The 112,000-nt window shown below is 47.3% G+C and overlaps 9 protein-coding genes and 1 long non-coding RNA gene across 13 annotated transcripts; 4 read left to right on the forward strand and 6 right to left on the reverse strand.

Moving 5' to 3' along the window:
* Nucleotides 1-3,632: 3,632 nt before the first annotated feature.
* Nucleotides 3,633-8,310, reverse strand: LOC135808401 (transmembrane protein 199-like). Its single transcript, XM_065321587.1, has 6 exons — nt 7,959-8,310; nt 6,600-6,670; nt 6,168-6,257; nt 5,400-5,430; nt 4,909-5,021; nt 3,633-4,635 (listed from the first exon to the last, which is right to left on the reverse strand). The coding sequence occupies exons 1-6, from the start codon at nt 8,140-8,142 to the stop codon at nt 4,453-4,455; spliced, it is 672 nt and encodes a 223-aa protein (XP_065177659.1). The 5' UTR covers nt 8,143-8,310; the 3' UTR covers nt 3,633-4,452.
* Nucleotides 8,311-8,771: 461 nt separating this feature from the next.
* On the forward strand, nt 8,772-23,850 carry LOC135808406 (replication factor C subunit 4-like). Its single transcript, XM_065321595.1, has 13 exons — nt 8,772-8,934; nt 9,021-9,099; nt 9,236-9,315; nt 9,799-9,859; nt 14,494-14,552; nt 16,091-16,160; nt 16,607-16,680; nt 16,807-16,927; nt 17,986-18,030; nt 18,408-18,488; nt 18,901-18,981; nt 20,006-20,122; nt 23,548-23,850. Exons 1-13 carry the CDS (start codon nt 8,780-8,782, stop codon nt 23,653-23,655), a joined length of 1,131 nt encoding a protein of 376 aa, XP_065177667.1. The 5' UTR covers nt 8,772-8,779; the 3' UTR covers nt 23,656-23,850.
* LOC135808404 (thioredoxin reductase 1, cytoplasmic-like) lies at nt 23,725-35,664 on the reverse strand. 4 transcript variants are annotated; one of them, XM_065321592.1, is made up of 14 exons: nt 35,527-35,664; nt 35,253-35,343; nt 33,636-33,771; nt 32,415-32,556; nt 32,046-32,090; nt 31,732-31,874; nt 31,318-31,581; nt 29,333-29,586; nt 27,970-28,120; nt 27,592-27,699; nt 27,063-27,152; nt 24,909-25,046; nt 24,509-24,607; nt 23,725-24,270 (listed from the first exon to the last, which is right to left on the reverse strand). In XM_065321592.1, exons 3-13 carry the CDS (start codon nt 33,741-33,743, stop codon nt 24,545-24,547), a joined length of 1,506 nt encoding a protein of 501 aa, XP_065177664.1. In that variant the 5' UTR covers nt 33,744-33,771; nt 35,253-35,343; nt 35,527-35,664; the 3' UTR covers nt 23,725-24,270; nt 24,509-24,544. The 4 variants fall into 4 exon arrangements, with proteins under 4 accessions (XP_065177664.1, XP_065177662.1, XP_065177665.1 ...); XM_065321590.1 differs by having other exon boundaries at nt 24,503-24,607; XM_065321593.1 differs by having other exon boundaries at nt 24,503-24,607; nt 24,909-25,043; nt 35,527-35,663.
* A 91-nt stretch (nt 35,665-35,755) lies between these two features.
* Nucleotides 35,756-37,210, forward strand: LOC135808407 (uncharacterized). Its single transcript, XR_010552080.1, has 3 exons — nt 35,756-36,062; nt 36,268-36,323; nt 37,120-37,210. It is a non-coding gene; the product is annotated as an uncharacterized LOC135808407 (long non-coding RNA).
* Nucleotides 37,211-37,274: 64 nt separating this feature from the next.
* Nucleotides 37,275-47,463, reverse strand: LOC135808403 (sialate O-acetylesterase-like). The gene is made up of 13 exons (XM_065321589.1): nt 47,238-47,463; nt 46,192-46,339; nt 45,260-45,414; nt 44,901-44,990; nt 44,537-44,664; nt 43,310-43,434; nt 42,795-42,877; nt 41,985-42,041; nt 41,303-41,395; nt 39,769-39,858; nt 39,150-39,263; nt 38,476-38,523; nt 37,275-37,919 (listed from the first exon to the last, which is right to left on the reverse strand). Exons 1-13 carry the CDS (start codon nt 47,343-47,345, stop codon nt 37,563-37,565), a joined length of 1,596 nt encoding a protein of 531 aa, XP_065177661.1. The 5' UTR covers nt 47,346-47,463; the 3' UTR covers nt 37,275-37,562.
* Nucleotides 47,464-48,135: 672 nt separating this feature from the next.
* Nucleotides 48,136-68,722, reverse strand: LOC135808405 (sialate O-acetylesterase-like). Its single transcript, XM_065321594.1, has 13 exons — nt 68,416-68,722; nt 67,005-67,155; nt 65,734-65,888; nt 64,830-64,916; nt 64,142-64,272; nt 63,080-63,249; nt 62,193-62,275; nt 61,737-61,793; nt 58,883-58,975; nt 56,915-57,004; nt 49,698-49,811; nt 49,424-49,471; nt 48,136-48,684 (listed from the first exon to the last, which is right to left on the reverse strand). The coding sequence occupies exons 1-13, from the start codon at nt 68,533-68,535 to the stop codon at nt 48,343-48,345; spliced, it is 1,641 nt and encodes a 546-aa protein (XP_065177666.1). The 5' UTR covers nt 68,536-68,722; the 3' UTR covers nt 48,136-48,342.
* A 1,738-nt stretch (nt 68,723-70,460) lies between these two features.
* LOC135808408 (uncharacterized) lies at nt 70,461-73,439 on the reverse strand. Its single transcript, XM_065321596.1, has one exon. The coding sequence runs from the start codon at nt 72,976-72,978 to the stop codon at nt 70,921-70,923; it is 2,058 nt and encodes a 685-aa protein (XP_065177668.1). The 5' UTR covers nt 72,979-73,439; the 3' UTR covers nt 70,461-70,920.
* A 1,069-nt stretch (nt 73,440-74,508) lies between these two features.
* LOC135808410 (uncharacterized) lies at nt 74,509-83,007 on the forward strand. The gene is made up of 6 exons (XM_065321597.1): nt 74,509-75,193; nt 75,833-75,917; nt 76,766-76,898; nt 77,159-77,567; nt 78,570-78,860; nt 82,408-83,007. Exons 1-6 carry the CDS (start codon nt 75,038-75,040, stop codon nt 82,615-82,617), a joined length of 1,284 nt encoding a protein of 427 aa, XP_065177669.1. The 5' UTR covers nt 74,509-75,037; the 3' UTR covers nt 82,618-83,007.
* Nucleotides 83,008-83,558: 551 nt separating this feature from the next.
* LOC135808412 (ankyrin and armadillo repeat-containing protein-like) lies at nt 83,559-98,097 on the forward strand. Its single transcript, XM_065321599.1, has 14 exons — nt 83,559-85,679; nt 86,124-86,312; nt 87,730-87,854; nt 88,167-88,353; nt 88,783-89,388; nt 89,680-90,021; nt 90,961-91,158; nt 91,841-91,967; nt 92,783-93,039; nt 93,400-93,762; nt 94,403-94,630; nt 95,139-95,326; nt 96,579-96,634; nt 97,326-98,097. Exons 1-14 carry the CDS (start codon nt 84,141-84,143, stop codon nt 97,580-97,582), a joined length of 4,662 nt encoding a protein of 1,553 aa, XP_065177671.1. The 5' UTR covers nt 83,559-84,140; the 3' UTR covers nt 97,583-98,097.
* Nucleotides 98,098-98,380: 283 nt separating this feature from the next.
* LOC135808413 (uncharacterized) lies at nt 98,381-105,742 on the reverse strand. Its single transcript, XM_065321600.1, has 5 exons — nt 105,401-105,742; nt 104,185-104,257; nt 102,091-102,342; nt 101,291-101,717; nt 98,381-100,286 (listed from the first exon to the last, which is right to left on the reverse strand). The coding sequence occupies exons 2-5, from the start codon at nt 104,245-104,247 to the stop codon at nt 99,379-99,381; spliced, it is 1,650 nt and encodes a 549-aa protein (XP_065177672.1). The 5' UTR covers nt 104,248-104,257; nt 105,401-105,742; the 3' UTR covers nt 98,381-99,378.
* Nucleotides 105,743-112,000: the final 6,258 nt, after the last annotated feature.

Consider the following 112,000-nt stretch of genomic DNA (forward strand, 5'->3'; position numbering starts at 1 on the left):
ATGGATGGGCTCGTACGAGAAATTGTGAGTCTGAATGCATGCTTTCAGAGCGTGATGAAGGCAGCGCGCCACGCACTGACCCATAACCACAGTTGCATACTCTTGTTTATGCACTCTTGATGATATGCCAAATAATGTGCAACTAGACTTGAGAGGGCATCGAACACAAGTTGCATACACATTATACTACAATGTGTACACAGTAGGCCCTGAGCTCTGCAGGAATACAAGTCACAGGTAACCGTACAACTTTGAACTTTGTATGCAACTACTCTGCAATGCCCTATCAAGTCTAGTTGCACGTTATTTGGCATATCATCTATTCAAAAAAGGTAGTGTCTTGATTCAGAAATTGACCACACAGGCCCAGGAACAGATGCATTCCGTTTCACATCCTCAGCAGAGGGCCCATTCCAGTTCAGTCGAGTGCAAGAAAGAGTATTGGATTTGAGAATTCGTGTTTGCTCAACCTGAAAGTGCAGTATGTTCTTCCTTGCCAGAAAAGCTTAGCCGGAACGCTTCAGTTTGCAGCATATAGAATGGATACCTCCTTCGAGCTCAGGTCATCATATCGTATGAATGTCTTCTCAAGCCAAACTGAGATACTCCTCTACAGCACATGCCCTCTATCAGATATCACTGCATCAGACAGGTGCTGCAACTACATGTAGCACACACTAACTACAAGATGTAAAACGATATAAAAATAATCGGCTCAGGCGTGGAGCATGGGCGCCGGGCGATGATAGCAAGCACATTGCCAACAAAAGAAGAGAACAAAATACTAGTTAGTACTGTGATATCTTCTTTCCAGAAGACCAGCAAAAGGCTACAAGTACTTACAAGCACTGTACATGTATGTACATAGCTACTATGATACAGATCAGTGACTGATACAAGCAAGAGTACATAACCCCCCAGAGTGTGCAACGCCTGATCCAGCTCTGTGTAGGGTCTTGGTCGAGCGGAATCGGATCTTCTGATGTCATGCGTACACTCCACACCAGCTCAAGGACGGTCCTGATGTCATGCGTACACTCCACACCAGCTCAAGGACGGTCTCGAGGCAGGGCACCATTGTTTTTGATCCAAGAGTACCCGCGACTCCCCGGGTTCCCCTCAGATGTGTACGGTATTATGACGCAAAGATCCGATTCCGCTCGACCAAGACCCTACACAGAGCTGGATCAGGCGTTGCACACTCTGGGGGGTTATGTACTCTTGATACAAGTGTGCCGCATTTCGCAATTATGCCAATATCCGGCCACAACACTTGATGCACCCAACATGATAGTTGCAGCAGTAGTGCACTGGGATGTCAGCATAACACAATGCTGTTGATAACACGAAAGCGCCAGGCGCCCAGATGATCGTCGAGTTGCATCCTTGAATTGGGCAGTAGCTGCTTCAAGCCAGAGGTGAACTAAAGCACAGAGAAGATACAAAGTGCCAATAACGTTAGTCTCACCCTTAGAGAGTGGGCAAGTCATCAGTAAGACTGCCTGATACATACTTACAGAACAACAGAATCAATTACTGCTTTTCGCAATCGCAAAAGACAGCATTTTGTAAACCACAGCTGCATTACAATTCTCTCAACTCAATGAGAGAGAAGAACATACCAGGTAACAGGAAGTGCGAAGAAAGAGGAGGCAAGAAATACACACCGACACCAGCAGGAATTCAACCAGGTGCCCGGCGTCAGGCATAAAAGTAAAACACAAAAAGTAGCTCAAAGGTGCAAGCAAGGAAGCTATCAAATAGGAGGAACATACTTCATAGCTCGATGGATTGGCTTCATCATACGGCTCCAGCTGCAGCTGCAGGTGCTGGCACTACAATGGAGCTAATCACATCGGCAATATCCTCAGCCAAGACAACAACACCGACGAACAAGATGATGTTCTTCGTCAGGGACCTGCAGTACAAGATAAAACAATGGAAACAGGACCGCCGGAAGCAGTCTTCGATTGGTCCGGTAGTATTGTGGCCTTTCATACTTACAACAGAGTGTAGTCAGGGGAGGGGGCAAGTGCTACCAGAGGCGCATCGCTTCCTTTTGTCTGAACTATGGCCATGGAAATTGTGTTGTGTTACTCACCCGACTCACCCCAGCCCCTGGACACAAACGCCAGTGACTGATGCGTATCTTCACCGCCCAGTGCTTCGCAACGAGTTTGCTGCACAAGATATGTACTTCCCAGAACACAACTGCGTGTACATGTGGTTGCATGGATCATGTTTGTGACAACTATAATGCGTAGCTTGAACGCCGGACATATTCCATTCTACGAATTTTTAAGCTTATCCATTACCCCTAAGTTGAGGGAATGGAAAAGGGAAAAGTCGGTGAAGAAAAAAATTGACTGTCCCCACCAGGAATTGAACCAGGGATCTTCGCTTGCCATCCATTACAACAGAAATATATGTGCCCATGAAAGGCAAACAGCACCAGCCCATTTGCTCCATAAATTCTCACCACGATGTTGATGAGACTCACCATTTGAAGGGATCATTGTACAAGTCCTTGATGTGCTCCAATGGCGTCGATGGCGCGGGACGACGAGGAGCTCCTCCCATACCAGCACCCATTGCTTGGGCAAGCTCCGGTGGCAAACCTCCAAACGCAGCCATGATCACAGTTTACAAGAAAGGTACAGCGTGCCTTGATTATTCTGCAAATCTGAAGCTCAGTAAAATGTATGTTTTTTTCGCAAGTATTCATTGCGCAAGATTTTTATGGTAAAACACACGCTTTGTTTGGGTGAGTTCGATTGGACCAATTCAAATAAATTGTTATGCAGGTTACATGTTCGATTAGTTCAGAAGAGATGAGCACAACCCTGTAGGCGGTCCAGAACCATAACTGGCATGAGAACAATCGGCATGATGACCAGGTCCAGGGAGCCATAGTAGGCTATACTCGCTATCCTTACGCATACGACTGGAAGAGTGTCTTGCACATACATGTACCTACCAGTATTACAGTACGCAGCGCTCGCGACCTGGTCATGACCCGAGTTGCCCCAAGGACTGGAAGATGAGCATACTAAAGCCTTGCTCTGTGGAACTGACTGTTGATATTCTAAATCTAATATTTCTCAAATCGGTGTATTGCAGCCCAATTATGCTGTGCAGTACAGGTCTTTGTCATATTCCCCATACCCGAAAAAGAGATAAAGGTCCATGAATGGTCAGCCTAGCCTGAGGTGCCATCTACCATAACCTTGCATAATGGACCAAATAATTAGAGCATGGCCGGGTGCTGCATGATCATGACATTGGGACTGTTATCGCGATAGCTATTATGGCCAACTCCAACTTTATTTTTACATTGTGCTCATTTCTAACTATGTAATACACCCGGCTTATCAAGAGAAGTTCAGATCGCATGCAGACATAATACATGTGTGCTGTATGGATAGGCGTGTGACGATAAAGTGTGCGGTCCGACATGCTGAGGCATGCTGAGAACATGATACGCAGAAACAGTATAATAATAGTGTACTGCAGCTACATGCACTAGCTAGTGCAATCCCATGCAACACATGCACGGACGAGGCAACCTCTGGCAGGGCACACCTGTAGCAATTTCTATGACTCGCCTCAAATTCACATCCGCACAACAGTAATGATATTGTGTGATGATATTGCATGTACAAGCTACCCGACCCAAACTGGTCAACACCAAATACCGGTAACTACAGTTGACATAGTGAGAATGCTTTTATATGTAGAGCAGCTGTAATGGGAATGAGACTACATAATTATACCGGTATTCACGCCCGGAATATATTCAGAATGCTTTAAATCAAAGCAGGCGAATTTTGTGTGTAATGTTTGATCACTAAAATGGAATATTGAGTTGCTGAAAGTTCTTGATAGTACGAGCGTATCCAGTGCTGTTTAGTCACTAACAAAAATGTTATACTTCGAGTATCAGGATAGTTTGGGTCAGCTAGCACTACAAGTGGGTCTAAATTTGGAATGTTCCCATGATGATGTTGTCTAAGTAAGTCAACTGAAAAATGGGAGTAAAAACAGCAACGGTATGGCAAAAGACCACAAGAGTTACTTGTAGCTCAAAGCCTATGTAACAAGTTAAGGACTTCTTTCAGCACTGTTGTGGATGAACCAAATAAGCGAAATAACCATAAAAATTGTTACGCTAAGTCTCCATCAATCCTTAAACAGAACTACTGTAGGGTTCTAACTTCTAACGAAACTTGTTAAGAGCCTACTTAGTCATGTTCTTGCCAGCAATGAGGAGCATCTTCAATATCCTGCGTGAAGAAGGTATGAAGGCTGCCGATGCTGTGACGACGTCATCAACGCCAGGGCCACCAGAAACATGCTCAAGTTGCAGACATTCGGATGCCAACGACTTCATGCCAGGAGGAACACTAGAAAGTTATAAACTACTCAGTACAACGCCTGCAGCTGCTGCGAGTACTATCTCTTCCGCGCAGAGATAGTTTCTACTTCTTGTTTGGCTGATGGCATTGTCCGCGGCCCGGAGAGACTTCGCTTTGTACTCTCCGGAACACCTCTCTCCTTGCCGAATTCATCTCTCATGATGAAGTACAAGTCGGCGAAGAAGACTAGCGTTCCAACAAAGAGGCCGGCTGACACTTGCTGCACACAACAGACCAGATGACATGAAGAACAAGTCTAGGAAGTAGCACACCTCCATACACATGCTTCGACGTTTCGAAGAGTAAGAGAGAGAGTGAGAGAGAGAGAGAGAGAGAGAGAGAGAGAGAGAGAGGGATAGCGTTAGAGGGAGATAGAGAGAGAGAGAGTGTGTGCATGCGCACGTGAAGAACCTGGTATGTATTCCGGGATATGTTGACTCTTCGCGCTACTGCATCAGTCGGATTATACCGGTAAGCTCTTTGAAAGACTCACCGCAACGAGGTCCAGTCCGATGTAGCGACACGCAAAGAAAGCGAAGAAGAAAGAGCCGATTACTGTGATGAAGCTGTTGAGAATGACCGTGGTCTGAATAGTTACCTGTCGGTCTGAGAAAGCACAAGAGCAACAAGAGCACCACCAGCACCAGCAGCAGCAGCAACAGCAGCAGCAGCAGCAGCAGCAGCAGCAGCAGCAGCAGCAGCAGCAGCAGCAGCAGCAGCAGCAGCAGCAGCAGCAGCAGCAGCAGCAGCAGCAACAACAACAACAACAACAACAACAACAACAACAACAACAACAACAACAGTAAGAAAAGTCAGTATTGGTGCTTTGAAGGGTTTACCTCTTATTAATTCATTGTTGTGTTCCTGTTATCACATGACTATAGCAGAGATGAGCAATCAAACAAGGTCTGCCTGTCAACTGGCAATCATGATAGGCTCTCCAGGCATCATGCACATAACAAAGAAACCAGTCTACCAACTCACACTGCTGTCCGAGGCTTGGCTCGCGGTCCTCCTGCGACATAAAATAAACAAACAAACAAACGGATGAAACATTCAACACAGTGCATCACGTAGACATGGCTGTACACTTAAGCTGTGTTCACAACTGGCGCGTGTACGCGTGAAACCACGCGTTTGTGCGTATTTTTGCTGGCTTTTGGGGCGCCATGCGTACGGAAACGCGCCGAAATGGAACTTCCAACATGTTGGAATTTTCAGCGGTTATCAGGCGCGTATCAGCGTACATGCCAGTCACTTTGACTGGCGGGGTCAAAAAATTAGTACTTGAAGGTGTCGAACGCGCTAAATACGACTCGAATTGCTGTTTTTTGTGAAAGGCTGAGCGCGCGTTTGGGGGCGCTTGAACCGCAAGCGTACCGCGTCCACGCGCCAGTTGTGAACACAGCTTTAGGAATGACATTAAAAACATGAACTTGTGTATGACACCAGTGACTTATTACAATGAGCGTCCAGTGTGATTACGGGCAACACAAGATAGAATGCAATAAAACAGAAAGGTTCCAGGCTGTCCAGCAGAGTGCTAAATGCCGAAGGGCAGAGCTAGTTCCAACAAGAAAAAGCAGATGAAGATAGTGTCGTATACAACGCAATATTTATTATTTATCCTCTTCCTGTTGTTGCTGTAGAATGCAATATTCAGATACAGGGTATCATCCATGTGAAGCTCAAACAAGTTGACCGGATGACGACAAGTGACCGACAAGTTTGCAAACAATTTACGGTCCTCACCTTTCTGGAAACGTTGCCGACCAGTTGGTCATATTCCTTGTGCGCTAAGTTCGCCTTGATACGTTCCAAACGGGCCACGAGCTCCGGATTCTGCAGGCACAGCAATAAGCGATGAGAACGCAGCCATTGTACAAGCTCAGCAGCACATCGCACCCGCTACAAGTAGTGTCTGTATGCACCTGCTGCATAAATTTCATGAACTTCAAAGTAGAAGAGTGAGTGTTACATCTGAGTGACTACTTTACCAATACTTTGAAGTACATGCACATAATACGCTGTGCTCTATGCTAGACCCCATACATACCACTCGTGGGTCATGCTGGTCAACATTGCGTAGTTAGTTCACAGACATGTGGATCGAGATCACGGTGCAATCTGGGGAAATAGTTTAAAATATTGGTACAGATACGGCGATTCTTGGCGATTTCTTACCCGCTCTCGCTGGGGCAGCGGTGCCATCGATAGCTCCGAGCCTTTCATGAGGTTGTGCAGGGAAAGAGAGCCTGTGGAATGGGTACAGACGGATAGCAGAAGCACATATTTACATGGCGGGACACAGGCAGGCATGGTGAAGTGAAGATCACCACATTTAGAAATAAATGAGTTGTGGCGATAAAGTTGTTCTATGGGGCTGTGTGCACAGGTCGAATCACACCCAAGACAAGCCTGATGTTTCTGAAAATTGATGATTAGGCTGTGTTTACATGAGGCGTTTCAACCGGGGTCAAGTTTCAACCCGCCAGGAACACAGATTGACTGGCGCGTTTACATGACGCATTGCGCTTGACTCAGGTTGAAATTTTGCCCCGGGTTGATTTGGGGCGGGTTGAAATCAACCCGGGGCGAGAAATCGTACTAAGTCTAACGTACTTCTGTGCGTATCTCGCGCCAGGTTTGAATAAGCCTTTTGCGCGTTGTACAGATGTACGAAGTTCAGTACTAGGGCGTAGGTGTGTACAGAACCGATTGGGTGTTCATTGTGTGCTATGCATGCGCATTTGACCAATTTTAGCCTCATAATTAAAGGCAGACAATCCCTATTCCAGCTTCTTCACTTTGGTTAGTACTAATGACTACCTAGATCTTTGTCAGAAAAGGTTTTCGTTTGAAATGCCTTCAGGGCCCATTTCTTAGTGGAAATAGCAGAAAACACAATAGGGTCCTGCACATTCAACACCCATTAGGTTCTACGGTATTCTACGGGATTTCGTGCATCTGTACAACGCGCAAAAGGCTTATAGCACTGCACAAAAGTGCACATGCCAATTTCGCGCGAAATGATTCACGTGACTATACAGGACTCTAGAAGTGGACTTTTTGGCGGCATATCAGTATTTGACCCGGGTCAACTGTCTTCATGTGAACGCTCACCTATTTCGTCTATCGTACAGACTTTCAACCCGGGCTGAACTCGACCCGGGTTGAAAATTCTCATGTAAACACAGCCCAAGTCTACAGTACTGGCCAAAGAAATCCAACCTCATGAATAAAATAGCGCCGGGCGCTATGCAGCCCTAGCACTACACACATTGGTCTGTGCAATCATACGCGGCGCTGCATTATTCATGAGGTTGGATTTCTCTGGCCAGCACTGTACATCAGGTACATGCACCACTATTCCATGCACAAATATGTTTTTGTAAAAAACAAGCTGTCAGTCATGATACTCGTGCAAGGGGCTAGCTAGCAAGGGTGTGAAATGAGGAGCATCATGCCTTTGAAAATGTACCCAAGTGGAGGAATACACATGGTATTCGAACGAAATCTCAAACACATCATTAGGGCACAAACCTGGTTTTGCAGCATTGGCTGATTGGCAAAGTTGCCTGAGATGGGCAACTTCGATAACGTGTCCATCACCAAATTCGCTGCCTGCCTTGACGGAATCAGGTAGATCGCACGAATCTAATGCATCGGTCAAGACCTCGATCATATGCGGGGTCACAGATGCACGAAGACCTCCGAATTTGCCCATGATGTTGATCAAAATAGCTACTGTATACAATTCTGGAGCTAACTTGCTGTTTTCAGCTTCAGCTGCGAACTCTCGTCACGGTGTCTTCAACCTCTCCTTTGCGAGAATTTGGCGCAGGACGTGCGAGGTCGATCAGCACAATACAGTAACTTTGATTCTAGAATTTAACATTAGTAAATTAGTAACAAGCAATTCACATTCACCTTCGAGCTTCGAGCTTCTACAAAATAATTATTGTACATTTTGAATGACGGTGATGTCATGATTGCGTCATTCCGGTAATTCCACGTCCAGGAAATTTCGATATTTTTTACTGCGTCGCCAGCAATATCACCAATTTTGCTGTAAGTGTAACTCTTTGAAGTGGCGGGAAAGGCGAACGTGACGCCGTGGAGCTTGATCAGGCTTGGACCAAGGCTTGGTTCTGGTTGAAGCTCATGTACAGTCAACTTCGCTTATAACGACACTCAGCGGGGCATCAGAAAAGTGTCGTTATTCGCGAAGTGTCGTTATATCCGAAGTCTCATTGTATGTATATGTGTCACAGTTGGATGGGACTTTGCTCCGGGCATGAAAATTATGTCGTTATTCGCGAATTGTCGTTATATCCGCAGTCGTTATTAGCGAAGTTGACTGTATGACTTTCCCCGAAGTACTCTGGCGAAGTCCTTCCTTTGCATGCCCTCTTCTGGTCATGGACGCATTTCTTCGTGGTGGTGTAGCTGCTGCTAAACCCAAGCCGGTAGAACCAGCGGGAAAAGTAGAACGGCATGTCCCATGGGTGGAGAAATAGTACGTACAATGTTCCTTCTCAGCACAATTGTTTGACTTTTTATTCACAAGTAAGTTTTCGATTTCGTGCTGTTTCTCACTGCCAGTCGCCCACGAGCTGTAGATGACGTGGCGTATCAAGACGAAGCTGTTACTGTCCTGAGGAAATGCCTCACGGGAGGAGATGTGAGTATCCTGAAGCGTGCAGTTGTTTGAATTACATCATTACAGTCTTGCACATTCCTGACTGTACAATATGTACATGATATGTGAACTTTCCTTTCCTTAACCAGTCAGCATGTTTCTATGTTGGTGTGGACAGTTGCCAAACCTGCTTTTCTATGGACCACCTGGAACTGGAAAAACCTCTACCATTCTCGCTCTGGCTCGACAGCTATTTGGGTGAGTGTTTTGTGTTCAATAGAATATCCGCGGATGGCATGGACCCTCTTCTTCATCACCATGATCACTGTCTCAGTATTTGCCAGGTATTTAAATTTAAAATGACGTCAATGATGTCTCACATACTACACCAACAAGCGTACAATGCTGCGTACAATGCTGAAATTTGTGGTCCGATGAGTACTGTTTTGCTGTCACATGGGACATGAACAACCCACACATGCACACACACACACACACACACACACACACACACACACACACACACACACACACACACACACACACACACACACACACACACACACACACACACACACACACACACACACACACACACACACACACACACACACACACACACACACACACACACACACACACACACACAGCTCATTTATCACTGTGTGCCAGTGCAAAGTCTTTTTTTCTTTCCCCTGTGCTCGATGCCATTACATTGTTTTATTCTGTATTATTGTTTAGGAATGACATCTACAGAGACAGAGTGCTGGAGTTGAATGCCTCAGATGACAGAGGTATCCAGGTTAGGTCATGTCGTATGGCTGGTTGTGCTTTCTTCAAATCTGCTTAGTCGAGGTCCTCTTCTCTAAGGTTACGTTTGGTTGGTCACATTCCAGGGCCGGAGGTGGCTTCCGCCGAGCGTTGCGGCCGAAGGGCCATCTTTAAGGGGGGTGTGGGGGTCCTCTCCAGAATTTTTTTGGAATTTAGATGGCAAGTCCTGCACTCTGGGCGCATTTCGGTGCATCTTCTGGGTACAACTAATCGTTACTTGCAAGTCTGATATTCCAATGCAGAGGTCTAGCCAGGATTTTATGCCAGCCGGCCAACGTTCTAGTTAAAATGCATCGTTCTGGGGACTGCGCCCCCAGACCCCCGCCATCAGTCACGTATCCACACAGACACACACACACACACACACACACCACTACAAATCTTTCATTGCAGCTTGCATCTCCTTTCGCTTCGTCCAATTATGGGCATTCATCAGGCAGTTGTGACAATGTGATTATAGGTAAATTAACAAAATATGAAAAAGGAAGCAAACAGCTCCATGAGCATGGATCATGTGTTCACCAACGTCATGTCTGCATGCAGTGTACATTGGTCATCTGACAAGACCCAGCCTTGTAGCCACAGCCGTGTACACCACCAGAAGCAGCGAACCATGACCCAACCTGTTACATTTTACTGGCGTACTCAAGTGCATTTGAGCTTGAGTGAAGAGCTAGCACTGAGCCTGAGTAGCCAGTGCTATGTACAACATACCTACACCTAGGATATGGGTTGTACTCCACCATCTCACTCAAGTGCTAGTGCAGTGCACTACAGTCTACATGGGGGTGACTGCAGCCGGCCAAAATTACCCTTGGAGCTGTCTCAGCCCGGCAGGTCACCCTCCCAGCCGGCATTCTGCCGGCTGAGCCGGCTTTTGGCTAGATCACTGCAATGCAGAATACACTAGTTTCAACGTGAACACTATAGCCAGAATGTGCATTATCTATGATAGTTTTGTATGTAGTTTACTGGAAGAATGCTCCTTATTGTGGATAAAGAATGTTGGAAGAATCTTCACAAGGTATTTAAGATTTGACAGGAAAAAATAATATTTACCATCAAGTACAAGCACACAATTTTATGATTTATGAAGAAGAGTTTTACTAATTTGATGAATGTGAGATAATTTCATTCTAAAACCATGCATAAGTTTACTTTAGATGAATTGGCCAAAGGAGCGCAACCGCCCCTCTCGCCCACCAACGAACTCCTGGCCAACCAGCTTCAAATCCAAGCCGTCCACTCTCTCCTTGTGTACATGCAGCATCATGATGTTGTTGAGCCGCATTTGGGTCATCGAGCTCCGGAGGTAGGTCTTCACTCACCGCAGAGCAGAAAAGGAGCGCTCCGAGGTGGCGTTGGTGGCTGGCATCACCAGTAGCAGCCACACCTCTGAGAATGCAATGCGCTCTCCTGCTGTCATCTTCCTCAGCTTGGATGCAATATCAGCTACCCGAAGCTCACTTGCTGTGTCCTTAAACAAAGGGCGGAGCAGAGCGAGCTGGGTTTTCAAGGTGTCAGAGGAGAGGTCTGAGCCATAAAATGAGCAAACTGTGAAACATCGTTCATTTCCGCTGAGAAGTCTGCTCCTGAGGCTGCGTTAACAACGAGTTCCTGAAGACAGCGGAAGACTCTGTATCCTGGCTGATCAAAACCGTTGTCCAATGGCAGCGACCACGTGATCCAGTGCCTCGTAATAGAGCTGACGGTAACGTCCCTCGGCGGTGGTGTGGAAGTCACCAACAGTACTGCCGATCTGGTATCGCTGGGGAGCCTTTCGCTCCTCGGAACAGCTGGCTCTTCCACATCAAATTGTTCCTGTCTGGCCAGAACATCAGAATAGAACTCGGCAAACTTTTCTTGGCTTCTGAGTTCTTTCAAAATATTGACAGTTAGGCGTGCCAACCGCTGACCTTCAGCGGCAGACAGGGACTTCTGCTGAAGGCTCCGGCTAAGGTTGTCAGTGTGGCGGAGCAAGCAGCTGCCAATTGAAACTCCAAATAGGAATTCAAACTTGTGCATATGCGTGTCTACCCCAATTATCCGGGACTTCATTTCAGTGTCGAGCTTGCACTGGGTAGCCTCAGCCCAGACAGCAGTCAGGACCTGGTAATTGTCCAGTACACTTTTTAGCCATGCAGCACGCACAGTCCATCGAGTCGGACACAGGACTCTGAATCCGGGGCACTCTGGGGCGATGTCTGCCTTAAGCTTTTCAAAGAGCGCATCACGCTTGGGGGACTTCTTTAGCATCTTTGATATCTCTGCAACGACGTCCAGCGCATCCTGCATGATGGCAGACAGACGGATCATGTCCCCCACACCGAGGTTCAACGCATGCCCATAGCAGTGAGTGAAGAGTGCACGGGGCTCCACATCCGAAAGGACTTTGGCCAATCCACTCTTGCAGCCACTCATCACACTAGCACCGTCATAGCACTGACCACGGCAATGATGTAACTTCAGATTCATGCGGAGTAGGGTGTCCTTGATGATGAGGACCAACGCGTCGCCTGAGATACTGTCCGTCAGGTGGAGACCAATGAAGTCCTCGTGGCTCTCTAAATCATCATCCACCCAACGAAACACAAGCACGACCTACTCTTTGTTCGCGCAGTCTGTTGTCTCATCCACCATTACAGTGTAGAAGACAGCTTCCTGTATCCGAGCAGCGATTGAGCGGAGAATCTGCAACGCCATGATTGACAGCGCCTCATTCTGCACCTCATGGCTCGTGTACTTCAGCTGCTCCCTCTCGAGAAACGACGCCATTGGCGGGAAGTCCTCGCCTCGCAGCATCAGCAGCTGCAGTAGGTTGCTGTCTGCTTCGTCACCATCTCCCCAGAGCGTTAGTCCTTGTCGAGCAAGGAAGTGAATGGAGGTGAGCACTTTGAGGAAATAGGCTCGGTTCTTCTCCTTCTGCGTAACAGCAGCAACGTTCAGGAGAGCGCCAACATCATGGTGATCTGCTAGAGCGCTAACAGCCGCCTTGTGGAAGTCACAGCTTTCATGCTTCTTGAACGATCTCGTCGCATCTTTCCAATAGGCGAATCCCTTCACAACGTAGCTAGACTCCATGCGAGACGCTACCGAAACCTTCTTGTCTCGGATTGCTTTGCAGCAAACAAAGCAAAAAGGTGGCATCTCGCCCAAGATCGTAATGGATCCGAGCATGCGAATTGAACCATGTCGCTTGGAACGAGCGACTAATGGGCGAACTCACTCTGAACAATCGAGAGGGGAACGATATGTGAGTTGGCTGGAAAGGTTTATCTGGGACATCGAGAACGTCGCCTGGACTGACCCCAGACATCTCGACAAGAGCCACTAGAAAATGTAGTTACTAGTATTACAAATGTTTCTCGTGGCTATCATCAGGAAAGAATCACCACAAATGGCACAATGAATTTATTTTGGGTTTTTTCACCTGTAAACGTACACCTTGTTGCACGAGCAAGTACATGACCGTACCTAGTACCTGTTCACGATGTTGTTGCGAAGATCGAAATGCGATTCACGTAGATTGTGCACTGCACGCACTGTAGACGCGTACATGTAGTGTACTACTGTGTACTGTGTACTGTGTAGGCTGTAGCATGCACCTTGTCTACGAGTTCGAGTACTACTAGTACAGACAGAGCACACGCTACTGCCTGATGCAGTGCAGTGTGTACTCAGAAAAGAAAAGAAAAAGTGTGCACTGCACTGACACTGCGCTGACAGCTACAGGGTATAGGTGGTCCGTTTTGTACGACTCCCTGTACAAAATCATACATCGAAACTTTTTCTCCCCGGTTTTGGACGTTCCACGTGGACCGACTTTTTGGAAGTTGGTACGGCCATCGCCGTACCGGCCGTACCAGGAGGGAGTCGCCCAGAGTGCAGGATTTGCCGTCTAAATTCCCAAAAGAATTCTGGCGGGGGACCCCCAGACCCCCTTAAAGATGGCCCTTCGGCCGCTCCGCGGAAGCAGCCTCCGGCCCTGGTGTGTGTGTGTGTGTGTGTGTGTGTGTGTGTGTGTGTGTGTGTGTGTGTGTGTGTGTGTGTGTGTGTGTGTGAGTATACATACCTGTTGGCCATGGACTGCTTCTGGCTAGATTACCTCTTGTGTAATCACTGGTGCTAGTGAAGCTTATATCAGATCCACTCTGATTTAGCCACCCACACTAGTACCAAGTATTACCTTCACTGGGGGCGGGGGTGACTGCAGTTGGATCCCAGGACGGATACCCTGATGCCGTCAATCCTTTTTCTGCACCTTGTCCTCACCCACTTACTGAGGTGTGGTGAGCCCATAAGTGGGATCATTTTCAAGTCCACCCATAGTTTGGGGATTTCAGGGGGTGTCGGCCGTTGGGCGGTTCAATAGCCAGTTGAGTCCTCTTTCCAAGATTCCTTTTGAGTTCCTCTCTCCCCTCTCCCGGGGAGACCCACGTGACCAATTTTGGCAGTGAGCAACAAGTACAAGTACAGTGTGTGTGTGTGTGTGACTGTGTGACTGTGTGTGTGTTTGGCTGATGTTCTGAATGCTCACGTCCAGCATGATTGGAAAACCAACATTGTGCGTGCGTTGTTTAATTAATGGATTTTTTCATTTCGCAGGTGGTTCGAGACAAAGTCAAGCAGTTTGCCCAGCGGACAGCCAGCGCTACGCGACCTGAGTACGGACTTTAATGATTACTGGAGTAATAGTACTCGGTTCTCCCTAGTTCTGCTTACTGTAAGACCAGATATTTTAACGTCTATTAAAGTTAACGATCTCCGGATTTTTGTTGGTTAGCGAAGTGAAATGCTAACGAATTCTGTCCGTCAAAACTGGCAAATGACTGTACGTATCTAATATTGACGAGGTCAATATAGGAAATAAAAGCCGAGTAAAAGACCGAGGCGAAGCCGAGGTCTTTTACTCGGCTTTTATTTCCTATACTGACCAAGTACGAAGTCAATATTAGATTTATCACGACAAACAGTCCATATTTCAAATTCCAGAACGATAACCTCGTGAATCCCGGTTTTATGATTGCACAACCGTTGCACCACCACCTACTCATGCAGTGACAATGCTGCACTAGGCACCGTTCAACTGCGCAACCCCTAAGCAGTCAAATATAAGCAGTCAATATAGCCCTAAGGAGTGAAATATGCAGGAATATTTGACTGCTTAGGTATGGCAAAAATCTATGTGAGTCAATACTAAGGGAATGATAAATGTACATATCATTTTACACACTCAATCTGCGGACAGCATGCTGTTTCGTTCTTTTTGAACTCATCAGCGCAGCACAGAGAAAATGAGGCCGAACCTGATAGCAATGAAAATAAAAATTTCCAATCAGGCCCGAACGTACCTTGCCAGAGTGCTCAAACTGACAAGTCAGTGAGCTCTGCATAATGCAAACAGCAAAGGCACTACCCCACGCAAGAGTGCTCAACTGCTACAAGAGCAGGAGCGAAATACTCAATCTGCGGACAGCATGCTGTTTCGTTCTTTTTGAACTCATCAGCGCAGCACAGAGAAAATGAGGCCGAACCTGATAGCAATGAAAATAAAAATTTCCAATCAGGCCCGAACGTACCTTGCCAGAGTGCTCAAACTGACAAGTCAGTGAGCTCTGCATAACGCAAACAGCAAAGGCACTACCCCACGCAAGAGTGCTCAACTGCTACAAGAGCAGGAGCGAAATACTCAATCTGCGGACAGCATGCTGTTTCGTTCTTTTTGAACTCATCAGCGCAGCACAGAGAAAATGAGGCCGAACCTGATAGCAATGAAAATAAAAATTTCCAATCAGGCCCGAACGTACCTTGCCAGAGTGCTCAAACTGACAAGTCAGTGAGCTCTGCATAACGCAAACAGCAAAGGCACTACCCCACGCAAGAGTGCTCAACTGCTACAAGAGCAGGAGCGAAATACTCAATCTGCGGACAGCATGCTGTTTCGTTCTTTTTGAACTCATCAGCGCAGCACAGAGAAAATGAGGCCGAACCTGATAGCAATGAAAATAAAATATCATTTTACACATAACGACTTCAAATTTTAACGAATTTTGCACTTCGTTTTAAAACGTTGGAATTAAATTTTCGTTAATATTAGTGTCTTACAGTAGTTCATGCGCATGCCTTGACGTGTATGTGAAGTGTTGAGCGTGCCAATTATCCTTTTCATACCGGTCTTTGTTGTCTTCTTCGACTTTTGCAGCGGCAAGCCATGCCCACCGTACAAGATCTGCATTCTCGACGAGGCCGACAGCATGACACATGCTGCGCAGGTGAGCTCAGTTTTTGTTTCTCTCTCCCGATAGGCTTCTATCTCTATGGTGTTCAGATTAATATAAAAAAATTGTTCAAGTTTTGGTCGGACTGTTAGGGGCCATCCGGCATTATCGATAATTTTCACGAAACGAAAAAGTCTAGTTATGACCCTCCCCCACCCACCCACCCCCCTGAACGGAAAATATATTGTCTTGACAGTTAGAATGGATCGGTGTTTCAGCTATCAATATTTTTCATAACGAAACTCTCCTTGACCCACCCGCCCACCCATAAACAAAACTTTTTCGTTTTGTGTAAAAGATTGATAATTTTGGACGACCCCTTTTAAAATCGATGCTGGAAGCTCTTGTCTACGACTCCTGTAGGTTGTCTGAATGTGGTCATTTGTGTTTGATTACTGTACCACGTATCGTAATAGCACTTGCCTGTTGTGTTCTCACAGGCTGCGTTGCGGCGGACAATGGAAAAGGAATCCAAGTCGACTCGCTTCTGCTTAATATGTAACTACGTCAGTCGGTAAGTGCGTCTCCATCATGTCCGAGAGAGAGAGTGTGTCTGTGTGTGTCTGTGTGCATGCGATGATCTAATTCTTTCTCCACGTTTTGGTAATTATTGTTAACGTTGCCGATGTGTCTCATTCAGGATTATTGAGCCGCTGACGTCCCGTTGTACGAAATTTCGCTTTAAGCCCCTGACTGTGGGAATCCTGCAGACAAGGCTAAAGGACATCAGCATAAAGGAATCTGTGGATATCGGTGATGAGGTGGGTTCAGTATTAGGTGCATGTATGCGAGTGTAGTTCATCTATTTTTGGCAGGACTACACTGCCACTGAAGCAAAGAGCACTTGAGGGCTCACATGCCGGACAGGGAAAGATGGTGATACTTGGATTCAGACCACATACATGTAGACGTGCTGAAAATCTAAAAGCTCATGATACCTAATGGCTTGAAAGCCCTCCGAGGCACAACACATTCAGAGCCGGCCAACCCATACTTGACACAAGCCAAGCTCACTTCGAAGTGCTTTCGTTTCTTCCTGAACCCTTATCCAAGGTGTTTGTGTCCCGGAATGACGTGTTTACTTTTCTTGCTTTCACAGGTTTTGAATCTGTGTGACTAAACACAACATTGCGACCTTGGGTATATTGCATGAACTTTACGTGTATCACCCACGTTCCCGTATCCATTACGTGTAACTTAACCTTTTGCAGATATACTCCCAGTAAGCCATGAACGGAGACCCCCTCGACTTAGGCCTCGGCCTTTGGAGAATCCATAAATAAATTTAAAAAACCTCCCCAGTGTCCCTACATGTATCGCGGAGGACAACTTTGTATGCTGCACTTCAAACGAAGGTTCGCACGGTCGTTTGAAACAGAAGGATTCTTTTCTCATATAGAACATTCGTCCCAACACTAATACAGTGTGATTATACTTCAAGTAGAACTGTTGCATATCTAATACTATCACATGACCATATGGGACAGTCATGTTGGTTCCAGCAACAGTGAATCCCTACATCAACAGGTCATGTGATGTCGGCCATGTTGGTTCCACTGCCCACGCGCCATGATGGTCACTTTCTACAGAATTTCAGTCACATGACCAAGCTTGTGAAACCATTCCATACCTGAACTGGTGCTTACACCTTTGCTTGAAGTTGTCTTCACTTCAGCTTGTTTTCCGGCACTGCCACTCCACTAAGCTTACTAATAAATAGATGTGTGTTGCTTGCTATTGAAAGCTGGGATATAACAAGCTGAAGACACGTCTTTTGCTGGGCTTCTTGAGATTTTCACCTGTGCTTCCTCTTGTGCAGGGTCTGGATGCTCTCGTCTCGGTTTCTGGTGGAGATTTACGAAAGGTGAGCCGACCTGATCCCTCCCTCTCTTATGTGTCTATGCATGCACTGTAGACATCATAAGTGCATAAGTAATGTCTAGCATTGCCAGCACTGAAATATTTCATTCCATATTCTTGGGAATTGGGCATCTTGTTGTTTTGAAAAATCACTGACCAATTCGTAAGCAAACCAGCTATCTGTGTGCCTGTTGATTTTGGTAGCGGTCACAGTGCCACACTGCAGAGCCATGATCCTTCCTTGTGTGTGTGTGTGTGTGTGTGTGTGTGTGTGTGTGTGTGTGTGTGTGTGTGTGCGCGTGTGTGTGTGCGCGTGTGTGTGTGCGCATGTGTGTGTGCGTGTGTGTGTGTAACTGTGTATGTGTGTGTACATATTTGTAGGCGATCACATACCTGCAGAGTATTCACCGACTAAAGGGCATGGAACATATCACAGAACAGGATATCTCTGAAGTAGCGTCAGTAAGGGGTACCACTAGTATCGGAGTCTTCCTTTGCATGGGAATTTATCCTGGTTTCTTCTGACACAATGTTGCGCTTTTTTCTGTTTTATTTTCATGCTATGAGTAATGGTGATTGTAAGCGTCATGAGATCCACGTCCTGTCCTATTGGTCGCACACACAAAAGTGCATGATGTTTTAAAACTACGACAAAGAAGTGCTGTCTGTCAAACATTTCCTGATGCTATTTGGCGCTATGGTCTATCTTAACAAGATTCCTATGGCGCATTCTGCTTTAGGCTTCCATCGGTTGTAAAGCAAACTCAGCACATGTGTAGATTGGACCTTTGTGCTGGTTGAGAAACCAGTGTTGAGTACTCTGGCTAGGTCTCATTGACGATGCTTGATGTTTGGTTGGTACTCACTGCATCAGGTGGTTCCTGTGTCGGTGATGGAAGGTCTGTGGAGGGCGTGTCGTTCTGATTCTTACGACAACATTCAGGCAACAGTGAAGGTAAGTTTCACTTTGCTGAACTGTCTCCCTTCTCTCTCTCTCTCTCTCTCTCTCTCTCTCTCTCTCTCTCTCTCTCTCTCTCTCTCTCTCTCTCTCTCTCTCTCTCTCTCTCTCTCTCTCTCTCTCTCTCTCTCTCTCTCTCTCTCTCTCTCTCTCTCTTTCTCTTTCTCTTTCTCTGTCTGTCTGTCTGTCTGTCTGTCTGTCTGTCTCTCTTTCTCTGTCTCTCTCTCTCTCTCTGTCTCTCTCTCTGTCTCTCTCTCTCTGTCTGTCTCTCTCTCTCTCTCTCTCTCTCTCTCTCTCTCTCTCTCTCTCTCTCTCTCTCTCTCTCTCTCTCTCTCACACACACACACACACACACACACACACACACACACTACCTCCGCTGATGAGTTCTGCCGGCGGTGAGAAAACCGCTCCTCAACAAGAGTTGGAGATTGTGTCTGGTGTCGTCAGGAAAACAAGTTCTTTCTTTGTGACTCTGTCTCCGAGGTGACACGAAACAGCATCCTAGTTCCCGCTGTGTCTTATTTTCTTGTCCCTAGTGTGATTTTTAGCACCTACATGTACCTCCATCGTGCTGTGTTTCATGCTTCCAGACTTATTATTGAAGTGCCGCTTCCCCTTAGGACACTTTTAGCAATCAATCATAGCGCTAGATTTGACCCTCAATTTGTGTGTGAGAACTGCTGCTGCGTAGCTCATAGTTTTATTAGCGAACCAGGTGTATGTACGCCCAGCGTTTGCTAAACTGCTTCCAATCACCTTCACCTTCTCACCGCTCTTCCCTTTATATGCGTGTCACCGGTGTAGACCCACCAGTTGCCCTATCATTGTGTATGAACGTGAAACTCGCTTGGAGTTGCAGTACATTTTCTACTCTCTGCTTGCTGTGTGACGAAGCTCTGCCTCCGTACACAGAGCTATCTGCTCGCTTACAGTCCTTGGAAAAGTATAACTTTACGTGGCCGAAGGCAACTACTGGCTTCCCCTGGCTCATCAAACGCCCTTCATTGTGTGTTTCTAGACGATGCTTGCAGATGCCTATCCAGCATCGCAGATCTTAATGCAAGTTCACGAGGGATTGATCGAGTCCAACGAGCTGAACGATCGTCAGAAATCTGCTGTTGCAGAGCAATTAGCGGTAAGACTTGGTGTAACTGTTATCCATTTACATGACTGTATTTTCAAAGTGTGCCTCTGTTTTGGTTGTCATCGCAAGAGAATATCTGGATGGCCAATAGAAATGGTTGACCAGATGTGAGTTCCATTGTTCTCCAAGAGTTATCTGTAAATCTGCTTCAAGTGACCTTGCATTGGTTCGCGTTGTGATGGAGCCGGTCAAATGAGGTCTGACTGTACTAGTGACATCTGAGTAGCTTGTGGGCTACATTTAGTGAATTTGTATGCCAACAATACGGTCAGATTTTGTTCATGCGTGTGACGTATGCCCGCATGCTATGCATTGAAAACTCGAGGCATCAGCTATGAAAACGATCCAGTCCTAGAAGATCACGGTGACCTATTTTGACATGGCACACCTTCTCTTTGTTGAAGTCTTTTTCAGTGATTTCTCGATGTACAGAAAGGGTTCGCTCCCCACACCGGAACTCGCGCTATTCCGCCGACTTGACTTGACACTTGACTGACTCACGACTGCCATCCAGAGAACACGAGAAGTCCATCGAGCCTTCGACTCGGCAAAAAAGTCGAAGGTTCGATGGACTTCTCCTGTTCTCTGGATGGCAGTCGTGAGTCAGTCAAGTGTCAAGTCAAGTCGGTGGAATAGCGCGAGCTCCGGTGTGGGGAGCGAACCTTTTCTGACAAGTGACAAATCATCGCCGAAGTCGCAATCACTACAGGTGGAATCCTGATAATTCGAACCTCGAAATGCCAGGAAAAAACTTCTAATTAGCCGGACATTCTAATTATCCAAACATGAACCCACAACACAATATGTATATCAAAATGCTCTCATGGTCACGCAGAGTTGCGCTCACACAGATTTCACGGATACTGAACTGACCGGTACAGCCTGCTCATGCAAACTGAACTGACCAGTACAGTGTACAGTGAACTTCGAATTACACTTTGCTAACTTCGAATTATCAGCACAAATCCCACACATTTTCTATGTAAGTGGAATCCGTGGAACTTCGAATTAATCGGACATGTCTGGTTCGAGGTTCGAATTATCAGAAAAATTTATGTGGGAATCGTATTGACAGAAATCGGTCCTGGAAAAACTTCTAATTAAGCGGTATGTTCGAATTAAGCCATATTCGAATTATCAGGATTCCACCTGTATTTCGTTCTCGATGTACACCAGAAAAAACATCAACTCAATACAGTCCGTAAATTTAGTTGTTTCCTTTTCACATGTCCCATTGCATGATCCGTGCAATTCATCCTGTTAACCCCTTTAGAGCCGTTTGGAAATTGCAAAATCTGCATATTTTCATTTTCTTTGGATCGTAACTTCATCTCTACTCAGTCAATCTGCACAGTCCCGTGCTTCCTGGAAAGGCCTCCGCGAGAGGAAGAGGCTGAGGTCTGACATGATTATCAGGGCACCGTACGAGTATCTCCAGCTCTAGAGATCAACGCAAATTTAATAGCAAAAAAATCCTCCAGATATTCACTAAAAGTAAAGGTCGCACGTCCGCGTTGCCACCGGCTTACAATTGTGTTGAGAAACACAGCCAGCTTGGAGAAGTTTCGCTCGTACCAGGTCATCACCATGCCCGACTATACCAGGGTGGCAGATGTAGTGCCATAAACGGCGAGAGTGAGGTGGTAAGTAGGCCCAGCTAGATTCTGCTCCGCTCGCCTCAATATGTTGCTGCGAAATGTTGCTGCGAAATCTTCGATGTGTTGCCGAGCCTGGCACTAGAAACCCGATATTTTGCTCCGGAAAACATGTATTTTGTCCACTTCTCGTACAACGTTTCATAAAATCCGCACGGTCGGTTTCTCAACACCGGTTTTCACAGACTTGTCCCTGGAATCTGCAAAATCATGTTGATCCACAGTGAATCGCAGTGATATTTCGGTGACATGATTTCGTCCTTGGCAGTGTATCATGCTGAACTGGTAAGAAACAAGGAAGTAGCAGGCATCGATTTTACCCACATTCTTGATATTTTGCTCCGATTTTGCCGGCAATTTCCGCTTTTTAAATTCTTCGATATTTTTGCCGAAAGAATTGCCGGCAGGATCTTTCTGGGCCTAGTGGTAAGTCTCACGGCCATTGCCCGATAAGGGGCGAACCTCGTTAGCTGTATCTATGTTACCCTCACTCCGAGTAGTGAGTACCCAGTTGACCGTGGGTGTCGGCGCAGTTCACTGCATGCACAGTTCACTGCATGCACAGTGATTCATGCATGCATCATTGCATTTTGTTACCACTGCACACACTCCCTGCTCCCAGCGCTGCTTGGGTCTTGAACTCGGGACGTTGACTTTTGATTCGCAGGCAAGCCACTCGGCCACAGCGCTGGTGGCTCACTAGTTGCTCCAAACGTGTGCAATTTCCCATTTATGTAATAATGAGGTTAAACATTCAACCAGGTTTGCACCAACATTTACCATTCAAGGAAGATTGTGAAGGCTGTTTGGACGCTGCATGTACTCTGACACATGCCGTGAACTCTCCAAACCCTTTGCAATGCGATTTGACAGTACAAGCACCTGCCGTGAACTCTCCAAACGCTTTGCAATGCGATTTGACAGTACAAGCACCTGCCGTGAACTCTCCAAACCCTTTGCAATGCGATTTGACAGTACAAGCACCTGCCGTGAACTCTCCAAACCCTTTGCAATGCGATTTGACAGTACAAGCACCTGCCGTGAACTCTCCAAACCTTTTGCAATGCGATTTGACAGTACAAGCACCTGCCGTGAACTCTCCAAACCCTTTGCAATGCGATTTGACAGTACAAGCACCTGCCGTGAACTCTCCAAACCCTTTGCAATGCGATTTGACAGTACAAGCACCTGCCGTGAACTCTCCAAACCCTTTGCAATGCGATTTGACAGTACAAGCACCTGCCGTGAACTCTCCAAACCCTTTGCAATGCGATTTGACAGTACAAGCACCTGCCGTGAACTCTCCAAACCCTTTGCAATGCGATTTGACAGTACAAGCACCTGCCGTGAACTCTCCCAACCCTTTGCAATGCGATTTGACAGTACAAGCACCTGCCGTGAACTCTCCAAACCTTTTGCAATGCGATTTGACAGTACAAGCACCTGCCGTGAACTCTCCAAACCCTTTGCAATGCGATTTGACAGTACAAGCACCTGCCGTGAACTCTCCAAACCCTTTGCAATGCGATTTGACAGTACAAGCACCTGCCGTGAACTCTCCAAACCCTTTGCAATGCGATTTGACAGTACAAGCACCTGCCGTGAACTCTCCAAACCCTTTGCAATGCGATTTGACAGTACAAGCACCTGCTGCTGCTGCTGCTTGTACACCAACACGGGTTATGTACTCTCTGTACTCTTGCCCTTACTGACACAGGGTGTGCGCATGTCTTATGTTCTGCACTACTTGTATGCACACAGCTCACGGACAAGCGACTTGCCGACGGCGCAGACGAATACTTGCAGCTGATGGACCTGTCCTGTGTCATCATGAATCAGATTTGCCGGCAATCCACCGGTGCAGCTTAGACTCTCAACCGTGTGTAACCACAATCGCTTGCGACCATTTTTAGACCAGAACTCGGCACCTCAACTCAATTCCATTCTCCCTGTACAAAGACAGAGTTTTTTTTTTAAATTAATCAGTGCCCGTGTGTTTATTTCATATTAATCTGTGAATTCAATGATATCAGACTTGCTGAACCAAGAAATGAAATACCTGAATCAACGCCAGAAAAATGGGTCGGACACAACAGAAATGGAACAGATCGGGGGTTGCAAGCAGGGTAGAAGACGAAGACAAGATACATGTCTACAAATAAAGTGATGTTGAAATAATGAATGATGGTAGTGATGACGATTCCTTCTTGTTGACAACTATTCAGACGTAGAACGAAACAACTTGTGTACGAAAGCGGCAAGAAGTCAATGCATGAAGCAAGCTAATGCTGCAACCTAGTGTGAGTGAAAACCCTTGTATCGGACACGGGTCGCCGTGAGAAGAACGGTTGAAATCCATGTCGTCATTGGTGTTCAGCTCCCAAACGGAGAGCCAAAGCGAGTTGCACATACACACTGCGCATTGGAGAAGTGGCAGGTTTTACCCCCGCTGTGCTGCAGTGACCAGATGAGATGAGAAAAGATCTGGACAGCAACACAAACATCACATGAAAGACAACAAGGGGTTAGAATGCCACCCATCAAGGCCAGCTACAAGAAAAGGCAATGACATATTGTGCAATGAAACTGAGAAGCGTATACAATATGTTGAACAAGACAGGAGCTGTGAAACTTCACACCGACTATACTCTGCAATACACGTGTACAATATTTTGAACAAAATGGGTTTGTGTGTTGGGGGGTGTGCCTAACTTACTCTCACATCTTAGTCACTGCTTAGACACAGCAGGGCTTAACCTCAGCAACCTCCAGATTTCAATTCCTTGCCCGAGCGCTTCGTAGTAGCCATGGTGGTTGGGTTCTGTTGGAGAAAAGAGAAGAAAAGCATGATTAAAAATTAAAAATTAATAATACGCGTCACGTTCTCTCTTGCGGCTTCGGCAAGAATGGTGTATCAGATCGTTGCCGAAGTCAGACGAGCAGAGTTGTGCGTGCTTCACAGACACACACACACCACTGGGGTAGGTTCAACAAGCGCAACCTCACACCTAGCGTGAAGTCAACCGGTGGACAGAACACGGGGTGCAAGCAGAAGTGGGGACAAAGAGGGCAATGCTCTCATCTACAGACATACACATAGTTTTGCTTGCAGTCTCGCTCACCTCGGCACATGTCGGGTGAATTCCAATGGCAGCATCGAGCTGCTCCTTGGTCAAGCCACACTTCATGGCTACACCATAACCTTGAGTGATCTCACCAGCGTTCGGGGCCAGGATGTGGAAGCCAATGACCCTCTCCTGCTAGCCAAAGCATACGACACACCGAAGATGGACAATGATTTACTGTGCACAAGCCACATTACGACCGTGCCAACCCGGATGTGCTGTGACAATAGCCGTCTAGGATGGTCTACTACATGTACATGCACTCACAACCATGCCATGTGTTTATCTATCAACCATGCCATGTGTTTATCTATCAACCATGCCATGTGTTTGTCTATCAACCATGCCATGTGTTTATCTATCAACCATGCCATGTGTTTGTCTATCAACCATGCCATGTGTTTATCTATCAACCATGCCATGTGTTTATCTATCAACCATGCCATGTGTTTGTCTATCAACCATGCCATGTGTTTGTCTATCAACCATGCCATGTGTTTGTCTATCAACCATGCCATGTGTTTATCTATCAACCATGCCATGTGTTTATCTATCAACCATGCCATGTGTTTATCTATCAACCATGCCATGTGTTTATCTATCAACCATGCCATGTGTTTATCTATCAACCATGCCATGTGTTTATCTATCAACCATGCCATGTGTTTGTCTATCAACCATGCCATGTGTTTATCTATCAACCATGCCATGTGTTTATCTATCAACCATGCCATGTGTTTGTCTATCAACCATGCCATGTGTTTATCTATCAACCATGCCATGTGTTTGTCTATCAACCATGCCATGTGTTTATCTATCAACCATGCCATGTGTTTATCTATCAACCATGCCATGTGTTTGTCTATCAACCATGCCATGTGTTTATCTATCAACCATGCCATGTGTTTATCTATCAACCATGCCATGTGTTTGTCTATCAACCATGCCATGTGTTTGTCTATCAACCATGCCATGTGTTTGTCTATCAACCATGCCATGTGTTTATCTATCAACCATGCCATGTGTTTATTTATCAACCATGCCATGTGTTTATCTATCAACCATGCCATGTGTTTATCTATCAACCATGCCATGTGTTTGTCTATCAACCATGCCATGTGTTTGTCTATCAACCATGCCATGTGTTTATATATCAACCATGCCATGTGTTTATCTATCAACCATGCCATGTGTTTGTCTATCAACCATGCCATGTGTTTATCTATCAACCATGCCATGTGTTTGTCTATCAACCATGCCATGTGTTTATCTATCAACCATGCCATGTGTTTATCTATCAACCATGCCATGTGTTTGTCTATCAACCATGCCATGTGTTTATCTATCAACCATGCCATGTGTTTGTCTATCAACCATGCCATGTGTTTATCTATCAACCATGCCATGTGTTTATCTATCAACCATGCCATGTGTTTGTCTATCAACCATGCCATGTGTTTATCTATCAACCATGCCATGTGTTTGTCTATCAACCATGCCATGTGTTTATCTATCAACCATGCCATGTGTTTATCTATCAACCATGCCATGTGTTTATCTATCAACCATGCCATGTGTTTGTCTATCAACCATGCCATGTGTTTATCTATCAACCATGCCATGTGTTTATCTATCAACCATGCCATGTGTTTATCTATCAACCATGCCATGTGTTTGTCTATCAACCGAGCCGAGTAACCATTTTTACACCAGACCGGTAGAGAAGCAGCCACCATTGGCAGGAGTGCTCACACAATCATATCCATAGTGCAGGTTATACTGTACAAAATAGAAGAGTTCTGTTTTGTATAGTAACTTGCACTATTTTAACTCGGATACTGAGCCAATAATAAAATTTAATGTAAAAAAGAGAAGAAAACACAGGAGAACGAGTTATGCAGCAGGTCGCTGAATGTCTCAGTAGCCTGACAGTTGTGTGCCCTATTATCGCACGTTCCGACTCTTTATCCTATTTGTTACAGTCGTGGATAGTTGCTGCATAACTCGTTCTCCTGTGTTTTCTTCTCTTTTAAACTTGCACTATGTGTATGAGTGTGGTTCTGAGAACCACCCTGCAAAAAAGATAGATCAGCAAGAGCAGAGGCATAGACAGCTGAACAGACTCTGTGTGGAAGCGGCGGAAGCACTGACCTCTGGTTTGAGTGTGATGACCTTGACAAAGCCAAACTCCTCGCTGCGTGGAATTACTAGCTCCAATGGGAGAACATGATCATGATAGACCTGTGCATGAACACAGAAAACATACCATTTAACGGTTCAATTGCATACGTAAAGTAGCCGGCATAATTCTAGTAACACGCGGTGCAGACGCAGGCTAATGATGTTCTCAACTTCAACATTCCATCGCCTTCATTCAAAGATGAAAACTGGTTCCAGTGACCACCCAAGGGACTAGCCTATCGGCCCAGTATCGGGGTCTTTGAACGCAGGTGGTCCGTGAAATCTACATGGTCGCACATTCTACAAATTACATGTAGGTGGCGAAGAATAGTGGTTGAACAAACCAGGTGATTGCTGAAAGCAAGATTCATATGTACACAATAATACAGCACAATCTACTTAACAGGTTGGAATACTTTATCAGGGTTGAAGCCATCCAAGAAGGCCACGCATCGCCTGTACATGTACTAAAATAGATTGAAAGCAAAGAGACACGTACCTCAACGTTGTCTTCTCCATGGCGAGCAATGGCGTCTTCCTCAGACAGTCCACAGCAGCCATACTCCAGTGGGGTAAAGACAGTTGTGGCAACATTCTCATAATCGCACTGGAAGTGGCAACAGGAAACAATAGTACAAGGAGTAGTCCTTCAATCAAAGAACAGTAAAGTATGTGCACTTCAAAGCAGAGTTTTAATTTCCGGAATAGGCCTCTGTTGCAACCGGGAAGGTGCTTGGATAGGGTCGACAAGCTCAATAGGGTCAGTGTGAAGTGTTTACAGACATTCTAAAATGTATTCACTGGCATGTTTGAACCATGACTGTTCGTAATCCATATCCACAAGCTGAAACATCGTAGAGAAGTCTGCAGTACTCACGGCAAGAGTGGATTCGCCATAGAGACGGCGGGCCAGCAGCCTGCCAGCCTGGATAGCGGTCGGGGTCAGCTCCGGCTTGCCACTCAGAGCATCACCAATGCCGTAAATGCTCCACACGTTGGTCTTCTCATTGTCGCTGAGGATGAAACCTCTGCACACGCGCACACACACACACACACACAGAACACACACATAGTTCAATAAACATTGGTGTAAAACTGAAAACTATTCGAACCTCACAGGGAGCACAATACTGGCTGGCAACCACACCATTGGGATACGAACACAAACGACCCACTAATCATTATACAGTGGATATCGGTTATAAAGTCATCGGACATAGTGATAAACCGGCTATATTGATACAAAATGAAAATATCAAAAGCAAAACCAGAAAAAGCCAGTCAAATTATCATTATAACCAATATATCGTATATAGCGATAAATCGGCTATAAGGATACAGAATCACCATTCAAAACACCTCTTTGCGCAGAAAAATTATCGTCTGTAGTGATAGCAACACACAAGTGTGAGGCATTGATGTCTCGACTTGGAGCCACATGTGTGTTGTCATAGGGTATTCTGGTCTGGTGCTTCCTGGATGATGCCTTTGGGCCAAGAAGTTCTTCACTCTATACTGGAGAAGGTGCAGTAGCATCCATCACGTATCAGTACGCTACATTAGCACAATCGAGTACCCACACGTGTATAATGTGTATGTGTGACGCGCGCAGTTGAAAATCGCCTGTAGTGATATACCGGTTATAGTGATAAAATGTGAAAAATCAGAAGGGCACGTTATAACCAATATCTACTGCACTGAAGAAAATGGCCACCAATCTGTTCAATCGAGGCTTTTATCAGGTGATTTTCCGGCTTTTTATGCGATTAGGAGTTAAAGAATAGAGAGGTTAAGTTTCACGTAAAATTCTTACGTCCGTGAACTTTTACGCCAAAAATTTAAAAAAATCACGTAAAATTTCACGTGTTTTACGTGAGTTGACTGTCCCGCACGTAAGTTCGTGACGTGGGTTTTTGGAAGTTTCGCTTGGTTATCCCGATCGAATTTGTGTGAGTTTCCGTAGGTTTATCGAGTTTGTTGGAAGATTTGATATTTGTGCGAACTAAACCCGAATCCTGCCGTGCAAAATTTCACGTCGCACGTGTAACTTAACCTCTAAAAATTACACGTAACGTGAGATTTGCACCGCATTTTGAAAAAAAGGGAAAAACGTGTAACTTAACCTCTCTAATACTTGAATATTCATTCGCAGAAAATCAGAGCACTCCAACTCGGGATCTGATAGCAAACTTTCAACCCTACTACCACCACCGCCACCACCAAATCAGTCGCTAACTCACTTGTCGTCCAGCTTCACCCCGACGGTGTCCAAGCCGATGCCGGATGTGCACGGGTCACGTCCAGTGGCAACAAGAACGGTGTCGAAAACATCGGAGTGTGCCTGACCTGCATTGGAACCACTGCCGGTGGCGTTCACTCGGATCCTCTTGGTATCACCCTCCAGCTCATTGGTGAACTCCTGCGGCACAAAGCCCCTCAGGAACTTGATGTTGTGGTAGGTCTCCATGTTCTCTCCAATTTTCGTTGCCATCTCCTGCACGGAAGAGCGACACACACACACACACACACACACACACACACACACACACACACACACACTGTACTTGTTGCTCACTGCCAAAACTGGTCACGTGAGTCCCCCCGGGAGAGGGGAGAGAGACTCAAAAGGAATCTTGGAAAGATGACTCAACTGGTTATTGAACCGCCCAACGGCCGACACCCCCTGAAATCCCCAAAACTCTGGGTGGACTTGAAAATGATCCCACTTATGCACACACACACACACACACACAGGGTGGTCAGTTCTCATATCTGTGACTATATTGAATTGCAACGAAAACCCTGAAACGTTTTAGTCTGCGTCACTAAAATCTGCCATGACAATCACTGAGTAAAGCCCGTGGGATACAAAGCAGTAAAGGGAGATAGTGCTTGCATGCAGAATGTACTCGCTCCGACTAGTGACTGTCTACTTAGCACAAAAAAACCTGACTTTTCTTCTTCTTGCGTTCATTCTATACGCGCTCGCCCAAGTTACTTCAGGGGTTGAGCAGTCAGAGCAGTCGCAGAGATGCTTCGAACAGAAGTTTTTCACGGGCGTGCATATATGTTTTCGCGGGCGTGTGCGCAAACACAGGACACCTGATTGCTCCGCTGATACCATGCGGTGTAAAGCACACACTTCGCACCAAGCTTTGTCAGAAGCGGCTGCAGGGGCTGCAGTCAATGTGCATCCAAATGATACTGGACCAAATCGTCAACGGAGTGTACTGTACTAGCGTAGCTGTTGGACTCAAAGACTAACACACTGGATACGAGTTGGCAGCTAAGATCGACTGGACTACAGGAATGCTCACCAGCAAATCCACAAGGAAAAGGCCAGTATAGACCATATACGGAATATTCGCATAATACCATACCGTAAAAGCCCCTGTATACGCCCACCCTCTGTGTACACGCCCAGTCAGGGGAAGTCAACACTTTTGTTTCAAAATAGCGCCCATGCCCATGTATACGCCCAGGTTTGCCGGCAACAGCAGTACATGTACAGGTACTGATACCCAATACTTACTGCTATCTCTATTCCCGCCCACCCTCTGTGTACACGCCCAGTCAGGGGAAGTCAACACTTTTGTTTCAAAATAGCGCCCATGCCCATGTATGCCGGCAACAGCAGTACATGTACAGGTACTGATACCCAATACTTACTGCTATCTCTATTCCAAGTATACGCCCGGTTCCAAAATAACGCCCAGGAAATCGAGGCTGCTATTCTATACGCCCGGGGCATATACACGGGCTTTTACGGTATTTGAATTAGAGGGAGTCTACCCGTACCGTAAAACCCCTCGCCAGAGCGCCCCGTCTCTCCCATACGCCCCCCCCCCCCCTGACTTCTTGTCTGGGAAGTGATAATGATTGTATCGTTGTATGACTCTGTGAAAGGTGATGCCGTACTGCACTGCAGACGCGTGCTCGAAAGGTTGGAAATGTACGCAACAGTTCACACCCTCTTGATCAGGGATCGCAAAAACAGGGGGGCTTTCACGGGTTTGTACGACTCCCTGCTCTTGACCTTCGGTCGGTGTACGAGACACATGCACTGTTTTCATAGGGTGAGTACTTGTTCATACAGCACTGAATGCGGCAAGTAGGACTTGCCCATCGACCCCTTCCCACCTGGACGTACTAGAAGGGTCGCGGAGGTAGGGGCGCCCTGGCGGGATTTCACGCATGTCCATGGAACACTGGTGTTCACACATACCTGATCAAATCCACGCAGGAGAATGGAGCGCACCATCACAGTGACATCATATCCCATGCCGGCCAGGAAGCCAGCACACTCCAGAGCCACATAGGAAGCACCGATGACGAGCGTCTTGCCCGGGGCCGTTCTCCGCAGGAAAAGATCGTCGCTGGTAATGCACAGGTCCTTGCCGGGGACGTCGGGAACACGTGGCCGACCGCCAGTGGCGATGCAGATACGAAGACCGCTGATGATGTTCTCCTCACCTCTCTTGTTGACACACTGACACAGCAGATACAACGCCAAGACATCACACAGTAAGATTTACGCTTCACTGGCAGGCAGAACTGCGACAGGACGAACGAAATATACCAACGCGCAGAGAGAGAGAGAAACACTCGCACACATCTTTGCACATCACATCACACTCACCTTCACACGATGACGGTCGAGCAAACTGCCGTACGCATTGATGTACTTGACGTTTTCCTCGCGCATTGTTGTTCTATATCCAAAGTTCAGGGAGCCGATATAGTCCCGGATGGACTGGATGCAGGTCTCCCAAGCAAATGAAGCTGTAAAATAGCACAAAGGACAGGACCACCATCTACTGGGATGCATGTACGATGACAAAGGAACACATCGGATTACAGAGAAAAAGCGGAAAAGAGAAAATCTATAGCCCCTAGTTCTATGTAGATTCAAGATATGTTGCAGTTAGATCTGATATGCTGCTATGGCCTTACGCTCAACGGTGTAGCCAAACTTCTCAGAATCCTTCATTGCCTGACCTGCATAAGCAAATGCACACAAGAAAGCACACAAGAAAGCACACATCGATGCAAACACAGACATTTTAGAAGTGATTCACGTTCGACAAGGAAATAAAATTCGACGGGTTCGCGCACCGGGCAGGTCAAGAACAAGGAGTCGTACAACTTCCTGGTCAAGAACCACCTTTCCGCTTCCGTGGGACGCCACCACCCCATGATCAGGCGGATCTGATGAGGCCTTTCAAAATAGGGAATTGCATAGACAAGTAAAACCGAGGAGAGAATGCAGTGCCAGGAACCAACAGAGGAGAACAGGGCACTGTACAGGTAACCAGTGCGTACCGATCAGAGCAGCCTGGTGCATGAGCTTCTTGGGAATGCAGCCGACGTTGACACAGGTGCCGCCGAGGCCCCAGGTGCTGCCGTGCACCGTGGGCTTGACGAAGTCCAGCATGGCGACCCGCTTCTCAAACTTTGCAGCCTCCTGCACAAGAACATAGCATGGATAGAAGGCACTCAATGGTTACCGATGGGAAAATACTGCAACATAAATGAAACTGTGCAAACATGGGGCTTGAAGTGTCACCGAGAGACCTAAATGTCAACAGTTGAGTGGACTCAAGCATTGGAGGCGACAACGCCAATCACTGCCACGGTAAACGGAAACCAAGCATATATGTGGAGGCCTTCCTGCGTGACCTATAAGTATAACTATGGATGAGCGAGCTGCCATGCGAGGTGTTGGGAAGACTACCATTAGTATTAAGAATGCATAGGCGGACAGGTGCTAAGCAGAGAAGAAAGCAAACCGACGCCAAGCCGAGACGTAAGGCAAACAGCCCAGGCCCCAGCCTGCTGCAGCTGCCCTACAAACTTGGTGGGGTCGGCAGGGCTTTTTTCTATGAACTAAATGGACAACTACGGCCTTTACCGGAAAAAAATTCTGGAACCCTACATTTTCTTGAAAATACCGCCATTCCGGCAACAGGCTCTCAGCTGCACCAAATAGATAAATAAATAACTTTGCCAATATATCGGAATAATTAAGAAACCCTACATTCACATGATAAAAGAGGAAAACAGGGTGGTCACAATTTTCTCAAGCAGGAACAACGACTCACACTACTGCGTGTGCTTAAGTCATACTACAATTGTACATGTACCAACACTATCACCATAGTTCTCCCCATCCGTTGAGTAACACCAAGATCCTCACTACACAACTCAGAGAGCTGTGCTGTCAACGCCATGCCAATAACAAGGTATGGCACAGTCAGAAGTACGGTATGGTGCACTCAGCCTTCGAAAAGGCTGAGTGCATTCAGCACAAGCCATTAGACGCTTCAAAATGGCTGCCGGCTGACTGTGGCCGAGAATTCAAAAATCAGCTTTTCCCGCGGAAAGACAAATGCATTCTTTGACTGAATGGCTGAACTGTTTTAGTGTGATCGTGGCCGTACACTGCGATGCTAAGTGTTGTTTCAGTTGATGATAGGTGGTGAACGTGTTTTTCAACATGCATTCTGCGACAGTGCAGGAACATTGACCGTCACTTCTACCTACCCGGGCGAGGGCGATTCCACCGGAGCCTCCACCAATGACAATCAGATCGTAGTCATAGTCCTTGGAGTCCATAGAATCACCAGTGGTGGGCTCTGTGTTGGTAGCCATGCTTGCCGACAGCAGCAGCAGCGGCAACCTGAAATGCACCAGAGAACGTACACATAGCAACAAGCAGCAGCACAACAAACAGAACTTGGTATGATAGCACACTCAGCTTAGTATTTACTATTTAATACTATATTAAATGTATTTATAGAAGACAAAAAGGACCAAGGAACTACAAGTTACGCTATAATGTCCACTAACACCACCAGTTACTAAACAATCAGATTATACGATAACAATGCATGACACTGACCGGCGGTACTGATGTTCTACAACTAACTGGCATATATCAAAAAAGTGTTCTTTCTAGACCAAAGAATGGTATTATATGATAAATAAATATAGAAATATTTACGATTCTTCTCCAGACGTTTCGTTGTTCTGAACAACATCGTCAGTGGATAAAGAATAAATAAAGATAGAAATATTTACGATACTAAGAATTCTTTATCCACTGACGATGTTGTTCAGAACAACGAAACGTCTGGAGAAGAATCGTAAATATTTCTATATTTATTTATCATATAATACCATTCTTTGGTCTAGAAAGAATACTTTTTGATATTACAATGAGAGTGGAAAATCAATGGCTTGTCCACCAACTCTTTATCTGGCATTTATTGATAAAGTAATTCCACCTCCACCAAACGTGCTCCCTGGCCGACCTCACACACCAGCAACGGGTGGAATTACGTTATTGATAAACAGGCCGAAAGCTGCTGCTCACCCTAAACAATGTATTGATTTGAACAAATTTATTTTCGGTTATTATATGCTCCATTTTCAGTACCCCTGGGCCATTTCCTCTAGTGCCAAACTGACGGTACGCTTTCGGTACTTGTTTGGACTGGTAATCAAACCGAGTGGATATCAAATTTTACTAGGGGTGGTAGAGTTGGAACTACAGTACATGTACCATGTTTTACTATGGCAGCATGTCACAAGGCGGCGAACACACTGTACCACTAGTGCAGGAATAAAAGTTTGTGCCAGAAAGTGTTTTAAAAAAAACGTGAACCTGCCTTTGATCCGGCTCATATGATTGTGGCTATCGCCGTATCGGGGTAAAGCGTCTCAGTATAATGATCTAGCTACCTATATAGTACAAGCCATTTTTGGAAAAGGGGGGAAACGGGATCAACAAGCTTTGAGGACGACGAACTGGCGAAATCTGCAAGACAGATCAATCAGCTCAAAAGAAAAGGAAAAAGAAAAGGAAAAGAAGGTCCAGGTTTCTTTTCTCTGGCCGGCCAAGGATATAGAATGAAAGTCTCTGGATTTGGACTTCCATACACTTTATTTTTTACACACAAGTGAACAAGTGGACATGGGAGCGCCGAAGATGCGCTTCGTTGGTTCAACAAACGTCACAGAGGATAAATGAAAGTCTCTGGATTTGGACTCAGTCAATACACTTTATTTTTTACACACAAGTGAACATGGAAGCGCCGAAGAAGGGAAGGGACCACATAATCATTGATCTCAAGTATTGAAAGCGGGGGCGAAACATACCTGCTCTACCACTGTGCAGTTAGACGCCCGTTCACCAACCCAGTGACGCCGGCTGGGTAGTGACAGATATCGGTAGACGAAACAGAAGAACCTTCAAATAAGTAAGTTCAGCCAACAACAACAAAAACAAGGCACCAACTACAATGTAATCTACTTTCTTGACTTTTCCATCATAAATTTTGAACACAGCGTAGACACAGACAATGACTATGTCATGTACTAGTACATGTGTGTGACTCGATCGATTGAGCAGCCCTTCTCTACGGTACCGTACCTCGCTGTGAAGTGAAGAGAAAAGATTGGAGAGCGGAGGTAAAGTCGGAGCTGGGAGGTAGCTGCTAAAATAATAATTCGGAGATAGTTCAACAGCTAAAAATGATTGTCAATGCGGATGAAGACTCCTTCTTTTGTCGTGCCTAATCTTGACCATGAACCTGGAGGTGTGATCACTGATGATATGCTGGTGTGGTGCCGTGAAGAAAGGCATGCACTTTGCACATACACACACATACACACGTACACGTCTGTCTCATCCACGCTCGTGCTAAAGTCATGCTCGATGCAGTGATGGTTCGACGTGGCCTGTCAGCCAGCCCACACGATCGAGCCACACGTGAACAAGCCAGTAATTGTCTTTGCATTTATGGCGAAAGCTGCAAGAAAAAGTCGACAGTCGAAGAAAGGAAGCGCATTTTGCTGACAAGTGATTGGGACCTCATGCCCTGCTAGCTGCATCATCATGACGAGTAGAGTGTTCGCTGTTCAAGTGAGGAGTCTGAGATGGGAAGTCTGAGCTGAGGACGTGCTTTGGTGAGATGTAACACTCGCACTACTTTTTAAAGTAGTGTGAAAATAATACTAAGTCTTGTTCTCAAAGTACTAGTACTCAAGATAATTATCTGTCCGAGATGATGAGTGCAGGGCCAGGGAGTCACGAAAACTAGGCCATCATCATCATGATCATAGTGAACCATGACTATGTTACGTATCATTGTATTGTACATGTCATTTGCAGCATTGGATGCAGGAGGAGCAGATAAATGGCCATGTGGAGCGAATGATCTCGAACCCGTAAGAAATTAACCATGTGAATGGAGCGAATGATCTCGCACCTGTCATACACAGTCCATGTATGCACTGGACATACAATCATGTACATTTTGTGTGTGTGTGGGTGTGGGTGTGGGTGTGTGTGTGTGTGGTCCAACCTGTCGGAAGGCTACCCTCAGGCTTGCCAAAGCATTTTGGAAGTTGGACTAGTTTCGGCTCCACAATCCAGTGTGTCGTTACTATAATAGCTTTCATGGCTGAGGTTGTTAGTACGTCTGTTGGCCCTGGGTTCCCAGTACCCAGTTGCCGAGGCTGGTTGGTAAAATAACTCCAATTTCACTTCAAGGTACCAGTGCATCTAGTGTCTGCTTTAATCAAAGCAGCATGCTGTCTATACTGGTTACCCCAGCAAGTGTAGGGTGTGCATAGGTAACTGTCTTGGCCGTCCTATTCCGATGTACTCCGTGTGGTGTAGACCAGGTGTGCATTGGGGGGGGGGGGGGGGGGTCGATTCACATGACTTCGCCAGTTGTGTCGATTAGACAGTTATCTGGCGCTTGTCTTGATCTGTTTCAATCAGAATCAGATCCGCTATCGTTGCTATAAGTATAAAGAGAAAATCTGTGGGTGCACATCCAGTGCATTTGCAGATTTGCGTGCTTCTCTTGCGACGGGCGTATACATGGTACATGGTGTGTGTGTGTCATGCATGTAGCTGTGAAAACTGAACTTTTAAGATTTCGAAGTACAATGTAAATCGGATACTGAATTTTCCCGTTTGCATAATTATATCTTTCCCAACGTATCATTTTTCAAGAGTCCACAAATCAAGGCGGAGAAACTATCAGGCTGCACTTTGAAGGATAGTGCTCCTATCACTGCAGCCAATTCATGATTGGCGAGCCATGTGTTATGGATATTATAACATGATTGTACAAAAATCGAGCAAGGCACACGGACGATGATGACGACGACGATGACAACAACACCTCTTACTGCCCATGGGCCATGGCGGGATTGATAAGCTGAACAACGTAGCATCAACATTACAAGGCAAAGTGTGGTAAGTGTGAAAACTGAAAACAACAAGAAAGCTAGTCTAAATACCAAGAGGTACGTCATACGGTTTTCCATGGATTGAAAGCTAGCCGGGAGAACTTGAACCGCAGCCTCACTATCAGTACCCAGTATTACAACAAGAAGATAGCCTCTATATTAAAGATGAAATTTCCGGACTGCATAATCGTTCAGAATCATTGCTCACGGCATCTCTAGCTCTATAGAGAATGGCACTGCCGGCAAGCCGACGGCATTGTACACCATGAGAACTGGCCAGTTGGAGAAGCCGTAGCGCACGCCCGACACCGGGTGCAGCTTGGTTTGCGCCGTGAACGGCACGCTACCACTGACGGCCACGTTCTCGCCCAGCATGACGACATCGGGCGCGTCGTGCCACGACTGGTCGGAGCGTGACTGCAGCTGGAATGACGAGCACGACGCCGGCGGTACGCCAGCCGGGCAGGTGACGTTCTTCTTGACGAACAGCTCGGTGTGGCCGACGGTGGACGGCTGGAAGTCCAGGGTCAGCTGCACATGCATCATACCGCCTGTTCCAGGCTGTAGAGTAGAACAGACATACATAGCATACCCATATTGGTTAGTAGCGTTTGCGAAGGAAGCTGAGAATGTCGTACCCATCACCAATCCTATGTGTATATGTGTAGGGCCGGCATTCACTGTCCTCTGTATCGTCTTCGTTATTTGTTGGGCTGTGGTTGAAAAAAAGAGGCTGATATTGAGTGGGACCGTTATGGCAGCACATGCACCTTCTGTATGTGCTGCATAATTACATGCACCTTCTGTATGTGCTGCATAATTACATGCACCTTCTGTATGTGCTGCATAATTACGGACCATGGACTTTGAAAGTACCACCGTGATTCATGATTGCAGGCGACATCATCGGCATTATATTTATACTACCAGAGATCAGCCGGTCGCCCAGGCAACCACATCATGTTCCAGTGTCTTGGATACGGAGTGTGGATGTTATGTTCTCTGGAGATCACCTTAATAATTAAAAGGTGATCTCCAGAAAATTATATTGAAGCTAGACTAGCCTACATAGTACATGAGGCGTACGGCTGGTGTGAAATGTCGTACATGTACTAACCTGCATGTTAGCGACATTTGCACCGGTACAGATAGGGCCTTGGTATACCTGCAGAGTAGCATAACATACGGCGGAAAGGTAGTACAGAGAGAGAGAGCCAGTGTTCAGGGAGACAGAGAGCTAGACATATACCATAGACACATGGATACATTGATACATAGAGAAAGGGGGCATGCAGACAAACAGACACTGAGACAGACAACCAGACATATAGAGGGAGAGACAGACAGACAGACAGATAGACAGACAGAGAGAGAGAGAGAGTGAGAGAGAGAGAGAGAGAGAGAGAGCAAGGCAAAAAAAAGATCAATACTCTGTGAAGGGTTTTTTTCTCCAAACGCACCACCACTGCTCTTGTCACCTGCACTGTACTGTACTGTATGTATTGAACTGTACTGACATACAGAGCAAATCCAAAGTGAAAGAGGTACTGCATGATTGCTCGATGGATCTCACTGCCGGATCATTGTCACCATGATCATTGAACTACTCACTTGAATGCTTGCAACTCTGGAAATACGAATGTCGGCCCCTATGTTCGAACGTGTGATTTTCACAGATTATTTTGCCCAATGTCAAAATCAATATGCTAGGAATGATCAAATCAAGATAAATAGATCTTCCCACACAGAAGCCAATGTTGGATAGTGTGTTTAAAAATCGTTCCAGCTTACCTCCAGTGGCATTTTGTATTGCAAGGCCAGAGCAGTCAGCGACAGGCGGAAACCGATGTCCTGCTTGTCACGCGGATGCACGCTGCCAAACGGCGAGGTCGGATCTCCATGATCCTATATCAGCGCGGTGCACACAGAGCAGCAACAACAGAACTACCATCACCAGCAACGGCGACACCACTGACCACACACCTCAATTGGACTTCATTGAGATGGCAATCATCATCGGTTACACGACGGATTCCCATTATCTTGCTAGCAGTGCAGTCACTGCAAACAAAAATAAATCCCTGTGCTTTAAAATAGACCAAGTACTCGAGATGCGTTATACATGTACTGGAGCAAACGCCTGCTTCACCAGTTGAGGTACTAGCTACCACCAGCAATTGACTCTGAGAAGAGTGTCAATGAGCTATAGGCTATAGACACAGTGTTTCACCAGTTGTTTGTGATGGCTATCAGCCACCCCATGGCTGGAAAGCATTGAACATCTAAACAGTTTCTATTTCTAAAGCAGCTTTGCAAGTACATGTCTAGGTCAATGTGAATGGACTGGATACGCTAAGTCGGTGCTGATGTTATACTATGGCTGATGCTGTTCATGCCATGCATAGCTCACCCCTGCTATGGCCATGCCAACATTCTGCAGCTTCAGTGCAGCCATTTGACTCTGCCGGAGCTCGGCAACCGCAGTGCTGTTGCTCTTGCTCTGCGCAGAAAAGAATCAGGGCAACAACCAGTGATAGCACAACCATTACACTTTGCAGCACGTATGCATGCATCTCTGAGCACAAGCAACTGTCTTTAGAAATCACCTGCCATTAGAGACCACCTGCCATTAGAGACCACCGGCCTTTTAAAGGGGAAGTTAAGGCAAAAATTAAAATTTCACCAGTTGTAGTCTTCAGGGTGCTGAGTTGAATGGTCGTGGTCCGAGGAAGCTGAGACGCTCCCTTCCTACTTGAATCCCAATCGAACTCGCGCACTTCCACCGAAACTGGGTGACTGCGCCCTACTAGATGGGGATTTGTATGCAAAATGTCACTAAAAGCGCCATTTCGTTCTTATAAAAGCACGGATGACCGCGATTGGCCCATATGTTGTAGTCTTTTGGACGCTGAGTCGACTGGTTTTGGTCCGAAAAGGCTGCGATGCAGCGTTCCTCCTTTATTCCCAATCGAACATGCTTGAACAAGCGGTCACGTGCTCCTGCGTACGCCAGTCACCTGGTCACCGTGCCTGCAGGGTACAACTTACTAGCCTGTTTGACCTTTTTTGGGTGCACTCCTGTCACTCGAGTTGAACCTTGGTGTGAAAGTTGTCGCCTGCTGGCGTGGTGACCAGGTGATTTGGGCACCCAGGAGCACGTGACCGCTTGTTCAACCATGTTCGATTGGGAATAAAGGAGGAACGCTGCATCGCAGCCTTTTCGGACCAAAACCAGTCGACTCAGCGTCCAAAAGACTACAACATATGGGCCAATCGCGGTCATCCGTGCTTTTATAAGAACGAAATGGCGCTTTTAGTGACATTTTACATACAAATCCCCATCTAGTAGGGCGCAGTCACCCAGTTTCGGTGGAAGTGCGCGAGTTCGATTGGGATTCAAGTAGGAGGGGAGCGTCTCAGCTTTCTCGGACCAAGACCATTCGACTCAGCACCCCGAAGACTACAACTGGTGAAATTTTAATTTTTGCCTTAACTTCCCCTTTAAGAAACCGATCATCCATGTTTAAAAAATACATGTGTTTCAACCTCAACAGCAGGACACTTCCAATACTCACACCAGGTGCCTTCTGCAGGTGACACATCTGAAACTGTGTGCAAAGACCATCTATCTGTCTGTGAAGACCAGTTTTCTGTACACCGGTCGGTGGTCACTGGTCACTAAAACACAGGCTTTGACTCTATGGACCCATCTAAAATTTCGTTGTCCCTGTACGTTGATACTTAATAGCAATGATTCCGTCAGATCCACTACATAGTCTACTATCTCATGATGACCATCCTGTCATGCTCCGTCCATCAATGGCAGCTACACCTGACCAATGGGTACATGTACATGTACTTGGCTTGATTGCCCGTGATTTGCTACACTCATATCGCTGCGAGTCTCAGTTCATGCTGCCTTGCAACATGATCAGTGAACTTACCGCAATCCACGGGGCCAGCTGAACAAAGCCGAAGTACATGTCCAGAAGGGCAAACTTTGTCCTCCAGTCGTCGATCATAGCCGGGAACTGGCACTGCGGTGCAGAACAATACACAGCGTGCAGTTACTACACAACTGAACAGAGATGCTTGTGTCAAATAGGTATTTTCCATGAAGTTACACTGTCCTGCCGAAAGCTCAGGAGGCCCAGACGTGCATGACTAACACTGGTGATCACGAAAGTACAATCTGAGAGCCCGGGGAAAACACATGCATCGTGTAGGACAGGGCTGTTACAGTCTAAGTTCCAACCCAGTCCAAAGTGGTCTATTTTCAATTTATAACCAACTGCTGCTAAGTTCTTGAAAGTACAATTATGTACAGTACTAGTAATTGCCACTGATGGAGTCTATCAACTACATTGTACAACATAATGTTGCTCCACACAATTGTAAATCCAGGGGCGGATCCAGGAGGGGTTCCAGGGGTCCCGCGGAACCCCCTAAATTTCGTAAACGCACTACTGGCAAACATATGCGTGTCCATGTACATGTATCAGCTATTCAGTTTTGACTGTACGGGAACCCCTGTAGAGATCTCTGGATCCGCCGCTGAAATCCTAGCGTGCGACACCACATCCTGCAGAAAACTGACTATCCCGGCGGCGGCTGTACACAACTTACTCCGTAGTATTCTCCGCCGTGCTGTGGACTCGCTCCTACGTTGCACTCACCCTGGTACTGCACGCCAAACAACCACACGGATAGAAGATACTTATGGACTCAGATGTGGAGCCAAGAATGTAATCAATGAAGAAGGAAAGGACCAAACTATCGTGCGGCATTGTTGTCCACCAATTTATTGCCAAGATCATGAATGACTTTACATACAGTGAAACCTGGTTAGGAAGAACACAGTGATAAGACAAATGTTTGCTTCAGGAGAACTAGTATTGTGTATTGGATAAATCCCTGTGTATTCACTGGGTAAAACATATGGATAAGAAGAACTCCCGTTATTGCGAACAAATATCATCGGTCCCTTGATGTTCGTCCTAAAGAGGTTTGACTGTAACTATACAAGTATAGAAAGCAATGGACTAATGCACTGGGTGCTAGCACATTGACACTCCAGGGAAATGCAACCGGAAATCTAAAATGGAAGCAACCATTACAAATAGCTGGAATTATCAAACCGTACTCTCCGCATCATGCACCACACGATAATAGTGTGTCAGAGGCTTCTTGTCCAGAATACTGACAACTGGTTTTCAAAGCACAACTGACGCCTACGTATCAAGAGACCAACGAGCACCCCGGACTAGGCAAGGGATTGGTAGCACAAAAGAGTGCCACGCCTAGCGCTTGCGTACATCCACCACAAGACAAAGCGAGACTGGTGCTATCTCATTGATGGGAAGGCGCACTAATTTCAGCCCATGCACCTCTCACAACAATAATTCCACACCAAGCCTGGGGCATGATTGCACGTACCCAGATAGCGCCAGACATCCTCATAGGCAGATATGGGTGAATCATGGCATTGTAAAGACCAGAGTTACCACCAGCTCTCTCAGCTGCAGGCCAGAAGCAAACCAACGGCAACACACGGCGACAGAGGGTAAAGAAATCGACCGTGACTAGAACACATTGGAATAACTGTTATCTGACTTGGTCGGGTGATACGTTATGCACAAACAATGGTAGCAGCGTAAGCTCACCATGCACATGTGCGATGCCTGAAATTACCCGTAACCCCACTAGGCAGGACACGGCATTCACATGCGATACAACTGGGCCACACCAGAGATTGGTAATTTTCACCTTGCTAGTAACATTCTTTTTCTGATATGATAATCCAACTGTATCATTTCATATTGTTTCAGTAAAACAAGCATTTGCTCAAAGCAAAGTTCAGTTCGAACACGACCACAAAAATGGACAAGTATCCACAGCAACCCCCGAATCTCCATTTTTCCTGACACACGCGCATGCAGACTGCTACTAACCTCCCGCCTTCTCCTTGCCATCGACGCTCTCAAATGTTTCATATTGGCTTCCTGCCGTCTGGTTACATTTTGCCAGCGCGTCCGGGCTGCTCCAGGCTTGCACACAGGTGCCTCCCCAGTTGTTACTGCAGCGCGAACAACAGCAACAGAAACACGCACCGCAGATTTATAAAATGTATAATCACTCAATCAGCGGACAAAACTGTTTCGTCCTTTGTGGACTAAATGTACAATCACACTCATATTATGATTATGATTATGGGCTTATAACAGTAATTATTATCCTCTAGTGCTTTGACGTACATGGAGGTAGATCAGGAAAATACCGTATTTCCGCAAATAAAAGACCGTCCTCGTATACAACGCCTTCCTCGAATACAAGGCCGGGGCAGGGGCGATTGAAACATACAAGACCGTCTCCGATTCGAAGACCGGGCCTACTAAATGAGTCTTACAACTTGTGTTAAAAATAGAAGACCGTGCTCAAACTGTGGGAAAAAATAGAAGACGGTGCTCAAACTGTGTAGAAGAAATGGAAGAACGGGGGTAAAACTGTGTGGCGAAAAATAGAAGACCGGGGTCAAACTGGGTTGAAAGAATAGAAGACCGTCCTCGAATACAAGACCGTCCTCGATTATAAGGCCGGGTTAGGACGAGTTTGAAAAAATAGTAGACCGGCCTACTATTTGCGGAAATACGGTATGTCAAACTCCCGAGTCAAGCACACACCCTCGGCTCCTTATGTGTAAAGAACGTCAACTGGCACAGGTAGCTCTATATCCAAGAAGCTGTTTGAGGTCCAGCGACTCGTGCATTTTATATGCACATCTACTTGCTAGTTCAGCACATGCCAGCTATACTGTTGCTGGCACATGTCCTGCTAATATCTACCATGTAGCAGGACCGCTGGAAGCAGTTTTTGACCGATCCGGTCATACCATAGCTTTCCATACTCTGCGTACGATATAGCGGGCACGCGTAACCTCCTCAGAAGTAAACAGGCGTTCGTGGCGAGCACGTTGTTCCGGACCGATTCCGGCGGGCCTGTGTAGTGATCTGATAGGCAATGGTGCGAAACTCACACAACCTCATTGGGAGTGTGTCGTCACGCTACTCAGACATTAGCAATGACATTGATGATTGTTTCAAAGTAACATTTTTACTTTGAAGTAATTGGCTTATGAAAAGCACTGGACAACTTTATATTCCATCTGCCGCGTGACCAACCTTATCAGACCAATGGGCACCTTCTTCTCCAGACGGTCGTAGAGATCTCGCCCAAAGTACCAGCACACAGCTGAGAAATAGGTCCAGTTTCCGCCGCCAATTGAAGCCCGCGAGGCAACTGTCCAGTTCTGTGTATGGAATACACACCGTGGCAATAAAATGAACCCCGGCAATGAGCATGCAAACATATGCTAGTGTATTTGTATGAGTTTGGCTCCAACAGCAAGCAAGGCTAACACAATAAAAATTGAAATATAACATTGGAACAATCAAACAGTAAATCTAGAGCTGTTGAATTCTGCCTAATTTTGGAATTATACTTGTGGTGCAATATTGTCTAGCCGGGCCCATGACTGTCCCATACCTGTTCAATGGTCGCCAGCTCAGTCAACGCAGTGGCTGATGATGTCTTCTGACCGACGGTGAACACACGGATATCCTCATACTTGTCAGCCTAGGTACACGAAGATTGAGATGGACAATTTGCATCAAGCCAGTAGCAGACACTGCTGCCACACCGCTACCATTACAATGCTCACACACCAATGGCACAACCAACCTCTTCTTTGCCAATACTTGGAGTTTTGTGTTTGAAAAAGAAGCACCCATCAGACAGGTACATGTAGTTTGAAGCACTGGCTCAGATTAAAGTATCCTTGCCATGCACGGATAACGAAGTACACAAGTTTTCTCTACGCATGCTACCAGCAGAACTAGGCCGACCTTTTCGACTTCACTGGTTGCATTGAATCCGCAGTCGACTGTGAACTGCATGTTGCTCTGTCCCCCGCACAGGTACACGTCACCGAACACAACGTTGTCCATGTGTATTTCGGAGTTGAAGTGCTTCGACTGGGCTGAGATCGTGTATGGGCCGCCTAAATATATATATACACAGAGAACAACACCCATGTGCAGTGTATGGCTGTTACTTGAAGTATAATTTGTGATAATGAGAACGAAGACAATGAGCACGATGCATGCAGTGGTTCTGCAGCCATTGTCCATTTCCAACTCGTCGCAAACAATTCACAGCGCAGCCACTTGTGCCACACACCAGACTGACAGTACAGCCGCTCAATTTTTGAGACATGATCATTGAGCAACTCAGCAGGTGCACATACTGACCTCAAATTGAATGGCACCGTTCAGAGTCGCTCCACAGCATCCACATGAACACTGTTAGTGATTGCTGGAAAGACTATAGATGTATAGCATCATACACGTACTTGTATACCAGCATACGGTGGTTGATTTAGGTCGGCTGTGGGTGAGGGCTGCATCAATGGTCATGCACTGGCTTCCATGTATATTTATTGTATTTTAGAACGCCTCCACGGCAAAATGGCCAGCACCATGCTGGCCATTTTGCCGTGAATGGTGACCTTCGCCACATGTCACCACGGTGATCCACACAAACCTTCACTGCCCACCTGTCATGGCAACCACCCATGCGACAAAGAAAAATCCACGATGAGCCACACTTGATGCATGACTGTGCTCAACAGGTCACATGCAGGACATGACCAGCTCATCACAGACAGGCTTCAAGTGCTTTGATTGGTCATAACCTAGGCAACAATCACGTGGTATTTCTGAAGAGATGCTATTGCACCCTGACAGACCAGCTAGGCTTCCAGGGAGCACGCACTGACCTTCTTCCGTAGAGGGCAGCTCTGCTTTCCACATTCCGTTCTCATCAGCCGTAAATGGTCCGACCCAGTTTGCATGGTAGACAGTCACTGTGTCCTGCGGCTGGCTCCATCCCCAGATCACAGCCTGGTGTGGCTTACGTTGCAGCACCTAGAGGAGGTGTGGGCATACAGGAGAGCAATGCAGTATGTAATGAATACAGCCACTTAATAATACTTCCTCCGGTTCAATAAAATTGTCTCAGTTCTATGTATGAGCAAATACTTGGCAAGTATACCTGTATACGAACAGGGACAATTTGAATGAACTGGATGAAGTAGTACACCGCACACTATGTCGATGTACTGTAACTGGAATGGACATGGCATGGTGCCAATACAGACCACAGCGTGTAGACTGCTGGTAACGCGATCGTCTATTGCCCACAGCAGCTCACGGTGTGTACAATGTACAGTTCTGGTCGGAGAAATTCCACCTCATGGGTAAGTAGCGCCGCACTCAAGTGCGCAGAGCGGTGTGTGTGTGTGTGTGTGTGTGGGTGTGGGTGTGTGGTTCTAGGGCTGCATAGCCCCGGGGCTATTACATTCTACTTTGGATTTCTCTGGCCAGGACAGTACATGTACACGCACAGTTGCGGCGCAGAGGGCCACTTAGTCTCAGCAGCTTGAGCACATGCGCTCTCTCTATTATGTAATCAACATCATTTTCGCGGGTCTGAAAGCGGAAAGAATTGGGCCGCATATCACATGTACTTGCAACAACCGTAGATCTATGCTTACACTATTTTGAACAAATGCAGTCTGTACCATCCCCGGCATTATCTGCAAGTGTCCATGATTAGTATTTTACCTCGATATTATTGTGTCAAATGATATGACTATAGTGTTTCAGTCACAGCCAGCATGCTATTGGATAGCAACATTGTCCTCGTGGCCGGATTTGCTCAATCCATGCACGAGACAAGGCTATCGCTAGTACAGTAGGCTACCGCTCTGCTAATGCTCTCTATGTTGTCTGCATATTATTGAGCAGGAGAAAAGCGACTTACCATGTTTGAGCCAAGAGTGTTAGATAATCGGAAGGTGTGGTTGCTTTGTCCATACGCGAGCGAGCAAGCTACGCTCAGCAAAACCACAATGACTGTTGCTAGCTTCATTTTTGGCCCAGTCGCTCAACGAACAACGTCTACTCGCTATCAAGTTGTCCAGCCCTATCGATTGAAGTCCTTGCTGTTTTGATCTCGACCTGATGAGTGCAATGCGGGAAGAAGTAAGATTTTTTCACTTTGAAGGGTGTTGATCATGTCACTTCGTGATCCTCGGGCCTCGACAGCGCCGGACCGCAGACAAGTCTGTGTTGACTGCTCCGTCGTCATTTAATTCATAAAACGAACGGTTGGCCTAAAAAAAAGAAGCTTGCGGCCGTACCCGTGTACGTGTGGGAGGACAGGCTGCCAAGCCACAACACGATAATGACTGATGGTCAGTCTACCTACCGATACTGGCACATCTCCAGGTCAGCCGGAGTGGACAATGTAAATCTACATGACTGTACAGTTATCAGAAGGATGGTCGGATACCAAACTGGCAAACAGTCATTATGATCTAGCTGACGCTAACACCATGCAAGGTTGCGGTACATCCATGTATTCATCACCTAAAATGAGGTGCCTACAGCAGTCATGGTAGTGGCGGAAGGAGAGCTCGAACTGCCAATGTACCGAGCCCCGCAACCGTACCACCAGAGAGCAGCAGTACAAGCACATAATTACCGGAAGGTTCTGGCAAGGCAGCAGTACGGAACCGGCCTCTCGGCCATAGGACTGCACTTTCATGTTGCCATGATGTACGCGGCGAGGTTACAAGATGCCCGGCGAGTCCATATCCACTGACCATCCATGACAGTATTCGATAACACACGTACAAATTCAGAGAACACAGGACAAGATGGCTGCGACAAGCTTCACCAAGTAGGACGTTGAAGTGCAAGATACCGTTCAGTACAGTGTGCGGAAGAGACAGTGAGTTGATATGTACAGGAAATCACAGGATATGTCCAAATGCCAATCTTGTAATACCAAGTACTTGAATTGAATTTTGAATTGAATCAAATTCATAATATTGATATCATTTGGGAAACAAAACACATGCTCACTAGAATGCCATTGTAAAAGGCAGCAGCGGCAAATCAGCAGCAGTGTACAGTGTCATGACTGGCCATGTGGAGTATGCGTAGCGAACACCGGACACGGGATGTGCCTGCACGGCTGTCGTACCCGGCACAACTCCTGTGACGGTGATCTTGTTGTCCAGAATAGAAACTGAATCCGCCATATGCCAGGATTTATCGCTGGCCGCCTGGAACTCGAACGTTGAGCATTCTTGGGGCGGCACTTTCTCCATGCACGTGGCATTGACAAGCTTCCACTGCAGCTGTACACTGGATGAGGTTACCGACAACGCAATGGAAACTTCAAACATGCCGGCGCCTTGTGCCTGCACAACATGCATGGACGGAGAAACACAACACAACATAATGTAACCACCGAGGAGTGAGAGTTGGTTGCATGAAAACATAGCATCAAGAGAGAAGTGAAGCCCAGTATCTCATACTGGGGGTAATTCACTCATTCACATATTTTTTATAAGTGTTTAACTTTAGGGAGAGCATCAGGTAGGGTATAAGATACCAGGAACAGCATATGGAGATGTTTTTCAGAACATTCATCACCATTCCCATTTCTCCTCCATGCTCCTTGATCATCATAAACGGTTAAACAGTTTTTAAAGGGACAATAACCTCTGAAATATATACGTAGGATTGGTAGATAGTATACCCAGCAATGCTCCGAGCCAGAATAAGAAAAAGGATTGGCTCTTCGTCAAGTGGAATCACTTTCTGTTTGGACTTTCCCTGAATATCTCTATGTTTAGTGGGTTCACACGACTGTTTCTCTCATGATTTTGCACATGACTTGCAAACACCCTTCCACCAATACTACTGTGACAGTGTTGTACAAACCTCCACAAAGTTGGCTCCAGAAGCAAGGTGATCTGCATGCTTGCATGCACTCTTCCAGTCACTCTCGAGATCGGTACATGCAATTGAAGCAATGTGACATAATCTCAACTATTGATGTCCATAAGGGTTTTTCGGACACACTGGATCAGATCAACAAGCATGATCACATTGGCGAATTGTATGCGATGATTGCAGTGCCAATTTGCTGCTTACCTTGACCGATACTGGTTCAGCACCACTGGGGAATGGTGACTGGTACTCCTGTACATCAGCAAAACAAAAGCAACCACGGAGCAATGCAGTGGATTTCAGGTAGAAAAAAACCCCAGGGATTATATGGACTGCTCACCTACACGCTAGATTAGTGGTGATTCATTGAATAATTCCCGGAGTTCAGAGTTTGAATTTGGCAGTAAAATCAGAGGATCATAATTCCCAGGTGCAGGATCCAAAGGCGACATGCACTAGCAGTTGCCTGGCATCTCACCATGGTTGTCATGCCGTAATGAAGACCCAGTGCATTCAACGCCAGGCGTGCACCGACCACCTGCTTGTCGCGAGGGTGAATGCTGCCGAATGGCGACGTCGGATCTCCATGGTCCTGCATGTACCGCAGCAGAAAGGATCACAGCGTAGCATAGCAAACCAGAGCACAGCACAGCACAGCACGGTACAGTACAGTACAGTACAGCACACCGCAGCGGAGTAGATTGACAACAGAGTATGCAAACTAATGCTAGCACAGGAGGTGCAGAAAGAGAAAGAGAGAGGGGGGGGGGGGGGTCGTTGGCAAATGATTCACGCCCTGTCCTTTGTGTAGCTTCCGGTGCGTCACACGACTTGTAGCGGTGTTTCAGGAAGTTTTACTTCAATGCCTGCCTGGACTTGTCCCTTTATGAGATGGAGAAATCTTTCCTTCAATGTACTCTGTCCATCGCGAAGAAGACCGGGGACCTGTGTGATGAAGCATGTGTGCTGCGTATAGTCGCGTATAGTCTTATGCCACTACATAGTGCCCTGGCCCAGTGCACTGCATAGTCACATCACTAATGATTGACATCAGGATCGCTGGTGTTACGGATACAGCTGTGGTTTTTTTTTTTTTTTTTTTTACTACAAAGCACTGGCCAGCAGCATAAAAGGGGAGGTAGACAAAAGTGGACAAGCGAACTTTGACAACACAGAGGAGCGTGGCATGCGTGCCGATGAGGTAGGTCAACCTCCCCCGACCTAGTGGTCTCGGGTTCAACAGTTGGTCTACGCATCAGGAAGGGGAAATGGACAGAGAAAGGGAGAATGAGCATGAGGAGCTTCCCAGGAGAGGAAGAGTGAGAGAGAGAGAGAGAGAGAGAGAGAGAGAGAGACAGAAAATGATAATAATAGAGACTACCGGTTATTCTCAGTGCTGGTGGACTTCAGTGGCCCATAGCCAATTGGTCTGGCGGAGGTGATGGTAGGCCTTGGTCTTGAATGTCGGCAATTTCTTGAGAGTTGGGCGTTCGGCGAGGATTGGGGCAGGCAGTGTGTTCCAGCTCTCCAGGACAAAGTATGGGAAGGAGCGGCGGATGAACTCTGGACTGGAGGCTGGCAGAGGAGTTGCGAGTTGGAAAGAGTGGCCACCGAGGGACTGGCGTTGCCGGCGCGTCCGGGGTGCAGCGTTAACTCTTGCTGGGGGAGGTACCATGTTGGTAAGCAGAGCTGGACCTGGTATGCATTGCAGCTTATACAGGTAGCACAGCCCGTAAACATGCCTTCGGGTTGCCAGGCTGGGGAGCAATGAGGGGCCAATAACCTTCATGGCTCGACGCTGGACCAGGTCCAGCTGATGGAGGTGACAATGTGCCGCACTTGCCCAGACGAGAGGGGCGTACTCCATTATAGGCCGTACAAATCCTTTGTACACAGTTAGGCGCCCTGCACTGTCCAGGATCCGAGATGCCTTTCGGAGCAGGCCGAGTCGCTGGTTGGCTCTAACGGCAAGGGAACGGATGTGGGCCCGGAAGGAGAGAGTACTGTCAAATAACACTCCTAGCAGCTTGAGCTGAGGGCTCTCAGGCACCTGCATGCCATCAAATGTGAGCTGTGGGACATCCAGGGATGGTCTGTGGCGGTCAAGGAGTATTGCCTGAGATTTTGATGGCTCGAACTTTATCTTCCATTGGGCACCCCAAGTCTGCAGGCGGTCAATAGATGCTTGGAGGCTATTGCTAGCAGCAGCGATGGTATCTGGGTTTCTGATTAGGGCATAGAGTGTTGTATCGTCCGCGTAGACAGCTAGACTGGAGCCTGGGGCTAAACACTGTTCTGCATCGTTTACATATAACAGGAAAAGAGTGGGACCTAGGAGGCTACCCTGGGGCACTCCAGCCTTGATCGGGAACAGTGGAGAGGACTGACCGCCAACAACTACAGTCAGTTTTCGGTCATGGAGATACGACCTTAGCCAAGCCAGGAGTTGGCCGTGGATGCCACATTGCTGTGCCTTCGCAAGGACACCTGGGTGGGAAACCTTGTCGAATGCCCCGGCAATATCAACTGCCAGGGCATGCACAAGACCGCCGCCAGCCAGGGTAGTGGCCCAGGAATGCTGGAGAGCCGTCAGTAGGTCACTTGTGCCCAGTCCACGTCGGAAGCCAAACTGGGACGAGGAGAAGAGTTGATGGGTTTCCAGGTGGTTCACAAGCTGCCGATTGATGATACCTTCCATGATCTTAGAGATGATCGTCAGGAGAGATATAGGCCGGTAGTTCTTCATCATGGATCTGGGTCCTTTCTTGTACACTGGAACGACACGGGCAATTTTCCATGATTGGGGCTGGACTCCATTGGCAAAACACAGGCAAAAGGCGAAACAATCTATCCAGCGGATGTGCTAGTTCAGCTGCACACTCCTTGAGTACTCGTCCTGGGATCTCATCTGGGCCAGTGGATTTGGATGTGTTGAGACGCTTCAGGCACTGTTGGACTTCAGAGACGCGGAAGCGGATGCGCTGCAGGCCCGGAGTGGTAGTGCAGGGTGTTGCTGGTAACTCAGCATTGTCGATGTCATTATCCCCAAGGCTACATTTTTCAGCAAAGAATCTAGCAAGGCACTCGCTCTTGGCTTTCGATGTACTGTGCTCGTGCCCGTCAGCATCAGTGAGTGTTGGCACGTCTGTAGTCCTACCCAGACCGGCGGCGCGCTTGACATTCCTCCACCAGTCCTTGTCTCTCATGGAACCACGTGTGAGACGCTCTCGGACTGTCTGCTCTTCAGCTTGTTGTGCACGATGTTGGGTTGTAATAGATTGAGTGACAGTTGTCATGAACGACTGCTTCAGGCATTCGCTGGGCCCCTGGTGACGCCAGGCCTTCCACGCTTTCTCTTTGGCACGTTGAGCCTCAGTGCATTCTGGTGTCCACCAGCTCGGATCGGACGGCCTTGTTTCCAGCATCTTGTGGGGAATAAACTGCAGCATCCCAGACACGATGTGCCTAGTAACAAGGCTGCATGCTTCCTCTGGGTCCTCCGGAAACTCAGCTGCCCAGGCAATGCGACGGTAGTGGGCACGCAGTCTGTTCCAGTCGGCTTGGCCGTATCGCCACACACGTCTCCGTGTGCTGGGCTCATTTTCAAGCGGGGCTTGAGCGAGCACAGCGTGGACAACACAATGGTCTGACCTTCCTATCGGCGGTGAGATACCGGTGGTCACAGTACCAGTGAAGTCAGAGAGCACTAAGTCCAGGGTATTGAGACCTCGGGTTGGTTCTTGGACATGCTGCATGAGGCTGTGGGCAGCGCTTAGTTCCTCCATGTACTCCCCTGCACGGGTGGTCTTAGAGCTGCCGAGCCAAGCCGTGTTGTGGACATTGAAGTCTCCGACCAGCATGGTGTGGGTGCCGTGTTTTCTGACGCTATCCAGGATGCCAACAAGGTGCTCAAGTGTTGAGATATCAGTGTCTGAGGCGGATCCTGGCCTGTATACAGCACCCAGCACTATCTTACCATGATGGGCAGACTGCACTGTGAGCCAAGTTACTTCGTGAACAGATGAGTCGTACTGATCTAGATGATGGTACGCCAATGGGCTGCGCATCCAGATTGCTATGCCACCACCATGTTCAGTCCTGTCACGCCGGAGTGGGCCGGAGTACCCTGGGATGGCTGACTCGTGAAGGGAGAATTTCTCTGCGGTGATCTTGGTTTCAGTAACAACAGCGATATCAGCTTTGGAGGATACAAGCGCGTGTTGAAACTCTCCAAATTTGGACATGATTCCACCAGCATTTGTAAGGAGGATTTTCATTGTTGCTTGCTTGCAGTATCTGCGCTGCTGCTTTTGTTGTTGCTTGCAGTATCTGCGCTGTTGCTTTTGTTGTTGCTTGCAGTATCTGCGCTGTTGCTTTTGTTGTTGCTTGCAGTATCTGCGCTGCTGCTTTTGTTGCTACCTGCGCTTTGCAGTGGATTGGGCAGGGATGGGGATGTCTCTGGCATGTCAGTTGGTGGGCAGCCAGACTGAGCTGACCCTGGTACTGTCTTGTGAGTGTCGGATGTGTGGAAGGTCCACCTCCTGCAATAAAGTGGCCTTGGCCAGAAGTTGGCAGCCAGCAGGATATGCAGGGAGCTGGCATCCACAAACGCTCTTGCAGACATGCAGCCGCTAGCATTGACATGCATGCTACAGGCGTGGAGCACTACTGGTGTGTCGGAGTTGACGGCCCTGCTACGCAAATCAACAAATTCGCGTAACCGGTCTTCAGTTGTCTCCCTGCTGAGGTTACCAACATATACGACAGCTCTCTTCGCTCTGTGGGGCTCATCTGCAATTAGTTTCCATGCATCGTCGGAGATGGGCTGCAACACCTTTGTGCTCTTGTTGCGCTTTCGTCTCCGTGGCTGCTGAAAACCGTCATCCGCGTCACTCTCGCTCACGCTGTCCACATTGTGGCCAGGGCGTGCTGCTGGGCGAGCATCATTTTCAGTACGGGGCGCATCGGATGCTGGACCTTGGTTCAGCGCGCTGCTGTAGCTGGTAGATCTGCTCGTACTCGCACTCATGCTACACTGCCTGCAGGCTGTGCGGGGGTCAGTACGGGTACGGTCAGGGTTCGTAGTACGTCCTGGCTGGCATGGCTGAGGAGCTTTCGCCGCGGCAATGGCGGATTCTTTGAGAGAAGCTACCTCCTCCTTCAGCTCAGATACTTGTCTGGATAGCTCATCGAACCTATTGTTCAGGCGATCCTCGCGATCGGCGGCCTCGGAGACAAGTGCGGCCAGACTTTTTAGCACTGCCGATACATCCGACTCGATACTAGGCAGGGAGCCCAACATTTTCGTCTCAGATTCAGTCAAGGCTGATACACGAGAGTTAGTTCTCGTGGTAGCTCCGGGCATGGCAAGTTTCCGACACTACTCTACTTCTATTTCTAATCACTGATCTAGTCTACTTCCAGTCCGGCCTGATGCCGGCTGAGCTGCAAAAAAGGGGAAAAAAGGAGAGCCCGAAAAACGCGTGGCTCACTTTTCAAAAAAGGGGAAAAAAGGTTACACCACCTTTGTTGGAAAAGAAGGATCCACGAGCCAGATTTGAACCCAGCACCCCTGTCTTTCTGGGACAGTGCCCTACCGATTAGGCTACTGGGGAACACACCCGTGGCTCTTTCTTGCTACAGTTTTTATCAATTCCACCGTTCATGGAATGTCCAGCATGCAATTTTAATCATTCCCGTAGCTATGCAGAAGACGTTACTTCAGTAACGTCTGGTGCTAGCCAGGGTCCACACAGCTTTAATTTGGTGTTTGTTTGTTTGTTTGTGTGTTTGTGTCACGCCTGGCGCTATCCCGTATCTGTCCCGTACCGTACCGTACCATCAAACACAGCTGGCCACATACAGCTGGCCGCAATATTCAAATAGGGCTTTCAAACGCAAGATCATAACGTGAAGCAACTTGGAAGAATGAGTATGAATGCGAAGTGTATGGGGGAATGCATGTGGGGCGATAGTGCGGGTTCTAATCCCAGGTAATGCCTTAAAAAATAGGAGAATTGAAAAATTTATAACATCCCTTTTCTTTTTTTGCCGTCATCAAGGCGGTAGACGGTGTTGTGTTACCCTCGACCGTACCTGTCCCGTACCTGTCCCGTACCTGTCCCGTACCTATCCCGTACCGTACCGTACATTCAAAGACGGCTGGCCACAATGCATATTCAAATAGGGCTTTCAAATACAAGATCATAACGTGAAGCAACTTGGAAGAATTAGTATGTATGCGAAGTGTATCGGGGGATGCATGCAGGGCGATAGTGCGGGTTCGAATCCCAGGTTATGTCTCAAACAAAAGTAGAAACTTATAAGAATTTATAACATGCTTTTTTTTGTCTAGGTCATCAAGGCAAAAAAGCATAGCGTAGGGCCCTGAGCTTCCAAGCTCTCTCGTAAACTGTAAATCAACAAATATTCGGCGAGTATATATTTTCGGCTATTATCGGCGAGGCAGCTCGCCCAGGATAGTCGAAAGTGGAAGGAACTAATGTGTGCTATGTGTAATGGCTGAAGTTATACAATTACACTAGATACCCTTAACAATAATAACGGATACAATTACACTAGATACTCTAACACACTACCTCGAAGTAGATACTCTAGATACTAGATACTCTAACAATTTTATCAACAATTATGATAATTACCACATCAAATGCTGCAGAGACCTATCCAGAATCGGCAATATGCTGGCCCTGGCCTGGAGATATGCAACTACAATCAGCTTCTACTTTGCAACATTAACGGATTAGTCCCCTTTGTCGATTGATGGATCAATCGGTAGATTCGGCTCTGTTTTTCTTTCCTTTCTTTCTTGTTTTGAATTGTATGTTGAACTCATTGGATTTCTTTGTATTCTGTATCTTGTTATCGTTATATTTACCTCTAGCCCTCTCGCTTAGGATGAGCTTTCTTTTTTATGGCAGCTTAAGCGAAGGCTATATACCTGCTTTATGCAGGTTGATGCCAATGCGAACAAGCAAAATAATAATAATAATAATAATTTTACAAGAAGTCGGAGGCGGATAATACTTTAATAACGAAGGTACGTGTTGGGTCGTAAGTATCCACGCAAACACACATCCAGTCAAAATAAGGCACTTGTCAAAGTATCGTGTCGTGCTGAACTTGATACTTTTTCCACCTTGTCACGAGTGTTGTTATCTCATATCTTTACGCTATAATTATAAGTTTTAGTCTTTCCAACTTGAGCCATTCCCTGTATAATCCTTGATGAGAAGGGACCGAAAACGTTCGGATACTTTGACAAGTGCCTTATTTTGACTGGATGTGTGTTTGCGTGGATACTTACGACCCAACACGTACCTTCGTTATTAAAATAATAATAATATTAAATAATAATTATCGGCCTGGGCATATTTGGCCGAAAATTTGTTGCGGCCGAAATTTTGTTTTGCAAGGTACTTCAAGTAACAGTGTATACAGGTAGCAGCAGTACAGGCCGAAAATGTAATGCGGCCGAAATGTGTTTTAGGCCTGTGAGGCCGACATTTGACGAGGCCGAAAATTTGTAGACCTACAGTAGAAGTACTAATAAGCTATTATCAATTTATCATACACTCCTCACTAGAGTCCCTCCCTTCTAACAAGTTCTTGCCATTACGTGAGGACGTATGTGCTGATATTATTATCTGTTGCCATGGGGAACGTGTCACTTACGGCTGCCGTTGCCACGCCAACCTTGGGTAGCTTGAGAGCGGCTAGCTGTGACTGACGAAGTTCTGCAATCAGTGTCATGTTGGTAGAACCCTGGAAAACGACACAACGACGACAACAATCTTAGCATCTTTTCTATGGTAATTGTACTTCTTCCAAGTACTACCTCCGACAAGCGAAACTTGGCGCGTTTTTTGGATTTTTTGTGCTGGTACCAAAAATACTTCACAAGGCTGTGAGGTACGACCTACTTGTAGCTCCATGCAACCGGGTGCAGGAAGTGAAGCAACGAGCTGGTGAGTGGCACATGGCTCAGACTTAGTCAGAGGCAAGTGTGTCTCTCGTGTACCAGCAAAACTGTGTGCGCGTCCATTCTGCAAAGGAGAATTGTCGTGCTTTCACGTTGCAATGCAAAACCAAGGAGTTCTCTCTCTCTCCTCTTCGTCACTCCGCCAGCACAGAGTCCATGCGTCCATGCCAGACAATCCTAGCGTCTTTCAACAGCCACCAGAGCGATGCGTCTCTGGTGGCTAAGGAAAATCGCCAGGAATTGCTGCAGGCAATTGTGGACAGTTGGCGAGAATACCCTGCAAAACAGTTGGAGTCCAGGCGCTTGTGGAGGTGTTGCACAGTGCTTACCACGTCAATCTGGATAGTGGCGGCGGAAACGACTACCCTAGACACCGTGGCTCGAGCACAGCACACAGGAGCGAAATCGAGAATTTCAGAGCGATTACAACAGAGGTACTTGCTGCAACTGAATCCGCTCTTTTTTTTTGTAGTCGCACTTTCGTCTCAAAACAGGGACAATTCCTCTCCAGAAGAAACTGCGATCTCTGAATCAGAGGAGAGTTGTTCAGCCTAACAGATGTCTTTAATGTCCTTGTTGAGCAATACAAAGTTGAATTTTGGTGAGTAAATCATTAGTTTTGATTGTAAAGTTTGAGTTATTTGGAGTAATTTGAAGTAAAAAAACGCGCCAAGTTTCGCTTGTCGGAGGTAGTAACAATTTTACCCTAGAAGAAAATGTATATGCTTGGGTGGACATATGCATTCTCATAGGCCTGAGAATCAGACCCTGTTCCACTAACTCACAGCGTTTCGGCACTTGGTAGGCACTGTGAAAGCCACAAGGGAGCTTCCCATGTACTTGTAGGATTGTACCCGGACTTGGAGGCTCCAGAGCATTATGTCGCAACCATACTACGCAAAGCCCCCGGTATCATTATCGAACATTCCCGATTGCAGACTGAAAATATCCACACTGTACATTTTTCATTGCCACATTTCACATCCTACTTTCCAGTGGCTGTCGTAGAACATGTTGAAGTAGTGAGCACAACTATAGTATTGCAAAAACAGTGCATGCAACATGTACCAAGACTGGATCGGGAAGTTGGCGGGAACTAGAGAAACGACACACTGTGTGGTCCTCAAAATAGTGCAGAAACTTCTGAGTAAGTACAAAGCTCATTTTTCATTTCGTAATCAAGTAGCGTGCTCCACTGCTCGAAGAGTGCTCAATACCCATATAGGGCGGAGCCTTCCACGCAAAAAAGAGAGGGGAAGCTGTGTTGCAACTCCGATGATCGTAACTACGTGAAACCCGGAGTTGTAACACGGCTTCCCTTCTCTCTGAGTATCTCTCTTGTGCCATTTTGCTATTTCTGCATGTTGCTTTGGTGACTTGCACCAAAACTACTGCAGACTAGTGTAGGTATTTCGAAGTACACAGTTTGCTTCTGCCAGTAGGTAGCCAGCTTCCGTACTGTGGTGCTCTATGAAATTCGATCAAGCAAGTCAATGCCATGCCGGGCGCTATGTAGCCCTCGACTTGCGAGCACTGGGGTGTGAAATTGCGGCCAGGGCGCAAGCCAGATTCACGTGATCGGATTTCATTGAGGAGCACTCTACAAGTACCTGACACGTGTATGCAACCGGCAGCTTTGAAAACGTGGTGGAGTCACTTACATCAAGCCATGGCGCCAGTTGGACAAATCCAAAGTACATGTCGGACTGGTTGAACTTCACTCTCCAGTCGGCAATCATGGCCGGGAACTGGCACTGCAATTTGAACCAAACACAAGCACAGTTGGCTGATCAGGTATTATTTAAAAAAACATATCCACAGGGCACTCGGCTTTCAGAGTTCACTCATACCTCGTTTATCCGGGCGGTCCGGGACCGGGCACTTCGAATTGTCCGTAACTCCGAATCTTTACTTATAAAGAAGAGGCACCTGTGACGTGTGTTTGTCTGTGTGTTACGCAGAAGCGCTGCGGAGCAGCGCTGCCCTGAGCACGCGAAGCGTGCGAACAGTGTAGCTAGCGGCCGCAGAAGCACTGAGCACGCGAAGCGTGCGAATCGTATAGCTAGCGGAAGCAGCCACAGAAGCACTGAGCACGCGAAGCGTGCGAATCGTGTAGCCACCACCACGTGCTGAGCACGCGAAGCGTGCGAACAGTGTAGCTAGCAGACACGATCAGTACGAGTAGCAGTAGCAGCCGCGCGCAGAAGCACTGAGCACGCGAAGCGTGCGAATCGTGTAGCCACCTACCCTAGGCCATAGGTAGCACTAGCAGCCGCACAAGCGCTGCGGACCACGTGAACCGTTCTCTGCAAATAGAAACATCTGCAAAAAAAGGATACAAAAGATCTGCACTGACTGCATTCTGCATCTAATCTGCAGTGAAGAGCGCATCGTGCAGCTACCTTTTCCACGGACCACGTGAACCGTTCTCTGCAAATAGAAAGATCTCCAAAAATTGATACAAAAGATCTACAGCTTCCTTTTCCACGTGAACCGTTCTCTGCAAATACAAAAAACTTGAAGACTTGACCTAGGCGACGCTTTGCACTTTTTCATGTTTTGAGCCGCTTCATCCGCCACCAGGTGATGGACAACCCTGACCAGCCTCCCGAAGGCGTAACAGACGTCCCTCCTTCTCCTTCCAACAATGAAGAACCTCCCTCACCAGGACTTCAGCGGTCTGGGAAAAGACGCCGCCGGTCCTCATCAATAACGTCGTCCGACGATGAAGAGGCCATTGCCCGCAGACGCGAACAAGCCAGGGTTCGAATGCAGAGGGCAAGGTCACAGGAAACTGAAGAACAGGCTGATCGCCGCAGACTTCTAAATCGTCGACAAACTGCTGCGACACGCTCTCAGGAGACGCATGAACGAACTCTGGAACGTAGAGACCGTGACTGCCGCCGAACTGCTGAGGCACGTTCGCATGAGACACCTGAGCAGGCAGACCATCGCCGAAGTCAAAGCCGTATGCAAGTAACTTTTTTAGTTGCCAGAGCGAGGTCACTCGAGACGCAAGGGGACACGGAGGTACGAAGAAGCCAAAATGCTCAGCGGGTGGGAGCACCCCCGGATGAAAATGCATCCGCCACAGGGCCAGATCCCCACGAACAGCCTATGGCCACTACGAGAGCAGGTGAGCGTACTGGTAATTTCACCCGTAACATACAGACCATTAAACCAGATATCTGGGGTAAACTGGGCTTCCATTACGACAGCAACTTGGACTGTCCCACTCACAGGTCCATCACATTAGGTGGCATGAACGTCCTGTGTAAGCATTGCAAGGCCAGAACGTGGAAAAATGAGCCGCCAGGTATATGTTGCTCAAGTGGAAAAATTGATCTCCCAGACTATGCAGAGCCACCTCAGCCGCTCAAAAACCTGCTTTCTGGCCTTACAACTCAGGAATCCAAGCACTTCCTCCAGAGCATTTGCAAATACAACAGTGCATTCCAAATGACATCATTTGGTGCGAATGAGCAGTACATGGACGGCTTCATGCCAACGTTCAAGGTGAAAGGGCAAATCTCTTGAGGCCACGCTTTAGCAGTTTCGTGCAGGGCATGGTGTCTCCTGCCTTGAATTTTTTTGGTGTCTCCTGCGGGTGTGCCGCAGTACTTTGCGATTTGTTGTCATGGCTGACTAATCCCAATAACTGAGAACTCTATACGTGATTCCATTCACTCACCATGCTGCGCATTACTGTTCGCATTATTGTTCGAGGATGAAGCATCCCATCATCCCATATGCTGAACACAAGTACACTCTCTATGTCCAAGCTGCCACATGTACATGTACGTACATGTCTCAACATGCCTAAGGCACAATTTCCCAATAATTGGATGAGCCTTCACTATTGTAAATCTCAGTTCTATAACTGCTGATAAACAACTACCCGGTCATGCGGTGTTACACAGCAATGTGCCGTTCATGTACTTGCTTCACCCGCATGCCACGTTCGGCCAGGCAACGCTGGCCGGGTGCTGCTAGTAACATATATTTTGACGGGGAAAAGGCCGTAGATATGGCATGTAACGTCACTATTTCCACAGAAAGTGACAAAAAACAGTAGTATTATTTCCACTGAAACTCACCCAATGGTTGCCCGGTAGTCTGAGGTGCCTGTAACTTCGGGGTCCGCATAACCAAGGTATGAGTGTTACTGGTGAACAAGCAGTGTGGCATACTATTTTCTCAGACAAGTTAAATTTACTGTGTTGATTGAATAGTACAGTTTAAGTAGAATATCTTGCTTGAAATAGCTTTCTTTACTTTGCTCAGCATCTCAAGTGAATGCAAATTGGTTCTGAATGAAGATGAATGTGCATTCCACAAGTTGTACACAGTGCGAAGGTCCTAAATCATTCCTGCCATTGAATGAACACAAAACAAATGCCAAATGAAAGCAACGTGTAGATTTCGGCAAACGCTTTCATTAACGGAACTATCGCCTTCTACAACACTGGAGATCATCCGAGTCCTGATTCCTATGATTGTGTTCTGTTAGCTTACAGCGTAATATTCACCACCCTTGCGTGCTCCAGCTCCAACATTGCTCTCGCCTTGATACTGGAGTTTACACAAACAATTCAAAAACAAAGAAATGCAGCGTCAGCAAAATATACTGGAGCAGTAGAATTTGACCTGGAATTCAATGAACTGTGACATTCCATGCAAACACCATGATGCATAGGATGGGACATTTTGAATGCCTTTCCTATAGGTATATATGTGTAGGTGTGTTTGTGTGTGTTTGAGAGAGAGAGAGAGAGCGAGAGAGAGAGAGAGAGAGAGAGAGAGAGAGAGAGAGAGAGAGAGAGAGAGAGAGAGAGAGAGAGAGAGAGAGAGAGAGCGAGAGCGAGAGAGAGAGAGAGAGAGAGAGAGAGAGAGAGAGAGAGAGAGAGAGAGAGAGAGAGAGAGAGAGAGAGAGAGAGAGAGAGAGAGAGAGAGAGAGAGAGCCATGCCTACCCAGATAGCACCAGAGATTTGCATGGGCCTGTAAGGACTGATCATTCCATTGTAGCGGATTGACAAATCACTGGCCAGAGGTCCTGGATGAGCATGGTAAACACAGAGTCAAGACACGATACACTCTTTTAATTAAAGACCTTAATTCACACCACAAAATTGAAAATTGCTGTTAGTTTCGTATCGCTTTCTGGCTTGGCTGCTTCAATTTTGAACAAATGCAAGTCAAAGGCTGTGGAGCTTGTTATTGCTAAGACGCGAAGGTTTGTGAAAGTGGAGTGGAAAGCAAGGTGATGGAAAAATTGCACTGGATGTTTAAAGAAGTGACTTTTGAAGCACCAACTGAATTTTTTATCCAACTCAGATCCGGTATATAACGATAATTATGAGTGTATGTTGTACTGGAAACAACGGAGAAGTAAAGAACATGCAGCGTGAATTTCTTTCCAAGCTCCCAACATTTCCCCATGCCCCGTATGACAAAGGCTTGTTAGAAGAAATACATGTACAGTCAACTTCGCTTATAACGACATTCGGCGGGGCATCAAGAAAGTGTCCTTATTCGCGAAGTGACGTTATACCCGAAGTCTCATTATATGAATTACAGTTGGATGGAACTTTGCTCTGGGCATGGACATTCTGTCGTTATTCGCGAATTGTCGTTATATCCGCAGTCGTTATTAGCGAAGTTGACTGTATAGATGAATAGATGACGACTACACCATAGCTTAGTGGTAGAGTATCTCTGCCGGGTCATAAGCGAAGGTTCTTGGTTCGAGTCCTGGTGGTGACAAACAAGTTTTTTTCTTCAGACTTTCCCCATTAAACTCCCTCAACCTTATGAATAAAAGAAATACATTGCCATTTGTGAACTACCCCTTACTTACCGTTCACACCCTGACTGTCACTTTGACCCAGGAAGTATTCCTCAGAAAACTGCTCAGTAACATCTGGCCAGGTCTGAACATCCTCGGCGCCCTCTGTCAGGGTCTGATTGCACTTCTCCAGAGCCTCTGCACTGCTCCACGACTGCACGGTGGTGCCTCCCCAGTTGTTGCTGCAATCGGAACATTGAGTAATTTACCTTTTTTTTAAAGAGCTGGTGCTTTAATGATCATAGCAAGAGTGCATAAAGCCCGGATGTTATCAGTGGCAAAACACTATGATCAAGAGTATGGTTACCATGCCAACAAATGTTCTATGCGAAGGTGATTGTGAACCGTGCAGAGTGTATGCCATTGCATAGTTGTTCTCGTGCAAGGCTTGCTGTACATCTCACAATAAATTGCTTTGTGGTTTACTACACATCATTGTGATCAGTTTGGCCAGTTAATCTGAGCTCTCTGGTGATGAGACCTGACAAGGTAGAAACAGCTAGCTGTCCGGAGATTGAGTACAATTATACTACACAAATGGTTTGCTCTAGAACAGGACTGTCCTATTGAGGCCGGGGTGTGGCTATACAGTCATGTACAGACAACTTTGCGTATAATGGCACTCGGCGGGGCATCAGAAAAGTGTCCTTATACCAGAAGTCTCATTATATGTATTACAGTTAGATGTGGTGTAAGCAGCTGCCGTGAGTTCCCTTCGGGAACGGACACGATAATTTACTTTTTACTTTTTTTAGATGTGACTTTGCTCTGGGCACGGAAATTCTGTCGTTATTCGCGAATTTTCATTATATCCGCAATCGTTGTTACCGAAGTGGACTGTATCTGTGTATCTCTACTTTTAAAATTGCACTTTTCTTGTAGAAATGTAGATATGGTGGGTGAGCAGAATAAGTAGACTTCATAGCGACCGGTCACATGGTGACTGTGGGAAAGAACTTACTTGCTTACATCTAGAATTTGAAGTTATTTACGCTGTGTCAGGAATACATAATGACAAGGCGGATAACCTCAAAGGAAACGGTATACCAGTATTTTCACAAACCGTCACCATACCTTATCAATCCAATAGGGATCTTGCCATCGAAGGACGTGTACAAGTCACGTCCAAAGAGCCAGCAGACAGCAGAGAAGTACTTCCACGCTCCGCCACCGCCAATGGATGCCTTAGATGCAGCCATCCAGGGCTAAAGCAACAGGCACAATATCGGGTGGTACGTCAAACCTCGTGGATGCTCATTTCAGCAGTACAACACTAGGATGTACATTGGAGGTCATCCTGAAGATGGTGGGCCTTTTTTCATCAGGCCCTGGCCGGACCACCTTTCTTTGCCACCACTCTGACTGTGTTTCACTGCCAAGCACAGTTACGGCACCCTGGGATCCCCATCTATTATATATACAGCACGTGAATGATTGGGCTATGACCAGAATCACCAAACTGATTCTTCCTGTCTCGTGTGACAATTTCACTCTAAAATGGGCTTATTCTGGAATATTTTTGAATTCAGTTCTGCTGGTCATAGAGTGCACGCAAGTGCCATACTGATGGACACACACGAGTTCTCTACTCTATTATTGAGCTGGTTCCAACATAATAATACTATGTTGAAACCAGAACCAAAGCAAAAAAATCCATTCATGAAGCACCATAGATATTCCATTTCGTGCGCCCCCACATGAACGCTTGCGCACAACTTTTCTAATGTTGGATGTAACTGTACTGTGCTGTTCACGGCCTTACCTCTGTGATGCCCAGCAGCTCCAGTTCTGGCTTCAGCGAGGGCTTCAGTGCAACAGTGAAGACGCGAATGTTGGGAAATCCATCTGCCTGCAGGCAACCAAACAAGCGTGCACGCTGCCTTTATTACCATGACAGTCGTTATTACCATGCCAGTCGTTATTACCATGCCAGTCGTTATTACCATGCCAGTCGTTATTACCATGCCAGTCGTTATTACCATGCCAGTCGTTATTACCATGCCAGTTGTTATTACCATGCCAGTCGTTATTACCATGCCAGTCGTTATTACCATGCCAGTCGTTATTACCATGCCAGTCGTTATTACCATGCCAGTCGTTATTACCATGCCAGTCGTTATTACCATGCCAGTTGTTATTACCATGCCAGTCGTTATTACCATGCCAGTCGTTATTACCATGCCAGTCGTTATTACCATGCCAGTCGTTATTACCATGCCAGTCGTTATTACCATGCCAGTTGTTATTACCATGCCAGTCGTTATTACCATGCCAGTCGTTATTACCATGCCAGTCGTTATTACCATGCCAGTCCAGACATACTACAGTAAAACCTGTCTAAGACGACGGCTCAGGGACATTCAAAACGTGGTCTCTGTTACCAGGTGGTGGTCTCCTTATCCAGGGTAATTTGAGTGGTAATATTATAACATCCCTGGGTCCTGGTTGCAATGGTCTTCTGGGACAGGTGGTCGCCTTATCTGAGTGGTCGCCTTATCTGAGTGGTCGCCTTTACAGGTTTTACTGTAGAACTAGAGTCTGAACCCTTGATGAACACGGTTCCATTGCCCCCCCCCCCCCCCCCCTTTAAATTTTATTTTTATTCCTTCAGTTCTGACCATTGGATTCGGCCACTTACTACTTCAAGTGAGAGTATCTGGACTTACAGCTGCTGCTTCTGCGGTGGCGTTGAAGGCCTGATCGAGAGTGAACTGCATGTTACTCTGTCCGCTGCAGATGTAGACGTCACCGAACAGGACATTCTCCATGGATAGCACTGTCGTGTTGGCTTTGGACGATGCAGTTACTACATGCGGACCACCTGCAGACATGAGCACAGAGGAAATTGTCCATGTGTGTGTGTGTGTGTGTGTGTGTGTGTGTGTGTGTGTGTGTGTGTGTGTGTGTGTGTGTGTATGTGTGTGTGTGTGTGTGTGTGTGTGTGTGTCAAGATGTTCAACTATTTGAAAGATTTTCTTCTGGTGGAGGACGGTTGTACGGTCTCTTGTTTCTGGCCTCCGTCCGTGCTTGTTCTCGCCGTTGTGGACGGCCTGGGGTGTCCCCAGCCGTCCAGGCCAACAGTGCCTGAGGTGGGGTATTCACCGACAGGAGACTTGGTCGGATAGTTACGATGCCGACACTCTCCTCGTCGCCACCACCTCGGAGTCCTTCGCGAGGCTTTGCAAGCCCGCGAGTGGAGCAAACTACCGCACGAAGACGACGACTTGGAACGACTCTGAGCGTTGGCTCATGGAATGTTCGCTCTGTTGTGGAGAGTGATGGACCAGTTCTAGCGGCAGCCGTGAGAGGAATCGTTTCCGATGATAAGCCAGATCCATAGCTGCTGGAGATGGGTCTCTCGAACAAGGTCCCGCTCGTCGTTCTATATTGTCGGCCCCGTAAGGGGACACGTGACCGTAATGGCAGTGTTTACCAGGACCAGGACCAGGTGTGTGTGTGTGTGTGTGTGTGTGTGTGCACGCATGCGCACGTATGGGGGGGGGGGGGGGGTAGTCACGCACGACATACATCAAAACAGGTAAATTACCATCGTATGCATACGCTCCAATACACTGTGTCATCACATGAAGTCTGCAAGTCATCTTCGCACACCTTGACTAGCTCAGGCTTTTCACACACATACTCATTTCATCAGCTTGTGCATGCTGTAAGAGTACTTAGATGTTGTTAGTTGACAGCATGTAACAAGGCGGAGACCACCGTGTTCGGAAACAGTGATCTTGCTACCGTTGAACCTCCGTGGTTGGTAGAGCCCCGCGTGTAAGATCACTGTTTCCGAACACGGTGGTCTCCGCCTTGTAACATGCTGTCAACCAACAGTATGTTTCAACAAAACAAGGTTTATCTAATAGGAGTACATACATGTACATACATGCACTTCCCAACGGATTTTTATTCCCCGGTGAACAATCCCTACCGGCCTCCATTGGTGACAGCATGGCCTTCCACATTCCGGTGCTATCTGCCGTAGCTGCAACACCCGGTGTTTTATCCACAGTCACCGTGACTGTATCCTGGGGTTTGGACCAGCCCCACACGGCAGCTTGCCGGGGTGCACGTTGTAACACCTGCAGGATTCAATCAAAGTGAGTGGTCCAACATTTCCAGTGCTAGGAGTCCATCATGTTCAATGCTTGGAGCAAAACATAATTATGGTTTACGCCATTGCCTGACACTTGGTCAGACCCAGACCGTGACATGATTTGCCGCATCCGTAGGACCGCCATCACCCTCAAGGATCAAGGCACCTGAGACAGAGCTAGGCAGCTCCAAAAGTGGGGGGGGGGGGGGGGGGGGGGTAAAATGAGAGTCATGAGAGTCGGATTATGAGACCCACCACAATGTGGTCAAAAGCCGAAAATCCCTTCTGCATCCGTCGAGCGAAATATCCGTAGCAAATGCACGTGCATTCCCATCCCGCAAAGAGTATTCAGCTGAGGTGCGCCCCTGGCTGTCTTCACAGTCGATAACATGCAGACTGACTCAATAGGGCTTGAAAGTGATACGTCACAGCATAGCAACAATTTCAAATATTCAAAAACTGGATCCACTCTTGGATCCAGTTTTTGTATGGATCCAAGCACATTTCAAGCGGTCTTACCCACAGCATGGTGATGTAGCCAGTGAAACTGACTGATTTGGCTACTGGGGGCGGGGTTACAACTGGTGGCGAAATAAAAGTCACACCTGCATGCGACATGAGTGGGTTGCTATGCACCCACATACTTAGGCAATAGCAAAGTCACACCTTAGTGGATCCAAAAATAGAAATCTGATGTCAACTTACTACTCCCTGGCCGTTTTGACGTCATCACTTTCAAGCCCTATTCACCATTCAGACCAGGGAGTAGTATTGCGATAAAATGAACCGCTGTAGCACCTACTCCACTTTTATGTCTATGTACAATGTATCTATGTCATTCGGATCTTCCCAAGTTGTACAATGTACTGTTGAGATACCGAATTCAAATAAATCAATACCATACCAAACTACTCCCTGGCCAAAAGCCTCCACATAATATGTTTACCGGTACATGTTGTCAAGAGTCCATAAACTGTTTATGCACTCTTGATGTTATGTATTGTACTACTCCCTGATTCAGACCAGGGAGTACAGACTCAGTAGTGCAATAAATAATTTATATTATTGTACTACTCCCTGATTCAGACGGAATATCTTACCACACCCGGTACACCGCAATCATGTAGTACTTCAAGTAGATCTACTTCGAAAAAGCTAGCCGGATAGCCCAACCGGGACATGTCATGCATACCCTCCAACACAGTGAGTCACTTGTTCCACACGCTTACCCACCCCCTACCCTTACCATGTTTGATCCCAGCGTGTTGGACAGCCTGAAGGAGAAGTCCTGGGCGTCGACACGCTCCAGGAGGCCAGCGGCCACTGCGAAGCCCAGCAGCAACAGCGATCGTGAAAGCAAAGCCATGATGGTGGACGGGGACTCACCAACTGCTTTCTTGGTGATAATACTACCGACAGAGAAAGGAAGACTCTCAGGTACTGAACCAAATTTCAGCAGTGTGTAACTGATCGTTGTGAGTGCTAGTGCCGTTGTGGAACAAGTCTCCCCAAACCGGCCCCCTGCTTGACTTGATCCCCATGATCCCACACTGTACTGGGCCACAGTCCTGACCACCTCTCGACCCGCGGCTATGACATCGCAGTTCGTAGAGCTACCTACGCCTACTGTAGCGCCTACTCTTCACTACTTGGTAGCTGCATGCATATGCAGAGCCCGGTGAATGAACGCTAGTCATTAGTGAGTTCGATGAAGTAACCAGTTACGTTAGTTAGTTCGTTAGTAAGCACGCAGGTCGCCGGGTCCATTTTGTTAGTTGACGGGATGAAGGGGCATGGCAAGGGCTGGGCGGCCTTGTTCTGGACAACATTTTGTCATCAATATCACGTGATACCCACATTATGCTAATGCTAATGAGTGAGCCTGGGAGCCATTGCCCATGACAGACCAGCATGGCGAGATCTATGCATGAGGGTCTGTGCATTGTGATATTCCGACAGATCCTGAAACAGTCAAACTCAGGAAATAGCACTATCATTATCACTCAGGCTGCAATATTCATAGTTATGGACATATTCATAAATGACATATCTTCAATACCCATGAGCTACATTGTATATATTATGATATAAGTATCATAATTATTATTATCATCGTTCTAGCTCATTTTTTCCCCTGTCATAGTCCTGTTTATCATGTTCAGCATAAGCGAAGTTGTGGATCATGCTTGCAGGGTTGACTCCAACGCGTACATGCAAGTAATAATAATAATAATAATGAGTAATGGGCAGGGTGCCCATTTATAACAGCTGGACAAGTAAATCATGAACAAAAAAGCAAATGTCATAAATCTGTATCATCACCATGCATCTGCATCAGGACATTGCACCGCAAGACATGTACTTAGAACATACTTCGAAGTACATGTAGAGCATATACAAGCACATCCCCGATTGGAATGATTTTTTCCCGGTTCCCCCCCCCCCCCATGTATTCCTCACTGGACACCAGTACAAACTGGTGGAGCATGAGAGAAAGATTGCTGTCTTGGAAGCCATGCAGCATCTGCCTCTTTAGCTGGGTTCGAGGATTCATTCGGCAGCTCGCCAGCGGACATGATGAAACAACTACGGTACTCGTTTCGTCAGTGGATGCTGACGAGAAGCAGGGAGTCGTGCCTAGTTGCAACGCTGACGCCGAGACCTCTGGTCGGTTGAGTTGCTCCCAGCACATCAGCACGTCGTCCCTACATCCCCTATGTTTTGTCCTTTTCCTCGTTTCTTTTGTTCTCCACCTGTATTCCAGTAGGGCTGTGTCAATAGTAAAAAAAAAAAAAAGTCGTAAAATTCAGTGGCATTAATTTTGACAACTACATCATGAGAAGAAACTAATTTACTTACATCGATCCTTGGACTATGAAGTATATGATCATGGCGTAGAACTGATCCAATAGTGCAACAATCCAACATGAAGTCAGCAACATGGGATACACACATCTGAATGTGAGGAGGGGAGGGGAGGAATATACTGGTGTGGTTCTCTGAGTATGAATGAAAGTTCTCTGAGTTAGGTACATGTAGCCAGTTCAGACAGAAAGATACTGACACAAGGCCGGGCTAGCACATACAAACGACTACAAGTACTTTGAGGAACATGCAAGCCCTGAGTTCCGGCACAGCTGCGGCTGTGCACTGCCATGTGACAAACACGTTGAAAACCGCGGTCCCGAATTAGCAACTGGATATTGAGGTGGTGCTGCTCTACAATGGCCGTTCAAGTTATCTTAGAGAGCTGCCACTGTCACTGACGAGTACAAGTGACTTCAAACTGGATTTGCGAAAAGAGGTTTTTTTTATACAAGAATCATCACAGGCCAGCCTGGACAAGATCAAAAGAAAATGGACGGTGAAAAACAACCGGCCGTCATACAATGACAAGAAAGTCTGAGAAAGAAAATAATATAACAATTCCGGTACTCTTTGAACAAACTCGACGGATATTTAAAAAACAAACAAAAACGTTGAGTGACACAATTCTGCGTATAGTCAGTAGCACGGACCATGTTGATACCTGACAAAGCAAGATGAGAGACTTCTAGCCATTTAAAAGGGAAATTGACTCAATAGTTAGTTCTAGTATGGTTGATGTATAACATGAAAAATAAATATAAAGTTGATCATGACTGTCGTTCCGTGTTGATTAGTGTGCTGTGAAAATAGAGACCGGAAAGCGCAAGAAGACCGACACTGTGATGAAGAGTTAAAAAGCAAGACAATTCCACGCTTCCCTTGCCTACCTTCTGGCGTAGAAGAGAAGATACGCGCTGGTGAGCAGGAGCCGAGAGTTTATCACTGAGCTCATGTCGTTTACGGGATACACCGCATTATCGTCGAGCTTGTACCATTCCCCTGATGGTTGCTCCTTAGCATACGCGATGTAGTGGCCAAACGATGCGTTCGTCTGGCCGATATGAGTACACACCGCACACAGGTCATAGAGCGCATGGCCATCATCGACACCAGCACCCGCACCACCGTCGTCAAACTCAATGCACCGAAGAGATAGACCGGTCAGTGGAAACGACACCGGCAGGAGGACCTTCTGCGTAGAGTTGCGCGTCTGGTCGTACGCAAAGCGGAGCAGCTGTATGCACAGCACTGGTGGAGGTCTACGGATCACCTGACGACACAGCGCAACGTCACCGCATTGGCAGTGCTCAAACTGGAATCGCTCCACCTGCTCAACACGGGAAAAGTGTTCGAGGCACGTGGCAAGTGGAATGGACTCTCCTGACTGCGACACTGGAGGTAAGGGCAGAGAGAGGATACTGCAAGGCTCACTCCGCACCAACAAGCATCGACATTGTTGACAGCGACGCTCGGCCACTACCTGAAACGAGACACAGTGAGATACGGGAGAAATGGAGAAAAGAAGCCGCTCGCACTCCACCACAACAGAGGCGAGACTATGGGTAATAGTATCATTCCCGGTAGGGACAGACAACAATTGGTTGCACTTGGCAGCTATTTGGTTGAGTGATGTTGCAGTCAGTGTAGGCAGTTGTCGCAGGAGATTCTCAGTGTCATTATTTGCACTGCCAACGGTTTGGCATATTAGTTCCACTTCCTGTTCTGCCAGGTTCTTCAGCCCGGGGGAAGACTGTGGGCAGCGCATCCCTGTCGTGTGCCATAAGCCAAAGAGCCACAGGAGGAACTCACTGGTGTCGGACTGTCGTTGACCGTATAGAGAAGCAGCAGGGCTAGCTACAACTGAGCCAGGTAAACCGGATGCCAACCGACGGAATGCTATCGTGTCGATTACACGGGGAGCACACGACTTCTCAGCTGGCTTCCTGCATTGCCGGAGCAAGGATAAACTCTCCGCAAGTAACTGCCTCTGCAAGACACAGTCCACAGCAGTGCTTCCGCCATCAGCGGCGGAAGCTGCTGCAGCCAAAGAATCAGCAAAGCCCGGGCAACGGGCCAAGCACTGCACGGCCGAGTTGAGAAAGCAAAGGTTCTGGCCAGAGTTGAGAAGCCCAGGTGGATAGGAACTGCTACTAGTGATCAGATGCTGCTGCTGCTGTGGCGGCAAGTGGAGCGTGCTAGTTTCTCTCTGATGTGTTGGACCTAATGAACTAGTACTGTAGAGCGAAGATGAAGATAAGACTTCACACGCAGGTTTCCAGTGACCCATGGCCCAGTCAAACGACTTTCTAAGTTTTGACAAGTGACCGTCATATCCACTTCCTAACTGAGTAATACCAGTGCCAGCAGGTGCTTCATGGACTGTTTCACTAGTCCCTCTGGAACTAAATCGTGACTGAGGTATTACTGCAGGACGAGCTGAGAGCGGACGCCTCTGCAGGAGTGACACATTGCCAAAATGGCTAGAGCCATTTGACTTTTTGCAGCTAGCAGCTGTTCCGCTTGGTTGATAGCTGGGCGATGTGTAAAAATCAATGTCATCATCACTTTCCGAGGTCAGGTGCCGCATGGACGGAGCTCGTCTCCTACTAGAGGCAGCAACTGGTAGCGTACTAGTGGAAGATGGCCTGCTGGTCCGATAAGCTGCCATGAATCGCAGCAATATAATGAGAACAGCCAGTATGAGCAGGATTGGAACGTGATGAATGAGGAACAGCACACACCCAATGCCTGACAGCAGCACCACCTCCATAACCCACTGCCACGTTTGCTGTTCTTCTGGTGACATGATACGCTGCTGGGCCAGTGAATGCGTTCCCATTTCGACAACAGCCACGGCTAGTATATCCATCAGTAAGCACCTTAGTACCTGCGTCCATGGTGCATCCAACCCTACAACGGCATCTATAGTCACATACGACATTGTGCCATCGACTTAGAACAACACGAAGTTACAAAACGACTCGGAAAATAATGTCTGGAGCTGTATGCTTCTGGGCTACATAGCAGGAGTCTCCAACAGGGAGGCACGCAACAAGCGTGTTACTGATTCAGTCACCTCATCTTCAGCATGAAATCAGCTACGTTTCGGAATGTCTCCAAGCACAGAAGCCAAATCTTCCAAAGCTGGCCAAAGTAATAATTATTTCTGGTTTTCACGAGCCGAAAAGGCAAGATATTAATTTTGTTCAGCTCACCAAGACTAAATCCAAATTTCTGTACGCCAATCCAGCGTAGCTAAATAAAACGGCTTGGCTCGTCTTCCTCTCTCACGGCAAGAATATAGAGAAAGAAAACGGCGTCGTTACTGCCAACTAACTTTACTTAGCTCAGGAACAGCTACCCAACACTGAAAATATTCAAATCCACCATGCATGGCCACTGCTTTCGAGAAAATTGAAAATCGTCATCTTTCAAAGATTCGAGTGCCCAATACGTCATCGCGGAGGCATGGTAACAGCTGAAATGTCGCGAAAGGGCTTGACAGCGTACTAGCGTCGCATCTTTTTGAGTGTGAGCGAGTAGCCATGGTAGCTCCACTGGATCATGGAACGCAGCTCCACTCGACTCGTCGATCATAGATGTACTCCGAACCATGTAGACCCAGGTGCTCGAAGTCCGTACACTTTTACCGTGTGTGTTTGCCGAGCTGAAACTCACACTAGCAATGATCACTTGCCAGAATCCTGCTCGTGGATGGAAGGTATCTTGTCCAAGTTTGTTCTGAGGCCAGGCTCGATTGAACCAGGCCATCTTTCGATCCGATCTGTTTCTCTGGAGTTCGCTGATTTTTCATATCAAATTTTGGTGTCGCAGAGGGTACTCTAAGTCCGTACTGATCAGAGGTGACTCGAAATACGCACATATTTCCGCTAATTGCTAACTTGCAATCCCTCGGTTACCACGAAAGCACCGAAGGGATATGTTTGGCATGTGCCTCCACCAGTTTTTCTTGCAAAAGCGTAGTTTGTTGGCGAAATGCAAGCTGTTTTTAGTCGGCTCCGAGAAGAAGCAGCTGCGCTGTGAAAACCGCGGGAAAACAGTGGTGGAGATGCCAGGAGTGTCAACCTTTCTGCAAGGATTGGTGGTTCTCTGTAAATTCTTCTCCTCTGGCCATTGTCAGCTCTAAGCTGGCTCTTGATGATTGAGTGAAGGTCCGTTTGACGCTGTGTCCGTTCGAAATCGGTCTTGGCAAAGTTGATTTTTGCATGAAATGTAACCCAATTTGTATTTCGTATGGACACTCGAAAACCCACTCGCGTGGTATGGGACTTCTGCTTATCGTAGATCCCTGAAAATTGGTACGCGAGGAGAACATACCACACTGTCCCCTCCATAAAATATTTGAGTCGAATACAATAACAGAACATGAAATTATGGGCGTACGAACTTAGGATACCATGTACGGACTTCGAGCACCTGGGTCTACCAGGGAGTCGTACCCACACCTGGTTTGGCCTTGGGACGTTGGGTATGACTCCTGCTCCGAGCCATCGGAGAAAACAGCGTCGAGAGAAGGTGACAGGACTCAGAACGACTCTGATGACAGAGAGGGGTTTTGCGAAGGATGAATTGGGCAAGAGACACCAAAGTTTCACAGAAGAGATTTCGTGCCTTTCAAGTTTTATGAGGTTGAAAAGTTGAGCCATGTTGCATCGGATGGAGAGTCGCTCGAGCTGAGGGATCCTGTAAAAACCGTGCGGTACGAACTCAAGCCTAGCTTGAGGGTGGAATCCGCAGTTGGATGGTTGGACTTTATTGCCATGACGAGTGCATGCTGCCCTCACTGAGCGGTTTACCGTGATCATTGCCCATTAGCTTGTGACCAATCGATCGACAGTGTGACCGTCCGAAACAACGTCATTGTACTCTAGCGAACACTATTCGACCGTACAGGACTACTATTTCTACTACCGGTATACCAGCCTTTGGGTACCACCAGCCACTATTTCTCCAACAGCAGGGGAAAGCCCGGGCAAACCATGGGCGCAGGAGCCAGTGTGCGTCGGAAGATGGAGGCGGAGCGGGAGCATTATGATGAGCAAGTCAAGACCGTGTCGGAGAAGCTCAGTAAACGAGAGGAAGAGCACGCAGCGGAGACGAACAAGCTTAGGACGGAGAACGCATCACTGAAGGAGGTGAGGGGTATGGTCCGGGCACACAGCATAGCACTCCTATCACCGCACACAAATCACTCAATCATTTGTTCTTTCGCATGCACTTGCAGGGCTGTAGGCTAGCACCAGGGTTTCAGGTGGGCCGGCGGGGCATGAGATACCTGACTGGAAATGAACATCACGGCAAAGAGTCTGTTTTGCACGAATTCAGCGGGTCAATCTTTTTTCGAAATAAAATCCGGCCATGGCCCAACTAGCCTGACTGGGTACTACGGCCCCGGCTTGCCCAGCCCTAGTGGCAAAAGTCTTTTCGAGTCGTTCTCATAGACTCATAGTCATACAAGTATCATTTTTTTGGTTATTTCTTTAATTAACACCTATATTGGATTTGTGTGACAGTCCATACATGTACATGTAGATGTATATGGATGGCTTGTCTACTGTTTTTGATCCTTCCACTCGTCCCTGTAAGTGGCACATTCCTTGCACAAATTGGCAATTGATACGATTATGGATTCTGGACGACCTCGCCGACCAGTCTTCCGAAGTAGAGATGTACTAGCATGGTTCACAGCGTGTGACTGATCACTCTTTTGTTTGTACCAAAAATGGATTGACCAGGCTGATGCAAATGTTCCCGTGCATGTGTTATGTTCTCAGAACATCAAGCAGCTTCGAACCGATCTCGTTGAGGAACGAGAGCTCTGGAGGCAGGAGAGGGAAAAGACCGTGTCAATGATGTTTGGTGAGTGCTCAGACCGTGCAACTGCACACTGCCGAGATTGGCCGAGCTCTTTCCTTTTCACACATGTAATGCAGGCACATAGCCCGCACGGGCGCGAGGTGCATGTGCCCACACCCCCCCCCCCCCTCCCTAACAATTTAGACCTAGGTTCAGCATGCACATAATGACCATGAATGACATGCACCAGTCATCCTACACATATGCGGCCATGCACTCCCCAGAAGAAGGGGGACCAGGTACATGTACGTCCTTGCAATAGTTTCATTGGAGTAAGAACCAACGCTATAAATATGCACTGCAGAGGTTATGCGAATGAGGTCATCGCCTGTGCCCTGGTATGGATCACAATGGAGTGACAGTCAGTGCTAGTTTGCATTGCCATTGTCAATGGAACATTTGTATGGAGTGACAAACCATTCACACAAATGGTGCTAGATATTAGTGGCTAGCCAGCACTGGCGCACCACTTCACCATTGCAGCAGCTTTACCACTTCATACAAAGGACCCCAAGTCCTGATGTAATCGCTAGTTTCCACAGACATGCCTGCCGCCGTCGTCTTAAATTGGAAACTAAAACCTTTTAAAATAGGCAAAGTTTGGGGTGTGTAAAAAAAACGCCAAAAATTCCACTCTATCTCACCGTGTAAGCTCACATGTGCCATGAATCAGTGTACAGCAACAACGGCATCAGCCGACACGACTCTCTCCCCCCGCAGCCTACATGTATGCACGACATAAGAAATGCAGTCATACATGTAGGTTACTTCTTACCCATGCGTGGAAATGGTCGCCTGCATGTGGATGTGGCTACGATTGAATTCCTGTCCACTGTGCTGCATACATGCAGGTCAACTGCCGCTGCCGCTGCTAGAAGCGGCGACTGGTCAAGCGGCGCGCAGCAAGGACACATCCACGGCTGTGTTGTTACAGAATGCACCCGTTCTCACCAAGACGTATCCCACTGCTGTCATTGCATGCTGGTGAGGCGAGTGTAGATCTTGCTCTGTTCAAGAACATAATTGCATACTTGTACGGTACATGAACAATGTTTCCGGTGCATGTTTAATTTTTATACCCAAGTTGGTCATGGAGTGTGCAGGCTGACCTTGATCCTTATCACCTAATGTTTAGGGTAGGTTGGCTGAATATTTCCAAGTTCAAATTGGAAGTAGTATGGTCAAACAGGCTTGAAGAGGTTCTCATGGTTTGTGATCACTTCACTGTTCCCTTGCATGTGCAGCAATGTCGTTGGCTTTCATCGCCTGGTCGGGAACATGTCAGCATCGGAGGCGGTAGATCTGACAGACAAGCTGCATATTCTGGTAGACCGGGCTTTCCAGGCTCCGTCGATGTTCGTGATCGAACGGTCTGCCGACTGCTGCACGGTAGTCTCGGGGATTTGCAGTGCAACAGAGCGTGACACCAATCCAGCAGAGCAGAAGCCTCAAACACCAATCGTAACATCCAGCAGCAGCGGTGGGATCGCCAATCATCGCCAGCAAACCCCTGACTTCAGCTTAAGTTCCCAGGTTCTGCCGGGGGCGATAGAGGACGACGGGGCTGATCTCTCACCTCGCCCGCGGTCAGAAGCGTGCACACCTGCTGGTGTAGGGAGTGCTCGTCGTGGCAATGCTGCACTGCATCAAGATGTGAGTATGTGGGAGTCAGTCAGCTGGGACTACGGAGACAACTGTAGTACATACTTCAAGTACCTGTTCTAGCATGAATACACTGCAATGCCTGACGAATAGCATCAAATGGGTGATGAAGAAAGTTTGATTTGGAGAGAAATGCTTTCCGAAGGGAGAAACTATAACTATGATACAGTCAGACCTCGCATAACCGCACACATCCGTTTTCCACAAAAATATCCGGATAGGCGAGGGAACCGGATAATCGAACACACATACTGTATGTATGCATGGCATATGCTGTAAATCGGTAACCACGGATTTTCTTCCGGATGGCGAGGGATCCAGATAGAAGAGGACCGGATAAGTGAGGTCTGACTGTAGCCTGTTGAACTGGGGATCTTTAAACAATTGAATAACCGTTTCTCGGAGACAAGCTTATAACGGCAAGAAAAACTGCAACCTTCAAACTCCCAGCCATAAGCATTAGCAATAGGACTCCTGGATTTCACAAACTAGATTTTGGCAGTGTTCAAGTAAACAGAATCGAAATGAAGTGCAGGGATATATGTCGCATCAATGGTGACAAATTCAGCGAAGTAACTACGTGCAAAACTTCAGGAGGAAAGAGGTGAGAGGTGTGACAAGATGGCAAAAAAATGCGGCATATCAACGCATTGACAAATTTAGTAATAGAAAGAAAAAAGGAGGAAAGAAAGATGATTGAGACGCGAGAGAAGAGGGGCAAAGAATACATAGCAATAGAACTACATGAAAGTGATACATCCGGCGAAGAAATAGCATGAGATAATAGGAGAGAGGAGGTGGGGCATGCAAGAGGGACAAGGAACATTCAGTGAAAAAGCAAACGTGCGAGTAACACTACATGGACTTTGTGCTGATCTGTTACCAATTGAAACAAATTCTGGACTATCTTCCTTCCGTGACTGTGCCCAGGGAGTTTGCACTGTACCATTGAACAGTGCTTCTCACACATTCTCATTTTCTCCCTTGTCGCAGGCTGCAGTGCAATGTGCCACGTCCATGGCAATGAGCAGTCTGCGGCTGCTGGAGTCCAGCGTCAGCGTCAACATTCCAGGCCCGAAGACGGAGGCCAATCACGGCCAGCTGCAGCTGAGGATTGCGCTGCACTCGGGCAGCATCCATGCTGGTGTGGTCGGCGTCACTCAACACAGCACTGGCCTGCCACCTGATCAGCTGCAGCATGCTACGCCGGTACCACGCCTGCACGTCTTCGGCAACACCTACAGTGAAGCTTTGAAACTTCGTGACACCTCTCTGGCACTACAAGTAAGTGAATCTTTTTTAGGGGTGAAACGGTTACCCTTTAAGGTGACAAACGGGTATCTGGCTTAACGGGCGGGTTATCGGGTACCCTTTATCCGCCATACTTTTTCCAAAAACATTGCATTTGCTTGTGATCGTAAGCGCAACATGTCTTTTACAGGCATTCTGATAGGAGAGAGATTTTCGGGCAACAGTTACTACTATAGCCTTCCGGATTTCACGCCAGGAGAATATGCGAAGTCATGCAAGTACACTACACCGCGACAAGCAGAGCGTGCACACTCACTGCACTACATGCAAACAGTGAAAATTGTCGTAGCTACAATGGTTGCTGTGATATGTAGCAGGATTGAACGAGGAAAAACACACTCAAAACTGCATGTGCACCGAACTGTACAACTGTACAAGCAAGCTTATAATAGGGAGGTTCTGCTATACGTGAAACGTAGAGAAATCACGTAGAGAGCAGGTGTCTGGGTTAGAGTCTACGGCTTCGCGTGTTTTGGCTCCAGATTTCTACGCGGAGATGGGGTTCTCTACGTTATGGCACACGCAGAGAAAATGCGTACGGATTTGCTTGGTATCGATCAACTGCATGCAGAAAACTGCCAAATATGGAAGGGAAAATTCCCAGTACACATTCCACGTGACTACTCTAGGTGAAACGTAGAGCAGAACAGCATTTCTTTGCGTTACGGGAACGCGAAGAAAGTTCGCGTGATTCTTTGCGTCGCGTTCCCAAAACGTAGAGCAGAACCTCCCTAATGCTGTACCCTACCATCCTACACGACTATCGGGTACTCGTTTGCTAACGGATCAGCAGCTAAACAAACGGGTACCCGGGTTACCCGGATCACCCCTTTCACCCCTAATCTTTTTTCAGGTATAGGAAATTAGAGGCCACATGCCACGTACTGCTCTTTTCTCTCCGAAACTCAATACTTGCAAGCCAGATATGAAAGAAAGAAAAAATCATCAGTCACACCACCGGGACTCGAACCAGGGACCTTGCTATTCGCGAGCAATGCTCTAACCAACTGAGCTACAGTATGACTCTTATGCACAGTGATGGTAAATCTATCCTTCTTCGATCAATCCACATCTGGCTTGCATCATACTGGCAACTCACACCAATCAATAGGGCCCTCAGCCATTCGCTTGATATCATGGGGAGCGCATCAAACTACAGTCAAATCTGTCGTAAGCGACCGCCCCTTGGTGCAAGAAAAAGCGGTCGCTTACGGCAGATGGTCTCTTAGGGCAGATGTATGGTAAATCCGGCATACCAGGTATATGCTTCCATGTACTCAAATCGACGAGAATAATGTGATTATCATTTTTATTGGATATTCAACGACGACCATACCCGTATAGTACGCGTATGCGACACGGCAGTAGATCGACACTGCCTGGACTTGAGAGCTAGAGCGCAGTCTCAGTACAGGCCAGGCGCCAGTCAATCGCACTTGCAAGACAGCGCATTTTCACACTTTGCAGTTGACAGCGCACTGGCAAGTACAGTTTCGCACCTTACTGAACCTGGGTACCGGGTCGCGGTCCCTTACAGCAGATTTGAATGCAGCCACCGCGTGCATGAAATCGCGGTCGCTGGTCGCGCACAGCAGATGGTCGCTCTGGACAGATCAGTTTGTATGTGAAACCGTCGGTGCACGGAAAATCGGTCGCTAATGGTAGATGGTCGCCTACAACAGAGGTCGCTAACGGCAGATTTGACTGTATGTCCACTGCGAGCAAATACAAATTGCAATTTCAAATTTGGACGTCACGGAGAATTTCAGTTTTTAGGAAATTAGAGGCCACATGCCACGTACTGCTCTTTTCTCTCCGAAACTCAATACTTGCAAGCCAGATATGAAAGAAAAAATTATCAGTCACACCAGCGTATCATCAGTCGTACTGTAGCTCAGTTGGTTAGAGCATTGCTCGCGAATAGCAAGGTCCCTGGTTCGAGTCCTGGTGGTGTGACTGATGAATTTTTTTTCTTTCATGTCTGGCTTGCAAGTATTGAGTTTCGGAGAGAAAAGAGCAGTACATGGCACGTGGCCTCTAATTTCCTAAAAACTTTGAAATTCTCCGTGAAGTCCAAATTTGAAATTGCAATTTTTTCAGATACTTAAAGGGGGCAAAAATTAAAATTTCACCAGTTGTAGTCTTCGGGGTGCCGAGTCGAATGGTCTTGGTCCGAGAAAGCTGAGACGCTCCCTTCCTACTTGAATCCCAATCGAACTCGCGCACTTCCACCGAAACTGGGTGACTGCGCCCTACTAGATGGGGATTTGTATGCAAAATGTCACTAAAAGCGCCGTTTCGTTCTTATAAAAGCACGGATGACCGCGATTGGCCCATATGTTGTAGTCTTTTGGACGCTGAGTCCACTGGTTTTGGTCCGAAAAGGCTGCGATGCAGCGTTCCTCCTTTACTCCCAATCGAACATGATTGAACAAGCGGTCACGTGCTCCGTACACCAGTCAGCTGGTCACCGTGCCTGCAGGGTACAACTTACTAGCCTGTTTGACCTTTTTTGGGTGCAGTCCTGTCACTCGAGTTGAACTCGAGTTGAACCTTGGTGTGAAAGTTGTCGCCTGCTGGCGTGGTGACCAGGTGATTTGGGCACCCAGGAGCACGTGACCACTTGTTCAACCATGTTCGATTGGGAAAAAAGGAGGAACGCTGCATCGCAGCCTTTTCGGACCAAAACCAGTCGACTCAGCGTCCAAAAGACTACAACATATGGGCCAATCGCGGTCATCCGTGCTTTTATAAGAACGAAACGGCGCTTTTAGTGACATTTTGCATACAAATCCCCATCTAGTAGGGCGCAGTCACCCAGTTTCGGTGGAAGTGCGCGAGTTCGATTGGGATTCAAGTAGGAAGGGAGCGTCTCAGCTTTCTCGGACCAAGACCATTCGACTCAGCACCCCGAAGACTACAACTGGTGAAATTTTAATTTTTGCCTTAACTTCCCCTTTAAAAAACAGTTACCAAAAAAGTCATCCATTCAGATCTGGATATCAATGGATGACACTCACTCTTGGGACAGCAAGCAGCCTCCACCATGTTGGGTTTCATCAGCGGTGTTCTGAGATTGACTGGCCGAATTGATTGCAATGAAGTCGAGTGAACAACAAAGCGATTTACTAGTATATTGTCTCAAAGCATGTACGTAAGACTGCTCGAGCTGCAAAACAGAGCAAGCATTGCACTTGGGTAGTATCGATAGCTGACATACATTGTACGAATCATGTCTAATCTTTTGCATTTGGGCACCAGCGTACGTTTGGAGATTACAATGCAAGGGTGGGGGCTGCAGGAATGTTGAACCTGATAATCTTGCGCATCACACCATCCCTTCCATTCAGACGCACTGATTTAAAACTGAGGTGTGCCACCCCTAACATCACTTCTTCGATCCATCACTCCCTTGTGATTCGGACCTTTGTGGCCTGCTTTTTTGTCTGTGGAGAAATCTACAATATAATTATGACTCACTCTTTCTGTTTGGTGTGTGTTTTCTGGATGGCTTTTGTAGATACGCGTGAGTCAGAGATTCCGTGAGCTGATCCTCGCCTCTCATTCAAAATTTGTCCTTGAGCAGTGTCCAGATTTCCAGTCATCCACCGGTGGTGCTGCAAGTAGTGCGCTTCAGCACACGTACTGGCTTGTCGGCACGGAGGACACCGATGTTGGTTTGCCACCATTGGACAGAGCTGTATCCCTTGGCAACTATGATGATCTGTGAACATGCACCATACAGTTCTGTGGCGTTCAATTTTGTTGAGTTTATAACATCAGACGCGCAGAGGTGTGTCTGATGCGATTATGTGATGCACATACATGTAAAGTTACATGTGTGTGTATGTGTGTGTGTGTGCGTGTGTGTGTGTGTGTGTGTGTGTGTGTGTGTGTATGAAACACGCTTGATTCACTCTGTTGACTCGCTACTGCTGCATCTTATTACAAAGGCATGTTTATGGTGCACGGTGCACCTGGAGTGCTGGCATAATCATCTGCTAGGTTTCCCACTGATAATGGCACAGAGCTGAGGGATGTTTCTTTTTCAATTATATTTCTTCGATCCGTTTGCGTGATCAGCATCCGATTCTGAAGACATAGGACATGTTGATCGAGACCTCATGGCCTTGCAAGGCGGTGCGCTGCAATCAGTGAGAGTGTAATATTATTCTCTGCTGACGCAAGCCTTGGCGCATTCAACTGATCTGTCATGGGATAGAGAATGGCAAGCCGGGTACAGGCAAAGAAATGAGGGACTGCATGAGACGCTGGTGACAGTGTGGCGTGTACAGGCGGAGACTTCTGTAGTTGCACCCGAACGGGTCTGCAGTGCCAGTGATAGATGGCTTCAAGGTAGTTACCTATCTCCGCTGCAAAGCGTGGCTTCCTGCTAACAGTTACCGCAAAAAAATACCAGATAACGCCACCTACATACAGCGTGGGCCATTGTTCACCCCAGTGTCTGGAGATACGTGGATTTTGTAGAAAAAAACAACAACAAAAAACTGTGTTGTCTTGGAGATGAACAGCTTAGCAACCGATAATCCATCCAAGTCTTGTTTCTCTGGCACCGGACGGGCGGACTTCATGGAGTACAGACTGTCAGTGTACAGATTACACTGACAGTGACAGCCTGAGCTGCTGAAGCGCAGCCTGCGCGGGCTGCGGCCAGTCCAGACTCCGAGTCTCAGGGCTGGGTGGAAAGTTGGAAACTGGAAAGCCAGACTCAGTCGAGTCAGTGCATACTTGGCTTGATTGTTGAGCACAGGCACACCACTACGGCACTAGAGCAACAGCCAGGTGTTGTCATCATGGTCATGCATGCAGCCGTCTCAACACATTTGATCTGGGAATGAGATGAGTTGATCTACCCGGCGTCAATCAACCACAATGCACAGTGCATTTTGCCCTTGATACAGTAGTACATGTACAATATTTGGGTAGCCGTCTTTGATTTGTCAAACAGTTTGCTCCGTATTTGAACATCAAGTGGCCAGTCCGGCTCCCCTGATATAGATACACCTTGGCTTCGAAGCAACGTTCCGGCGCAGGGTCAAGGTCAGCTCAATGAAACCACGGAACTATTATACTTGAGAAGGTCCGCGCTAAACTGGGAAGGTAGATGTGCAAGGGTGAGAAGAGCAAGAATGCATCCAAATCGTTGATTCAGAAATAGTTCGGATTGATCAATCAGTGAAAGCTTCAAGGCTACAAGTCCTGATCTTAGATAGACCTTGTTTTAGCAAAACCATGGCTTCCAGGCCTCCCTCTCGTCCGGGGAGCGCGCTGGCACGGAAATCCTCGAAAGGTCAAGCGGTCTCGCCGGGAGCAGCGGCAGCCGAAGCCAAGGCCAATGCCCGAAAAGAGATGGAGCGTAGAGCGGCTGCAGCCGTTCTAGCTGCAAAGGAGGCGTCGATCTTCTTCGAGCGCTATGAAAAGGCTGAGCTGCAGGAGGCACTGACACGTCGCTCGACGGACTGGCTGTTGAGCATTTGGGATGGCAGCTGCAAACATTCCACAGAAATGTCGGATGGTCTTGCTCCTGGCTTGCCCAAACCGGACACACAGAAAAGCCTGCAGTCCATGAGTGTGAGCAGCATGCAGGCTTTGCCCAACCCTTGCAGCGTCCTGCTGATCGAGCACTCTCCCAACTGGGAGCCACTGAAGCTGCGCGAGCTGCAGCAACTCATTCGCGAGCTCGTCGTGGGCATATACGTGTTCAACCAGCTGCCATGTGTTCAGTTCGATGCCCTACCCAATGGGTGTACCAGTGTTAGCATGCCACATGCTTACCAGGACACTCGACTAGGTCAGATCATGATCGAGGTGTCCTACCATCTGCAGTGCTTCCTGTACGGCACACACTTCTCTGGCGATAAGCGAAGCAAGTTTGTGGAGAAGTGGCAGGAGTTGGTGAACCAGCGATCGGACATAACGACTAGCGGCCACAGCTTGACGGCAAAGGAGAAGCAAAAGGTGGCGGAGGTGGCAGCCGAGTTTGAAATGGAAACACTGGCCGAAAACCCGGCATTCGTTGCCGGCTATCAAAGGCCAGTATTCAATAACCTACAGCGCTATGTTGGCCACACACATGATGTGGCTGCCGTGGAGACACAAGCCCAGCTGAGCGCCGTCAGTGGCAAGCATGTATGGAAAGAGGCAGTGAGCAGCTCTTCACTGCAGCTGCTGCTCGTGCCCAAGCCTGTCAAGGCCTATCGGACAATGATCAAGGTGGATGCGGACTGGACGGTGAACAGTTCTGTCAGATTACCCTCGGCAGGTATTAGTGCTGAGAAGCGTGCACAGTTGCAGGCTCTTTTGCAGGAGCAGCGCGGCTTCGCCATCAAGCAGCTCACGTGCCATCCCAACCTGCGCGTACAGCTGAGAATGCTGCGCTTTGCCACGTGCGTGGCCATGTGGCTGACCAGCCTGCGCAAGCAGTTCTTTGTGCCCGATGTCGACACTTTCCTGCCGGCATTGCCCAACGAGCATCTTATAACGGACCGCGAGCTACCGCCCATATTTGTCAACAAGCCAGCACCGTGTGCACCTATATCATCACGTACTCAGTACGTCACTGCCAGCGGTGGAGGTCTCGGAATCAGAAAGGCGGCGCTGACTGCAGCAGAGCTGGAAAGGCCAATAGCCGCCGCGCACGACTACGTTCACGAACTCGCCCGAGAGTGTCGTACGGAGGAGCTGTTTGAGTCTTCACCGACCCCACTCGGTGGCAAACAGTACTATGTGATGGGTGTCATGCTGGAGAAGTACTATCCAACATCACCCAAGGTGAGTAGTAAACTTTCTACTTTGAAGTACTGACCATGATGGGCTAGTGTCATCAATCACGCATACTAGCACCTGCATGGGGCTGCTTGTGGCAAGGGATTTCCCCTTTCTAGCCTCATCCTCTGCCTTCAATGAGGTGTTCTTGTGGTAGTTGTCCTTTGTGTTATGCGGCACAAAACGTAGCCTACAAATAATCTTGGTTTGTGGGTCTTGGAACACAATGCCTGTGATTGAAAGCATAGCTACCACGGGTAGGGTTCAGGGAAGTCTACCTGGCCATCGTTTCAGCTGTACTCAGCGGCCTGAGTAGCAGTACATTGTACTACACCACTGACATGATGATGCAATGGTTTCTATACAGAATGTGCATAGTCTGAATGTCCTTGGTAGTCCATTGTTCCTTATAAACTCAGTGTTCTGCCCTGTTCTACGCTTCCCCGCCAGGTACCTCGTTGGATACACGCTCTGTACAATGAAATGAACATTTTGGTGACCAGGGTCGGCATGGTAACAGAGCAGCGTGCACAAGACCAGTTTCGCCGTCACTATGGAGACAAGAAAGCTGGGAAGCTAAAGCAGATCAGCTTGGGACTGGTAGCGTCGGCACAGCGAGGACTAGCGGCTGTCTTTGAGGTACTATGGCTGACGATTTGGAACACCATTGTCTTTGCTAGGAGAATTTTTTAGCAGTTCCTCTCATTGTTCTCCTTGTCATGTTACCATGGTATTGTTAGTTTGCTGTGTTTGTTCAGTGGAAATATTTGTTGTCAAGGAATGGCTATAAGTATTTCTTTACAAACTCAAGTGGTGAGGCTGTGAAAAATTTGGAGGAAGAGATAAGGAAAATCTGGGGTGAAAGTTATGCATTGGACTCCACCTAGGTTATGCGATTGCATAATCAGTTTTGCGATGCTTCGGCCAAGCCGCGGACTGCAGCACAGCGCTGCACTTGCACTAGCGACTCACGCTGCATACTTAGCACTCACTAGGACATCCGCTGCTAAAACAATTCGCATACTGAGCTCTATACCAGACCTTGAATAGTGACATGTCCATGTATACTTCTTCAAAGTACATTATGGCGCAAAACCGACAGGGAGTGCCGAGATATTCCACGGAATGACACTGAGCTCAAGTACTGTTCGATAGCAGTAATCAACTGGCCTTCCAACCTAGAAAGTTCATAGGTACACAGGGGCGTAGGAGGGGTTTTGGAAGTGGTACGACCGAAGGTCGGCGAGGCCGAAGGCCGTGTTGGAGGGGGTCGGGGGACCTCCCCTGGAAAATTTTGTAAAAAAGACACAAAATCCTGCGTTCTGGGAACTTCTGGCACACTTCTGGCGCCGTGGGCAGTCGTGTCGAGTACAGTACTCAGTACGACTGCAGATGCCGGCAGATCTACGAGTCTAGAAAAAGGTCAAAGTCTGATGCGCATATATGCATCGATGGATCCTGATTTTTTTATTACGGTTTTGCACGTTCCGGACGGACCACACTTTTCGAAAAAAGTGGTACGGCCATGGTCGTACCAGTCGTAGCGGGTGCTACGCCCCTGGTACATGTCTGATACTGCCAATGGGGAAAGGCAAGCACCGTTGATTAGCGCTATCGAACAGTCCTCTAGCTCAGCATTATGCCTTGAAGTATCTCAGCACTCACTCCTCGTTAGTTTGGCGCTGAATTGTGCACGTTGGACTTGTTAAGGTCTGGTATACCTAGTGCAATGTGTACCTCAACCCCCAATGTTTCCTCTCAGTCTTTTTCCTCTAACTATTTCTTTGTAGATGTGTGTTGTACCCACGTAGGCTTACATTGTAGCATGTTGTTGACCCTATCTATGCATGGATATGTGTGTGTATGCATGTGTGTGCATGTGTGTCTATATGCATGTGATGTGTGTGTGTGTGTCTATGTGTGTGCATGTGTGTGCATGTGTGTGTGTGTGTGTGTGTGTGTGTGTGTGTGTGTGTGTGTGTGTGTGTGTGTGTGTGTGTGTGTGTGTGTGTGCCCATGCCCGTGTATGTGTGTGCTGCAACCCTCTACTATGCAGTCATTCTCCAAGCGGTGTGCGGAAAGCCGTGTGAAACAAGTGGATCCAGTGTCAGGTCTCAGCCTGCTGCACCATGCTGCTCTCAATGACAGGGCCAACATCATTTCCATACTGCTTCGAATGCAGTGAGTTTGAGAAGATATCCTGTTTGATTGCTTGGTCTACAAATACATTCCTGCCATGATTTCCATCCCATGTTTCCTGTTGACGATTCTTGAGCAAATCAATGACAGCGTTGGTGAAAATTTGGAAGGTGGATTTGGGAGCAATTCCTATAAAAGTTTAGAGCTCTTAGCTGCAAAAGAACCTCAAACACTCTATAGCTGATTAAGCTGCACAAATTCATTGTTTTGAAAGCATGAGTAACAACACGACGGCATTGGTCTATTTCTACTGCTAACAGTCGTGTTGTGTCCGTTCACCCTGTGACACTGCAGATGTGATATTGATCAGGTGTCCGAAGAAGAGAGTGGCAGCCAAGGAAGCACGGCATTGCACTACTCTGCTCAGTGCGGCCATCTGGACACCGTGTCGGCACTGTTGATGCACGGCGCACGGCCCCGGCTGTTCAACTCCAATGGCTTCGCTTCGATACACCTGGCTGCGATGGCCAATTCCAGTCACGTGAGTTTTCAAGCGCCAGTTTGGCCAAGTGCTGCCATGTTTAGCAAGCTTCCGGCAGAAGAGAAGGCCTCTCCATCACAGTATTGCAATACACTCATTGTACATGCCTGGCCATGCAGGGAAATGGTACCTGTGTTCATAATCTGTCTTTCGTGCACTCCGGGTAGTCATAGATGTTTTTTGGGGGATTTTACTTTACAACTCTATTGAGTCAATGCAAGAGCCTGCGAAAACGCGCGTGCATACACCACACACACACATGCACACACACACACACACACACACACACACACACACACACACACACACACACACACACACACACACACATACACACACACACACACACACACACACATACACACACACACATGCATGCACACACAAATCTGACACACTTTGTACGCTTGACCCCATTCTGGTGTACAGTGCGTGGAGCTGCTGTTCCAGCGAGACAACAACTTGCTTGAACTGACCACACAGGATGGTACAAACTCCACGCCACTGCTCTTGGCTGTGGAGAATGGATGTTTGGACACAGTGAAGCTACTGATGACGCTCGGTTCCGACGCACAGGCGACAAACTCCAGCAGACAGAACGCTGTTCATCTGGCGGCTCGCCACCGCCGCATTTGCATCATCAAGTTCTTCACGGAGGATGAGCAGTGCAGAGAGGCATTCAACACCTGGGACATTCTGTCGCAAATGCTTTCAGCAAAGCCTGATGGTGATGAGCCCAGTTGGGCCCTCTCTGTACTGGTTCCTCTAGCTGTTGTCAGCACCGGCAATCTCAAGCACATTGTTGAAGCTGGACTGATCGCCGTGCTCATTAAACTGATGAGATCGGCGCAGACCGCGGAGCAGGCCATTCGCACTGTACGGCTCATTGGCACGAACGAGGAGGTGCAGAAGGCGTTTGTGGATGGCGGAGGGATTCCCGTGCTGGTGGCACTGCTGTCCAAGGTTGCACCCGCCACTAACTGCCACGCAGCTGTCTTGATGGCTGACCTCTTAGAAACGGATAGACAACGACAGGTATGGTGCACGGCTCTTGGCATCTGCACGTGCGGTTTCTCCTTGCTTGCATATTGTCCCACCGCCTTAGGAGGAGCACCTTCACGTTGACCATTGCTGCTGAGTAGTATTCTTGTGGATGTGAATAAAGCGAGCCGGTGGCATTCTTCAGATTAAATTAATCGAGACGATATACCACACTTTGTGAACACGGCTTGTCAAGCGTTTCTGCTCATTTGGTGCTTGTGTTGTGTTTGGAAATCTATGCACATGGACTGATATGGCATAATGAACATTCTGCATTGTCTGCAGGCTGCCGTAGCACAGGCAAAGGCATTGCCAGCACTTGTGCAACTGCTTGACTCTTCGGAAGAGCACATCTTGCTGTGTGTACTGAGCGCACTGGCGCTGGCAGTGGCCGAGGAGAACTCTGCCAATCAGGCGGAGGTATGCGACTGTGGTGGATTCCCGAAGATTGTCGCCCTGCTGAGTGAGAACCATGATGCTGCCTCGCACCGGCTCTTTCGCGCTGCATCAAAGCTCATTGTCTGTCTGTGCACTGGCTGTCCCAGCAACCAGTTGGCACTGGTTGAAGCCGGCGGGACTGTGCCACTGCTAAACCTTGTCCAGTACGAGGAGCATGTTGATGTGCAGGTGAGAGATATGCAATGCGTGTATGTTATGCGTACAACGGAGGCGAAAGGCTGTGCAGCTGTAACTGCAAGTTTCACGCATTTCAGCGATCATCAGACAGCAGCTTTTGGCATTCACAGCTGCTGCCTGATGATTGCAGAAATGCGTGAAACTTTACCTCCGTTGTGTGTGGATACTGATCTGCACATTTGTGCATTGAGCACTCTGCTCTGAGCTGCCTCGACCGACCTTGTTTATACATGCAAATTCTATTATTTTTCAGATTTCACCTCTGGACAGCTGGCTATTTCGACCTGGTTAGGTCTAGTTCTATCAAAGAGCAACTGAGAGGTGTACGAAGAGATCGTATCATGATTTTGTAGAACATTTTCGAGTTGGAGTAAATGGCCCCATATGTGCATGCATGTGAAGTCATCAACCCGAGTATAGAGGCTATATGTGATAACGTCATCAGTTGAGAGCTTTGGCAAAGCCGTGGCACAGCGATGCAGTCTAAGGCTGTACTTGTATCCCATAAGCGAGACCGCCAACTGGTGCTGTATACTTGTATCCCATAAGCGAGACCGCCGACTCGTGCTGTATACTTGTATCCCATAAGCGAGACCGCCAACTCGTGCTGTATACTTGGCTCCCATAAGCGAGACCGCCAACTCGTGCTGTGTACTTGTATCCCATAAGCAAGACCGCCAACTCGTGCTGTATACTTGTATCCCATAAGCGAGACCGCCGACTCGTGCTGTATACTTGTATCCCATAAGCGAGACCGCCGACTCGTGCTGTATACTTGTATCCCATAAGCGAGACCGCCGACTCACCATGTACCAGGGAGCACCCATAACCGGCTCTGCTAGTTCACCGCCATGACATCACTTGAAAAACCTCAATAGAGGAATGGAATTTCATGTGTGATTGGATTTCATTTCGGCCCTCTTCCCACAGACATCCGCAGCATCAGCAATCCGGTCTGTTGCGCTGAACAACGACAGTACCCAGCAGGCGGTGCGCGATGCCGGTGGAGTCGAGCCTCTGAAGAGGCTGATGAAGAATCGCAACATCGAAGTCAAAGTGTTTGCGGCCACGGCAGTTTGGGCTGTTGCCGGGCGGAAGCTAATGTTCCGGCAACTAGTCGCCTCTCAGGTAACATGATAATGCAGGCATGAGATGGTAAAAAGTAAAGTTCACACATTCACGTTACAACCCGGCTATCCAATTTTGTTGAAGTACACAACCAGCTTAGGAAGTTTCGCTTGTATCAGGCCACCACCACCACCACCGGCCTGTGCACCAGGGTGGCAGATGCAATGAGATGGTATAGTGTGAAGTTCCAGCTGAGTAGTTGTTGGCCTTGAGTATCAATGGCAGGATGCCTTCTGGGGCTCACCGTACATACGTACTGCTTTAACATGTTTTCACGATCACAGCATGACCAAGGCGGAGGGCCCACTGTATGGGAAACAGCGTTCCTGACTGCAATACAGTACTGCTTGTGCGCTCACCACACTAGTATGTACTTAGTAGTTGTCACTACGTGAAAGTAAGCTCAGGACTGTAGCCCAGGGTGCACTCAAAGTGATTCCCGGTTTTCCTAGGCATTACATGCCGGAAAAGACAGAACAACGATAATTTGGACTATGACCTGAGCCTCCATTTCTATATGCGACTAATCGATACCGCAATGATTTGACCATGCAGAGATGGAGAGTGTACATACCGATGATGGTGGCTATGGCGGTGCAAAAGAAGAAGAAGAAGAAAGTGTTACATTATTGGTCAGATCATGAGAGTGTCGTGTGTTCAATCACTTTTTGTCTTTTGTTAGATTGGCATTGATCAGCTGATCACTCTCTGTGAGCTGCAAAACGAGGCACTGGAGATTGTGGGAACTGAGGCTCTGTGCTCCCTGGCGCACGGTGCAAAGGCCAATCAAGAAGCCATTGCCGCAGCAGGTCAGTGGCAAACACTCATCATGTACTGTAATAGAAGAGCTTGCTATGATTTCGTATGCAGCACTGCAAAGCACTGCAAAGCACTGCAAAGCACTGCAAAGCACTGCAAAGCACTGCAAAGCACTGCAAAGCACTGCAAAGCACTGCAAAGCACTGCAAAGCACTGCAAAGCAGCAGTAACATGTATACTAAAGCCAACGCATTTTCTCAACCGGTTGATAATACTGTATAAGTACTTTATGAATGCACCGTGCACACTATGCAGTACGGGAAAGTGAGCCTGCACCTCAGTCCTGAAAGCGATGGTTGCATACACTGATAGTTTAGGGAGTTCAGCTCGCCAGTGATAAACCCATTATGTTTTGTGATGCGCTGCATACACAAGACGAAATGTGAACACAATTGCTTACCTGCCTCAGCACCATGCATGGAATATGCGCCTGGTACGCATAATCCAATCTGTAAACTTAGTGTACAGGATATTTATCGATCTAACAGGGATAGTTTTGGGCCGTATTTGTCCACCCAAACTCTGTGAGTAGACTTCATCTGGAGGGAGGGGATTTTGGAGGCCAAGGAAAGGGTACTTTTTTTGCGGGAATGGCCAAACTGAATCTGACTGAATTCATGCAGCATGCTTTTTGGAGTATTTCTTTAGGCAAGTATTCACTTCTTTGCAACACCATGATACTGCCAGGTCACATGATACTGCCAGGTCACATGATACTGCCAGGTCACATGCATACATGGATAAGTGAATGTAGCATTAGATCATTCCTCAAAACCCCCGTCATGGGTTCCTGTGCTACTTGCAGGTGGCGTTTTGCCTGTAGTGCGATTGCTGCGGTCAATAGCCAACAGCACCGAGCCGGTTCTTCTGCGTGCAGTGGAGACCATCGGTATTCTATGCATCGGACCAGCCATGTGCCCGAACACAAGCATCCAGGAGGCAGTCTCCAAGGCAAGCGGTCTGGACGTGCTCGTGCAGATAGCCAACCGGCCGACGGCCTCCCAGCTGCTGCGGGCCAAGTCCATCTGGGCACTGGCGTGCGTTACGCTGAAGAACACACATGTAAGCATCAAGGTGCACAAGTTCCTCTCCTGCACTCCTGCGTCATCAGGAAATTTTGCAGCTGAACATATATCTTTTGTAGATCTAGTTGTGATGTATGATCCTTCCATTTGGTGTTTTCTCAAAGGGAAATGTTTTATTGTGCTATATTGGGATGGTAAGCTATAACTGAGACAATCATGTTCAAGAAAAATGGTGTGTCTGGTTGACATTGACACCCTATTTCAAGGATTCTTCAAGGGCAAAGTTTGCTTCTGATGACTATGGAGCAGCGATCCTGGTGTTCCTAGCGCACTGGTATTGTCTTGAAATAGAAATTTCATCTTCTCATCTTTTCCATTTTCTTTTCGAACTACACAGAGTTGTCGGATCCTTGCCATGTCCAGCTTTCGTCTTGATGTTCTACTGACGATGTGGCACTACGCTAGTGTTGCGCATCGCAAGAAGCTGAAGGGAGTGAGCGTGAGTCCACGCAAGAGAAAGACCGGTGCGGTGCAGGCACCGACGTCCGATGGCGTGCAGGAACAGGCGAGCGCGGAGAGGAGCGGTGACAAGATGACGGAAGACGTGCACCTGTACTGCGGCCGTGCTTTGATCACGTTTGCGTTCGGCAACACGCACATCCAGAAGAGTTTGGCCGAGCTGGGTGGCTTGAATTACAGAGACTTCAAGCCTTTCATGGACTCGGCTGATCCATCCTTGCAAGCCTACTTTGATCTTCAGGTATGTGCATGTACCTTGATTCTCCATAATTATTTGTCATCATCAGATCAGAGAGTGTACATGCAGGACTGCCGGAAGCAGTTTTTGATTGGTCTGGCCATACCATAGTTTTTCATACAGTTTGTGTATAATATGTAGTGGGTAAACAGGACCTCCTCAGCGGTAAACATGCATTGATGGCCAACTAGTAGGTCTGGTGATGAACTGACCAACCGGACGGCGGTTCCGACGGGCCTGACATGCAAAGGAAATCGTTCGTAACACAAGTTAGAGATGGAACTATGCCGCTGTAGAGGTTGTTACTGGGAGTTTTATGGCTATCCACTAATCCTCTGCCAACAATTTAGCAGCATAGCGTGTGAAACAGTTTGTAAATACATCTGGATGGCAGGCGATCCGAATCTATTTGGGCCATCCTATACTAGAATCACTGCAGATGCCAGAACTTGCCGCTATAGTCCTCACTCAACAGGCCTGGCGGAACCGGTCCGGTTGGTCAGGTCAATACGGACTAACTTTGTAGCTACCAACTCCTGTTTACTGCTCAGAAGGGCATATCATGGTCCCCGCCATATTATACACAATGTATGAAAGACTATGATGCAACGGGAAAACTGCTTGTCTCGATCTGCTCCTTCAGGTGGTGGTGGTATCTCCGATACTGCACGGAGCAGATCAAGTCAGCCTGGCCGTGGAGGCCATACGGCACCTGGTTGATCTCCTGGATGATGAGAATGACGAGGTTCAGATGCTCGCCGCCGATTGCCTAGCCAGTCTTGTGCACACACGTGCTGGCATACCGGCCACTGTAGTCAAGGCTGGAGGAGTTGACGCCTTGCTGAAAAACCTGACTTCGCCGATAGTTTCGGTAAGGATCCCCAATACTTTTACAACACTTAGTGTGTGCACTAGACTAGAGCAATTTTGTTTCTGGGAGTAATGCAAAACATATCTTTTGGAGGAGGAATATGCTAACCAATGCATGGAATGGATCATGTGATAGCCCGTTGGGGTAGATCATGTGTGGGCTAGAAGCATCAAGTGCTCCGGAAGTCCAATAAGGCAATACCAATTAAATGGACATCATCCAAGGCCTAGAGGCGTGGAGCAACATTATCTCTCAACGGAAGTGTCCTTGCTGGTGTCTGTATGGTTCGGCTGAAGAGCGCGTGGTTGTGATGAGTTGGGAATGCAATGAATCATCCAAGGCCAGTGCATTATTTAGTCAATTTAGCACTGTTCATTGCTAGAATGTACAGGAAATGGAAACAAGTTACGTTTTCTGAGAGTGGTGCATATCATTTTTTTAAAGGACTGAGAATGCAATGTCTATCTCTACCTGCGTTCAACTCTCCACAATGGTACCATTCCCGTAGGTTCTGGATAGCGCAGCAGCGGCTCTGGGCTATCTGTCGTTTGATCCGCTGGCACGGCGTGTGCTACTCAAGGCGTGCCGCGACATGCCCTTCCTGGTCGGGAAACTCTTCACACGCGCGGCCAAGATCAGCCAGGAGTTCCTTGACGTCTGGGATGATGCAAAGCATGTGGGCATACCCACACTCAGGTTAGCTTCTAAAGAGAATTCTAATTTTTGTAAATTTGATGCATTTTTCTGGCTGTCCGAATTACGGAGATCAATACGGGCCATTTGTGATTTTCAAGCTAGACGCTGCAGCAGCCGTTCAAAAAAAGAGTCAAAGATAGTGTGCCGGGTAGTGGGCATCAGGGCATGTTATCTGTTATCTGGCATGTTATCTGTTCGATTGGCTTGCATAGGTACCAGTAAACACCTTCCTGAACGGATACTCCTTCTGTCCTTCTGTTGCTGTCCGATGATCGGCAGTGCCGTGAAACTCAGAGTTACGGCAGAAACGCTTTGATTCCTTCTTTCAAGTGTGTGTACTAGGCTCTGCATCTAGGTGTATTGAGCACTGTCACGCCGGAGTGACCACGAATCTCTCCCAGTATACTCATTCTGCAAAAAAGTTGGGGGCTGGGGCAGAGGTAAATCTCAGTTTGCGAAGTCACAAACCCTTGGGGAAGCTCTGCTGTGATGAATCGCTTTATGTGCCATCATTACTGGATCATATCCATCCCGGAAAAACGGTGATTGAGAAGTTCACCCGACTTGGTTCACCTACAGTTTCGCATGTACTGGCCTTGGCCACCCAACAGTGGCACTGGTTTTAGCTGACACTGTGGCTAAGTTCTCATATCCACTGTGTATTTCTTCGGCATTGTACTTCAACTAGCATCTTCAACTGATGTTTAAAAAAATTGAGTAACTCAGCGTGAGGAAAAGTCTCAAAATTCTCAACTTTCACGTTGCACTCCACGCTTTTCAAGTTGCCGCGATCGCAGCTGAACTTACGAGCGATTTATTTCAGGCACCGTTGATCGCAGTGCGTCGCGGATGCGTTCTACGGCACGCGGAGAGTTTTCTCTTCGACATAGATATGTGCGGGATCGTTGAATTTGAGCTAGTTTTGACCGAGTTACGGCCTTTTGAAGTATCACAGTCGAGTGTGTAGAATTCTACACATTCAAGTGTGGTGCGGCTCTCAAAGGGTTAAAATTCCATACACTTTTGAAGTACAAACCAAAATCCAGTGGAACAAAATACATCTCAACGCAGAGTTTCGTGCTTAAAAAAAAGCAATCAGCAGCAGATGAATGTATATTTCGCAGGATATTGCACTTTTGAAGTACATGTATAAAAATTAAGAAATTACTTCCGTAGGAATCATCAGAATAGGTGCTATCACTGAGATCATGCGGCATTCATATCAATTTTCTTTTTCTATACTGTACTTCAGCCTCGAGGCGAATGGAGGAGTGCCACTGGTATACAAAAGTCATGATCCGCAGCCAGGTAACTTAAGCTGTAGAAATATCCGTCCAAACACCTGTACATATTTAAAATATGCCAAAGATACGAGCACGACACCGGCCATTTTGTGGCTTCGTAGGCAATACATGCATGCTCAACTCTCCTCCACTCTCCTTAGCGGAACCTTTATGATGTAGTCATATTCTAACGTTATGAATGAACACAGTTTTGCCACAAGCAGTACCCCAAGTAAAGCTACTAGATACATGTATTGACCCTTGGGCAGGGAATCAAATAATTTCTTACAAGAGTTGGACAGCTTGATTCTTTTCACAAATGACCACCCCATCATGAAACTATTGTGCATAGTCACAGGTAGGAGTAGCAAATTTTCAAGCAGATAATAATATTCAATAATTTGATTTGATGCGTCCTGCAGGTTCACGATCAAGGGTATGGGCTATACTATTCCTGCATACTGAGTTGCATACAAAGCTATAGGAACCTATAGGTCAGAAGGAAGGGTCTTGCTGCGAAGTAATTGCTCGTATTTTTACCAATAGACGACTGAAGAAATCACATGGGAACGAGTTATGAAGCAACTATCCACGACTGTATCCGAGTTCAATTTCGTATTTTACTTCCATGTTTATGCTGTTCTGTGTAGTTTTTGTTGATCTTATAATTCATGTCCACATGCAGCTTCATTGGGTTTCTGTAATGCTTGATACAGATTTCAACCGGAAGTCAAAGTTGGAGACCCAAGTGTATTCACCATCGCCTGGTGCTCAAGGCGTGTCGCAGGGCAGCATGAGACCCATGCGTCGGGCTGGCACTGGCCCGGAGCCATCGCCCTGGTACAAGGCGATGCAGCGCACTGCCGAGCGTGCCAGGGGCATGGTGTACGACAGCCGCACCGGCAACACTGCTCATCTTACGCACTCTGTATCGCCAGGCAATGGCAGCATGACAGGCTGGAGGCTGAAGTAGATACGGCACAATGCACTTGGATACAGCATTGCCACGCGTGGATCTGAAGGAATCGCCACAGAAGATAGTTTGAATACATCAGTGTAGCGAAAGGGTATGTCTTGAATCATTTTACTGTGCCCACTGACGTTGAATTACCGGCTGTGAAACTCACTTAGATGTAGATGATGCTTCCATCGTTTCACATACTATTCGATGTGCACCAATTTCCCACTCATGTCACAGTGCATGTGCTTGAATTGGCTGACAGGCTAAACCTTCCACTCAGAGCACTAGGCAACTTGAAAATTATTTGTTTATGCTTGATCGGTTTTGAAACTCAATTTTTTATTCACTTGAAATCATTTGAGACATCTCACATTAGTGCGAGGGATTATCAACAGGTGTTTTCAGATAAATGCATTGGTTACAGAAAGAAATCTCAACCGTATACAATGCACTCTTGACAGCCCTGCTACTGTTTCGCTTGTTCAGCTGCAATATTCTCATTACATTTTAAAATGTATTCAACTCGAGCCATTCAGAATGCCAGGCGAGTACCCATGAATGTTTCTGGCACAGGTATTGTGCTTCGAACGTATCATCAACCTGGACCGTGAGAAGTCACAGCAAGAAATTCTAGAGTTCGCATGGCACTAACCGGCATACACAACATGTTGTTATTTAATAATAATTGCTATCCAAGCCCAAAGTCATTTGCGCCAGTACAATGTATACTGCATAGCCGTGACTGTAACATGATTGCACCAGACCATCATCTCTTAGCACAATCAAGCTGTACTGATCCAGCTGGGAATATAAACACAAGGCTTCACCAGGATCATGAATCATGCTGCCATCAATACAACACTCTGTAGTGAGAGGAATAATAATACTATTATCAAATAAATTCGGCGCGGATGCTAGAAGAAACAAGCTATACATGCAGCGGAATAAATTAGACTTGTCAGTTTGAGCACTCTGGCAAGGTACGTTCGGGCCTGATTGGAAATTTTTATTTCCATTGCTATCAGGTTCGGCCTCATTTCCTCTGTGCTGCGCTGACGAGTCCACAAAGGACGAAACAGTTCTGTCCGCAGATTGAGTGCAGCGGAATAAATTAGATAATAATTATAACTTAAGTTAAAGAAGGGAGGGAAGTGAAGGAAGATGTAAAGGAGTTAATTAAAGAGATCTAGACGAAATTGACCAAGGCTGGTAGTCACAACATGAGCGAGTGACTGGTGAAGCAAGGTATTTTTTTTACAAAGACACAAGTACACAAAGTGACCTCTTAGGTGTACCCCGTGCAAGTTCCATATTTAGCTTAGGTTGTGCGGGCGAGTTGGGAGGGCATAGTAGTGACTTCGCAGTCACTGCCCATAAATACCGCACAGCGAATCAAACCATCCATTGGTGAATGGTCAGCTCACTGCTTTTTCACAGGGGCGATGGACGCCAGTTCACGATGCATAGTGTGTTGAGCTTGACGTGCGCTCAGAACTCAAGATGATTATCTCTGCAGCGCAATACTGGCACTGCCGGATACGTGAGCTGCACAGCACCGGGCTGCTGTATCACCATGGGACAACATGGTCGCGTTCACAATGAAGTTACGCCTGCACTGTGTGTTGCGCAGATCACCCCTATCCAGGATTTTGATTAACTCGGGCCCCGGGCGGCTGGTCCGAAGACATTGAGATGAGCCTGGAGCAGGGTTTCATGCAGGCACAAACTGACAGAGGCCCCCAGAACCGGGAGAAGAGCACTTCCTTTTGCGGTGTGTTCGGCCATAAGCATGTCCTGGTCACAGAGGGTCACTGTGCATCGGTAGATTGGGTAGATGTGGATTCCGGTTCGGCAGCAATCGTGCTATCACTTGGCACATACGTCTTGGGCAACGGAAAAGAGCGCAGTGGCAAAGCTAGCTGACTATCCAACTGTGGATGAGTACCAGTCTCTTGCGCGTTTCCCTGCGGACACCCCTCCTGCGTAGCATGGAACTCTCTTCTCTTAACTTCAGGCAAATCCGTTTGAAACACAATAGTGGATGCCGGGTGGCCATTTCCTGCAGATACAACTCCAGCACCTCCCCGTTCTCCCGTATCTTCGTCAGGGAAAGGAGTATTTGTAGCAACAGAGGTTGTATCGCCCTGGTTTTCTGCACCAGCTTCGTCGTCGAGGACGCCCTGGTCATCAATGACCACCTGGTAATCGAGGGCAGGCTGGCAGTCGAGGACGGGCTGGTAGTAAAGGCTAGCTGCCAACGGAGGTGCACACATTGCAGATTCCTGGTCGTCTGTCTCCGATTTCTCACTATCCTTACGTGATCCGGGTGAACTTGGCGGAGGAAATACTACTCGCTGCTGGAAATTGTCGGCTTCATTCAGCATATGTATTTCAAGGTCGTGCCGCATCATTACATCAACCCTCCGCCGGTCTTCCACACTCTCCACCGATATCCTATCAGCTGGGGTGGACTTTGCGCTGGAATCACCCTGGCTGTTGATAGTTGATGTTGAAACCTGATGTTCCGAAGGAGTAAGTCTGAGGTTGGACTTGACCTTTGCTGTGGATTCTCCCGTTTGGTACTGACCAGTACTTCTCCGTGGACGTTTGCGGACAACAATGACAATTACCAAGACCAGCAAAATTCCACCGACAACAGACACCGCGGGGGCAATGGCTACTGTCTTGATTTCATTGTCCTTGACACCAGTGTCATCTACAGAGTGGCAGACAGAGCAATACACAAGCCATAAGGGGATTAGCAACGAGCAGAGTTGTTCACGATTGCTTCCATGTGTATGACTGTATGCGACAGAGCAGTATTACCGTGTGCTACGAAGCACAACCCCGCAATATCTTTCAGCTCACTTCATGAACTGTACAGGACCATCAGCATAGAAATTCAGTACCTTGTTCACAGATGGATAGCAACATGCACGAGCGATAACAAAAAGGCCAAGTTGATCTCCCAAACTGAACACCGCAGTTTGGGTCATTCACGTTTTCCCTTCCAAAACCAATGCATCATTTCTCACCCACCCAGTAACTTATAGGGCTTGCTAGTCATGACGCCAGAAGTAAAAAATAACGACAAAACGACTTCTAAATCAACTTTTCCCGTAGCTAAGTACATGCACAGGACGTGGTGGGTGGACCCCTCTTTTCGCATGCAGGTGTGTGAATTCATATCTGTACCAGGAGTAGGAGTAGGAGTAGGTCCTTGACCAGGTGAAACCCTGACCAGGAGTAGGTCCCTGACCAGGTGAAACCCTGACCAGGAGTAGGTCCCTGACCAGGTGAAAGCCTGACCAGGAGTAGGTCCCTGACCAGGTGAAACCCTGACCAGAAGAACCCGGCACATTGTACAGTCATTCCCGGTGGATGTGTCACCCTACTGGGCAGGAAAGTTGTATTTCTCGCGAAATATTTTCAGTTGCAAATATGGCATCTGGTGTGTTCTTTGTTAGTCACATCTGACTGCGGCCAACTACCCTTCACTTTGTGTGTTGTCGCTATTGCTGTCTATGTCTCTGTGTATGCCAGTATAGGTGGAGCGAGAAGCCACACAAACGTGCACGGATCCAAGTGGATCCAAAGTCAGCGTTGTCATGTTGTCATGGCCCCGGGCTGGCTGTGATATAGCACTTTTAAGGCCTATTTATTAGTCCACGTGATGTAGACACAGGTGCATCCTTATCCAACATTAAAACCAATACTCACCAGCTTGATTTGGCAGTGCAGCTCCTGCATCGTCTCGTCCAAGCGGCACTTCCACAACCACACTAATGTTAGCCGAGCTAGATATGACTTTACTTTGTACAGACTCGTGAGTGACGGTCGGCGTACTTGTAGGTGGCGTTAGCTCTCCAGCACTGACGGCACGTGTTGGCGTACTTGCTGAGGTAGAATCTACTTGTTGACTTGGTTGCGGGCTACTAATGGCTGGAGCAGTAACACGAGTACTCTGGCCACACACGAGGTTTTTCTCGGGTGTGCACTGAGAGGCAACGCTCAGTGACTGGGCCAGGCAAGTTTGGGCCAGTTTGCACAAGACACACGTGTTGCCATCCCAGTACTGATCCGACGGGCAATACGCATAGCAATGCGTATCTCTTGTAGCCGAGCAGGCATATTTCACAGGGTCATCCTATTAGCAGCAGAACAAGAAAACAGGTAGCAGCATTGAAGTTAAGCCTAGGTTAGGCATACTACAAGCAAGGAGCAAGTTCAGGATGAACCTCCATCAAGCTTAGTTGTCGAAGGATTGCCTTAGTCTCGCTATGTGCATGAAACGTAGTGTTACAGCAATGTTTTAGCCGGTTGTCACCATTCTCTTCTGCCTTTGTGCAACATCAAGCTTATGTAACTTTGCATTCTCATGCACACAAGATCAAATAGAATCAATCGAGTTCTTGAAGAACACACAAACACACAAACACACACACACACACACACACACACACACACACACGCACGCAGTCACATGCAAGCATACATGCCAAGTATTATGGTCCACTCACATCGCAGTTCAATGAGTCCGCATCTGTACAGGGCCGACAACTAGCCTCATATGACAGGCCAGGCTTGAATGTATGCGGTGGGCATATATCGCACTCCGTGTTTGTTGTACCATGGCAGGCAGTCTTGACGTACAACCCCTCATCGCATTTGATGCACATTGCACACGCGCCGTCCTTCAAAAAGTGATTTGCTGGACACGCCAGCGGTGTAGCATCCACAGCAGCACTGCAGAGCAATAGCCCCAGCAACGCCTGAGAAACACAAAACAGAACATGATGGCCTGATAAGAACACATCCACGATAACCTGCCTTCGTACCAGGTTCATACGTACAATACATGGATAGCAGCATTTCAGGGCAGCAAATATCTGACCCCATGCCAGTGATGGCAAAGGGAGCACCAAGTTGTAAAACATGTTGAACATATTCAACATGCTGTAGTATAGTCTGGTGGCCGTGCTGGTACTACAGTTAAACCGTTTAAGGAGAAAGCTGCGTACAAAATTCCTATCTAACTGACTGAAGAAAAGTGAACACCAGATCGATCATAGGCCGATTCGCTTGCGTCAAGCAGAACAATGTACCATCGGTTTCTTTTTAGTTAACGCACAAACCAAGCAGCATGAGTCACAGTAACCCCATGCACCGCACCCCATGCACCGGAGGACGTCAATCGTGGCAAAGTATTTAAAGTGACATCAGTCTTGGTTACTCCAGGGAATACCTTCAATCAGTTCTACGTAAGCAGAACTCATGAGTGGGGTCCTGTCACCTTAGCACGGCTGTCACACTTTGACAGCCAGTGACACTTTGACAGCCAGTGTTTTTCTTATGTTCTAATTCCAAACATTTTCAGGACTCTTTTCTCAGTCTTGCATCAGCCCTCACATTGTGACATAGCCTGGAAATAATATCATGGCACAACATGTACTGGGATGGCCAGGAAAAGGAAATCTGTAAAAATTATACAAAAAACTTTATTAAGGCGATAAATAGTATAAGCGAAGCGGACATTACGAAATGATCAATGAGAATACTTGTATGTTAAAATCGATGTTCCTAATTGATTTTCTTGAGACTATCATCAGGGAAACATCGCCTCACAATAGAAGCTATGCGGAGAAACAAACTACTTATACGTCTATAGGATAGTGGGAAGTATACAAGGTGAGGTGTGAAAAAAACGAAAATGGGAGAGAAAACGAAAGAAAGAAGAAGAAAGGATGTGAGAGTGTTAGACATATAAGTAGTTTGTTTCTCCGCATAGCTTCTATCGTGAGACGATTTTTCCCTGATGATAGTCTCAAGAAAATCGACTAGGAACATCAATTCCAACATACATGTATTCTCATTGATCATTTCGTAATGTCCGCTTCCCTTATATTATTTATCGCCTTAATAAAGGTATTGACTCCTCGTCACCTATTCATATACACAAAACGTTATCACCCACAGCCACAGGTCTAGGTGGGCGGGTGGTGAGATGCTGACATTGACAGGTAGGAAGGCAATTGACTATGGGCAACTGCATGGATGAGATCATGCTGTCAGAGAGAAGTGTCACCTGATCGAGACATTGGAAGACAGGGGAAGTCAAATCAAATGATGTATTGCAAAACAAAGACCCAAAACTGAGATTAACTTTGAATGAAGACCTGGACAAGGTCCAACGCCTTACACCAGAGTTGTTTGGTTATTCTCAGGCCACAAGATCACGCCATCTGCAACAGCTGGATAGTGGTTTATCTTGTATTATTGCTGCTGGGCATTGGATAGAGTTGGAGGCATGGGCAGGAAGCCTCAGTGTAAACTGGAATGCTTTGTCCATGTGTTGCTGATAATCCGCGCATCTTTTGAATCCATGAAGAAGCTACCAGAACTTGATGGGGTAGAATGGACAAAACTGTATTGAGCAAGTACAAGCTCTGACCTAGGCGTGAGCAGGACTCAATAGCAGTAACTGTATCCCCAGGGCTAGGTGCTTCAAGCAGCACTTACCGACTTAGCACTTGGAATGTGGCATAGTGTAGGTCCTACAGTGTACAGAATTGTATGCTGTACAAGAACCTTACAGTTACACTACATACACTTACCGGTGCTAGCAGTATTGACAACCTAGACAATGAGTCAGGCCATTCTCCTATTCTGGTCACCATGCTGGCAAACCTGCAGAAGCAACACACAAAAAAGCAATGAAAACAGGGTGTCAAATGAAATTCTGTGACCACTACTTTTACTCAATGGTAGGTAGACAGACTTCGTTGACGAAAATGAAACTCCACAAGGAACCAGATCTCTCAGGCTAAGAAGAATACAGTCATACTGCTACTTCCAACACTTGCTCCAGCAATGTTCTGCAAGTATTAGTCCTCCCATACATACACTTGCTCCAGCAATGTTCTGCAAGTATTAGTCCTCCCATACATAACAGCCGCCAGTGGCAAACGCTAGATACAGAAGCAAGGTGACATTAGTTCCGGCCTCAAGAGATGTACATAATTATTATGTACAAGGCAGTGTCAGTGTAACTACCTTTGGAGCCATGAATGGGTGAAAACATTCACCGACCATTCAGTGTTCCTTTACCAGGGCTAAAAAGGCCAAAGACTCTCCTGATGGTGGACAACGCGGGGTTTGGAATTTGAAACAAAAACCCAAGTGCATGCAGATGATTATCCCTCTGCAAGGGGACCTACCAGTCCTCAGCCTAAGTCACTTCACAGTTCATACCGCACCGCATCACTGTCTACATAAAGCGTACAATAGCCTCTCTTTAAGCATTCGCAACCACCACCAGAAGTTCAAAGAAGAAGAAGCAATTATAATATTTTCAGTGGCCGCCTAAGTAAGTAAAATGGGTTGTGCCCTGAGCTTCGAGAGTCATCGGTTTGAACTGAGTGCTGCTTTTGACTTCAAAGTTCAAACCAAAGCCAAGTGCAAGCAACACGGACGTGGGCTCGCACATACTATAGTAATCAGCGTAGGTCTAAGACTTTTATAGTATAAACTTGCTTACTTCCCCACTGCGGTTCACGAGAGATTGGTAGAACACACCCAAAATATAGTGATACGCTCGATATTACCGGGACCGATAGAAATCCCGATTTGCACTTTATTAGCACGATAGTTTATTTGTTATCACGAATATTAGTATCACTAGTTATCCGTACAAGACTACTAAAATGTGCTTCGAAGTAGCGACTATTCCGGAGCCAGATCACTCACAGGCTACTCTGGACTCGACATGAGACGACTCCGAGCAAGTCAAGAGAACATTGTAATTCTTCAGCACTGTTCATCGTGACTTACCTTGGTTTGAGTGGCTAGTATCCTAATGAGCAAGGAGACCTCTTCCGTCCAACATCCACAGTTACAGCAACAGTTTGCGGACAAAGATAAAACGAGTTATTCTCACAGATGGAATCAACAAAATGATCTAAAATCTCGACGCATGATGGATAATGTCCGACATTCTACTGACAGGCACCTGAAGGCTGAAGTGCCTCCAAAAGGTATTTCAACCAGCTAAGCGCATCGGACACAGAACATTTTGCCTGGTTCACCATGCCTGTCGGCGGCGTGGGCGTAGGGTGACCTGCGCGAGGGCCACGATCCTTAGCCATTGCCATTGTAACTAGGTTGAGCAAAGAACTCGGGGAGAAGAAGCTAGTGTCGAGGCCAACCGATGAAACAACATTACGCAATACTGCCAGTCACGTCAGAGCAAGTAGCGCTTTATGAATGGAAGCGCGAACTCTTGCACCACAAATATTCGAATGACATCACCACATGCGTGCACGCGCGGCCACGCGCACCGCGCTAGGCATACGTACGTATGCGATATGCGCGTATGCAGCGGCGATGGCCGATGCGGCGATGGGCCATAACAATAATACATTGATGATTATACCAACATGATAATTCCTTGCACGATCGAGTTCGGGGAGCGCGCCAGCGCGGCAGATCGCCAGGCGCTAGGCGCGCGCTAGGCATACTGTCTGTACTCTATTACTGTCTTATTACAGGCCAGGCGGGGCGTAGCCAGGATAGGGCCGACCGACGACCATGGACGACCGTCCGTAGATCTACCTACTCAGGCTGTACTGTAGCCTAGTGACAGTAGTGTAGGCTGTACTGTCTGTATACAAACACATGTAGTCAGTAGATAAAGATCTGCTTTGGAAGATTTATGAATAAACGCCGCGGAGACGCGTACGACGACAGTTATATTATGAACTAAGGCCATCATTTTTTATATCTATGTTTCGCGTCAGTTCACACTAACTAACTTCCAGAATCATTATGCGAGAGGTGGAAAAAAATAAAAAGTTGCAAAATAATAAAAAAAAGGCTCATCAGAGGTGTATGCACTGTACATAGCACAATAGCTCGTGCATGGTGTACATTCGAAAGAAAAATCGTACATCGAAGCACAACATCTGGGTTATCAGCAAGAGTAAATATTCACTTTGGACAGAGGAGGCATCCGTTGGTGCCTATGTCATGACCGGGGAGTAGGCCAGACATATCTCAGGATTCTACGATTCCAGGTTCTTTACGGAAATATACCAGGAGTCCAGATACCCATTCCTCACCCTCCCCACACAAGAAGACCAAAGCTTCACTCTAGGACCAAGTTCCAAGCAACCGAGAAGCAACAAGAACAACAACCACAACCTCTCCAAGCAAAGCATCGAGCTATTTACTGCTATTATGTCCTAGTAGCGTGCAAGCTGAAGGAGCGAAGGGCGCGAGCAGCCAGCCAGCAAAGCATGAATAGTGATATATTTCCCAACGCTATTCATAGACGAGACACATCGACGCCACGGCAAACACTTGACAAAGATACATGTAGGAGCAGACGGAATACAATACAGATAGCAACACACGGACACGACATATCCCCCGCCTACGAACATGTTACGTCCTCGTAACGGCACTGAAAAAGAAAGCAAAATAATAAAACTCTTGAAAACTTGAAAGGAAGGAACCAACCTCTTCCGACCCAAGAACCAAAGAAAACATAATGCGCCAGTCTTGCACAGACTCTCAGCCACAGCAGTGTTAGAAAAATAGGTTATGCCGTTACAACTACGTTCGAACAAGCTATTGGTCAGCCTGCAGGGATTGCTTCTGTGTTACTATCATTATGAACTATTATATAATAAGACAAATCAAGACTAGACGGGTGACAAGACCAGAAACGTGTCCAGGAACTGGTAACTGACCCGAACTAACTTCACTTGAAATCCGCGGCTCCCGTTTGCGTGTTGCCTTCATCTTGACTTCCTCGATGTACCTCCTCTCCAGCTCTCGCTACGTCCAGCAGTTTATCGTCATGCTCCGGGACGGGCGCGTTGGTGATGGTGACCAACCGCGGTCGCCAGGGTGCAGTTTATCGTCGTACCCAGGACGGGCGCGTTGGTGATGGTGACCAACCGCGGTCGCCAGGGTGCAGTTTATCGTCGTACCCAGGACGGGCTGCGGTGTGGTGGCGATGGCTATTGGCAGCGCTCCCTCTCGCTGCCGAGGGTTCGGAATGTTAGTGGCACTGGACATCCTGGCGTGGTCGCCAAATGTCATGACCGGGGAGTAGGCCAGACATATCTCAGGATTCTACGATTCCAGGTTCTTTACGGAAATATACCAGGAGTCCAGATACCCATTCCTCACCCTCCCCACACAAGAAGACCAAAGCTTCACTCTAGGACCAAGTTCTAAGCAACCGAGAAGCAACAAGAACAACAACCACAACCTCTCCAAGCAAAGCATCGAGCTATTTACTGCTATTATGTCCTAGTAGCGTGCAAGCTGAAGGAGCGAAGGGCGCGAGCAGCCAGCCAGCAAAGCATGAATAGTGATATATTTCCCAACGCTATTCATAGACGAGACACATCGACGCCACGGCAAACACTTGACAAAGATACATGTAGGAGCAGACGGAATACAATACAGATAGCAACACACGGACACGACACCTATGCTTCGCTGGATTATTGTACTCAGACTTCGGCAGCGGTGCAGCAAAGACCTCCGGAACGACGCATCCTCTCAACTTCAGGCGATCAATGCTGTCTGGTGTTAGCTCACAGAATATTGCTCCCAGATGCCGAACAAACGATTTGCCAACGCTGGCCTAGAGGCCATTTCTGAATCTCAGCTTCGCCGTATGCAACCAGTCCACACTGATGACTCGTACAATCGTACACTCATCGTGCATGTAAGATTTTTTATTTTTTTCTGAAAAAAATCAAACGTATGCGTGCGGACGACGCGAAACATAGCTATAAAAAATGATGGCCTAATATTAGTAATAAAAAGAACTAACTATACCGTCATCATCATGCATCAACGAAGTCAAATGTTTTCCATAATCGATATTCATGTCACTACCATCACTGCATCAGTGGAATATCCAACGGCTTGGGGTCCTAAACAGAGCCGCCCACATACTCACCCCCGCCGGCCGGACGACCGTATACAAGTAAAGGCACAAGTTAAAGGGGAAGTATACCCTAAAATCAAATTTTCACCAGTTGTAGTCTTCGGGGTGCTGAGTCGAATGGTCTTGATCCGAGGAAGCTGAGACGCTCCCTTCCTACTTGAATCCCAATCGAACTCGCGCACTTCCACCGAAACTGGGTGACTGCGCCCTACTAGATGGGGATTTGTATGCAAAATGTCACTAAAAGCGCCATTTCGTTCTTATAAAAGCACGGACGACCGCGATTGGCCCATATGTTGTAGTCTTTTGGACGCTGAGTCGACTGGTTTTGGTCCGAAAAGGCTGCGATGCAGCGTTCCTCCTTTATTCCCAATCGAACATGGTTGAACAAGCGGTCACGTGCTCCTGCGTACACCAGTCACCTGGTCACCGTGCCTGCAGGGTACAACTTACTAGCCTGTTTGACCTTTTTTGGGTGCAGTCCTGTCACTCGAGTTGAACCTTGGTGTGAAAGTTGTCGCCTGCTGGCGCGGTGTCCAGGTGATTTGGGCACCCAGGACCACGTGACCGCTTGTTCAACCATGTTCGATTGGGAATAAAGGAGGAACGCTGCATCGCAGCCTTTTCGGACCAAAACCAGTCGACTCAGCGTCCAAAAGACTACAACATATGGGCCAATCGCGGTCATCCGTGCTTTTATAAGAACGAAATGGCGCTTTTAGTGACATTTTGCATACAAATCCCCATCTAGTAGGGCGCAGTCACCCAGTTTCGGTGGAAGTGCGCGAGTTCGATTGGGATTCAAGTAGGAAGGGAGCGTCGCAGCTTCCTCGGACCAAGACCATTCGACTCAGCACCCCGAAGACTACAACTGGTGAAAATTTGATTTTAGGGTATACTTCCCCTTTAAAGGCGTTCGTACGACCAGTCATGGAGTATGCGCCTCTTGTATGGATGGGAGCTGCGCAGAGTCACCTCCAGCGTCTGAACAATGTTCAGCGCCGTGCGCTTCATGCTATCGGCCCTGGGGCACACCTACCCAGCCTGGCCATCCGCCGCACTGTTGCCTCGCTTTCCTGCCTGTACAAGCTGCACTACTTGCCTGGTCCTCCGCAGCTGCTCTCTGTGTTGCCACCGCGCCACATCATCTCTACCAACCCCAGAACTCGCAGCGAGCACGGTGCTGTCAGTGGCCATGACCACCAGCTCCAACACCAGCTGCCTGCATCTGCCCCGCTGGCACTGAAGCGCTCGTTCCCACACTGCAGCATCAGCGATTGGAACTCCCTCCCTGCCCTTCTCCTATCCCAGCCTCCCCACAGCAAGAGAATGCAATCATTCAAAACGAATGTTTACCGCCATCTTCGCAGCACAAACTGGCTCTGGGCAGTCGATTCCCTATGAATAGTATGACGCTAAGACAGTTTCTCCCCCACAATCGCTCGTGTTAAGCCTTGGGTTTTTGCATCTTTCTTACCTGTACAGCTCTATCTTCTTCTTTTTTCATTGTTTTTGGTGCGTGTTTTTGGCCGTGACGCCGAGACCTCAGGTCGGCAGAGTCATCAATGCCCCACCATCACTGCTGCGTCTCGGTGCAGCGCCTGCTCATTAGTTGTCACGTTTGTCCTAGTCTCCGTACAATTGTCTTTCCTTATTCTTTTCGAGCTGGTTATGTGAACGTAGTAAAAAAAATATATATATATTATAATAGCAATAAAAAGAACAAATTCTGCAGTCATCGCCACACTACAACGAAGTCATGAAAGTTTACCAGAATTAATTTTCTTGTCACATTCATCAGTGGAAAGTCGTGACTGAAGAGTAACCATGCTGAACAATGATTAAATATACATTCAATGATGTGTTACGAGAACAAAATACAGTGCCAAAATAGAATGAGGGAAGGTGAGACAATAGAAGTGAAGTGAGAGCTAAGTGCAACGGTGGGTGAAAAACTAATAATTATAACGCTAAAACTGTGTAGTGAGACAAACAATCATGCTGTGCACCTACGAAAACAATTTTAACGCAACTACATGTTTCTTCTGCTTACAAAGATCAGGTTTATGCAAACGAATACAAACAGCCTCAAGTACGTTCAACTGACTAGCATACCGTGCACGACAAAGAACAGAAAAACTAAAATCATCATACACCTGCAGACACTTAGGGTGAGACAACAAGTGAAGAAAAACGGCAGACTTCTTACGATCACAATCACCATCTGATTCCTCGTCTCCAACTCTCTCGTCTCTCGTTTTTCACCCACCGTTGCACTTAGCTCTCACTTCACTTCTATTGTCTCACCTTCCCTCATTCTATTTTGGCACTGTATTTTGTTCTCGTAACACATCATTGAATGTATATTTAATCATTGTTCAGCATGGTTACTCTTCAGTCACGACTTTCCACTGATGAATGTGACAAGAAAATTAATTCTGGTAAACTTTCATGACTTCGTTGTAGTGTGGCGATGACTGCAGAATTTGTTCTTTTTATTCCTATTATAAAATTGTTGTCTCCACGTCGATTATTTATATAATTATATCTGATTGCGTTATGCAGAGCTCACTGACTTGTCAGTTTGAGCACTCTGGCAAGGTACGTTCGGGCCTGATCGGAAATTTTTATTTCCATTGCTTTCAGGTTCGGCCTCATTTTCTCTGTGCTGCGCTGATGAGTTCAAAAAGAACGAAACAGCATGCTGTCCGCAGATTGAGTATTTCGCTCCTGCTCTTGTAGCAGTTGAGCACTCTTGCGTGGGGTAGTGCCTTTGCTGATTGCGTTATGCAGAGCTCGCTGACTTGTCAGTTTGAGCACTCTGGCAAGGTACGTTCGGGCCTGATCGGAAATTTTTATTTCCATTGCTTTCAGGTTCGGCCTCATTTTCTCTGTGCTGCGCTGATGAGTTCAAAAAGAACGAAACAGCATGCTGTCCGCAGATTGAGTATTTCGCTCCTGCTCTTGTAGCAGTTGAGCACTCTTGCGTGGGGTAGTGCCTTTGCTGATTGCGTTATGCAGAGCTCACTGACTTGTCAGTTTGAGCACTCTGGCAAGGTACGTTCGGGCCTGATCGGAAATTTTTATTTCCATTGCTTTCAGGTTCGGCCTCATTTTCTCTGTGCTGCGCTGATGAGTTCAAAAAGAACGAAACAGCATGCTGTCCGCAGATTGAGTATTATATAATATATACTCAATCTGCGGACAGAACTGTTTCGTCCTTTGTGGACTCGTCAGCGCAGCACAGAGGAAATGAGGCCGAACCTGATAGCAATGGAAATAAAAATTTCCAATCAGGCCCGAACGTACCTTGCCAGAGTGCTCAAACTGACAACAGTGAGCTCTGCATAATTATATATCGTGACTGAATTGAAGACTAGCCAAGCAAAAACAATGATTAAAGATGCATCCCAAACTGTGATAAAACTGTTATTTACAAACAAGCAACAAAAATGGTAAGTAGG

Source organism: Sycon ciliatum, chromosome 2 (genome assembly GCF_964019385.1).
Source record: "Sycon ciliatum chromosome 2, ocSycCili1.1, whole genome shotgun sequence".
Taxonomy (NCBI): Eukaryota; Metazoa; Porifera; class Calcarea; order Leucosolenida; family Sycettidae; genus Sycon; species Sycon ciliatum.

What these genes read in the sequence shown, in the direction of transcription:
- LOC135808413 (XM_065321600.1), bottom strand. Translation starts at nt 104,247, where the DNA reads ATGGTGACCAGAATAGGAGAATGGCCTGACTCATTGTCTAGGTTGTCA. An exon ending in CGGACTCATTGAACTGCGAT is followed by an intron (nt 101,718 to 102,090) that starts GTGAGTGGACCA and finishes TGCTGCTAATAG; the next exon opens with GATGACCCTGTGAAATATGC. An exon ending in TGCACTGCCAAATCAAGCTG is followed by an intron (nt 100,287 to 101,290) that starts GTGAGTATTGGT and finishes GCCACTCTGTAG; the next exon opens with ATGACACTGGTGTCAAGGAC.
- LOC135808412 (XM_065321599.1), top strand. Translation starts at nt 84,141, where the DNA reads ATGGCTTCCAGGCCTCCCTCTCGTCCGGGGAGCGCGCTGGCACGGAAA. An exon ending in GACTAGCGGCTGTCTTTGAG is followed by an intron (nt 86,313 to 87,729) that starts GTACTATGGCTG and finishes TCTACTATGCAG; the next exon opens with TCATTCTCCAAGCGGTGTGC. An exon ending in CGATGGCCAATTCCAGTCAC is followed by an intron (nt 88,354 to 88,782) that starts GTGAGTTTTCAA and finishes TCTGGTGTACAG; the next exon opens with TGCGTGGAGCTGCTGTTCCA.
- LOC135808401 (XM_065321587.1), bottom strand. Translation starts at nt 8,142, where the DNA reads ATGGGCAAATTCGGAGGTCTTCGTGCATCTGTGACCCCGCATATGATC. An exon ending in AGCCAATGCTGCAAAACCAG is followed by an intron (nt 6,671 to 7,958) that starts GTTTGTGCCCTA and finishes CCCATTCCACAG; the next exon opens with GCTCTCTTTCCCTGCACAAC. An exon ending in CGCTGCCCCAGCGAGAGCGG is followed by an intron (nt 6,258 to 6,599) that starts GTAAGAAATCGC and finishes CTGTGCCTGCAG; the next exon opens with AATCCGGAGCTCGTGGCCCG.
- LOC135808403 (XM_065321589.1), bottom strand. Translation starts at nt 47,345, where the DNA reads ATGAAGCTAGCAACAGTCATTGTGGTTTTGCTGAGCGTAGCTTGCTCG. An exon ending in GCTGCCCTCTACGGAAGAAG is followed by an intron (nt 45,415 to 46,191) that starts GTCAGTGCGTGC and finishes ATATATATTTAG; the next exon opens with GCGGCCCATACACGATCTCA. An exon ending in ACGGCGGAGAATACTACGGA is followed by an intron (nt 41,396 to 41,984) that starts GTAAGTTGTGTA and finishes TCTGCACCGCAG; the next exon opens with TGCCAGTTCCCGGCTATGAT.
- LOC135808406 (XM_065321595.1), top strand. Translation starts at nt 8,780, where the DNA reads ATGACTTTCCCCGAAGTACTCTGGCGAAGTCCTTCCTTTGCATGCCCT. An exon ending in GTCCCATGGGTGGAGAAATA is followed by an intron (nt 8,935 to 9,020) that starts GTACGTACAATG and finishes TCTCACTGCCAG; the next exon opens with TCGCCCACGAGCTGTAGATG. An exon ending in CTGGCTCGACAGCTATTTGG is followed by an intron (nt 9,316 to 9,798) that starts GTGAGTGTTTTG and finishes ATTATTGTTTAG; the next exon opens with GAATGACATCTACAGAGACA.
- LOC135808405 (XM_065321594.1), bottom strand. Translation starts at nt 68,535, where the DNA reads ATGGCTTTGCTTTCACGATCGCTGTTGCTGCTGGGCTTCGCAGTGGCC. An exon ending in AGCTGCTGGGCATCACAGAG is followed by an intron (nt 64,273 to 64,829) that starts GTAAGGCCGTGA and finishes CTGTTGCTTTAG; the next exon opens with CCCTGGATGGCTGCATCTAA. An exon ending in AACTGGCGCCATGGCTTGAT is followed by an intron (nt 57,005 to 58,882) that starts GTAAGTGACTCC and finishes GTCGTTTTCCAG; the next exon opens with GGTTCTACCAACATGACACT.
- LOC135808404 (XM_065321592.1), bottom strand. Translation starts at nt 33,743, where the DNA reads ATGGCTACCAACACAGAGCCCACCACTGGTGATTCTATGGACTCCAAG. An exon ending in GTGGAATCGCCCTCGCCCGG is followed by an intron (nt 32,557 to 33,635) that starts GTAGGTAGAAGT and finishes GTTCTTGTGCAG; the next exon opens with GAGGCTGCAAAGTTTGAGAA. An exon ending in ATGGAGAAGACAACGTTGAG is followed by an intron (nt 27,153 to 27,591) that starts GTACGTGTCTCT and finishes GTTCATGCACAG; the next exon opens with GTCTATCATGATCATGTTCT.
- LOC135808408 (XM_065321596.1), bottom strand. Translation starts at nt 72,978, where the DNA reads ATGTCGTATGTGACTATAGATGCCGTTGTAGGGTTGGATGCACCATGG.
- LOC135808410 (XM_065321597.1), top strand. Translation starts at nt 75,038, where the DNA reads ATGGGCGCAGGAGCCAGTGTGCGTCGGAAGATGGAGGCGGAGCGGGAG. An exon ending in GACCGTGTCAATGATGTTTG is followed by an intron (nt 75,918 to 76,765) that starts GTGAGTGCTCAG and finishes GCATACATGCAG; the next exon opens with GTCAACTGCCGCTGCCGCTG. An exon ending in ACACCTCTCTGGCACTACAA is followed by an intron (nt 78,861 to 82,407) that starts GTAAGTGAATCT and finishes TGGCTTTTGTAG; the next exon opens with ATACGCGTGAGTCAGAGATT.